General features: G+C 28.4%; 4 protein-coding genes and 1 long non-coding RNA gene across 6 annotated transcripts; 3 read left to right on the plus strand and 2 right to left on the minus strand.

The window, feature by feature from the left end:
- Positions 1-23,161: 23,161 nt before the first annotated feature.
- LOC129962697 (inosine-5'-monophosphate dehydrogenase 1b-like) lies at positions 23,162-40,000 on the plus strand. The gene is made up of 14 exons (XM_056076625.1): positions 23,162-23,410; positions 25,475-25,523; positions 26,090-26,191; positions 27,526-27,600; positions 28,576-28,782; positions 29,698-29,785; positions 29,887-30,086; positions 32,530-32,620; positions 33,600-33,695; positions 35,471-35,614; positions 35,824-35,977; positions 37,162-37,305; positions 37,769-37,852; positions 39,245-40,000. The coding sequence occupies exons 1-14, from the start codon at positions 23,328-23,330 to the stop codon at positions 39,264-39,266; spliced, it is 1,539 nt and encodes a 512-aa protein (XP_055932600.1). The 5' UTR covers positions 23,162-23,327; the 3' UTR covers positions 39,267-40,000.
- A 14,964-nt stretch (positions 40,001-54,964) lies between these two features.
- Positions 54,965-59,837, plus strand: LOC129962849 (uncharacterized). The gene is made up of 3 exons (XM_056076848.1): positions 54,965-55,266; positions 59,177-59,736; positions 59,808-59,837. Exons 2-3 carry the CDS (start codon positions 59,182-59,184, stop codon positions 59,835-59,837), a joined length of 585 nt encoding a protein of 194 aa, XP_055932823.1. The 5' UTR covers positions 54,965-55,266; positions 59,177-59,181.
- Positions 59,758-110,349, plus strand: LOC129963805 (adhesion G-protein coupled receptor D1-like). The gene is made up of 16 exons (XM_056078372.1): positions 59,758-59,982; positions 61,675-61,866; positions 63,484-63,555; positions 64,919-65,042; positions 68,303-68,404; positions 69,592-69,773; positions 77,234-77,286; positions 81,242-81,350; positions 83,338-83,447; positions 86,465-86,567; positions 87,049-87,266; positions 90,146-90,212; positions 96,409-96,494; positions 97,129-97,258; positions 106,407-106,448; positions 108,763-110,349. Exons 1-16 carry the CDS (start codon positions 59,851-59,853, stop codon positions 108,979-108,981), a joined length of 1,941 nt encoding a protein of 646 aa, XP_055934347.1. The 5' UTR covers positions 59,758-59,850; the 3' UTR covers positions 108,982-110,349.
- On the minus strand, positions 106,950-120,583 carry LOC129963806 (uncharacterized). Of its 2 annotated transcripts, XR_008784020.1 has the most exons (3): positions 120,356-120,583; positions 117,587-117,751; positions 106,950-108,977 (listed from the first exon to the last, which is right to left on the minus strand). It is a non-coding gene; the product is annotated as an uncharacterized LOC129963806 (long non-coding RNA). The 2 variants fall into 2 exon arrangements; XR_008784019.1 differs by lacking the exon at positions 120,356-120,583 and having other exon boundaries at positions 117,587-117,896.
- Positions 120,584-122,290: 1,707 nt separating this feature from the next.
- LOC129963267 (E3 SUMO-protein ligase PIAS2-like) lies at positions 122,291-128,496 on the minus strand. Its single transcript, XM_056077515.1, has 2 exons — positions 126,618-128,496; positions 122,291-126,530 (listed from the first exon to the last, which is right to left on the minus strand). The coding sequence occupies exons 1-2, from the start codon at positions 128,359-128,361 to the stop codon at positions 126,484-126,486; spliced, it is 1,791 nt and encodes a 596-aa protein (XP_055933490.1). The 5' UTR covers positions 128,362-128,496; the 3' UTR covers positions 122,291-126,483.
- Positions 128,497-143,907: the final 15,411 nt, after the last annotated feature.

The raw sequence follows: 143,907 nt of genomic DNA on the forward strand, positions 1-143,907 counted from the left end.
TAATAAATATGCAGAAATCGTACACTGTATGAAGTAAGAATCTCTATGAAATGGAATTTTTAATATTTATTACGACTTCATATGATCAAATTAATCTGAAAAGCGCAAAAAAGTAGAATTTCATATTAATATTCCTAGTTTTTAATATTCAGTTTAATTTCGAAGAGTCTGAAATGCATTATATGTTCTTGTATGGAATCCATATGAAGCAAAATATCATTGTTTACATCTACATTTAAATGCATGGTTACATTGATTATAAAATAATAAATCAAGAAATGAATTGCATAATATTCGGCTCGTTTAAATATTGCTAATTTTTTATTAGTATCAAAAAATTATTATGCTTATATAATCATGTAGTGCTTAGTTTGATTTTATATGATTCAAATGATTAAACCATTATATAAGGGGAAAAAATTATTTTTCGATCAAAACATTATTATTTTATATCAGCAATTTAATTTGCAACAATTCAGTTTAATTTAATTTTAATATCAGCAATTTAATTGAATTTTTATTTTTCAACATACAAAGCATTCCTTTTCTGACAAAAGTGTCATCAATTGTTTGCATCAAATCGATTGTTTGTATCAAAAATTTTTCACAAACTATAACTGTTCGCAAACTAACTGTTTCACAAACTAACAATCTTTCAGGAAAAAAGTTTTCTATTTATTAGTAAGCTACTTTTCCATTTTTCAGAGTAAGAAATAAGTTTCCAATCTTTTCAAAATATACAATTTTTTAATATACTATTTATATACCATTGCTCGTTCTCAAAATTTAAAAAAAAAAGCATTTTTATTGCTAGCCACATTAGTTCTTTCAAATTAAAAGTTTCATTATTGTCCACAAGAGGGACGCACAGTTAAAAAAAATCGTCTGAAAAAGAATGAATAACTAATTTATTCCAAACTATGCAACGGAATATTTGTCGAATTGGCACATTCTAATGATATGTATGCATTACACTAGCTTTCTCAGCAAAATATACAATGTTGAATGGGAATTTCTCTAAGCTTTAGAATTTCATCACATTTGTTGCATGGAAAATATTTATGCTGTCCAAATTTTTTTCTTAGATTCATTTGTTTGTATAAATTAGTGATTATTTTAAACCATTAGTATAATGAATCGTCATTTATTTCATTTTTTTTAAAGCTTAAAAGTTTCTTCGATTTTAAAGAAAAAAATTTGAAATAGCAATATTAACAGAATATATATATATATATATATATTAATTATTCTGTTTTTTTTATTTATTACATTATATAAAATTTCAAATTTCAGTTTTAAACGAATGACATCATTGATAATAATTTATTTTGATCATGGAATAAGAATTTTATGGGAATACATAAATAAGTAAAAAAACATGTTGATATAATTGATCATTCACTTATAATTTTTGTTGCCAATCTTTTTATGAAAAAATAATTTTAAATAAAAAAATTGTTTAACATTTTAGTGAAAGGCAAAATAAGTTGATAAATTATTGCATTATAATTTTTCCAGAATAAAATAAAATAATTATAAGATTCGGAAGACATCAGATAAAATAATAACAAAAACCTCACATTATAAAAATAATTGACAATTATCCCACATAAATGATTCAATCAAAAGATAAACTTTTCTAACAGTCATCTAATTAAAAATAATATCTTATCTTTCGGCTACATATTATCTCAAAAGCAATTGAAACATGATCACTTCCTAAGATTTTGTTTGATTACATACTTGAAATGCCGCTACTTTTAAAAGTTTTTTTTTTTTTTTTAACTTATTATTTACTAAAGCGATAACACTTACACTATTAAAATGGTCGATCAAAAGTTACAATAAATGTTGCATTTTTTACTTTCCCTTAAATGTGCTAAAATTAGAAAGATGTTTAGAAATGTTACAAAGATAGAGTTTTATGACGATATCTTAAAACTTATAAAAAATGAAAAAAAAACATTAAAATTCAATATGGTGAATGTGAAATTTTAGTAATAATTTTGCATTTTATTTATTTTTTATTTTTACTTATGACATTTTTATTACTCCTTTACTAACATTTAACGCTATACATTTGGGTTATTTCCTTCTTTTCTATTTTTATATTATCCATAATATTCTTCTCTATTATGATAAAGTGAAATATTTTTCCTGTAATAATAGAAGTAAGAAGAAATTTCAAAAAGAATGTTTCGAAATTCCACAGAAAATCTTAAAAAATTTCACCAAACGATATTATTTAAATACTTTGGTATCATATTTTAAACTGAAGGTTTCTGATAGGATTTATATTTTTATCAGGTAATAAATAAAATTTAGGGGGAAAAAAGAGATTTTTTTTATTTATTTAATATGTTCCATAAAACTTAATCATTTTCTATACAAAACCGATTAAACTTCTCATTCATGGACAATGAATCTTTCTTATTCCTTTCTGTACCGGAAAAAAAATTAAATTACAAATAATACAAATTCGAAATTTCGTAAAATGATACAAACCGTATGAAATTTCAACCTCATAAAAAAAGGCTATTAGTCTTCATTTTCCGACAGTTCACCTTACACCTTTCAAATATTTTATTTCCGCATTGATTTTCGATAACTATAACCGTTGTGGTCATAAAAATAGATCCTCAGAAAAGAAGCCTTAGAAATTTCGGAAATGAAAACTGAAAAGTGCAAGCGCTGAATAAGCACGAGACACAAAACTTTTCCCCGCCGGAACTACATCCCGAGGAATAAATCTTTGGAAGGCTCCACTGGGGCAAGTAAATATAAATGTAAAATGGGTAAATAGCTTTTTCGGTTACAAAGAACACGGTGATGAATTTGTTCCATACTAAAATATTTATGGAAAACGTTGAAACTCGATTCTTTTGCTGATTCTCTGAGGCAGAGGAAAATTTCGATGTAAACGTAAATTTTATGGTAATTGTAGAAATCAGTGGAGAAAACAAAGACTTCGGAGAATTGAGGAGGAAAGCAAAACACGCTCTATTTTTTGATACGATGGCTATCAAAATTCAAGGCAATGTAAAAAGAAGGCGATAATGTTCTTTTTTTTCCCTTGCTTTGAATAAACTGTTTCTTTACAGAGAAATTTCCATCTTTCTTTAAAGAAAGGTGAAAGAAAATATCGGAGGAAATATATAAATAATCAATGAAATGGTTTGGTATTTATTTTTGGCAATTTTACAGTGATGGAACAAAAATATTTTGAGATTCTAAAAGGATCCTATTCCGAATGTTGCTCAGGGACTTTAATAATCGTTACAAAATATTTAAATATCAATGAATCTGGACTTAAATATTGTCTTTACACTCGATTCGGTGGGGCTATATTTTGATATTTCCAGAAAAATAGGGTTTCATAATTCTGCTAAAATGAATACGTACTCACTTTGTTCTAAGCTATATTTCCTAAATAAAATTCAAAATACAATTTTTTCATAAATTAAAAAAACTATTAATTCTTATCTTACTTCAACATGAGATTTTAATAATTATATTGGAGCATTTAACAGTTTTCGCTAGAGGGAATTTAACATCAAAATAAAAAAGCAAACATTTATTTTCAAAATCAGATTGGATCAAAATAATTTCAGCTATCTTATGCTAAACAGCAGTCCTTGTCGAATTGTTCACTTAAGATTCAATCTTCGATAAACCATCATTAGCAAGAAAAGAATGGTTACAAAAATAGTGTTAATGAGAATTTATTAATTTTTTTTCTCAAACGCGTTATTATTTGTAATTAATATTTATATTCTGTGAAGCAAGGAAATCCTAAAATGGATTTAATACAGCGCTTGGTAAAATTAGTGAGAGATCTTTCTCTTGTGTTGATTCAAATAATATTGGCATATGCAAGAACATAGAATTTGAAAAATCTGTGTAGATATTTTTTATAACTCCTGCGACTAAACAAAAAGGAGTGTTAAATTTTTCAATGCCTTATTATTTTCTTTGTTACTTTTTAATAATAATAACTGAATTTTTCTACTTTCATTTTGAGAGATTCTAATTCTATATGTTTTATAGGAAAATTTCATAAATTTGGTTTTGAACAAAAATAGAATAAAAATATACACCTGACAGTTTCAAAGTTTAGAATGTAATATACTTAAAATATTAAAAGGAGGAAAGTGTTATCACTTTAGGATGTTCATGCATGAATGATGTGTAAAAGAACAAAATCTTTCGTTAGGTTAAGGAACTATAAACGGCCACTCCGAGCCGTAACTAAAGCACACAGATAAATCTGATTGATCGGACCGCCTCGACAGCAACACTGACAGGAACTATGTTCGAATCCCAAGGGCCATCACCGGCCACGGTACAACCCTTCTCGTGGGAAGCACGTCCCCTCATCGGTAGGAGATTGCTGACCCCCACCATTTCTGTACCCACCAGCGTGCGAGAACAAACTCCCGTTCCAGTAGTTTCTCATCCTCATTTCTGAGGTGCCTCCGTTGGGACCGTTAGGTTAAGAAAAAATAATAGGGAATATATATGCAACTATTTATATATCAAATGAGATAAAATATTTGATTATATCAGCATTTTGGGTGACACAACTATTAAAGACTTATTATAAATAGAGATAGTAAAAACAAATTTGTGATATGGTGTTTATCCACGCCCCATTTCCTGGTCTTCTCCATTAATATTTGAAACGTAATGTTTGGTAATCGTGTAATAGGACAGTATCTTTTGGCGTAAACATGGACGGAAGTAGGGTTTATACAAAAATCGACTTTTTGAAAAACCGGTTTTCGAATTCAATATTTCCAAAAAACCGGTTTTAGCCGGTTTTCGAATTTTTGCCAAAAAAAAATAGAATAGGGAAAAATATTTTATTTAATTTATATAAAGTAACAAAAAACATAATCAATATCAAAGTCAAAATATTAAAAAAAAATTAAGGATTACATATGCATATCACTTACACAAAATAACGAAAACTCAAACAAAAATTTCAAATAATATTTGCTAATTTTGATTTCTCTTAAGAAATAGGATTTTAAAAAACATAAAATATCCACTGAACGGTGACTACGCCTTGTTCTTATTTTGCACACAATATTGCCTGTAATTGAAAATACTCGTTCACTAGCTACTGAGCTTGGTTTTATAGTTTTCATGGCATCAAATAACAAATCTAAGATTTTTGTTCTTTTATTCAAATAATGAGTATTCAGCTTTCAGTGCCTTTGGATTTGTAAATTTTTCTTTCGGGTCTTCAAGAAACTTATGAATTGATTTTTCCGTGGCGTCTTTTAAAAAAGCATACCAAATTACTCTGATGAGTAGTTTTTTCGATTTGCTTTTCATCTGAATTGGTTTCCACATAAGAATTTGGTAATATTTTAGACAATATCTTTCCAGATAGCTTAATAATTTCGGTTTTTGAAGCTAAAAAAAGTACTTTCGTGAATTCATTCTTCTGAAACACATAATAATTTCAAACTTTTTTCAGTTTTTAAATTTTTTAGTTCATTTAAGCAAGAACTAAGAACAGAAATTCAAATATACCTTCACTTGTTAATAAATTGGCATCTCATCACCCTAAGCCTTCAGCTGCTAGACGAATCGGTCCCAACCAATTAAATTCAAAATATTTGTTTGTTCTTTTGAAGAAGAAGAATATCCAGGCGTTCCGGAAAACCGGTTTTCTTAGTTTAAAAACCGGTTTTCCGGACTTTATTTTTTTTTTAATTTACTTTAAAAAATCGGTTTTAAAAAGCCGTCAAACCCTAGACGGAAATAATAATATTTCTTTTTGGGGAAAATTCATTTAAAGACTTATGTGCTTCCATTATGGTGGAGTGACACGGCGTTTTGTGCGAGAAGTATCACCTTTTATCGATGTCACTTTCCGAGGTTTGTGGTTCGTATTAAGTGATTTTGTAGTTCAAACATTATAGTCACCTCATCTCTTTTGTATTAATTTCCTTCTGTGAGTGCAGTTTAAATTTCTCACTCTTAAAAAATTGCTCATGAAATTGAAAAGCAAATTTCAAGAACTTTTCCATTCCTGCATAGGAAATACTCTATACGAATAGGGTATTCTAGAGTGTTCGCCAAATTCTTCTTCACTTCACTCACTCATCCTCAATAATTCTTTTTCATTAAATCGCCTATTCTTTTTCTTCTCTCTCTTTTCAGTCCTGCATATTGTGATAATTATCTTCTTGTATTTTGGTATAAAGTAATATCTTTTAAAATATGTCTTTTTTTTTCAATATATTTTATAGCATCCAGTATGTCTCTTGTGCAAAAAAAATCCATGTTTTTTTTTTATTATTATTATTATTATTTGATTGATTTGAACATTTCTGTATTCCTATTGTTTCTGCGAATATTTATTTGTTGAGTTTGACTGAAATAAAGTCCATCCCCGTTATAACACAGTCACAAGAGAAAAAAAGGATGTCGATTGTTTAGGGCATCTGACATCTTACTGCACGTTCAGGTGCATAGAATTAAAAAGTTGAAGGTCATTTGCATGCATCTTATGAGGGTGAATAAACCCCTTTGTGCCAAACTTGTTTTAATCTATATATTAGGTAGTTTTGTAATTTCCATCACTATAATTTTTATGATGAGCCTTGGTTATTCCACGGTCATTTTTTACAAAAAGTGAGTTAAGAACATTCTCAAAATAATCAATTCATAATAGATAAATAAAACATCTTTCTCGTGGAATTTTGATTCATATTATAATACCACATAAAAATTATCAATTAGCAAACTAGAGGATATATTTCCCCTTGAACATTCTTGGATATTTCTGCAATATTTCTTTGTACTTATCTTCGTTATAAAGTAAAGTCCATCGAGATGCATACCCATTGGATCTCTGTTCTCGAACGCCTATTGGATCCAAAATTTGATTCGTATCTTCAATTTTACTGTAAGGCTGAATACATTCATACTAAATTTCACGTTTCTAGCTGTCTGAATTTCCGAATCGTTACATGTATATGCTCTAGGTGCACATTTTCATCCTCCAAAATAAATATGTATCAAATTTGGTAGTTGTATATCAATCAGGTCAAACACACGCATTTTCACCTTTATTATTAGTAAAGATTGGGCAGTTAATTTTTGAAGATAATTTAAAAAGATAAAACAAAAGGCAAACCGGATAGCTTACGTGAGACGACGGGAATATAATTTAATGCATTTTTTTAATTGTAAATTCAATAGCCTTGAGACTTCTTTCTGATGAATTCTTAGATAGATAAGAAATCAGCAGGAGCAATTCATTTTCGAAATGGCAAATACAACTTCTGCAATAAATGAGCAGAAGTACTTGTTAAAAGATTGTGATAAAGCACGTTTTTCCGATTACCTGGTCCGACTGTTATCTATTTCGTAATGGCTGTTTATCTCTCTTTTTAAGATAATCTATGTGTGTACGAACATTTTCTGTCTTATCTAGACAGAAGTTTTACAAGTATCTTTGAGCCAATTTGACTCATTTGACGCATGTAATAATATATCTAGAAAAATAAATAACAGATATTCTTACCAAACATGGAATATGTGGCATATTCTCACCTCAAAAAACATTTAAACAAAACTGAATATCTTTTCTGAATATCTTTCCAAAATCTTGTGAATGTTCTTGAAACCACACAATTTCCCCGTAGTCGCTGCAGAGAGCTTGAAAAGATCTGATATATTCTACGCGTTTTAGATAATTAAAACTTTCTCAGTTAAAATTTTGTTTATTTGCATACTGAATAACTTCGTGCACTTTTTTTTTTATAAAAATATTGGCTTTATTCATTTTGAAGGGAAGAAAAAGAGATATTTTCAAACAAATAAATTATCGAAACACGATTTCGAAAGAGTTTTTTTTTTTTTTTTAAGCTTTCTTTTATATGAAGTATACAAAATAACAGTATTGTAATTCTAATATTCGAATTCGAAATGTTTGCAAATATCCAAGTTTCTAACCTCCTTAAGTCTGAAAAACTTATTTTTGGAATTATGTTTTTCTGTCTGTTGTTGAACACGTTAACACAAAAGCACTTTGACCTAGAGCAGAGGTCAGCAACCTGCGGCTCTTTTGATGTACAGTTGCAGCTCTCCAGTTCCATACGAAAAATTAATTCATTATCAAAACCTTTAAAATATAAGAAAATATATAACATTTCTGGCCGAAATAGTTGAAGTCAAGAATTTGTTAATTAAGATTATTAACAGCATCTTAGCAAAGGCACTCTACCACCACCAGTTTAAAGATTTCCTTGAAGAAATGGCCAGTTTTCTGCGGGATATTACTTCATTTAAAAATCTGAAGCAATATCGCAATGAGACCAATGCAACTATTGACACGAATTACTTCAGCATAACTTTAAAAAACATGAAGTGTCGATTCGCTGAGAGATTCGAATTTTTTAAAACAATTTTGATAAATTTTAATCACATGTCTGAGAAGAAATTAAGTGCCGATTAATGAAATAGATGTCTCTATTCGCTTTCGCTTTTCTATAATCAATAACTTAAAAAAACATGAAGGGTCGATTCGCTGAGAGATTCGAGCAATTCAAAACAAACAAAAGTACTCTCACGTTCATAGTAAATCCTCTCAACACAAATACAATGAGATCAACATTGAGCCATTTGGAATGGATGCTGTATCGCTTCAAATGCAATTGCTAGATTTGAAAACCAAAGACTTGTGGAGTGGCAAGTTTACAGAACTCAAGAGCAAGTTGGAAGAATTGGGGGTCCAGAAATGCATGCACATCGCGCAACACAAGTGGAAAGCTCTGAAAGGTATTCCGCGAGTTCAGGCCCTTATATTCGACGCATGAAATAATCTTCCAGAATGCTATAGTGAGGTGAAGAAATTGGCATATGAAGTGCTAACGATCTTCGGGTCGATATATTCGTGTGGGCAAGCGTGCTTTTGAATGAATATAAAAAAAAGTAAATTTAGAAGTCAACTAACAAAGAAAAATCTAGAGTCGTGCTTGAAACTTAAAACAACGCGATATAAGTCAGATTTAATCAAATTCTCAAAAGGCAAGCAAAGCCAATGCTCCCATTGATGTAACTATCTATATTTCTGTTTTTATATGAATAGATTATCCCTATTTAAAACCGTTTATTTTAAATCAAAAATCAACTATATATATAATCAAATACTATAATATTAAATCGAACATTTTTAGTGGCTCTTTAAAAAAACTGGAAAATTTTGTTGCTTTTGGCTCTTTCGTTTCAATAGATTGCCGACCCCTGAGCTAGAGGTATATGGTCTTTACACCAAATTGTGGTCGAAATCGATGTATAAAAATATATTTTGTAAATTGTTGTTTTTGGCTCTTTCGTTTCAATAGGTTGCCGACCCCTGAGATAGAGGTATATGGTCTTTACACCAAATTTTCGTCGAAATCGATGTATAAAAATATATTTTGTAAATTGTTGCTTTTGTCTCTTCCGTTTCAATAAGTTGCGACCCCTGAGCTAGAGGTATATGGTCTTTACAACAAATTTTGGTCGAAATCGATGTATAAAAATATATTTTGTAAATTGTTGCTTTTGTCTCTTCCGTTTCAATAAGTTGCGACCCCTGAGTTAGAGGTATATGGTCTTTACACCAAATTTTGGTCGAAATCGATGTATAAAAATATATTTTGTAAATTGTTGCTTTTGGCTCTTTCGTTTCAATAGGTTGCCGACCCCTGAGCTAGAGGTACATGGTCTTTACACCAAATTTTGGTCGAAATCGATGTATAAAAATATATTTTGTAAATTGTTGCTTTTGTCTCTTCCGTTTCAATAAGTTGCGACCCCTGAGCTAGAAGTATATGGTCTTTACACCAAATTTTGGTCGAAATCGATGTATAAAAATATATTTTGTAAATTGTTGCTTTTGTCTCTTCCGTTTCAATAAGTTGCGACCCCTGAGTTAGAGGTATATGGTCTTTACACCAAATTTTGGTCGAAATCGATGTATAAAAATATATTTTGTAAATTGTTGCTTTTGGCTCTTCCGTTTCAATAGGTTGCCGACCCCTGAGCTAGAGGTATATGGTCTTTACACCAAATTTTGGTCGAAATCGATGTATAAAAATATATTTTGTAAATTGTTGCTTTTGGCTCTTCCGTTTCAATAGGTTGTCGATCCCTGAGCTAGAGGTATATGGTCTTTACACCAAATTTTGGTCGAAATCGATGTATAAAAATATATTTTGTAAATTTTTGCTTTTGTCTCTTCCGTTTCAATAAGTTGCGACCCCTGAGCTAGAGGTATATGGTTTTTACACCAAATTTTGGTCGAAATCGATGTATAAAAATATATTTTGTAAATTGTTGCTTTTGTCTCTTCCGTTTCAATAAGTTGCGACCCCTGAGTTAGAGGTATATAGTCTTTACACCAAATTTTGGTCGAAATCGATGTATAAAAATATATTTTGTAAATTGTTGCTTTTGTCTCTTCCGTTTCAATAAGTTGCGACCCCTGAGCTAGAGGTATATGGTCTTTACACCAAATTTTGGTCGAAATCGATGTATAAAAATATATTTTGTAAATTGTTGCTTTTGTCTCTTCCGTTTCAATAAGTTGCGACCCCTGAGTTACAGGTATATGGTCTTTACACCAAATTTTGGTCGAAATCGATGTATAAAAATATATTTTGTAAATTGTTGCTTTTGGCTCTTTCGTTTCAATAGGTTGCCGACCCCTGAGCTAGAGGTATATGGTCTTTACACCAAATTTTGGTCGAAATCGATGTATAAAAATATATTTTGTAAATTTTTGCTTTTGTCTCTTCCGTTTCAATAAGTTGCGACCCCTGAGCTAGAGGTATATGGTCTTTACACCAAATTTTGGTCGAAATCGATGTATAAAAATATATTTTGTAAATTGTTGCTTTTGGCTCTTCCGTTTCAATAGGTTGTCGATCCCTGAGCTAGAGGTATATGGTCTTTACACCAAATTTTGGTCGAAATCGATGTATAAAAATATATTTTGTAAATTGTTGCTTTTGTCTCTTCCGTTTCAATAAGTTGCGACCCCTGAGTTAGAGGTATATGGTCTTTACACCAAATTTTGGTCGAAATCGATGTATAAAAATATATTTTGTAAATTGTTGCTTTTGTCTCTTCCGTTTCAATAAGTTGCGACCCCTGAGCTAGAGGTATATGGTCTTTACACCAAATTTTGGTCGAAATCGATGTATAAAAATATATTTTGTAAATTGTTGCTTTTGTCTCTTCCGTTTCAATAAGTTGCGACCCCTGAGTTACAGGTATATGGTCTTTACACCAAATTTTGGTCGAAATCGATGTATAAAAATATATTTTGTAAATTGTTGCTTTTGGCTCTTTCGTTTCAATAGGTTGCCGACCCCTGAGCTAGAGGTATATGGTCTTTACACCAAATTTTGGTCGAAATCGATGTATAAAAATATATTTTGTAAATTGTTGCTTTTGTCTCTTCCGTTTCAATAAGTTGCGACCCCTGAGCTAGAGGTATATGGTCTTTACACCAAATTTTGGTCGAAATCGATGTATAAAAATATATTTTGTAAATTGTTGCTTTTGGCTCTTCCGTTTCAATAGGTTGTCGATCCCTGAGCTAGAGGTATATGGTCTTTACACCAAATTTTGGTCGAAATCGATGTATAAAAATATATTTTGTAAATTGTTGCTTTTGTCTCTTCCGTTTCAATAAGTTGCGACCCCTGAGCTAGAGGTATATGGTCTTTACACCAAATTTTGGTCGAAATCGATGTATAAAAATATATTTTGTAAATTGTTGCTTTTGTCTCTTCCGTTTCAATATGTTGCGACCCCTGAGTTAGAGGTATATGGTCTTTACACCAAATTTTGGTCGAAATCGATGTATAAAAATATATTTTGTAAATTGTTGCTTTTGGCTCTTCCGTTTCAATAGGTTGTCGATCCCTTAGCTAGAGGTATATGGTCTTTACACCAAATTTTAATCGAAATCGACATATAAAAATACATTTATTTATCTGTTTAAGACTAAATGAGCACAATAATTACAAAATGTAATGAATTAGCTACACAAAGTTTTAGCGTCTAAGGTATAGATATGTATTAAATTTTGGACGAAACCCATTCACTTGAAGTATGTCTGTCCATCTGTCCAAATATAAATGGCACGAAAAGAGATGAAAATTTGGTGCACAAATTTAATATTTAAAGTGCAGATATGTATCAAATTCGGAACCAAATCCTGCAAGGAGTTGACAGTCTGTCGGTTCGTACTTTCAAAAATATGTAAATACAATAATTTAAGTAAATGAAATTTGATATGTGATTCTGTAACTGCAGTTGTAATTTTATGTCAAAATTTGGCTTTAATTGGAGAAATAAAAGCGTTCAAAATGTGTATTCAGTTTGCTGACACTTGTACATTAATCGAAAAACAAGCGATTAATCGCCAAATATATCATGCTAATAGGCTCGTTTGCAATAATTATTTACCATGAATTAATAATATACATTTATTGGAAAGTATGCGAGGAAGTTTCAGATATACGATTCTCATTTGTTCTAAACGTGAAATTGAAATATTACGTTAAAAATATGCAATAAAATGATAATTATTCCTCAAAGTATTTTTTGTTGTCTTTTTCTTATTTGTTATTTTCAAATCTTTTCTTCTTTGTTATTTTCTAAATATGCTAATATATTAGACCTAACACTAGGTTTAAATTATAAATGCGTTTTTATACTAAATTATACTATGGAATTGATCATTTACTTTCATTAAAATGGTTCATGCACTAAAAAGCAGAATTGGTGCAAAATAACTGGAATAACGTTGCTTAACTTTTTATTTCAATTTGAAGATTAAAATTTCTTTTCTGGTGGAATTATGAATAACACGTTGTATATAAGAAATTTAACTGAATTAAATACAACTAATATTTCCGATAAACCGTCTGGTCACCAAAACCGACTAGAACCTAATGAAAATGTGGAACGTGAATCGCATTTAAGGTGAATAAAATTAAATAAGAATCCAATTCCTTTTATATTTAAGTATTATCAAATAGTAATTATCAATCAAAATGAAATCTAGAAACAAATATATGCAATAATTCCTACTCAGAAATTTTTTAAACAATTTTGATAAATTTTAATCACATGTCTGAGAAAAAATTAAGTGCCGATTAACGAAATAGATGTCTCTATTCGCTTTTCTATAATCAATTTTGATACTGAATGAGTTCTGAATTCTCTTATAGATATCCCTGCACGTCGCATTAGTAAGTAAATTAAATATTCTGAGTTGGAGAAAAAAACATCCAAAACACTAGGTATATTTCATTATTTTTATATTTTTAAAAGATAGGTGAAATCATATTAAAACTTAAAGTAGGTATATTTCTGAAAAAATATTTAAATTAAATGATTTCACTTTTTTAAGTGAATGGTGGATTTAAAAGGAAAAAAAATCAACAAACCAGTGCAAGTGAACTTTAAACTTTATCACCGTTTCATCTATTATCAACATTCCGGCTAAAGCATGTCCTTGACCCGAACGAGCTGCACGTGTCTGCATCAATTTTCTTTGATAAATTGTTTTATTTTTTAGTTATATCTGCTTTACTCCCTTTCCACTAATTTTTCAATTTTATATGTGCTGAATTGTTTTAGTTAGTTCTAATAACAAGTTATCTTAATAATAACTAAGTTAATTTCTAATAATAAGAGTTAATTAATTTCTAAGAGTTAATTAGTTAAGTTAATAATTTCTAATAAATTCGTTTCTTTCGCACTTTATTACTTTTTATAAACAATGAAAAAAATTACAATTAACCAACTGAATCATGCAGAAAATTCAAAATTTATTATTATAGCTTATTCAAAATTATCCTCATATGGCTTATCATGTACTCATATTAAACCATAGAGGACATATGGTAATAACCATTAAACATATGACATATTAGTGCTATTTGGAATATAAGTATCATCTATTAATCGTAGATAGGTAATTCAGATACTCGTAGGTAAAAAAATCTTATTATACACATTAAAAACAATAACAATAAAAACATAGTAATCATAAAATCTTAAACATAATAAATAATAAATTGAAAAACGTAATTAACACAAACCAAATTAAAAGATAAATATTTCAATTATGCTTATTAATGAAAATTAATTTATTTATTAATTAATTTAAATTATTATTAATTATTAATAATTAATTAATTTAGTATTAAATTAATGAAAGACTAAGTCACATTAAATCTTTAAAACAAGTTTCTTTATTTAAACGAAAAAATTTGTCATAATATCTTGCAGGACTTCAAATTCCTTCTTCGAGCAATTCGATATCAAGGAATGTAGATATCCTGGAACAGCACTGCGGAATACATTATCAAAGCTAGAGTCTTGAAAACCCATAGTGTTAATTCAAGAAAGGGTCTGGCCTGAACTGAACTACCATAAACATTATTAGTATTAGTATTACCATAAACATCCCAATGGAATTATGAAACTTCTAATTAAGTCTGTAATGCATAATATCCATAAACATAATCGTGCATTAATATCCATTGAAATTCAGTATGACTCAACATTTGTTTGGAATAGTTCATCTGATTCCATATTTATTACAAAATTCATAAAGAAATCTCTTCTGCTGAAAGACCCAAATATTCTTTCACTGCACGAATTACGATTTTCTATTCCAACGTTCAGTTCAATTTATCTAGAAAATGAGTCAACCGTAACAAAGCCTTGTAAATCAAATCTTCAATGTCTAATGAGCTCCAATAGTCCAACAATCTATTAAAACACAATATATGTGTGTGTGTGTGTGTGTGTGTGTGTGTGTGTGTGTGTGTGTGTGTGTGTGTGTGTGTGTGTGTGTGTGTGTGTGTGTGTGTGTGTGTGTGTGTGTGTGTGTGTGTGTGTGTGTGTGTGTGTGTGTGTGTGTGTAACAATTTTCGGAATCCTATCGGCTCTTTAATATGTAACATTATTTTATGTGAAGTAGAATGCAGTGAAGACAGTGAAGATACTTTTAATTTCGTGACGTCGTTTTATTTCATTTTGAAGAAGCAGGCATATGTACAAGCGATGAGCACACAGAACGACACAGAAAAGGAATGAGGAAAAAGCTCTTGGACATTTTATCCCTAGTCTTATATAACCTATGATTTTGATAGGGAAAATATTTTTTCACAGTGCTAATATATTATTAAGATTCTGATAGGAATTTCTGACGCATGTCAATCACAGTAAGGGAAACACAGGGATCTTTTAAAAAAGAATGTGCTTACTGGACATTTTTTACGCCTTCACGCCGAGCGTGTGAAAGTATCGGCGTTAAGTCGATTCAGCAATTTCATAAAGCTTCTCTTGAATTAATTAAGTACAGAAAGTGGAATTGGATTACGAAATAAGAGAATATTTTAGAATGAAGTTACTATGAGCTAAATTAAGATAAAATCTTTGAAATTAGTTAAATTGAAATTAAGAGTTTAAAATACCATTACATATATATATGTGGAAATTTATAGGCACTCTTTTTGCTGGGCAAAGTCAAAAATTTGAACTACTTTATCATTATTTGTTAAAATTTCTCTTTTACTTCAATACATACATATGATTTGAAAGGGATTTTGTATATTATAATAATTTATGTAAAAGAAATTTCTCTATATTGAAAATATTATATATCAAAGGATTTTAATCCCGTGCAACGACTTGTATATCAACTAGTTTAATATAATTTTATAAGCGTCATTTAAATTTCGACTAATCTGATGCAAATGCAGAATAAATGAGAAATAATTTTCCTAATTTTCTTTTTATGTAATAAATGTCAAGTGTGCCATTTCAATTACCTTTAGTTCAAATTTTATCTCATTTGGACCAACAGAACACATTCTAGAGTCCTCTGAAATAGGAAACTTATTTCTTGCCAACCTTTTATATGACCATAAAAAAAAAAATAATGAAAGTCAAAAATATGCATATCTAATATGTTAAAAATTGTATTATAATATTCCTTATTAATATAAACTATTATGAATGTCTCTGTGAACATAGGGTGATATTCAGGATGCAGTAGAGAAATTGGGGATTGCTAAAACCAATTTTAATTACGAATTTTCCTTTTTTTTTTTTTTTCGGTAATGATTAAACAGCTGATATGTGTTCCAACACATTCTTACATCATTTGGCTAGTATAAAACGGAAGTAATAACAATTTGGTTAAAAAAAATAAGAAAATAATACTGAGTTCAATGAACTAACTGCACCAGTATCAACTTGCCCTTGGGCCGGTGTACGTTTGCACTGTACACGAGGCAGATTGGCATTATATATTTATACTTTTCTTAATTATACTGTCGGTTCTGCAATATTGTCAAAATCACATAGCAATACTGAGCAATATCTTGTGATATTAAATTAATATCTCATGAGAGAAGCAAATTCATTACGAATACATTTATTTTTTATTAACCGTACATGTCTTTTACATTACTTTCTCATTTCTTAAAGTAAGTTAGTTAAAAAAAGACATCTTTTAGTATTCTAAAAGCTTTCAAAACGACAAAGAAGTCCTAGAATATTTAAAGCCTCGATAAGATATTTTACTATGGTAAGCTACACAAGCATAATCGTGCCATAAGATTGTTCTTGAATTATCTTATCTCGTAAGATATGGCAAACTGATTGACAAAGATGTTGCTCTATCACCGCGGTTAAACTTAGATAAATAAAGCTCTTACTGAGCATTATTTTTTTGAAGGTCAGAGAATTCGATGCTTCGTTAGTCAAATTCATTGTCTCTGAAAATTTCGCACTACTTTTTGCAATTTTTTTCCCCTTCGGTTTTTCATCATTTATCGAATTTTTTTACCACATACACACGCATGTATGTATATATATATATATATATATATATATATATATATATATATATATGAGCTGTTTATTTTGAAAGTGGGGCAAATCCATTTTTGAAAAAAATGGAGATAATGGTAGTTATAGATAAAACTAGTTATAATCTTTTTATGAGTAAAAAATTTATAGTAAAAAAAATATTTAGATTCTAGTATTTTGGAGATGGAAGTTTTAGCTCTTAACAGTATTGAAAATCTGTTTAGTTTGAAAGTGGTGCAAGTCCATCTTAGATTGAAATTATATTTGACCGAATGTATTACGGCAAAATTCAGCTCCGGTTGCTGTACGGTGAAGCAAACGTGACCGTTTGACATCATGTCTGAAATCTAGGGTGTTTCTATTTATCTATCTGAAAATCGGCGATTATAGTATTTCATAAATAATAAAAAGTATATCTTAATTTTGTGTGTCGGTAGTAATATGTTTACTTCCATAACCGATTATTAAGTCCAGAAATAAATATCATTGATCACAAATTTTTATTGTCAGGACATTCATTTCTACAGAACGTTCGTGATTTTGGAGTGGGACTATCCAGTAACTATTCAATCCAGAAACATATTCCCCAGGATTACTTGCATATTCCCCAGGATTACTATAAAGTAATACAAAATTGTCGAAAGTATAAAAAAATTTTTAGTACATGAAATTAAACATGGAAATTTATTTTCAACCCAACCTCTGGAAAAGGCGGTTTTAAAAAGAAAGAAAAATACCGATGGAGAAACCGTGAATTGATTAACTATATGCTTGATCAGATTTACAAGGGATGCACCATACAAAATGTGTAACAAAACTTCGATAGAACGAGATTTTGAATTTAAAATTATCGATTTGTCAACATAACGAGGAAGGTAAATAATTCCAAGTAATTTCAGAAATATAAAATTATCTTTTATGTATGAAAAAAGGAGATTTATTACATCTGAAAAAATACAAGGATATGATTGTCAGGTATCATATATACCTCCCGTTCATCATGAACATTTTAAAATGTTAAATCCTGAACAAAATTCAATTTAATTATACTTGGGTATAAACTGAAAATGTATAATTTCATTGAAATTTTTAATAAAACTGAATTACTGTTATGTTATATTTTCTACAAAAATATTCTTTGTTTTGTTTCACTTTTTATCAAATGATTAAATATTTATAAAAATTTCAATAGTATTTTGTTTTCATTATTAAAAAAAGGCTGATGCAACTAAAATATTTCCCAATTAAATGTACGTTTCCAATAATTCATTAATTTTGAAAGTGAGGCAAGTCCATTTAGTTATAATAAAACTCTTATTTTTTTTAATCAACATTGTAAACACTATTGAATTATAAATTTACATTATCTGGCACCACAAAATACAAAAAAATATATCTATTAATACTTACCAATATTTTTAAATTTATTGAAACGCAAACCTTTAAATATCTCGCAATAACAAAAAATGGACTTGCTTCATTTTCAAAATAAACGGCTCAGGTGTGTGTGTGTGTGTGTGTGTGTGTGTGTGTGTGTGTGTGTGTGTGTGTGTGTGTGTGTGTGTGTGTGTGTGTGTGTGTGTGTGTGTGTTACTTGCGTAAGTCTCGATTGTGTGTTTGTCATCTGTGTATTCGCGTCATCATGGTAATAAAGGTCGATATCCGTTATTGATGCCTGTTGAGTGTGTCACTATATACCTTCTACAGACAAACTCGTCGTCGGAGTTCCAGATGAATAATTTCTGTAATAAAATATATATATATCCCTTTCTGCAGTTTGTAATGAAACATCTCGTACTATCTATTTTATTCTATTTCGATCGGCTGTTGCTGACAGAGAACGAACGCCTGCTCATGTTATTGTACGCCCCTGTTAGCATAAGAAATTGTACTATATTCTCAAAATTTCGATTGTCAGAATTTGTTCTTAGACAACAAATTACTATTTGAGATATATCAAATAAACTTTCCACAATCTATCATGGTAACGTAAGACATTAGTTGAATGAAATCATTTTTTATAAAGTTTTCTAACAAACTTTTTATTGCCAAAACATACGAAGTAATCCTGGTTTCAAAGTCGCAGACGATTTCTTTGAATACCAAAGATTAAAAATTTTGATATTAGAAATGCTGTTTTGTATAACGAATCATTTTTTTCTTCTCGCCTTGAAACAATAGATAAGAATTCATAAAATGTGAATTATATTTTACTCAGAAAATGGGAATAATATTTCAAAAACCTAATCCATTAATATTCTATTTCTGATATACGAAATATACAAAATTCATAAAAAATTTCATATCGAGATTCCGACGAATGTCGACAATTCATATTCTTCAGAATCTCCATGAAACCAAAAAACGCATTTTTGGAATATGTCAATCTTTGAACATAATAATTCAAAACCTCTTTAAGTTAGAGGGATAGAATTTGGTATGTTGTCTTTCCAAAAAAATTATATATTTTTTTTCAGATTTTGAAAGAAATCCACTCAGAGGAAGTATGTCCATTGAGAGCAAATGAACACGACAATTACGAAACTTAAAGAACTAAATAAAAAAAAATTAGCACCAAGTTTTAATATCTAATTAGTATGTAGATACGTATCAAATTTTGAATAAAATCTGTTTGCGAGTTGACTGTCTATCGGTTTGTCTTTGACATGCAATTTAATTGATAAATTTAACATTAAACTTAACCTAATTAAATGAAATCATAACTTAATTCAATAAAATTTGAAAAATAGTTTCTTTACAAAAATTACGTCAAATTTTGGTTTCAATCGGTGCGCAAAAGTGAATCTAGAATGCATATTTAGTTTTCATTTCTATTCTATGAAGCATAAAGCTCATTTTCTCGGAAAATAAAACTCGGGGCCACTAGTGGTGTCCACTGCCTTCATCAAAATCTACAATTTCTCTGCAAGGGTTAGCAAGATAATAGGTTTATAAGAAGATATGGGAGAAATTTTTACGATAACCAACTCTGCTGTCGAGTTTCTTTAGCAATAGTAGTAGCAGTAATAAAACTAACACATATAATAACTAAAGAAAATTGCAAACTTCGTGAAATAGTACTTAAAATACTCAAAAATTAAAAATAACAAATATTGCGAGAATGCTTTCTCTTATATCTCACAAGTTTGCTTGTCTGTTTAACTGAGATAAATTTGTGATTTTATTTTGATTTTGGTTTGGTTACAGTTTATTTTTGGTAGACACATTTTTCGACTTCATAATGCCTAAATACGTAATATCTAATGATTAAATAAAATGCTTTTAAGACATTAATGACAAAAGATTAGCGAATATGATGCATCGTGAAGTTTCAAATTATATTTCGTACATTATAGAATAATATTGAAATTATTTTATAATGTATAAAACCTCAATTTGATCAAAAAATAAAATGCATACAATGCATGATATTCTTATGCACTCAAATTTTAAACATGATAAATATTCATCATGTGGAACCAAATATTTCAGATGGTGTCACTCATATTCTCTAAAAAGATATAAAATTTGGAAAATTGAATAACGAACTCGTAGGAAGTATCTTTCTTTGATTTTTTCATGTACTAATGCTACATGACGTTTGGTATTTATTTTCATACGGTAATGAAGATAGCCAAGTTAGCCTTTTCGACCTCATCCCGCCGACAGACTTGGTGCAAATTTTTAAATAGATTTGCAGTTACGGTGTCAATTCTGTTTCCCAAGTTTTGTATTTCACAGTTTATTGTACAAGGGATGTTCAAATGAAAAGATGAGAAACGACTTAACAACGTAACCGTTAACATATTTACCTATGCCGCTATGGGAGAACGTAGCGAAACATCTAGGGGTGGGATTGGAGTCTCCGACGTAGATCGGAGCATGCATGAGCGCCCGCATGCGCAGGAGAGAGCAGAGGCTCTTATAAAGAACGCCGTCCAATTGACGCTAATTGTTGAATTCCTCGAGCACAGAAGAACCATTAACTCTGATGTGACTGTGAGACATTCCGGAGACTACGCAGGTCCATCAAGAACAAAAGACCGAGGTTACTCATGGTGGGTGTGGTTCTGCTCCATGATAACGCGCATCCACACGTCTCCAGAGTCACACACGCAAAATTAGCCAAGTTCAAGTGGGAGAAGCTAGACCACCCGCCCTACAGCCCGGACATGTCGTCCTGCGACTTTCATATATTTGGTCCCCTGAGAGAAAAAAAAAAAAAAAAAAAACATCTGAAAGGGAAGCACTTTAACTCGGACGGCGAACTCAAGGACGCTGTGAAGAACTGGGTCTCGTCACGGCCACAGGAATTCTGGGAACAAGGAATCCTTTGGCTCGTTAATCAATGGGATCGTTGGGCTCAGGCCTATGGTGTATACTTTGAATAAAGTCTTCATTTATACCTGCAGTGTCTTTCGTACCTTTTCATTTGAACACCCATTGTATTTTCGAGGTAGTATATCACAGGTATTATAACAGACGAAGTTTCCACGAATATATCTTTTTGAAATGAAACATAAAACTCTCTTATTCAAAAAGCATACAAATAAAGAATTAAAAAAAGCTTTATTTCCAGGCTTTTTGAATTTTTCGTATTCTCTAGCATAAAAATAATAAAACTCTCTTATTCAATATTTGCTACTAGATTTATTTATTTATTTGTTCGTGTGCTTGCGCGGGCGCGTCTATGTATATTTATCCTATTTTTATACAAACGAATCAATCAGAATTTTTTATGTAAGGTTTCGTCTTAAATTCGATAAAAATAATTAATTTTTTGTTAATACTATATACCAAATTTCATTCATCTGGACTTTGTGATTTTTAATTATTATGTTCATAGGTAGACAGACGTGATTCCAAAATTAGTATTTAGGAATTCCAAGGAGATCAAAAACATGAAAATTCATTAAATTATTATTTTGATTTTTGTTGATAATTAAAAAATTTTTAATTTCATAAATTTTAATTTTCTATTAGAAAATAAATGCTCATTTTGTTTAGGTATCAAAAACAAATAAGGCATGATAACAAAACATATATTTAACTATCCCATTCGTATTGTCTTCGATGTTTTTCGATATTATTCTGAATACTGTATAATATTGTGAAGATATCACACATATATTGTAGAATTACTTGTATTAATAAAGGTATTTCTACCGTACTGCAGCATTAAATGTTTGAGACGCATTTCTACATAACAAAAAAAAGGTAAGCATCATCTTAAATTTGAAGAAAGTTCTCGCTCTCCAGAATTAAAATAATCAACTGAAGCATTCATTAATAAGCAGAAAGAAATTCTATAAATTTTATTTGCTGAATAATTATTATAACTATAATAACATTTTATTAACAATTTTAAATGATAAATTTATAATTATAAGGATGTGAAAAAAATGTGTGAATTCACAGCCCGTCCCCTCCCGAAAATAAAAGAACGCTTCTACTTCGCTTACAGCTGTCAGCTTAAGCTCTGTTCTAAGTGATAAAATTTTTATCTCATAATTATTTCTACCACATCAATTGCAGTTATTTCCATTTTACTTTTTCACTCTTTTACAGTTTTAAAATTTTGAAAAAGGGCACATTTAATTGTTTGCGAAATCTGAATTGGGGGACTGAAAAAGACAGTGAGTTGAACCTCAGCATCCTCAAAAAATCAATTTGTGCACAAAGATCAAACTTATTGCATGCTGATTCTGGTTGGGGAAAAAAAATGCTTACCACGATATGGATTAAGAGTTAAAAGAATGGGTATCACTGCTGATTGTAGTCCCGCTAGCTTATAAAATTAAAACAAGATTTTAAGTAAAACATAAATGAATAACATATATAAAAATGTTAAACGTTCTAACTTAGTCTTTAACTGCTTGTTATGCTTCTAAACGAGACATTCATGTAACAAAATCCACGATTTTCTGTCATCAACTTGGGTTTCAATTTAATTTATTTCTCCACTTCTTCCTTCTAAAGCATTGAATCATAAGAAAATATTAATGCCAGTGTGAATCTTAATAGAGAGACAGTTAGCAGATATGTGTAAGATATAATTATCTAATTCATGTTTCGCAAGGTTTTTTTTTTTTTTTTTTTCCCAGATAAGACCACAAATTAAGATTTCCGAAATGCATGAGCAGCGATATCTGCTATACAGGATTAGATAAAATTGTTGTTTAGAAATGCTGGTGTGGCAACAATACAGGAGCAGCCGCTTAATAACGCAAGTGGTTTTTAACTTTCGGTGTTATCGCGCGTCGTGATTGGATAAGATGACAGTATACGCGAATTTTGTTATCAGTATACGCTACATGATAAGGCTATATAGTTCACGTGTGAAATTAAGCTCTCCCAAAACTTTTCTTCCCTTTCCTCTTAACCCATCTTCAAGTTGTTAGTACCTTTCGTTCAAAATGTCTAAGAATACACCTCTCGCAACCGAAGACGGTCTTTCCGCAGAAGAACTTTTCGGCGCCGGAGATGGGTTGACATATAAGTAATTACATTAATTAATTAATTTTGAACTAATTGAAAACTTGTCTTGTAGCAAAATTTATGTATATTACCAAAGATATTTTGGATTGACATATGTGCAACTTTTAATTCATTTATTGTTTTTATTTCCATTGAAATGCAATTACCCGCATCTCTTATACATTCAAATAACTATCTAAATATCAATATTATCGTTTGCAAAATACGTTTGATATTCGTATTAGTCAGATCTTTCTGTTATTAATGCTTGTAGTGATTACAAATGTTTTAAAATTTTCTGATTTAGCGTACTAAAATAATTCTTAAAATTTTCATCATTTCAGTAATTTACAATTTTTTCTAATTGGTTGTTGCTAAGATTTGTTTTTATTAATATTCTATGAAATGTTTAGTATTAACATGAATTGTTTTGAAAATATTCAAATGATTTACAATGTTTCCTTTGCTTATCAGTAAATTAGAAATATTAACAATAAAAATACTTTCTGGCTTGTAAATAAATTAACAGTACAGAATATATGTATATTTATGAATTATATTTCACTTTAAAGAATTATTTATATATTTATAATACATAATTTATACTGTAGGATGTTGTTGATTTCTATTGCATATGAGTTTTTTAAGAAATATGTTTTTTATCTGAAAGTTCAAAATAAACTAATTTTGATGCTCCAGTGTTGTAAAATAGAATCCATTTCAATGTGATAAGTGCTCCTATTTGAAATTTAGAATGAAGATGAAATACCTGTTTTATATTATATATTACAAACTTGAAAATAGAAAACTTATAGATGAATTAATTAATATACATAAAATACTGAATTTAAAACAAAATCTGAGATCAACATAACTTCTACTCTTGAATCTGTAATTGTTACTATCCTTAAAACATATCTACAATTTGACTACAAAATTGCTTTAAGGTAAAAATTATGTAAATGAAACTTACTTCTTAATGTTATAAACTTAAAATTACTGTAATTCATACGAGGACATCTACATGTTCCATATTTAAAAAATTATTTAACTTAATGAATATGTATATAAGTATAGAACTAATTGTTGACTTTTCAAATTTAATGTTCAGTAAGATATATTTTATTACAGCAATGCTAAATATTACAAGGCTTCTTGGCACTTGTCATTAACAGTTAATAAAATGTATATGCTATATTTCAATAACATAAATTGAAAGCTCCGTAATAAAAATAAATATGTAGTTATTCATTTGGTTGAATTTTAGTTTCAAAATAAATTATGGGAATCTAAAGTTGTCTGAAATGCATTTAAGTCTTATTTTTGCATGTTTTACTTTTAAAGTTTGAATATTGATGCAAAATTGCATTTTTGTACAGAATTTCAGTATTGCTCATGCTTTTGTATAAGCAGTTTTACATACCCCTTCTTACAATATAAAATAACCAAGGCTATTTGCATTATACATGATTCCTTCATTCATAAAATATTTATGAAATTATTTTTTATCAAATATAATGAATAATGGAAACTATTAAGAGGATTATATACTGTATATGATTCTTATATACAGATTGAAATTGCGCAACCAATGATTGCAGGAATTTTTTCAGTTGCTTTGTTAAATAGAAAAAATATGCATGTGATGTATTTTATAAAGTATAAATGAGATACTTCATACATTGAATATGTAAATGAGTGTGCTTCTTTATATGTATCTTCTCTTTACTATATTTTTAATTGTTATTATTTAATTGTAAAAAAAATTATAAATGTTTATGCATGTAGTTAATTAATGGTTTAAAATCTGTAATTTTACTTTCAAACAGGATGGGATAATCCCTGTCATATATAATTTTGATCATAATCTCTTTAAAAATATAGACTCCAAATGAAAAGAAATAATGTATTGTATTTAGAAACTAGTACTGGAGAGTAGCAGATAGCATTAATGACAAATGGAAAGTTAATTCAAAAATAGTAAAAATATTTTTTAGAGTGAGACTAAATATGTGAATCTATAATATGCATGCATTTAATAAAATTGCAATAAAAGTTTCTCATTTGAGCCTTTTTATTTTTATAGTGATTTTCTCATCTTACCTGGATTTATCGATTTTACTGGAGAAGATGTTGTAAGTACAATGCTTTATTCAAATAAAAATTATATATATTTTTGACATTAAAATTTGCTGCATTCTAATTCTTTTCTATGCCCCTACTGAAATCTATTCATTAATACTTAATTAAATTAACTTAACCAGTTATCTAAATAAATTTTTTGATTAAAAAATTAAAAATGTAAAATTTATGTTAAATTAATTATTTTAAATTATTATTTTAATTAAAGTAAATGTGGTGAAGCATAATTAAACTAATCTATTTACTTATTATAAGATGTAACAATCACCTTACTGTATATATGTTTATCATAATCATTTCAAAAAACATTTTTATTAATTAAATTACAAAAATATGTAACTATGCCATTTATATATGTGATAAATAATTAAAAGATTTTTTTTTGTAAATCCATTTATTTTATATGAAGGCACAAACTTTAATTTACTGAAAAGCAATTTTTTTAAAAAAAAAAAAATTAGTTTTTATATTTAACAATTTTAATAATATTTGTTTGAATTAAATTTGAATTTAATGCAGATTGAATGCATGTAATTCATTTTATATATTTCTTACAAAGGATCTCTCATCAAAGTTGACCAAAAAGATAAGATTGGCAGCTCCTTTAGTTTCTTCACCTATGGACACTGTTACAGAATCTGAAATGGCTATTGCAATGGCTGTAAGTATATATGTTGATACTCTTGTTGAATCATTTTAACTTTTATTCCTTGAAATTTTTAGTTTGATGAAAAATGGCAATGCTTAGAAAAAGTCATAAATGTTCTTCTATTTTCTTCTATATTTTCTCATAAAATTTTAAGAAAATTAACTAATGTTTGGTTTACATCAATAAAAGTCTAAAAGTATCCCATATTTCCTTTCCTCTGATGTTTGATTTTGAAATTTTAAGCAAATACTTTTGATAACACTTTAAAATACAAAAAATATTGTCTGTTCTAACATTCTTTTTTTTTTTTAATGTATTAAGGCAAAATATGCATTGTGCTTGCAAATAAATGTATTTGATATTTTTTTCTGTGCAGTGTAAAAATGCATGTAGATAATCTGTATAGATCGAAGAATCCATTTCTTATTACATTGAAAAGTAAATTTGATGCTGCCATCACAAGCTTTATATATATATATATATATGTATAAGCTGAATTTAAATGTGCCAAAATACAGAAAAGAAATCATATTTCTTTTACTTTATTTTTTACTTTTAGAATTATTTTGTCTTTCTAAGGCTTGAGATTTTATTGAAAACTTGAATACTTTCTTTTAATGATTGGTGATGATTTAAATTCGTGGTTCAAAATGCCTAGCTGCCTATTCCATCCTGTAAATACAGATTTCTATTAAACTAGAATAATTTCTTTCAATAATTGATGAAAATTTAAATTCATGGTTCAAAATATCTTAATTTTTATTCTAGCCTGTAAATCTCTTAAACATTCACAATGTTTCTTTAAAATGTGTATCAATCATTCTGTTAAAATTTTTAACAGTTTATGAAAAAATTTATTACTATTGCTTCTTAAAAAACATATATTTAATTTCTCAAAAAGCTAAGACATTTTAAAATCTTTGATACAACAAATCTAAATGTCTTGATTTAAATTTTAGGTTGTGAACAACAGATTTTCTTTTTCAAGAGACATTAAAATTTTAATTCAAATTTTATGATTATAGCAGGGTTTTTTTTCTATGTATTAAAAAATAGAAATTTTAAATTATGTATTTTTTTCAAATTAAATGTAAAATGATGAAATGAAACATAAATCAATTTGTGTGAATATTGGCTGAAATAGGTCCTTGAGTTTGAATAATTAGAATTTTTTAATTGGTGAATTCTGAGTTGCAGTTGTCCAATAACAAATTGTTATTGTGATATATATTATTCTTGATATCTATTTCTTGAAAATCTTCAAAATGTTTCCAAAATGGCAAATATTTTCTTGAAATTGTATAATTTTCCTTCAATCTGCTTTCTTAAAATTACTTTGATTTTAGTTACAAGGAGGAATTGGTATTATCCATCACAATTGTACTCCAGAATTCCAGGCTAGTGAAGTTATGAAAGTAAAGGTAAATAATGAACAATTTTTTTATATGTTATCTGTTAGCAAGACATTTCCTTATCTATTTATGTAAGCTGCTCTCTAAAATAAGTGTGGATTTGAATGAACTAAATTAAAACTGGTATTTGTTAGTGTCCCTAGAAAAAATGTACAATTTCGACAAAAAAAAAAAAGTTGTATATAATTTTACATAATGCAAGTAAACAAATGTTACATGTAAGGAAATTTACTTGAAACATTTAAAATAATATTGCTTATCATTTTTAGAAACTTATAATTGTATTTAATACAGCTGATCAGTGAATCTCCATATCACCATTACTTATTTTTAAATGGTATTATTCAAAACTATTATTAAACTCTTTATAAAGTAGCTAGAAATTTTCTAGATTTTTTTTTTTTTTTTTTTTTACTTCTTTTAACTAATTCTGAAAATTTTTAAACATTCTTTTCATGTCTCTTAACATTTAACCTATGGTTTAGATAAACTTGTATATCCTTTTAAATGTTGATATTTTGATTAAGAAATCTGAAAATGTTGCCTTGGGATTTCTTTTTCTTATTTATTAGAAAAGTAAGATCAGTGGTATCTCTTGACTACCTAAGGATTTATTTATATATATAAATCAATATACTCATGGCATATAAATTGATTGAATAAAAGATATGGATGTAAAATAACTAGCCAGATATTTAGAGAAAAGTTAGATGGGAGCAATAAAATCTTAATCATTCTGGGATATCACTTGCATTAGCCTGTAAATTTAGACAAAAATTCTATTGCTATATCATCTAAACTGTCAACATATTTTTTAGAACCTTAATTGAGATAAACAATTTTAAACTCAAAATTTCTAATTTAAATGAAAGAAAATTTGTATACTTTGACATAAAATTTCTCTAATGTGCATTAATGTTACAGATTTGTATTATATCAAATCTTTATTGCTGTGGAATTCATCATTTTCTGCTTTTATTTCAGAAATACAAGCATGGATTTATTAGGGACCCTGTTGTTCTCAGTCCGACACATAAACTTAAAGATGTGATTGAGGTGAAAAAAACTAAAGGTTTTGCTGGAGTTCCTATCACTGAAAATGGCGAAATTGGCGGAGTTTTGGTAGGAATTGTTACATCAAGAGACATAGATTTTATGGGAGAAGATATGTATGAAATGCCACTTTCTGAGGTAAATTATTATATTTATTTAATAATTATTTTTTTTTCCAGAATATGTTATCATTAAAGTATAATGTTTTGTTAATCTTAAACAGAGAAATTTCTTTTGCCAGTCAATTAAATGTTAGAAAATAATACTTTTATTATTCAAATATTTAAGAATAAGAGATGATACTCATTTTTATCCTTAGATTATTGTGGTAGCAAATTCTTGCATTTAAGAGTGGATCTTTTTATTTTGAAAGTGGCATAAGTTTTCAATGATCCAAAATGTTATTTGGCATTACAATGAGATATTATAGTTTCTATCAAATCCAAGAAAAATCTATATAATTTTGGAACCAAAAATAGAGATATTAGAGTAAATTATTTATTTAGAATTGAAAGAAAATTGAATTTTTTTAATATTTAAATTATTAACTGTCTTTATTAAATGAAAAAGAAATTACTTATATTTGAAACTTGGGAAATGGAATAGTTATATCACCTGTAAACTAAATTATGGAATAATTTAAGGAATGAAATTATATTTCTTTTTAAATTTAAAGGGCACATTTACATATTAGCATAATTATTGAAATATAAACAACTTTACACTTGCATTAAGTATGTTATAATTTTATAAAAATTAAAACTTCCACTTTTATCCATTCTAAAAGTATTTTGGAAGATAACTTTCAAAATAGATTATTATTTTCTGATTGTCTAAATAGATTGTTTTTCTTCTTATACTTATATATTAAATTGACTTTCAAACATTTATGGTTTACTAAACTTTTCCAACATTGAATATTAATATAAATATTATTTATAGGTATTGCTGATATTTTACAACAGGTGACATTACTTTCTTATTTCCATTTTTTTAATGTTAAATCCCATGTGTTATATTTGGGAATATCCTTTAATACATATTTGTTTATAGGTCATGACTAAGAAAGAAGATTTAGTTTATGCTAAATCAACAGTTACATTAAAAGAAGCAAATGCCATACTTCAGAGAAGCAAAAAAGGTTTGAATTCCTTTTCGAACCTTTCTGTGTAAAGTGCTTTATTATTATTATCTATATAAAATGTGTTATTAATATCCTATTAACTAATTTTTTCCCCATAGGTAAATTACCAATAGTAAATGACAAGGGAGAATTAATTTCACTGATTGCCAGGACAGATTTGAAGAAAAGCCGAAATTTTCCTCATGCATCAAAAGATGAAAATAAACAACTATTAGTGGGTGCAGCTATTGGAACTCGAGAATCTGATAAAGAAAGACTTAAGCTTCTAATCCAAGCTGGTGTAGATGTTGTAGTCTTGGTATGTCTTAAATATTTTCCCTTTTTAAATGCTTGCTAACTCAGAATTTTCCTTCCAAATGAAAAGTATTATTATTAATAAACAATATTGCTTTGTGTGAACAATTTTAAAGTAGATTGCTTTGTTTTTTTAAAAAATATCTTAACATTTGATGCCTTTAAAGAAGTTTTAGCCATTTTTATTGTCCTCTATAGTAATTTTGTGTTTGAACTGACTCTATGAAAGTGTTTCTATTCCACCAAAATATTTCCCACAGAAAAAGTTTTGCTCAGTAGAGATATAGATGCATGCAATTAACCATGAATTGTAGAGTATCCAAAATCTAATAAAATTTCAAATTTTTGAATTTTGTTTTTAAGTTTTCCCTAAAACATTAAGCTTATTATGCAGTAACTTTTTGAAATTTGCTTTTTATTTAATTTTGCCTTCTTTATTCCAGAACTTTACTCTCATGTCCAAATCATCAAATGATTGATTTATCACTCCCAACCTGCTTCTCTTTCAACCAGTTTTTTTCGCATATAAAGGTAGCATATGCTTTCAAATACATTCCTGCTTTAAAATCAATTAAGAAGGAATGTTGAGTTTTGATTCACTTCACATATGCATGCATAAATATCATTGGATTTCTTTTGAAAAAAAGGCTGCACAAAAATCATAAGTGTATATGAATAACTGAACAAAAATCATATATAAGATGAATAATATATTGTCATATGCGGAAGATCAAGAAATTTTATAATATTAGATAACAGCTGTTGAATCTTTTTGAACTAAACAAATTTTTGTCTTATGTTTCTTCTGAAAAAGTTTATCACAGTTATAATATTTTTTTTTTTTTTAAATTAAGTTCCATAAAAAATATTTAATGGAACATACATCCATAAAATATATTGAATGGGTAAATTTAGTCTTGTAATATAAATTAAATGAGCTAACATTGTGTGGTAAATATTTTGTTTATTAGTTTAAGTGTTCGTTCATATTAAACTAAAAATTGCTAAGATTTTTTTTTTTCTTTCCTTATGTATTCATTTTTTTGCCATGTGGAAATTGTCCATAATTTATATTCTATTTATATTAAAAAATATGATAGATGAATAATATCAAATTATTTATATTCATTGTATAGACATTTTAAAAAATATTTGAGATTGCAGTCAAATTCTTTAGCAGCAATTTAATAGTAAAATATCTATTTATAATTCAGATGTTTCTTGTTTATTTTTACCATAAAACTCTTGTGCAGTTTTGACTTTTTTATCTTATTTAATAATAATAGTTTGTTTTTTTATATAAAACTGATATTTTCTTATTAATACAGAACAATCTTTTATTAATGATTTTTTTTTTACCCGATTTTTAAAAAAATATTCATAAATTTCTTGAAGCAAAGTACTTGATTTTCATTTTATTTGAGTTTTTTGGAAGGGTTTAAAAAATGGTCAATCTAAAAGAGTAATAAATAATAAATGTTTATCAATTAGATAATTAGTTTTCTATCTACATTAGTTGTTATCTTTTGATGTTTAACTTTTGACTTCTGTTAATAGACATCTTAGTTGGTACTTTTTAAAGGATATTATTGAGAAAAAGGTGTACTTTGAAATTGCAGCATCTTGCTAATTATTAAAATTTTTCCCCCTGAATATGCTACTAACAAAAAATTATTATAAATTGGATATGTTTCCTTTGTTAAGGTAATAAAAGATCCAGGCACAAAAGGCTTCATCTGCTCTTATGCAACTGAAAATGTTATTGATGAATTGCATTAATTTATTTACAGAACTCGAATATCTAAATTTCTAAATATCAAAACATAAAGATATCATAACTACTTATCATAGCTGCCCTAAACAATATTTTTGCTAAATTTTTATTGAGACAAATATTTAAAACATTTCTTTAAATGTACTTAATTTGTCTTTGTTCTTAAATATTTGTTGAAATGGGAAATTGATGTTAATAAAGAAATATTTTTTTAAAAAAAAAGCATCAGTATATATTTGGATAAATATTTATATTGATTTCATTGTGCATTTTAAATACTGCAATATTACTATCACATACCAGCTGTTATACAATTGTAAATGGGGGGGGGAGTAAATATGATTTGCATTCATTCATAAGCAGGGAAAACACATTTTTATTATAAAACTGGGGGTAGGGTTTGTAATTTTTACTGTATATAAATTGTAATGTAATAATTTCTAGACCACTAATTTTTATACATAATGTACAATCTTGCCTTTTTGACTAGTGTTTCTGCTTATTTCCATAACGGCATTTATCATAGCTTCTGAAGAATTGTGTAAATATCAAGGAAATTTAATTTAATGCTTAAAGATTTATTTAAATCATTAGACTTTTGTTCTGCAAATAATCTCATAATTATTTGTTAATTATTTTTCCTTGTCTTTAATAATATTATTTTTATTCCTAGGATTCATCACAAGGAAATTCTATTTACCAAATAGAATTGGTAAAATATATCAAGAAAAACTATCCTCAAGTTCAAGTGATTGGTGGTAATGGTATGTACATGGATGTTCTTGAAATTCTTTTGAATATACTAATTTGAACAACTGCTTTATTTTAAAATTTTGTTCAAACTCTCTATTAACGTTAACTTTACCATATTATTTATCCTGTTTTTGGCAAACTTTTGATGTTAATTATGAATCTTTTTTTCCCTTGCTTTTAAGATTATTTTCATATAGTTGGATTTTGGTCAACAATGTAAAATAACTAAATATTGGTTAATTTAAGATTTTTTATTTTAAATGTAATGTGTCTAAGAATTGTTCATCAAATTTATACGAAGTTATAAAACAATCTTAAAAATATTTTATATTCTGTTTGCTTTCAATTTTCTGACTTACAAAATATTCTTTGCTTTGCTTTTTGTCTGTTTCTTTAAGGTTTTTCTTTTTTCCACATTGTCTTACATAACTATTTTATAATTTGATTTAGTTTTATCTCTTGCAACATTCTTATTTACTTCATCAAAGAAATTGCCCACAACAATTATTGATTTATATTCATATCATTCTAAAAATTTTAATACAAATGATTCACATATTTCTTAAATCAGTATTAACCCCTTGTACTTGAAAAAGTAATTTGATGACTAATTATTCACCTAATACAAGAACTTGTTTATTGCTTTGAAGAATAAATTTATATTATTGTTTTAGATTGGGTTTCTCCCAGAAATTAATCTGCATCTCATACCACTCTATAGGTATTTTGCAAATAGGTATCAAAAATATAAAAACAAAACTTCAAAATAAAGCACAATCTTGAATGGTGCTTTAGAGGATGCATTCTAGTGCAAAAGGAAGTGGTAATTTTTGTTTGCCACATTAAAAATTAATGTGTTTAATCTGTGTTACACACATATATACACATATTGTGTATATAACACTGAATTCTATTTTTCTGAAATTATTTGACATGTTTTTTTCAAAAAGTGTTTTTATATGCCATGCATAATATTACTTTCTATTTCAGTTGTAACTACTTCACAAGCAAAGAATTTGATTGATGCTGGAGTTGATGGGTTAAGAGTGGGAATGGGAAGTGGCTCCATCTGTATTACACAAGAAGGTAAGTGCATAATGTGTCAATTCACTTTTTTAAATTTCTAACGTGATAAAAAAATCATAAGGGGTTTTCTCTTCCCCCCCCCCCATTTAAGAATCATTAGATAGCATCCTTTCAAAATCTAATTATTACTAAATGACATTAAATCTTATGTAATATCCTGACAAAATTTGATAATGTGGTTTGAAATGATGGTGAAATTGAAAAATAACCATGGTAAAAATAAAATAGGACTGTTAATGCAGGGATTATGTACTGTTTTAACTTGAAAACCTTTTATTTAAATAATCAAAAATGCTATTACTGCTGTGCTCTTTATTCTCCTTCTCTGCTGATAATTTTTTGATTGAAATATAATCAAGTCCTATTTAACAAAATCTCTTCACTCTACAAAAAGTTAGCTATAAAGAATATTCATTGAATATGAATTTATATAGTAAACTATAAAAGCAAGAAAGAGAAAAGAATGAAACTTGCCTATCTAATTTATTGCATTGACATGCGTCTTAGATTTAAAAAATAATCATTCTCTTTTCATAGAAAGTTTTCACACATTTATGAAAGATCACAAGACATTTGAAACATTTTCTTCATTTTGTATCAATATTGTTATTTCTTCTTGTGAATTTTTTTTTTCTAAATAACTTCTTTTATTATCATAACTTATTGCATTTCAAAAGATTTTTCAGTTATGTCATTTTTGTGGGATATTTAGGTCTTACAATTTTTCATAAACTAGAAGAAAATTTGTTTTTTTCAGTAACTCCCATGTGTTTATCTCATACCTACCTACCTTATATATATATAGCAACTGATTTTGTAATTTTGATGGGAAGATACTGAAAGTAGATGATATATAATATGGAAAGTAAACATAATTTCATTAAGTGTAGAATAAATAGGCTGTAAATATCATTCAGAATTAAGAATCTTGATTTCATGAAATAGAAAAATTTGTTGAATGGAACTTCATTGAATGGAGACAACTGCATTTGTTTCATGAAGATTAAATTTTTGTTAGCATTAAAAAAAAATATTTTAGAATTTTAATACCCATGTAACTAGCAAAAAAAAAAAAAAGGCTTCTGTTATAGAGTATTCAAAAACTAATTATCTTATCTGAAGTAATATTGCTTTGATCATTTTGTAAATAGTTATAGAGCTTAGTTTCGAATAAAAAATCTAATGGAATGATTTTGAAATCGTGTGTTTAGAGCATAATAGAATCTTTGACCTTATACTTGACTTTTAAATGGATAGAAAATTTTTATCTCCAGATAACTGCATCATTTGATGAATTTTAAAATTGAATTGTCAGAAATTTTGTTATAATAAAAATTCTCAATTTTCTATTTATTTTTTTGTTATTGTTTTTAAGTAAGATACTATATTTTTCTAATATTTTTATTCATGAAAGTTTAATTTATATTTTTATTTCCTATATAAACTTTTTTAATCTAAAATTTTAGCTTTTATAGTTTTGTTTATCTGTATCATATATTCACATTAAAAATGAAATATTTTATGTGTATTGCAGACAAATATAAATATTAATTTTTTACATTGATTAATCACACTATAAAAATGTATTCTTTTTAGAAGTTAACAGCAAAAAGAAAAGAATGTGTGCATTGAAAAGAATTTAGTAATATTAAATTTCTTTATATTTTCTTAGTTGATGTTTTTAGTAACTGCTTAAATCATCAAACAATGATTAGCGTGTCTTTTAACTGTATAAAATTTTGCTTAATATTTTTTTAAAAAAAAACATTTTTCAGTCATGGCTTGTGGCAGACCACAAGGTACTGCTGTTTTTAAAGTTGCTCAATATGCAAAAGATTATGGAGTTCCCATTGTGGCTGATGGTGGAATAAAATCTATTGGTCATATTATTAAAGCATTGGCTCTTGGAGCATCTACAGGTACGTATTTCAAAATTAATAAATTAGTTGTATGCATGGAATGAATAGGTCTTATTTCTTAAATTACTCTTTTAATTCATATTTCTTATCAGGAAAGTTGAAAATTAATATAGCTATTAAATTAGCTAGACCATTAAGTATTAGATTTTTTAAATTATATGTTAATATTTAAATCCCATTTCTAAAATTACTTTTCCTCTCCAATTCAGTAATGATGGGATCTATGGTTGCTGGTACAACCGAATCTCCCGGTGATTACTTTTATTCTGATGGAGTCCGACTTAAAAAATTCAGAGGAATGGGATCTTTAGATGCTATGGACTCTAAGCAAGGTCAAGGAAGTAGAGATCGATATTTTGCAGGGTGAGTTCATTTTTTTTAGTTAATGTTTCAATTTATTTACATATCTGAACTCATCTAGAGATTATCTAATCTTAAAATAATAAATACTAACTACATTTGGCGACCAGTTTGTTTATCAAAATTATTGGATTTTTAGTTATTAATACGGGGTATATTTCTTTAAAAAATATTTCACCTTGTAATTTGATTTGACTAAAACACTTGAATTTAATTAAAGTGGTTTGATACAAATTACAAAATGTATAATATTATGAAATAAAAGTGGAAGTGGAAATTCTTCTGTTGATTGAATGTTTGGCAAAAGCATATGCTTGAATGTTTTGGAGAGTTTGAATTCCATCATAGTATTTTAAAGCATTGTTTCTGATAGTATATAGAATTGAATCAAAAATATTTTGATAGTTTAATGAAAAATTGTACAGATATTGAAAAAGGTAATTGCTTTAGACTTGGGATAATACAAAAAACATTTTTTATAAGGTAATTGTTTTGAAAGATTAGAGTATCATTTTCCGTGGGCAAATCATAATGATTATGGCTAGATTTAAAATTAATATATGGACCCCCAAATTGGAAAATTTTGGAATCATTTCTCACCAAATATAATTGTGACAATTTTTTATTGTAACTTAATAAGTCATTTTTTAGCATTTCTGTTATGCACCCAGGATTGCAGATTTTTAGAGAGTTTTTGGATGACTGATATGATTTTGATGTGCTTGGCGAGAAACCATACATTTATATTACCTCGATTACTTATCTGTCAACGGTTAAGCCTATTTTTGAACTTTAAAATTTTTAATTCTAGAATATTTCTTCATTTCTTTTATATCTTTTCTCTTCTGCCTCAAACTTCACCAAGTCACCTAAGAGGACACTCTCCAGAATTCTTCTAATAATATTGCAGCTCCATTAATTAATTAGCTAAACAAAGCATTTGATTCAGTACAATTGTTAAAATGTTTTGAGGATAAAGCAATCTGAAATTCGTATATTTTATTTATATTTGACGTGTTGCCATTGACATTAGCAATAAGCTTGATTTCTGTGCATACATGTTAGCGTTTTATATAGAGAGATCCTCAATGCTTTTATAATCCTTTTAAAATGTTTCATGTAGCAAATAGAACTTGCTCTTGCTTCTTTTTAATTTTTCATAATCATTTTCTTTTTATTTATTTTAGTGATTCAGATAAAGTAAGAGTTGCTCAGGGTGTTTCTGGAACTATTCCTGACAAAGGATCTATCCACAGATTTGTGCCATACCTTATTGCTGGCATGAAATATGGTTGCCAAGATATAGGATCTAGAAGCTTAGAAATTCTTCGGTAAATGAATTTATTGTTTATTTTCACTGTCTGTAATTAAAAAGTTATTGTAGTTAAATAACTTCTTTATTATATCATTAAAGTCATTTATAATATCTCATTTTGCTACATTTTAGATGATGTAAACTTGGCTAACAATTTTTTTGTGTCGGTTAAAACTCTTACTAATGTAAAGCAATGAACTTTTAAAAAATGAAGTATATTTTAAAGTTTATATTTCATAAATTTAAGTTGTACTAGTTAAAAATGAGAAAATGTAAAAATAGCAAACTTAATGTGTTGTGCTGTAACTTCCCTTTCTCTATAAAAACTACTATTCTTCAATTGTGAACTTTTATTAGATTCTTAGATACTTTTTAGAAATCAAATAATTTATCTTAATTTAATTTTGAATGCTTTGTTTTTCTTGCAATAAATAATCTTTCGTTGATAACATTTCTAATTAATAAACTTTATGTTTTAGTGATATGATGTATTCAGGAAAGCTGCGATTTGAAAAGAGGACTGTGTCTGCACAGGCAGAAGGAGGTGTACATGGACTTCATTCGTAAGTATTGGCTTTTTTTTTTTTTTTTTTTTTTGCTTTATTATTTTTGTAATATAAAAAAAATGATATGGAAGATTATGAATGTGAAGTACTTGTATTTCAAATTACATTAAATGAGCTGTAATATTAGCAATCTGTTATAGAGATAGTATAAATTTTATTTATTCATCATTCTAAAGCTCACATTAAAAATAAAGCTATTATTCACAGAGTACTTCGTTTTTATGTTAGAAAATGTTTTGCATATTCTGCTGGTAAAAGAAAATGAATTTTGATTATGGATAGCATTTATTGAAGGCTTTTTTCCCCCCTTCAGATTTTAATTTTTCAATTTCTTTTTGAATTTTCCATTCTATTCTTAGCAGTGGAGATTGCAGGAGCCTAATGATAGGGCCTCAGCTGCAAGACTATGGTTTTAAGCTCAAAATCCAAATCTACAAAATATTCATCATGTATATGGGCTTGATGCATTTTAATTTCATGCTATACATCCCCCCCCCCTCTCTTCTGCTCTGATGTATGAAAGGATGTGCTGACCACCAAAATTATATATACCTCCGAATAGCCCTTGTGTTGCTTCAATTTGGGACATTAATATAATTTAATTATAGCATTCAAGTCATCATTGTTTGTAGGTATTTTCTGATGTTAACATTATACAAAATGAATCAGCTAACATTAATTCTTGCTTCAATCCATTATTTATGTTGGCATGCATTCCAAATTTAATCAGTGGGGCTTTTCTAATGACAAAAATGGAAACAAATAACAAATTCTGTATCGTCAAATAAATCTTTCACAGTAGATTTCTAAATATAAGCTGCAATGTCATTTTAACTCATCTTTATATAGAACATACATATTTTGCACATAAATATATGCATTTTGAAGCCTAGCCTGTAGAGGTGTATTAATTGTCCAACATATTTTAATAGACTTTGTAGCCTCTAAGAGACATTGGTTTTGAAGCACTTTCATTCAAAAAGTTTTTAACTATTTTTTTATCTGAGAAAAAAAAATCTGCATTTTAATTTCATGTTTTTGAAAGACATTGATGTTTTTCATAATACTTAGTTTTTTCCCCCTCTGCTTTTTTTTTTTAATTCATGTGTTAGTAACACTACTATTGATTTATTTTTCTTTTACTGTTTATACTTGGCTTTAATTATTAATGCATCTAATCCTTATTTATATTCTTTTTGGCACAGCTTACCCCTTTCAAGTATCTTGTATTAAAAAAAATCAAATTGCCAATGCACTTACATTTATATTATTGTTATTGCAATAGCACTTGTTTATATAGAAACGTATAGTTTGTAAATTTGCAAGTACAAACAAACGTAAGTTTGTTTGTACTTGCAAATATTTATTTAGCTCCGTTTCTCATTTCAGATATGAAAAGAAGCTGTTCTGAGTTACTTTGCTTATGTATGGAAATATGTTTTAAGTAACTGTACAAGTGCCAGAATCATCAATATTGTAACAAAATTTTTACATATCATCACAGAATGATTTGAAATCATTTATGTTGAGATTTTAGTTACAATATGATTGTAATTGTTTAAATGTGTCAAATGCAAGCTTGCATTGTTTTATATTTTATTTAGGGAAGTAAGGTTTTTTTTTTTTTTTTTTTTTTTTTTTTTTTATCCATTTAAATCCATTTATGAATTTACAAGTTATGTCAGTACAAATTATATATTAATCACAAATTTGTATAATTTTGATTTGTTTAGGTATAATTTGATGATAAATTTCCAAAATCATCAAATATTTTCAATGAATTCTTGTAATTGAAAGAAATCCTGATTAGATAATAGATGATTTTCCAAAGAAATTTATAGAAATGTAAGTCAGCATTCTTTCAGATTGAACTGCTGCAATTGCTAGTTTTATGAAGGACATGTACTATAGTGTTAAATGAGCTTATTTTGTGATATTTATTCTTTTAAGTCAGATTCCAAAATGAATTTAAAAATAGATGAGTAAATCTTACAAATTTTATAAATTGTCTAATGAATTTCCAATTATATTCATTGTGGATTTTATGGGCTTCAATGTAAATGTATTTATTGTTTGATTTGCACTTTGTTATAAATAAAATGTGTATGTACAGCTAAATAAAGAAAAGCTGTTATTTCTTTTGTATTTTTGTCTGTATTATTTTGACATGATTACATAACCTGTAAAAGGATTTATTAGAGATTTTTTTTTTCCCCCTATTCATTGAAAAGTATGTACTTAGACATTAACATTTTAAATTTCTCCATTTCTGTATATCATTTTGAAATGTTGTAAAGATAAAAACAAGGGAGTAGGACAGGGGTGGTAACCCTTTATAGATCAACGTGCCATTTTTTCTAAAGAAATGTTTAATGAGGTACAAACTTGCCATCAAATAATTTTGACTTGTGATTATTGGTAAAATAATAAAACTAACAACTCAAAACTGTTTATTTGCTATGAAAAAATACATTTTACATTGTATAGTAGTAAATGTTTTAGTTATAAATATAATTCAAAGTAACATTAGTGTGACTTCTGTTTTTTTGAAGTAATCATGACAAATAATTTATATTAGGATTATTTGATGCTACTTTTAGCAGAATTTATACTGAATTGGAGTCCTCTGCCAAACGGTTTCTAAGTGAGTGTTTAATGTTATTATTCATCTCTGAAAATATTGACTCGCAGGCATAGGTAGATGAAAATAGCATGGGCCAGCTTTCAAAGAGTTAAATGTGTCTGGAATCGAATTCCATGTTTGCAGAATTTTGTTACTAGCATTTTTACTTGTATTGCTTGTTAATCTTTCTGTTTTAATCCATTGCAAACGAAATTCTTCAATTTCCAACTAATCGAATTGGGACAAGTTCAGTTTATCAAATGAAGTCACATCAAGGTACATAATAAACTTGAGTATTTGTGATAATTCTTTGAACTGAGAAATTCTCGCTGAAATTTCCTTGATCGAAGAATAAATTTCGGAAATAAATTCCTCAATAACTTTTTCATAGTCACTTTTTATGGTTTCTCATGTGCATCTAAATCTTGGATATGTTCCCCCCCCCCCCAAGTTTGGAAAGTATTTTTTTGTTTGTTTGTTTTTGCAATAATATTGTTTCTGGGAAAATGCAGCTTAACGCCAAAAGCGCGAATGAGATCCATCATGGCGGTAATTTTATTTGTACCTTGAAGCTTTATGTTCTGTTGTTTGAAATGTTAGCATATGTCTGTAACAAACATCAATTTTGAAAGCACACAGTATCCAACAACTGTGAGCATTGCAGAAACAGTCCGATTTCTTCCAAGCGGTCTACAAATCTTTGAACTACGTTGCCGCGGCACAACCAGTGAACATTATTATACATTAATAAGCCGTTATATACCGACTTAAGCCGTAAGCCATTATATTGACTTCATCTAACAAAGCATCAAACTTTCGCTTATTTAAAGCCTGCGATAATATGAGGTTGACTGTTTTTGTGACTAATGCCATTACATTATCAAAAGGTGTTAAACCACTCTTTGCACACAAGGCTTGTTAGTGAATAATGAAGTGGAATTCAAAAATCGAATATCCTACGTCGGTTTGAAATAAACTAATGAAACCATTTTTGTTGCACACCATATTTGAAGAACCATTAAATGTTACTAAAACATCTTTTTTATCAGTTTTTTTTCCCCCTCGGCAATCGAATTTTTAACAGCCATATAAATAAATATCTGTGCCCTTTGTAGTTGTTAGCAACGATGTTATCGCAATTAATTCTTCCTTAATGACGTTTTCTACATAATATCGAGTAAAAACCATTAAACGTTTAGATTTAGTGACCGTAGTACTTTTGTCAAGACGGAGATATAAAAGGAGTGGAGTTAATGTCATTTTTTTGTTGATCTGTTACATTTCCGGCCAGTTTTAAGATTCTTTTGTTTCATTTCTTGATAGAGGAATATCTTTGATGCACTGAATTATCTTATCGTTATTATCAAAATCATTAAAAAAATGAGGACGCGCATGCTATCCGGCTTCCTTCAAAAACTCTCCCTCTTGAAAAAGTTTATTGCCGAGCAATGACATTTGCAGCCGAGTAACTTGCCGCGCTCGTATGACAGTTTTTGTTAACATATTTAATCATAGACATTGACTGTTTATTTTTGTCTTTTATTGCACTTGCAAGTCATGGGAATATGCGCCCTACGACCGATCACTCGCCTTTGTAATACTTCATAGTAAACTTTGTTATTTTGAACTAAAATACAAACCGTTTTGACCAGTGACATGCCCAAAATATTGTGTTGTGTGCATTGGTTTGCCATCCCTGGAGTAGGAAATCAAATATCAATTTTCGAACATTCAAATTTGTATCAAGTTCAAAATGTCCTAAATACATTTATTTTCTGGGAAATAAAGTTAATTATCTTTTTAAAAAAATTAGTTATCTTAAAACTTTCTAACCTAAAGGGTGTTAGATTGTATTATAAAAGTGGATTGTCTATTTCCATGTACTGGGTATTTTAAAATTAATACTTTGTTCAATATTATGTATGAATTATTGGGGATGGCCCTTTATAATTTTGAGTTGTGTTGAGATTTATTTATTTTGCTTTTATTTAAAGTTGATTGAACCCAAAAGCATTAATGTGTAGCACACATTAATGTTCAGAAGCCCAATTCCATCTATCTTTATAATCTAGATTCGACAGAGTTCAGTAATTATCAGTTATTAGTTATATTTAAAGAACTGGAAAATGATTATGAATATCACTTTTATTACTGCTTTATGCCAATATTGAAGATCACTTTTTGAAATTATTTCATTGGTTGTATTGAGGAAGATTCATGAATCTATACCTGTTATTCCCTTGGCATGGCATTGATTGACTTAAAATAATGAAATTCAAAGCTTTATATCTTGGTCACAAAAGAGAAATCTAAAAATCTATTTAAAATAAAGCCTTTAATATTTTCTTAAGCAATGCATTGACTGTTTGAAATGACATAAAATATAAACCTCTGTCATTATGTTTTTGTAATGGCTTAAAAATTAACTTATTTAATGATTAAAGTAGACATCCGATTTAAAATTGACCATTAGTATTAATATTAAATTTTCCCTGAGTTGCAATATTTTGATTTATCAATAGTTCTAATTTGATTCTTATTTCATAGATTTTTCTCAATACTTGAATTTTATGTTTAAAATATTCGCAGATGATTATTAGAATTTTAAATATGTTTAAATTAAATCTTTTTGATATACTTGTATATTCTCATAATGTCAAAAGGTTGAAGTGATTTTTTTTTTTAAAGATCCAAAACTAAAGTTTAAAGGGATAATGAGAAAAAGAAAAAAAGCGAATCAAATTAAAAAGCCACATTAGTGATTCATATTTGTGAACATTTATTGCCTTTACACAGTGACTTTTAATGAATTTACTAACTTTCATTTTAAATGTTCTAAGGTATTTTAGTATTAATTAAAATTAAAACAAGATCCCCTTTTTATATTTGTTTCTAGTTTGTAAAAATGAATAATTTCAGTTGATAAAGTAACACTTCAATAATATTTATAACAAATTTATTTTGATGGTTAAAATTGTCATAATACCTAAATTATATCATTTTAAAACCATACTCAAAGATTTATTTTCATATTTAATACAAACTTTTGCACAAGAAAATAAATAGTTAGACAATGGATAATAACTTCAAATTGAGCAAAACAACTGAATTTTAATGCATAATACGGATATCTGCAAATTTATATTTTCAACAAAACTGGATATTTTTAAAACAAAAATGCATACATTTTGAGAAGTTAAATTAGACAGAGTTTGAAGTATTTTCTAAAGTAATATTATCTAATATTAAAAGTAAGTAACTTAAACCCTAAAGATTTAAATTTCATTTTTCGATTGTAAAAATAGCTGTACTATTCAAATAATTCAGTATAGTTTAATCAATTTTTTCATGCTAAATATTTGATAATTAACGAGATGAAAAAAAGCGGTTTCCATTTATACTTTATGCAAGTATTGCAAATGTTGATAAATTTTTAAAACCTTGTATGCAACCATTCATTAAACCAAATGTTAGATAAAATGAATTTTTTTTATAAAATAAATTATTCCAGAAATGTCTTTTACAGTCTCCTTTATGCTTGTTTTTCCCTCAATTTCTTTTACTTAATGTACGTTTTATACATCAAGAATTTCCTATCCTTTTATCTCTCTCTTCAGTTCTTTATAAGTACATTTCTTGCTTTATATGTATTTAATTATTGTTTTCTGTGTCTCTTAAATACTTTTATCAATTGCAGTAGAATTTCTTTTTAACCTAATAACATCAAAATTATAGTACATTTGAGCATATGAATTTAAATTGGAAATTTGTTGGGTGAATTAACAGTTTTCTCACTAAAGCTTCCTCACATATCTCCAATAAAAGTTTTATCCCCCCCCTTCTCACATAAAATTCATGGGTGCTCAGATTGCTGTTTTCAGAAACCTGCACATGAGAATTATGTACAGTCCTTTTTTTGACAACTTCAATTCAACGTTAGATCTACACTTTAAATGTTAAAACTGATTACCCAGGTTTATGTTCAGTTATATAACTCTTTGCAGTTGCAGCGATCTCATAGACAGACAGCCTTTTTGTGTTTTCATTCCAAAAGTTCTGCTCAAGTTTCATTCGAGATTTGATAGAAATCTAAAAAATTTGTGCAAAACCGACATGCAGAATTTTATCCATTAGCTCGAAACATTTTTGAATCATGGGTTTCACAAACATTGAAAAATATGGAATTATATATAATCCCGTATTTCAGATGAAAGAAAGTCTGAAATGTTGATCTTCATTAAATTAAACGCATTTCATAAAATTTATCAAGGTATACTTTGTGTCTGAATCGACAAGCTGAAGTTATGAAATTCATTGTATACACAATGAATTTTTAAAACTCAGTCTGCAGTGTTATGAGTAAGCAGATATTTGGGCCGGCGTCCTGGCATAGGGGTAGCTCATCTTCCCCGTGATCCTGACGTCCTGGGATCGAGTCCCGGTTTGGGCATGGTTGTTCTTCCGTTGTTCTATCTGTGAGATGTGTGAATGTGCCCTCCTGTAAAAAGGAGTTGTGCAAGCGAATGAGTGATGCGTGAGTAGCAAAGTCGTACTCTTAGCCCTAGTTGGCGCCACTATAAAAAAAAAAAAAAAAAAAAAAACAAGAGGCGCTGCCCCACCGGCTTAAAATCGCTGTCTCCGTAACAGCGGGCTTGTCCATGGCAAGCGCCATAAGAAACAACAACAAACAACAACAGATATTTGGATCATGTCATCATACTAAGCGTAGATCTCTTGTGACAATATTTCATTTTAATATGACATTTGAATTTTTTAAATTCTGAAATATGTTACAAGAATGCATTTTATTTTAAATTATTTGTAATCCTTTTTATTTGTTAAACTGTGGTCTATAGACAGTAAATATGGCCAAAGAACTTGTCTTCTGTTCTTCCTGGTGATGACAAAAATGCAGCATGAACAGGAATTTTTCACGAACAATTCAACTATCGGGAAAACTTCTAGGTTTAAATCCACTGCAATGTTCCCTTTCACATCACCAAGGTTGCAACAATGCCAAGTAGCCAATAAGTAGATATACAACTCAACATAGCAAAACATTAGTTAAGAAATCAACTATAGTATTGCTAGAATTCTCTACGTGCTTGTTTGTGATACTACAAGTAGTATCGTCTTTAACGATCAACCGATACGCCGAGATTAACAGTCACACAGAAAAAAATATTTGACTGGACATTTAACTGGATCTTAATAGCTTCCTCGGCAAAATGTTTTCAAGCTTCAAATTTTGATATCCGTATAACTCATACTGTTATAAGTCTTAGACTTTTGTTCATTTTACTAAACATCCACCTAATTTTTTTGTCTTCTCTTCTAAAATGTGAACTTTAATTTCAAATATTAGAGATTAAATTTCAATTGATATACAGAAATCTTTTTGCTGAAGCCAAAAACATGTTTAAAAAAATATTAAAAAAAGAAAAGAGAATCATTCAGCATTGAAGTCTTTTGTGTACTACAGAATATTTTTTTAAATTATTTATGCAATAACTCTGAGCATAATTCTATAAAAATTTCTTTGTTTTATCATAAAATTCAGTTTCCAATTTTAATTTCGGAAGGATTAAATGACGTTTAATAATAATGTATTTTGTTTCAATCAATATATGTACTTCTGATAAACAGTCTAAATTTTATAAATTCCTTCTATACTATGAATTATATTCAGTGAAATATACTCCGAACTCCAACTTTTAAATCCAAAAATATTTCAATCTTCTGTGATCGAATCTGGTCGAGTTATGAAGCTTTGAATATCATTTTATTATAATCAATGGTTCCATTATATTAGTAAATGAGCCGCGGGAGATATCCAAGTGCTGTTAAGTATATTTTCCTCAAGGACATAACATGAAAATGTTTATAAGTAAGCAAACTATTTGTAAATTGCCTCATACTATATCCATGATAGAAAAAATTATTTAAAACGTGCAGTAAGGCAGACGATCGGGTCTAATGTAGCCCGCACTTACTTCTTGGGTAGAAAGTTTTCAATTAGAAAGAATTTTTTCAAACTAAGCATTTCTCTTCCAATTAAAATATCGCAGTCGTGAGAGCATAAGCGGAGATGAAAATCTAACGGCCGCGATCAAAATATCAGCTATGATCACTGTCTATAGACCAATACCTCCCGCAGGTGGTAGATTCCGTCATGAGAGTGGAAGTAACTCGATCCTATATTATTGTTTTATGCACTAGAGAAGCAACAGCCTGTTTATTAATATGGTAACCTCACATTCTCGAACGTTTTGTGCCTTTCGGCATATATAATGAGAAGTGAATTTCCAATGCAGAAATTTCTTATAAGATTCTGGCATGCCTCTTTATCCCCATATATAAATGGTTCTTATGCTTCTCAACTGAAGGGGCTCACTACTTCCCAGTTTAAAATGCAAATCAACGAACTTTATTCGAAACAAGTATTAATTAATAAACTAAAATTATGAAAATTCTCATTCCCCAATTCTTATGTATTTTTTACGTGATGATCTTTTGACCCAATTTTTGGAGCAGTATTTCGTAATAAAAAGTTTCACATTTAAATTTTCTAAAACCTACGGTGGCATGATCCGTTTAAAGGAATGTCATCAAGACAGTTTCTCAAAATGAACAGAAAAGATCTCAGAATAGAAACGATAACGGATTTTTTTTTATTACAAGTATTTAATTCAAAAAATTTTTGTTTTATATAAGTACTTGATCACTGAGTTATATTTTTTTATTCTAATCCAAAGAGCCTCCTAATAAATACCGATTTCTAAACATGGAGGTAGCTGAAAAAATATGTCTGAATATGTGTGTGTAGTAGTAGAATTTGAATATCTCTACATATAATTTTTATTCAGTCTTGAAGAAATTTCGAACCTTTTCATCTAGTCAGTTCAATAACACTCGCTCAGAAAGGAATTTGAAATAATCCATTGATAAAAATAATTATTTTTAAGTTTAAATTTATTAAAAATATTTTTTTTCTTAAGTATTCGATAATTTCGAAAATTTTAGAATAATATACATTTGACAAATACAATTATCACGAATTAAGTCAAGAATGTCATGTAAAATATCATTAATATAATTAAATATCATATTAAAAAATCTATTGCTAAGCAATTAACTGAAAACTGCAACTTTCCTCTGGACGTGACATCTCCCGAAGCGGACAGGATGATTAAATGATATGTAAATGATTAAAAAGCATCAAATTCACCCACTTATATTTACAATTACAGCTAATTTTAAGAAGAGCATATAATGAAAATGATCGAAATATAATATAGCTGTCCGATGCATTGAATGCATTTCTAGATTATATATATTAGATCCCAGTAAAAACACATACTGTTTTGGAATTGTAATCCAAAATCCGTCATTACATAACATGTTTAATCCATCCAATATTTAACGTTATGTAACTTGATTCACAATATAATTAAAAACATCCGAATTCTTAATACTTTGTTTATCCTGCCGAAGTATCAATTACTAATAAGAGATGGCGCAACGTTTTGCTGCAACTGCCGCTATACTACAAGGACGGCTGTTCATTAGTTTTTAAAAATGTCGCCAGGAATTGCTCGTTGTTCTTGTCAAAGAAATCTAAAAGGCACTCGCAGTGATGTAGGGCATTGTTGCCTTAATCGAATTCGAAGTACCAATTTGTCCCACGGATGCTGAAGAATTTTATTAGCCTGTTACTACATTGCAAATACTAGTGGATATCTTCCTTGAAGAGAAACAACCATCATTTCAAAGCAAAAAGTGTCCCATTTCGTTATATCAATTGCTGGATAAATAAAACATAAACGTGTTTAGATTATTTAAATTATGTTGTAAATATAAGGTATAATTTAAACCAGCGAGAATAGTCTCCCCAAAACTTTCTCGCATACTCTTTAATGAAGGTGCTACCCCAGAGAACACCTTGAATAGCATTGGCGCACAATAGTTACGAAATGTTAACCTTTGACGTGAATTTAGCATTCTTACTGAATATCGTGTCATCCTTGGCAAGTTATTTGGCGATTAATCCCTGGCATGCGGTAAATAGTGCCCGAAAATCGAATTTGTGATTTAGACACGTTTTTCCCAACTGATTAAAATAAAATTACACTTGTAGTCACAAAATCAAATACCAAATTTAATATATTTAAGTCATTGAGACTTTGAGTTATCGCGTTTACATATTTCTAAAAATAAAGACCGACAGACATTCAATCCCGTGTTGAATTTGACTTGAAGTTTGATGGGTGTCTAGACTTTAGATATTAATTCTGTGTATCGAATTTTCTCTATCTAGCTGTCTTCGTTTCGTAGTTATCGTGTTAAATTATATTTGAACAGCCGGATAGACTGCGCGGATTTTGCAGAAAATTTGATAGAAATGTACAAATTTGGTGTAAAGACCGTATACCAAATTTCATCCGTCTAGCTCAAAGCGTTTGTGAGTTATCTATGTCATATACGGACAAACAGACAGACGAACATTTTCCAAAAAATGTGTTTTTCGAACTCATGGAAGTCTAAAATGTGGAGATTCGTCAAAATCTCGAGTTCGAATTTTATTATGGATATGGATTATGCCTACTTTATTACAATTTATGTTATGTTAATTTATAACTATGAAAGGGCATTTACTACATTCGAATCCTTTCATGGAATTCAAACTAACTATCAATTATTCACATTTAAAAAATCACAGTTTGTATAAAAATTTTCAGTCTTTCTTCGAGACCAAATAAAATTCCATACACTGCAAAATCGATATCTTTCTGAATATTAATGACTTTCAGTTGGATTCAATATTTATATAAATTGTCATATATATTTCTCTGGTTTCAAATTTAAGAAATTAAGAAAGCAAAAATTTGCTATGCTTAGCGCAATTAAAAATTCTTTCTTGGAGGTATTTATATTTCCTAGAATATTTAGTGAAATCACTGCAGATTTTAATTTAATGAATTTATAATAGTTTGTCATATATTAAGCAAGCTTCGTATAATTTGATTTTAAAAAGTCTGCATTGTGTAAAGAAAAAATGTGTTTTAATTTGGGATTTGTTCTTATCAAGACTTTTATATTTTCCTGAATTCAGTGCTAATTTTACAAATATGTATTTAAATACTGCCCAATGCAAATTAAACAATTGTTTAAACATCAAATCCTTAACTGCTTTCGGCTAAGGGTCATTGTAGGTGGGAGAAAATCCTTATCGTTTTCATAAATTTCTGGTCTGAATACTAAATGCTCCTGTGACCATATCTACAAAGTAAAATATAAATTCAAGTCAATTTTTTTCATATGAGTGAAATTCAAATATTGTTCGTTCAGCACTTTTAGAAATATTCAGATAAGTGTTTCGGAATTTGTTTATTTTTGAATTTCTTTGAATGTTCTTTTAAACAAAGAATGTGACAAAGGAATGTCCAAACATTCACCCTCCAAAATTCCAATTTTATTATCCTGGCTAGGGATTGCAATACCGGAATAAAATTTCAATACCGGTATTCGGTATTTTTTAGATCTTAATACCGGGATACCGGTTTTAATACCGGTATTAGAAATTTTAGAAAAAGACCGGTAAATACTTGGAAAAAGTATATCGTGCATTGCTAACAGTACTACTAACTATCGTAGATGCCGAAAGAGCGTTTTCGACAGCTAGTAATTTTTGCACAAAACAAAGAATGTGACAAAAGAATCTCCGAACATTCACCCTCCAAAATTCCAATTTTATTATCCTGGCTAGGGATTGCAATACAGGACCAAAATTTCAATACCGGTATTCGGTATTTTTTAGATTTTAATACCGGGATACCGGTTTTAATACCGGTATTAGAAATTTTAGAAAAAGAAGAAAACACAGGTGTTTCTTTGTTTTACTTGCCAGTTTTATTAGAAAGGGTAAATAATTTACAAAAAGGTAAGGGTTTTAGGTAAATAATTACAAAATAATTTGTAACTTATAAATTTTAACAGTATATAAAGAATCACAAAAAAGTAAAAGAACAACTTATTTATTTAAATCACAAAAAAAAATTCTAAATATCACTATTCAGTCTGTGGTACTAATACAAATTTTTGAAATGTGATCTTAAAAATACATAATGCATCAGTTGTACTGAAAAGTAATTTTGTGCAAAAATTACTAGCTGTCGAAAACGCACTTTCGGCATCTACGATAGTTAGTGGTACTGTTAGCAATGCGCGATATACTTTTTCCAAGTATTTACCTCTAAATCCCTCATCTTCAAATAAATCGATTTCTCGTCGGATGGTTTTGGATATAGCTGATTTCTGTATTGTATTCTGGTTCGTTGAAATTTTCTTATTTATCGCTAATTCTAATTTTTGTTCAAGAGACAATTCCTTTTCACTATCGACATTAGTGTCATCATAATCTTCGATAACTGAACCGAATTCTTTTAATGTGGATAGGTTTGTGGCCAAAAAATTTTAAGAAAATTTACTATAAACTTAATCAGATTTGAATTAGTTATTTTCTTTTCTTGTTTTTCATTTTCATTTTTAAAATCATTATAATTATGTAAATACCATAAGACATTTTCTGTTTCGATATGCCTTTCTACTATGCAATTTTTCAATGTTATATATAATCTTCAGATAGTGATGTGTGCTGTTAGGAGTAAACGATTCCAACGTGTTTTAAAATCTAATATTAACATATATTCTGTTTTATTTTCAGTTAGTATGTATTTTAGTAATATGTCATCCTCAACAGGGGTGAGTTTAAATATCTTAACAATTTTTCGAACTTTATAAATTATAGGAAGCAATTCTTGATGGGTTAATATTTTATCCTCATTAGCAATATCTTATTCAACAATTACATTGTCATTATATTCATTGTCAATCTCACTCTTATTCTCTTCAAAGTCGGAATCCGAATTTTCTATATCCACAGTATTTGGATTCTTCTGTTCTTTATTTTTTTTTGGTATAATACATCTATTACTCCTAACTCACTTCCATGAGCATAGCATTATTGCTGATTTGCATCAATCAACTTTACAACGTTTTTCATAACTGCTGCTCCATCAGTCATTATGGATACAATTTCTTCTTTCAGGGATAATCCATGTTTCGCTAATTTAGATTTAAGCAATTAATTAAGCCATTAATTAGTTAATTAATTTCGCCCTTTAGGGGACATAAAAACAAAAATGTATACTATTTTGCTATGTTGGCGATCCCTGAACATAAAGTGGAGACAATTTAAAAAATTTCTTGTAAATACCGAAAAACCGGTATTTAAACTTGTGAATACCGGTATTACAAAATTGTACAAATGGCTCAAAATACCGGTATTCGGTATCCCGGTATCCCGGTATTGCAATCCCTAATCCTGGCCAAGCAACTCGTTACATCAAATTCCAGTACCCTATGCATATTACCAATTGAAAAACTCTTGCATCCATTCCCCCTTCATGGAGAATGTGGCTTAGAGCCGAGTGATTTTTGTCTCTTCCCTTATTCTTAAAGAATTCGCTAATAATAATTCTAGAGTAATGAGGTAGTTGAAAGAAATATTAAGAATCATCTCACTTCGCTCGTAACAATGTTTTTCAAAGAAAGGGCACAAAAATTGATCCACTGATATGACAAATGTCTAAATTTTCACAGCAATATTTTGAAAAATTACCATGATTCTTAACTTTTTGTAATAAATTCATTTTGTTCTCCAGTCTTGTATTTTTTTTTTCTGTCGGAGCTTGTAATAAATAGCTTTCATATATTTATTTCATATGAATTAGCTTAATATTTAAAATTTGAGTATTTCTCTGATTTGTTCAAAAAAAATTCTGAATTTGTTATTGGACTGTAACACAGTACAAAAAAATGACCTTTTTTTGTGTCAAATATATTTAGAAATCCTGTAAAAAAGGACAAAAAAAATAGAAGAGATCAGCTAGAATTTTCTTAAGTCTCAAAAATTTGAAAGCACTTTCAACTATTTCTTTTAACGACTATTTTAAAGGGACAAAAGTGATTTAACCTCGATAAAATAGGAATATTGCTAAATACATATCTTTTATATTTTATATATACATATATATATTTCTCTTTTAATTCTATCGTGAGAATACATTACAGTTTATTAAGTAAAAGTCACAGTTGCATGACTAAAAAGCATTGCACGCATTTACCCCATCGTTATCTACGTAATTACGTTCTTGGTCAAGTCAGAAAATGAAAGGTAATAAGATGCATAGATTAGCCTAAATCACTGGTGAATATTTGATAACATTCAACAGGATATTGAAGCGAATATCCGATAGCAATGAACATCAAGAAGGCATTAGCGAAAAGTAACCTTATTTAGAGCTAATCTAAAATCTCCATTAATAACAAAAAAGAATGTGTGCGTGCTTGTTGGCGTTCTACAAGCTATCAAGAGCTATTAAATTTGAAACAAATATATTTTGGAAAGTGGGAATGTGCGCCTCAAAGCGATTTTTTTTTTAATTAATTAAAAATTCAGCGAGATTTGGGTGTTTTCCCGGGATAATTTATGAAAATATTGTTGCACAGAACTTTGAATCATTTGACAATCTTTTCAATTGCACCAATTTAATTATCATTCCAGCTTTAGTTATCGTGCCATTTTCCCTGATTTTAACACTTTTTAAAAGTATTTTTTTACAAAAGCTTTATTAATACTTTCTACTGTAATGAAATTCAAACCGTTTCTACTATTTCTACACATATTTAATCGCGTGGTATTTTTTAAAGATTTTATTAATATAATGAAAAATGATTCTATTTATTATTTGCACAGTTTACGTGTGAAATAAGAAAGTGAAGTGAACGGTAATGGGGAAAACGATGCCCAGTTAAAAGATAAATTACCAAGAAAACTGTTACATTTTTAATGTCACTGAGATATTACGGGACTTGATTCCAAAAAGAGAGTTCATTTATGCAATAAATATCAGTCTGCAAGTCATCTGCAGTCAGTTATGCAATATATACCAATGTCTATCTCATTTTATTTTATCCTTAAAAATATTTTATTGAGAGATCATGAACATAAAATTATGCATAACTGATATAATTGAAATTAAATACGACTAATATTTATTTGGTGAGCATAGGCGGTTTGTAATACAAAGAAGGTAAATCTTATTAATTTAGAAATCTACTTATTTAAGGAAAAAAAATATATAATATATAGCCTTATAAAATATATAACCTTTTAAATAATATAAAGCCTATAAAATTTACATAATAAATATATAGCCTATATTTTTAGCCTATTATAACCTACAATTATAGCCAATTTTTTAAATTAAATATATAGTCTATGAAATTTATTTACAAAGACCTTATCATTACAGTGCTAAATTACAACATAAAACAATTTCAAAAATCTAATTAAAAAAATATAGCGTTTTTTTTTCTTTAATATTTTCAAATTGTAAGAAATGGGGAAAACTTCTTTTATATATGTATATATATATATATATATATATATATATATATATATATATATATATATATATATATATATATATATATATATATATATATATATATATATATATATATATAAAATCAACTAACAATAATAAGAAGGTATAATTTTTTTAAATTTTCTTTTTGCTTAATTTATTTATAAAAAATAAAATTAAATCACTTGAAAATTTATAAGGTCATATGAGTATGAGTATTATGACTTTTATTCAATATTATGAGTTTTATGCGTTTTGCTTTTGCTCGTTTAAATGAAATTCGCAATTTTTATCTATAAAATAAAACATTTAATGCTTAAAAGGAAATGAAACAAGCAGGGAAAAAAATTTATGACAAATTTTCTTTCGGCATAATACTATAAATGCTATATAAATGCTTTTTTTTTTTTTACTACTCAACGTTTTCGACTTATTAAGAGTATTTAAAATTTCCTAATAATTCAATATAACTATACAAATGTTTTGAAAAAAAATATCAATATATATCAATATCGAAGAAAAATACCAATAAAATGTATATTGCTTATAATAAATAGGAGAAATAATTCTTCCGAGTATTTTAAATAGGAAAGAAATGACAACTATCTTACATTTTTAACCTCATGCCCTCGCCATGAAACACTAAAAGCCTAAAAAGATTTTAAATATTTAAATGTAGATGACAAACACGGATTACCACTATTACCTCAATGCTTTTATTTAATCATTAAATTAAAAATAATCTATGGGATGATATTTATTAAAGGACATATTTTATTTCAATTTTAAACCATTTAAGAAAAAAAAAATTGAGTTTCTCTCAGATCTGCGCAAAACGTTGCAGTTGGTTTGTGCTACGCAAATTTCAAGTTATAAATAGCACACCGTTAGAGTCTGAGAGCTCCTTCTTTCCCAATTATCCGGGATTCTCGAATCCTCCTTTTCCCGGAATGCGATCGCCCTCGGTGCGCAATGGCGTCTGCGCAGCTTGTGATGGTGTCTTACCGGTGATGAATCGGTTCGCTTCCGGAGCCAGTGTGAAATAAATCTGGAAATCTGATTTTCTTTTTTTCTTCCGGTTCGATATTTATGTCACTAATTTTACCATGTAATATTTTAGTGAAAATATCACATGGATTCAATGAACTAGTGATGTAGGTTTGTCACTTTCTCAATAGTGGTGTCCTCGGGAGAAAAATATTGTACCTGTATTTCTCTCTCTGTTTCTTCAATTGCTGCGAAAATTAGATTCCAGGAGGTTAGCATCAAAATAAAAGCCACCATTCTGCTGTCATAAGGTAAGTATCGATTTAAAATACATTTAGTAAACCTGGACATACTTTATTGCTTTTTTTTATTGAAGGAATTTACTGTTTCTAAATGATATTTTATATAAATTTCCAAATGAAAAATAATTTATGAAAAAATTATTAATTTATTATTTTTTAAGACCTGCGTTACATAATTTTTTACTAATTTTTCTGAAGAATTATTTTTATTACTTTTTATCAAAATGTGAATAAGCTTTATCCATTTTTTCCCCTGAGAATAATGCTATTAACGTCTCTGAGTTTTTTCTTTTTTAATATTGATTTAAATGTCAAACTTTAAATAAAAGATACCGACTTTTGTATTAAAGTTGGTCACTGGTTTGTTATGAAGCTTTTTTTTAAAAAATTAATAATCGTTTCTATAATTTCTTACATATATGTTATTATTACATATTTATTAAAAATTTTCTAGTTGATACTTGATTAAAATTTCTGTAGGTAATTATTTACTAAGTTTTCATAAGTAAGCCCAATTTATTGTGCATTAAATTGTTTTAGAAAATGCAGGTGGTATTTTTTTTTTCAAAATAAAAAAAAAATCCTTACAATTTTAAGTACATATTTCTGCAGGAACTGATATAAAATTTTATAGCTTTTCATTACTTTTCATTTGAATTGCTTAAGTAAAATATGCATGCATATTACATTGAATTATTGATGAAATTCTGCATACATTTTGATACAATTGCTTTTAAAATTTTGAAATAAATACTAATTGAAAGAAATTAGTTATTATTTTAAATGTCCTTTTATAATTTCGAATAAAATTTATAAATGTTTTTATATTTACTAAAAATTTTTAATTAAGAAAAATTGCAATGTTTCCTTTTTTTTCCTTGGCCTTTTTTAACACTTATTAGTTTATATTATACGCATATGTAATCAAAATTTGTGACAAATAATATTGTATTTAATGTGCAAATTTTATTCTTTATTCATTGAATTTCAAAAACAAAAAAAAAGGATTCAGGCAGATAAAAGATTATTTATATGAACTTTTGGTTCCCACTTCATTTATTCATTCAATTTAAAGAAAAGATTTTTAAATTTTCGAATTTATCTGTTCAAGATATAAAAAAAGTAACTATCAATCTAGTCAATAAAATTGACAAATGTATCTTTGGACTTAAGCAGTTTCTTTGCTTTCCTTGCTTCTCTAAAACGATTTTGGAAAAAGACATTTCGTGACATAATAGATAATTTCCTAGTTGAACATGCACGCTATAATTTGTTGCTATTCTCTTTGATGTTCAACTAGACTTTCTTTTTTTTGGTGGATTTTTCTCTCTAGCTAAATACTTCTCTGTGAAGTTTTATCACAATTTGAAAATTATTTGCAGTAAGTAAAATGTATATTGTCTAAGAATGATACATAAATTTTTTCCAGTAAATTTATTTTTTCGCTTTGTTTTAGAATATTTTTTTAAACAAAATGAAAAGTGATAATAATTTTATTCTCTCTTATACAATACAGAATCATTTTCGAAACACGTATTTTAAAATATTGCTGTTCGATATTCGTAAATCATTGCAGAAAAAATCGAACAAAGCATCTTTCTAAAACATTTATTAACTATAAGTAATTTGCCGACTGAGATGTTGAATATGCTTCAATCTTGCAAAGCAAACAACAAATTTGAATATAATTTGAAATTTAAAAAATCTGGAATCCATAATAATAGCTGTTGATTAGGGATTGCAATACCGGTATATCGGGATACCGAATACCGGTATTTTGAGCCATTTGTACAATTTTGTAATACCGGTATTCACAAGTTTAAATACCGGTTTTTCGGTATTTACTAGAAATTTTTAAAATTGTCTCCACTATATGTTCAGGGATCGTCAACATAGCAAAATAGTATATGGTTTTGTTTTTATGTCTCCCTAACGGGCGAAATTAATTAGCTAATGAATGACTTAATTAATTGCTTAAATATAAATGAGCTAAACATGGATTATCCCTGAAAGAAAATATTGTATCAATAACGACTGATGGAGCAACAGTTATGAAAAAAGTTGCAAAGTTTAATTGATGCAAATCAGCAATTGTGCTATGCTCATGGAATTCATTAGGAGTAATAGATGTATTATACCAAAAAAATAAATAACAGAAGAATCCAAATACTGTGGATATAGAAACGTTGGATTCCAACTTTCAAGAGAGTAAGAGTGAGAGTGATATTGACAATGAAGATAATGACAATGTAATTGTTGAAGAAGATATTGCTAATGAGGAGGAAATATTTACCCACCAAGAATTGCTTCCTATAATTTATAAAGTTCGAAAAATTGTTAAGATATTTAAACGCACCCTATGAAAGATGATATATTACTAAAATATATACTAACTGAAAATAAAACAGAATATATGTTAATATTAGATTCTAAAACACGTTGGAACAGTTTCTTCCTAATGATGGAACGATTTTTGAAACTGAGAAATGCAATCCAAAAAGCAATAATCGACTTAAACCTGTAAATTAATTTTTCAGTGATGTGAATTCGAGTATTCGAGTAATTCAGTATAGTGAATTCGACTTAATATCCAAAACTGTATCAGCTCTACTTCCAATAAAACTGACTATTGAGGCATTATGTCGGAGCGATTTTAATTTATTAACAGCTAATGCAACAATAAATTTCATGTTAAAGTTACTGAAAGAACACCACACATCACTATCTGAAGAATTATATATTATATTGAAAAATCTCACAGAAGAATGGTATACCGAAATAGAAAATATCTTATGGTATTTACATAATTATATTGATTTTAAAAATGAAAATGAAAAAGAAGAAAAGAAAATAACCAATTCAAATCTTATTACGTTTATAGTAAATTCTCTTAAATTTTTTTACGCACAAACCTATTCACATTCAGAAGAATTCGGCTCAGTTATCGAAGATTATGATGACACTAATGTCGATAGTGAAAAGGAATTGTCTCTTGAACAAAAATTAGAATTAGCGATAAATAAGAAAATTTCAGCGAACCAAAATACACTACAGAAATCAGCTATATCCAATACCATCCGACGAGAAATCGATTTATTTGACTTTGAGGGATATTAGAGGTAAATATTTGGAAAAAGCATATCGCGCATTGCTAACAGTACCACCAACTAGCGTAGATGCCGAAACAGCGTTTTCGACAACTGGTAATTTTCGCACAAAATTACTTTTCAGGCTTAATGGCAGTACACTTGATGCATTATGTTTTTTTTTTAAGATCACATTTCAAAAATTTGTAATAGTACCACAGACTGAATAGTGATATTTACACTGTTTTGTGATTTAAATAAATAAGATGTTCCTTTGCTTTTTTGTGATTCTTTATATATTGTTATGATTTATGTTACAAATTATTTTTTGTGATATTTACACTTTTTAATAAAACTGGCAAATAAAAACAAAGAAACACCTGTATTTTCTTTCTTTTTCTAAAATTTCTAATACCGGTATTAAAATCGGTATCCCGGTATTAAGATCTAAAAAATACCGAATACCGGTATTGAACTTTTGGTCCGATATTGCAATCCCTACTGTTGATGTTTGAACCAATTGCGGATTCTTCAAATTTTCCTGACAAGCTTTTGACAATAAAAATAAATGGACAGTCATTAGATATACAAGAATTATAAAAAAAAAGAATCTTCTTTTATAACCAGAAAAAAAGTAAAATATTCATGACACACACAAGCAGAACAAAAATACCCTTTTTATTCTTCCATCACCACCCTCTAATAATTTTTCAACTTCACATTTATCATTTTCTGTTCTGAATTTGATCGATGCTTTTCATATTTTATTTCAGTTTAATTCATATTAATGTAACAGTTTTATAATTCAGTTCTTTATTCTTACTCTCTTTCAGCCAACATGCATTTGTTTGTATGCTTGACCTCTTTTATGTTGACAATTCACTTGTCAACTCTAAGAGCTAGCAACTCTTCCGAAACTACAGAATCGACAGTGGGACCTCTCATGTTCTACACACTTGCGCCAAATACTACTCTGAAGATCAACTCTGAATCGCCTTCAGAGAGCCAACTTCCAATGCTCAATACTACTGCATCTGAAGCCACATCATCGACCACAAATTCTCTAGATCTTGCGCCAAATGAATCATCAAATAAATCGCCAACAACATCTTTCGCTACTGAAGCCAGTTCTCACACCGAAATCCAAACTGAATTGATGACCAGACTGACAACTGACCAAGAATCAACCAAAAGTCCTTCGACAACAACTTCTACGATAACTCTCCGAAGTTCCTCGACAACACCGACAACCACAGAAGATCAAGGAATAGAAATCAGCACTATGAACACTGTCTTATCCAGTACAGAACACATTCAAATGATATTGCGAACATCCCTTTCTCCAGTAATTTCAGAAAATATTACTCCTTATGAAGAAGTGGTTGAACACAATGCAATACTTACCACTGACCCTGAAAGTTCTTCAGACAAAGAAGTTATCATTGTTGGACATAAATGTACCAGGCTATTCCAAGATTCTATTCTTTGGAATGACACTGATGGTGGAATGTTGGCACTTAAGCCTTGTCCCTCAGGATACCAAGGAAATATGTATCGGCCATGTTTTAGCAGTGGAAGGTGGGGGAGTGTAGACTACAGCGAATGCCGATTAGATCACTTAGGACGCATGCGTCATATGGTAAGAATCTTACATTCATAAAAGTTATTTCAGAAAATGACAGATAATTATTTTCTAAAATGTTACTAAAATCTGAATACTAAATGCCATTTTCCAAACATTTTCCCCATTAAAAACATCGAATCTTCTGTGCGAGTAGACCTAAAATCTTAAATTTCAAATTCTAACAAATCCCATCGAATATATTCTCTATTTTTGTAATTTATTGATTAAAAGTTTTAAGCATTAATATAAATGATACTATGTTATGAATACTATATGAACTTTATGAAATTCCTTTATGTATATAAGAAAAATGTATAAAGATAAAGTCGTGATCATTTCAAAGGATAACCAATTATACAAACGGATATAGAAATCATTATAAAGAGTAGAGATAGAAGATTTATTCTTAAAAACCAAATGAAACTTTGAAGAAAAATTTGACAAATGGAACAAGTTCACGACTAGTCATTTAGTATTTACACATGCTGTTTTATAGTATGTTTGTGTAATATCATTTAAACAATCTTTGTCATGTTATCTAAGTACATGACTGTGACATCGCGTTTTTCTCTCTCTATCAAAATGCGCAGTGGATTATACAATGGATTTGTCACAGCGCATTTATTTTCAAACTATTTATTTTCAATGACCAGGATTTCCTGATAACAATTCAATGAACTTATGTTTCAAGATATATTTGAGCTTAAAACGTTAAATTTTGTTTGGAATGATATAATTCATATATTTTTATTTATTTATTTATTTATGTTAAATATAGTGACAAATATCATAAGTGTAGAAAAATTCTAAAACATTTGCTGACAATTTAAGAAAATTTAAACTTTAATATGTATTCATTTTGATAAATAATCTGCATAGCCTTTCTCTGATGGTTGACATTTTTTTTATTAATCAAGGATTCCCTGCAAAAGTTTTCAAGCACTATCAAAACTGGTTTACTAAAGGAACTACATTAGCAATTTATACTCTTCATTTGAAAGATTAAAACTGAAAAAGAAATGAAACAACGTTCTTTTCCTCTTACTATTGCATGATTTTAGTTACAAATTTTAAAAAACGAACATTTTTTAATTAAGCTAATAAACAAGCGTAGAATTGAATTCATTTAAGTAATCGAATAAATAATAAATTCTTCCCTGTTTAATTTCATTATTGATAATTTGAATTTAAGATACGATGTATTCCAATTTTTATATGTTGGATGTTATCTGTGATAATCTTTAAAAAAAACATTTTTGAAGGTTAACAGTTTCATAATGAACATTTTATTTTGGTTTTTCTAAAATTCATTTTAAAATTGTGCCCTAAAATAAAGAAAAACATATAGAAAATAAAACAATAAATAATGTTAATATTTGTGGAGGAACATCTTAGGAACGATTATTAATTAGTTAATTTAATTAATATCTGAAGTGTTTGGGAAAATTTTTTGCCTTAATATTAAAGTTAAGGTTTATCTAGTATTTTTTTTTAATTTATTGCAATTGCAAATTATCAAGAATACAACTAAATGCAAAATAAAAAATATCGTTTGAAATTTTCTATCAATTAGTCTTAATTTTATCTATAACTTTTTTGTATAGCAATTTCAAAACTTAATGTTAGGCATGTATAAATAATTATAACACTTTATATTTTCCAAACAGAAAATTTGACCTGAATTATATAAGGATATTTTATTTATAGATTATTCACCAAGTACAGAAGGGCATGCTGGGTAATATGTACATTCTAGCTGAGGAATTTTCGAAGTACATATCTTCGGTAGATATGAAAAGCCCCATGGACCGATTGGAAGCCTTTGAAATTTTAAATATTTTCCTCAAGCTGGACATGAATTTAAAAATGGACAAGACGAGAGACACTAAATACATTCAGGTACATAAATTTTTTTACGCTGAGTTTTAGAATATTTTTATGTCAGTGTTAATTCTACCTTTTTTTATAAATTCCATTTAATTTCTATAAAGAAATTGGGTTCGCATAAGGGAGTTAGTTCCATCATTGAATATTTGTCACATTCAAAGGAATAATTGTAAAATAATGCATATCCAATCAATATTAAACTAGATTTCTCGACATTTTTTTTCAACGTGTCATCATTTTACAATAAAACATTCTGATATCATGCCGTTGACGAATATAAACAACATCTGAAATCTGTATACTGATTTAAAAAATACACACAATTATTCTATTTTATCAATTGCTTTTATTGAAGATGGTATATTTAAATGATGAAAGGATGGATTCATAAGTATGATATTGATACAATTTCTTAATATTTCTTCCCAGGGCAGCAATCTCCTTGTAAAGAAAACAACTTCACAGCTTATTCTGAATGATGCCTAAAAGATGTCAAATTAATGACCCCCAAGGCCTTGGCGAGCATTTGAGGACTTAGCGATTTTGTAGACAAAATCGAAGATTCTAAAAATATCAAGAATCGATTAGGACATGAGTTATGTCGATCTTTCTGGGACCTTCTTTACCTTTTCACGGAAATTATAAAAAGTAGGGAATCAAAGTTGACATTAGTCCTGTGTTAAGCAGTAAATCGAATATTGAGTCGAATAGCGAGTCAGCAATTGAATTCAAGCTAAGCGAATAGTAAATTGAGCGAGGTATGAATAGTCGTGTGAAATCTCTCTCTTGGGAGTAGCAGACAGTTCGAGAGGCTTGAATAGTTGTGCGAATTCTCTCTCTTGCGAGTTTTCTCTGAACGCTTTGTGCTGTTACGGATATTTATCACCGATTTGCTGAGTCTGTACTGCTATTTATTACGAGTATTGTTCTTGTACGTGCTTCGACTGTGTTTTGTTTCCTGTTTCTGTTGTCGCGTGAATAAAGATTCGTTCTTTGTCAGTGAAATCTGTGGAATTCTGTTCAATATACACCCAATGCACCGAACCTTGATTTTCGGATTAAATTTCCATAAAAATATGAACTATGGAAATGTAAACACGAATTATTTTTAACTGAAAGCAAACACTGAAATTTTTCATATCATGCTTTCCTTCTCTGGACTTTATATTTTATTCAGAGAAATTAAAATAAATAAATAAATTTAGCTGTCTTGGAGCAAAAGTAATTAATATACTTAATAACTTTATTCATTTTAAGCTGCAACTCATTTTCATATTTAAGTGCATTTCTATGAATAATTTAAAAGAGGCAATTAATTTAACTTGTAATTAACTAAAACATAACAGAATCTTTTTAAATTAAAGTAGGTATATACTGTAAAATATAATCCAGTTTTCTAACATTCCGCGATGTTGAAAAATAATTTTGAGCATGTTCCTCAGACATAAATTTCATTTTCCCTCTAATTCAATTTAAGTATCGTAATTAGCAACAAAAATAAGGGTTTTCTATTTGAATTTAAAAAATTCTCTAATTTTGTAATTAAACTGAAGCTGTTCTAATAAATCTTCATTTGCATAATGTATGTAGAAGGTTTTTATAATATTTTATGTGTTGTTTACATTTTAGACACTTTTGCATTCATGTAATGAATTGATAAAGAAGAAAACAGTGTTATTCCCTCCGGGATCGCAAGAAAACGTAAGTTTCTTTTTCTTGGCTCTTTTAGAATTATTTTTTTCACATTTGAACATCTTGAAATATATTAAAATTTCGAAATAAATCATCATCTTCCTTCCAGTTTCATAAATTGGATTCTATGTTCTACATACGTTTCCTTTTAGGAAAAAAAATTGCTTAATTTCTTTATTTTCTAATAATTTTATATTTTTATTTTCTAATCGAGTAAATTTTCCTAACTGTGAGTACAAAACATGATGTATTTATTTGAAAAATATTTTTAATTAAACTAATTAAAAGCATTCGTCTCATAAATAAAATATGATATTTTTTCACTTAAAGAAAAAAAAATTTTGATTAAATTAGTATGAAAATTTTTAACGAAGCAAAAATGTGATGAATGTTATAATATAGTATATAATCAGCGGGAGTGGTCTCTCCCAGACTCTCTCGTATACTCTCACATAAACTTGCCATGCCAGAGAACGCCTTGCATGTCACTGGCGCACAATGGTAACGAAATATTAACTTTTGGCATGAATTTAACATTTTTACTGGATCTATCGTGTCTTCCTTAACGAATTTTTGGAGATTAATCCCTGCCATGACTTTAATAGCAACCGTAAATCAAATTTGTGCTTTAGGCATGTTTTTCTCAACCGATTGAGGCAAAGATTTTAAAAAAAACTCCACTTGTAGTCACAAAATCTCATACCGAATTTGATATATGTAAGTCATTGCGTTTTTGAAATATTGCGTTTACATGTTTCTGAAAGTACAGATCGACAGAAAATCAACCTTTTGTTGGATTTAGCTCAAAATGTGACAAGTCTACGCTATGAATGTTAAATCCTGAGTACCAAACCTTATCTATTTAGTTTCTTCGTTTTGTACGTACGTATTTTGTACATATTTGAACAACCATACAGTTGGACTTCCTCTGAACAGATTTTACTGAAAATTTGTTAAAAATCTGCAGATTTGGTGTAATGATCGTATGCCATATTTCAACTGTGGTGAATAGCATATAAGCCAGTTAACCCGAACTCTTCTCTTCTACCGAACGATCGTTTTGGTATAATGGTTTAGTTACTGGACTGCTAACCATAAGGTACCAGGTTCTATCCTTGCGCATATCATACCGCTTCACAACCTTCTAGCTTAAAGTGTCTATGATAAACTTAAAAAAATGTGCTTTTCGAACTCAGGGAGATCTAAAATGTAGATATTCATCAAAATCTCGAGTTCGAATTTTTGGACGATTACTATACTTTCTCTATATTAATATACGAGAAAGTGAAAAACGGATATTAGGTATGATGTTTTTTATGAGATTTGATAAATATGTATGAAATTGTAATATTTCCTCAATGTTTGTTTACAGAAACTTATCACAGAAAAAGCGGTTGAAATGGTTTTTGATTTAACACATTTTGCTGAGAGATGTTTGAGAGGATTACTTAAAACTCAAAAGAAGCAGATTGCATTTAGGTCTTCTCCAAATGTCGGTAAGTTTTACGGCTTTATTTACAATTCTTCTGTAAAGCTGGCATTGGTTGTTGATATAATCTTTACCAAGTAAGAATTTTCTAATCTTTATGAAACCAGCGGAGTGACCTCCTCAAAGTTTTCTCGTTTACACTCTAACGAAGGTGTAATCCCAGAAAACGCATTGGCTTTCAATAGTTATGAAATATCAATCCCTGGCGTGGATTTAGCTTTTTTATTGAATGTATCATGGAATCCTTGACAAATTTTTTAGCAATTAATCTCTGAAATGCGGTTAAAAGTATCCGAAAATCAAATTTGTGTTTTAAACGTGTTTTTTTTCGACCAAATGAAATAAAAATGTGAGAATTGCTGACAGATCTCGTATCCTTTATGGCGCCATGTTGGTCATGTTGCGTCACGTCATTAATCACGTGATGCTTTCCCTGCCATTATTGGCAGACGAGAGTTGGGTAGTGAGTCTGCAAGACGTACAGCTCACGCTCATGTATCTTTATGTGTTTTATGTTAGTATAGTAATGTTTTGTCCTTTAATTATAATAAATATATTTTCATATTAATACTGGTCGTTGCCTTTCCCCACAAAAATTTGAAACAAAAGGAAACTTGTAGCAATAAAATCAATACCAAATTTGATATATTTAAATCACTGCGCTTTTGAATTATCGAGTTTACTTATCTTTGAGGGTTCAGACCGACAGACAGTCAATCTCGTCTTGGATTTCGTACAAAATTTGATTCGTGTCAACGTTATAGATGTTAAATCTGTGTATCTAATTTTATCTATCTTGTTTTCTTCGTTTTGTAATTATCGTGTTAACTTATATTCGAACATTCGGACAGACAGACTTCCTATGAATGGATTTTGCTCAAAATTTGATAGAAATCTACAAATGTGATGTAAAGACTGCATACCAAATTTCATCCGTCTAGCTCAAAGCTTTTTCGAATCGTTGCCATAAACAGACAGACGTTTTCCAAAAATGTATTTTCCGAACTCGGGAAGATCTAAAGCATGGAAATTCATCAAAATCTCGACTTTTTTCATCAAAATGTTTTCACGATTGTTATATTTTCTCTGTACTTATGTATAAGAGAAAGTAAAAAACATCAATGCATCGCGCTAATTATCAAAATAAAGATAATTTTATTCGAAACAAATCCCGCTAACTTTTAACCAGCGATATTCTGAACATTGAGTAAGAATTATTATGAGTAGTTTTGAAATTCCGGTGAATTAAAACAGATGGTAGATGAATTTTGTTAAAATTTAATAAAGTAGTTAATGTCGATACAATAAAATTCATTGATAATATGGTTAAAAAAATAAAGAGATATTAAAATTGGTTTTCGAAATTTTGCCATTGATTTAACTCTTTAAAGGGACAGTTTTTTCTAGTCATATTATGTTAAAATATTTTTAGGCTTGAAATTAGAATAAGAAAAGGGATTCATTTAGCTTATTAGATAAATTTAATTTGATTAATTAATTTGGTTAATTAATAATTAAGTACAAATCAAGACACATCATTTTGTGTGAGATAAAGAACTGAAGTATCTTAGTTTCTGTTTTACTAAAAAAAATTGTCAAAACTTATGCCAAAACTACATAATTTCATACAAAGATTGATAAATTTGGTGGGAAACATACTTCCCACGGCCCTAGAAAGGTTTAATATAAAATACTTCAAAAAGTGTTTTGCATAATTTTAGACCAGAAAAAAGAAAAATATCTCCCAGTATAATATACCAGTAAAAAATAAGAATCCTTCATATATGCAATTCCAATAACACAGAACATATAAACATGGATGCTCCTTAATAATTAAATGTAAATTCCTTTTCCGACTAAATATACGTTTGTAAAATAAATCTAGAATGACAAATGAACTTCATTTTAGAATTATAATAAATCCACCTTATCTCAAAGTACTGGGCGAACCGAATGACCGCAACCGTGGATAATTTGATTTATGCACCCCAGTTTCTAATAATCCATGGGAACATAGTCCATTCTTCTCGGAATGCTTAATGAATACATCCCCTCGAATTAAATGGAACAGGGAATGTAAATCAGCGCCCAAATTGGTTTGTATCAGAAAGTCAGTCATTAACTTTTCACGTGGAATCATTAGATTAAAGTTCGGTGAATAATTATTGGTCGAACGCAATTTTGAGAAACAAAGTTGTAGGAATAATTTCTAGTTGCATACATCAATAAATTAATTTTTAAAAAGTGCTACCATGATAGAAAATATAAAGTTTAAACAATGTAAGAAAAAGAGGAGGAATTTTTGCTCATTGGAATACAATCAGGGAAATGGCGCAAATAAAAAGTTAATATACACCAAATGATTTTCTTATGTTTTTACCATCATAAAGTTCAGTTTATTTTAATACATAAAATTACAAGTAAAAAATTAATTTACATAATAGAGCTTATCCATTAGATAAAAAGGTCACAGCTATCGCATAAGTGCAATAGCAAACATTTCAAGTCTTTTTTATAAAATAGAAATGCCTCTTTTTTTTTATGGAGACGGTCTAATTAATATATTATGCAATAAATCTTCTGACTCATCTATCGCATCGTTATTTTTATATAAATTAAAAGCAGAAACTCTCTCTCTTTTTTTTCCTTTCTCATCGTTTTCTTTCTACCATTTTTTACTACATACTAAAATCTTTTGTATGAATTTAAATTGAACTAAATAGTTAACTCATTAAATACTTTGATTTTAAAATTATTTTTGAACTAAGTTAGTAAATAAGACATTTATTCTTCAATTTCCTGAAATTAAAGGATGAAAAACACGAAGAATAAAAAACTTTAACTCATCATTATTTTTATATGGATCAAAAGTAGAAACTATCTCTTTTTTACTCCTTTCTCACTTTTTTTTTTCTTACCCATGACTACTACATACTGAAAATTTTTGTATGACCTTAAATTTAATTAAATAACTAATTCATTAAATATTTTTATTTTACAATTATTTTTGCACTTAGTTATAAAATAACAAATTTATTCCTCAATTTCCTGAAAAAAAAGGAGAGATCAAGCACAAAAAATAAAGAAATTCTTATCTTACAAGTTTCAAGTTAATAAAGTTTCTTCTATGAATTTCTTGACATTTCTGATTTTATTTTTAAAAGACCCCAGATACATATAAGAATATTGTTATTATTTTCATTGGCATTTCTTTTCTTTAGAAAGTATTAGTAGAAAAATAAACATAAAATTTATTATATTTTATAGTGTTATTACTGTACAGAGGAAAATTAAGCGGACAATTGACTTTGATGAATTTTACAAGTGAACTCGAACGAGATGATGAAGTGTCCTCTTTATTCAATTTAGGTAAGGGAATTTACATTTTAATAATTATCTTATAAACAAAATCTTTGCATTATAAATAAAATTGATTTTATTGCACCCCCAAAACTACTATAAAATTATTCTATTCAATAGCAATGTTCATTTAAAGTCTAAATATTTAAATTAAAAACCACCAATGCAGTTAATGGTTAAGGCAGTTAAATTTTCATGGATGGGTATCTCATCATTATGTTTATAACTATAGCAAAAAATGAGCAAATAAATAAAAACAATAAATAAAATGTTGAAAAATTAGTGGATTATAGTATAAAATAATTTATAGTTAACTTAGGACAATTAGCATTTTTAATTACTATATAAACTCATTTAAAACTTAAATTAAATAGATTTTGTTTTAAAAGAATTTTAAAAAACACATTTTTATTAATATACAAAAACGGGTTTTTTTTTCCCGTTTTATTGTGGTCCAGCTGGAAAACTTCTCTTGCATAAGCACGATGTTTCAGGATCGAATTTCATTATTAGTATTTTTTTTTTTTACCATCAAGGTAATTTTAAAAAATAAATGTATCCTGTGTTGTGTAGATTATGAATATTAAATATCTAATTTTTATCGTAAAAATCCATTTGTTATATTTTTATAATCTTCCACTAAAAACTTTTTTTGAACTTTTCACAAAAAATATATTTTATTCACTATAAGTATTAATATTTAGCTTGTTTATAGTATATTTTCAATTAGCAATTTCTATTCTAAAGCATTTATTTGGAATTGGGAATATTATTTTTGTATGTCGGGTACTAATACCAGAACTTTTACAAAATCAGCACTTTCATTTAATAATAATAATCGCGTTGAACATAAAAAAAAAACGTTGCCAACATGAATGTTCGATTCAGAGATCTCTACTTGGTATTATTCAATATTATACGATTTCTCAAAAATGTTTTTTAATACTTTGAATGCCAGATAATATCGTGAAAATATTATTACAATCATGTTGGGGCATTCTGAGAGAGAAAGGCTCACTTACGTTACGGAGCGCACAATTTTCTAGGTATTATTTGCAAGTGCACCTCGTATATTATTCTTTTGAAATTATGTCCATGGCAATAAGTGAAGAAATGTGGATATATCTCCTTTTCAGATTAACAAAATATTTCCTATTAATGATACATTCTAATATGTTCCTTTTTATGTTCATTAGAGAAAACTCTTCAAAGAAGCGCCTATGCGCTCATCTGGATTAAAGGACTGCGCGGCCTTCTGTCTACAACAGAACTGCTGGTGAACAGCGATGTTGCCGTTGCCACTATTTTATCTCCTTTGAACTCTCTCAACCACATGGCACATCCACCGACATTCGACATCGGATTGCGGATGGAAAAAGTGGGTATCTCTCTTCAATGCAAACAATGCGATGAAGAAAAATGAAATTTTCCTTTCAGGTTTTTCAAAAAATTTTATTGATGCAAAATATTTATTATGGAAGTTAAATATCCTACGCATTACTGGTGCATTTAAGCTTCATGAAATAATATAGTTATTTTTAAAATAATATTAAGTACAAAACTGCCATAAAATATCGTCCTCAGTTATTGCAGCTAAAATAAATGAACAGAGTAAAAGCAAAATTCTTATTCTGTGGAAGCAGAATGGAGAGTTGAAATCCAGGGGGAGGGGGGGGGAGAACCCTCCCTAGGAGTAATTTCCACACAAAAAATTTCACATAATGAAGATGTTAATTTCTTGTCTCCTCACATAAAATTGTGGGCTTTGAGTAAGACAATAAAAGAGCACATGTTCTGCTCATAAGAAATACGTATATCCTTTGGTAGATTTTATTCAGAATTTAATATGAATTTACATTTTAGATACTAGAATTTTAAGCCAAATTTAATTTCATTATGCCATTTCGTTTTTAAGTTATCAAGCTTGGATGTATTAGAAAATGCAGACCAACAGAAGATCAACCCCTCAACAGATTCTTCAAAAAATTTGGAAATCTACCTTTTAGATGTTAATTCCGTGAACAAATCTTATTCATCTAGCTTTTAAGTTTTGAAGTCAGTGTATTCAGTTGCACGCCTGCAGACAGACAAACTTTTACTGAACGGATTTCGTTCAAGATTTGATAAAAATTTACTTTTTTTTTTTTTGTAAAAACCAAATTTTATCCCTCTAACTCCCCCTTGAAATACCACGTTCACAAACAGATATTACATTACACCATCAACATCCCCGTTTTTAGAACCCAAAGGCTGTCTTCCGTTTTGTATGCATGGATGCAAAATTTAATTTTTATATGAAAAGACAATTAACAAAGAAAAGGTACAAAATGAAAAATGTATAAAAAGCACCTTAAAACAAATAACCAACATGAGAAGCAAAATAATAATAATAAACAATATAGTCGTAGAAATATATTATAAATAATAAATAAAAACATGGAAGAACTTTAATCTTGCTACATGTAAAAGTGATAGAATTGATGCTCAAAGACGTTTCTCTAAAAGAAGATTGCTCTTCTATTGTTGATTTTCCTTATTTAATTTTTTTTCCTTATTTTTCTTTATTCTTTAAAATTTGCTTTATTTATTTATTGCTGAAATTTCTCCTGACTTCTTTCCCAGTCTGAATTTGACATTTTGTTTCATTCCGTGAATTGATTTTACATGAATTTAGTTTCATTCCGTGAATTAGTTTTACATGAATTGGGTTTCATTCGGTGAATTAGTTTTACATGAATTGGTTTCATTCCGTGAATCAGTTTTACATGAATTTGATTTCATTCCGTGAATTAGTTTTACATGAATTTGATTTCATTCCGTGAATTAGTTTCACAAGAAATTTACTTTATGGCCAACCTGTATACTATGATTTTAATTTTATACATGTTTGGTAGGATTCAGTCCCATAAACCTTGAGGGACTAGCCTCTGGTCTTGCGATTATGAAATGAATGTTGTGTTGTGTATCTATTTTAATTTATTCAATAAAATTGAATGTTCTATTTCAAAAATTAATGTAGAAATAGTCCTTTCCAAGAATGCATGATAAATCTAAACAATCACAAATCCATTCACTAAAGATTTTGATGAAAAGTTTCTTTTCTTGATTGGTCAGATTTCATAAAAAAAAGCGATTAAATATTATTTCTAACGAAAAAAAAGTAGTTCGTTAAATTGTTTGCCATATTGGAAAGTCAGTTTTCCATTTAGACTGTTGTTAGTAAAATAAAAGTTCCGAAATGAGCAAGCAAATCGATTTTTTTTTTTTTTTTTTTTTTCTTATTGCTAAATGTCTGAATATGGAAAAAATTGATAAAAGTTTATTCTCCATATTCCAGTAGCTACAATTCAATAATATACCATCTTAAAAATTCTTAATTTTAATTTAAAATAGCTTAAAATTATTTTTTTCTAAATTAATTTTGGCTTCTACACTAGTATGGATACGACCTAAATTTTTTTTCAAATGAATTTCATTTTGTATCATTCTATATTATTACATTGGAGACATTTGATTGGAATTCATTCAAATTCAAGTGAAAACTTCCTTAATTTATAACTGAAGTTTACTGAAAAATCATTATTTCCGTTTACAATCGAAATCGTTTTTTAACTTTATTTTATAAGAATTTGATTTGCCATTGTGATCTAGCCATCCATTGTTCTAAACGAAAATTGCTAGAATTTCTCTGGAAATAGTACTTTTTTTTTCGTCATTTTTATCATTATTATTATTTATCTTCTCCTTGAATGTCGTTCCCATTTTACCTGTATATTCGTCAAAAGAAAACTGGGACATTTCTATAACTCGAGTATTCATTGTTACATTTTCACAAATTAATATCAATAGAAATGACGAAGTTGATAGGTTTATACCAAATGAAAAACTGGTTAACCGAATTAATAAATGTGTTAATAGCCCCTGATCTCGAAATTTTTCCTTAACATTTGTCGATTTTTTTTGTAGGCTCGTTATAAATTTAACCTACAAATAAATTTTTATGCAGTTTTGATAAAAAAAATGTTACTGTCATAAGGTTTTGGAAAATGATGCTTCTAGTGTCAAACGGGTTATGTTAACTTTTGACAATATCTCAAAAACTATTACAAATTTCTGAACTATCTTTGTGCTTGATTAAAGAAAAACATAATTTTAGTGCCCAAAATTATGAAATAAATTTATAAATTTAAATAAATTATATGTTTTGCAATTTTTCAAACATGGCTAAGGGAAAAAATAGATTGTAACATATTAGTTAATTTTTAATGTAAGAACAGAGTTGTTATGGTTATACATCGGAATCCAAAACTTTGTGAGCATTTAATTATCGAAATATTAACGAAATGTTGAAAAAAATCTCACCGCCTTTTGATAACGTTCGCGTTTTTGAGAAACGTATATTATCCTAATTTGTTATTTTTTTTTCTTTAATCTTTGGAAAACTCGAGCTTTAACATCCATTATAAAATCGCTGTTGATTAATACAAGTTTTTATAATCAGATCAGGTAACTGCAATACGAAATAAAATTTCCTTTCACTTAAAAAAAGCATTTCTTTTATTCATATGATATAATATGATATAATATTCATATGATATTGCTTGTACTTCATCAAAAAGAAATTTTTATTGCTAAATTGTAATTATATTGTTGAAATTCAATTTTTTTTCAATAATTTATATTTTAAAAAAATCAAACTTCAAAATTCAATAGTCCTTCCGTCTCTCTTTTATTCAAATTTTAATTCTTAATGGCTAGTTGTGTAAATGATGCATATGTGTCAATTTTTAAACAATATTTTATCAAAAATATTGTCAATTGAATTTCGTTTAACAATAAAAAATAATTATATAACTAAGATGTTGCTAAACACTGTCCTTTTTCAATCATTCAAATATCAAAGATATTTTATAAAGTTCAATTTCGCAAAATTTTTTGCAAATAGTATGGTATAGTTTTACAATTAATTTCTTTAATGCTATACATTTAATTCATTGCCATAAAAAGGATTCCTCTCTAAATGAATAAGTACTTGTTTAGATTGATTTAAATAAGCAATTTAATTTTACTAATTTCATTTTTTTATGTTTCTGAAAGCTTAAGAATATTGATTTTTAATAAAAGGTGAACTTCTTTTCAAATTTGCCAATCGTTATGTTGTTGTGACTTATGAGATTTTACAAGCTTGCTGACAGTTTATCTATCCACGATTTAAGCGAGTGAGGGTCTTTTGTTTTTTCAGTAGTGCCAACTAGGGTCAAGAGTGCGACTTAGCTACTTCATGTATCACATTCGATTGCATAACCTTTTTCTACAGGGGGGCACATTCACCCACCTCAGAAATAGAACACAGGAGAACAACAACATGCCTGAACTGGGACTCGAACGTGGGAAGCCCAGACCACGGGGAAAGAAACGCTACCCCTACGCCAGGATGCCGGCATTGCTATGTTATTGTAATATATCGAACATCGGAATTAGACATTATTTTAAGAAATTACTCGGTTATTTATCATTTTTATTCGCATTCAAACTATGAAGTTAAGCACTTGTTTTCTTTCAGAAACGTTATTGCATAAAGAAAAACTAAAATTTTTTATTTTTCATATAGATATAAATCTGAAACTTAATATAATATGTCAAAAAAAGCAGAGAGATATTCTTAGTTCACGTCTAATGCATTCCTATTAAATGCTTTGAATTCGAATGAAAAGCTCGAGTACATCGAAGCTCATGCTAATGAATGCAGTTAATCCTGATTGTGTTTTTTTTTTTTTCAATTTTTTCTTTATATAGATTTATCAATAAACATAGATACAAATCTATAGAAAGAATTCCATTTTTCTGGGTTTTTTAATTAACCGTATATGCATAGACAAAGGCTTACAGAACATACAGACTTCACTTAGAATATTTGGTTCAAAATTTATCCTAAACTTACAGTTTTAATGTTAAGATCACGTAATAAATTCCCTCCATCTTATTTGCCTCCTTTTTGGCTTATTATTTTCGCAGACAGAAAAGTAATTTCTTGAGTTGTTTCTTTCAAACTCAGAAAGGTCTAAATTATTAAGAATCACTAAGTCCTAGAGGTCAAATTATTTGATGATTACAATGGTTTGTCTCGTATACACGATTTTTAAAAAAATGATTTTTTTCAGACTGAGGGAGATCTAAATTTACAAGAATCTGTAATATCTCGAGGCAATGGTTACAATGGTTATTATTACAATGGTTTGGCTTGCATATTTTGTTCACCATAAATGTTTAAAAAAATGTTTGCTCGAAATATTATTTCGTCTACAAATATCACTAAAATTTTATTCCATTTAATATCCCATGCAATGTCTTCAATTATATACCTTCATTTCTATATTTCAAATATTATTATTCTACTTTAGTTAATAAAAACTCTTTACATATGAATATCTATTAATCTGATTAAAATATTACAGAATTCTATTTAAAAGCAAATGCATATCTTTATTACTAATAAAAAAATTTAATTTAAGAAATTTTCTAACCGATTAACAATTATTTCAACTTGAAAGAAAAAGTTCTTTTTAATAAATACATTGGTGTAAAATGTCATAAAAAGAATTTGTTTTCAATGGATGATGAAAAAAAAACCCTTTGCCATTAAAAAACTGATATTTGTTTGTTCTTGAAAGATCATCATTTTTTTGGAGTTTTTAGAAAACAAGAACTGTCGTAAATTTTGAACTGAAATTCGATGCATTTGTTCTAGATTGAAATTGTCAATCGTCTTTAGAATGCTGCTTTAACTATTTTTTCAATATTCTTCTAGAGTTTGTAAATATGTTCTGGCAACCATGTTTACGTCTGCATTCTGGTTCATGTGTGTTTTGAAATTCATGCATACGTAGATCTCATCTAGATACAGAAATAAATGAAGAGCGTCTTTTTCGATTTAAATATAACAGAACGAGAAATATATTTTAGTGTATTAGCGCTTGGAAATCATATGAACCTAAAATTCTGAAAGGTGATTGAAGATAAAATATCTCAAGATAAAATCTGCAACCAACGATTATAGCAAATAGACATTGAGAAAAAGAAAAGAAGAACGCAACTGTAGGTGTAACATCTGAAAACAAAATTTAAAGCCGACCATTTTAGAAAATATGGGGTGGGGGAGAACGGTTGAAAATGCAATATTCTATGCAGAATTTGTTGATATGAAGTCAACATTTTGAAAACGTTTCATTTTCTGCTAGAGGTAAGAAAATTCGAATTTCGAAATTTTTTTAACTACATTTAATTGTTAGAACTTCAATGTTTAAAATTTTAATACATTTTTAAATAATTTGATTTGAATATTTCGTTTTTTTAAATAATTAATTATTATATATTTGAATTGGATTATTTAAAGCTGTATTTGACTTGAAAATCTTGAAGCCAAAATATTTGTAATATTTTTTGAACTTGTGAAATTCCTAGAACTACTTACACAATATATTCATTCTCAAACTCGAGACCTTTTAGGTTGTTTGATCCTCATCTTATTATTATTATTGGACTTGTGACTCTGGAATATTAGTGATAGATTATGGCAATAGAATATGTTTTTTAAGAGTTCAGATTGATAAAAAACATCATGCGATTGCAATATTTACTTTTGAATATAATTAAATTATATTTTTTATATTTTCAGATTAATATTTTAATCTAATATAAAAGAACGTAAGAGATTTTCACTCGTCATTATGTTTGCTATCCAAATATGTTTAGCATGTTAGATTCGAAAATAATTGCTTTTAAAAGCATTGAACGCATTATTCCGAAACCCGTTATTAGTTTTTGAGTTTATTGAAATATTTTGTTCATAAATTAAATCATTCATAACATTTTTGCAATATTTGCTTTAAACATTCATAATATTTTTGCGATGTTTAAGATCAAATCTTGTTTTTAACCTTTTTACATTCGAAAAGATAATTCGATGCATAATTATTCACTTAATACCTGGACTTGTTTATTACACCAAAAAATACATACGTGCAACTGTTTTAAGTTGAGTTTACCTGAAAAAGGAATCGACATCTTTTTAACAATCTATAAGTATTTTTAGCAATTAAAATTTAAAAAAATAAATAAAATGTGAAAAAGATGCTCAGTTTTGAATGGTGACTGAGAGAAGGCATTCGAATGCAAAAGGTTTATAATGCCATCATTTACCTGTTTTACGATATTATCAAAACTATTTTAATCTGCGTAAAAAAACTTAGAATCTACTTTACATTTTTTCATGATATTGTGCAGTGAGATATGCCGCCATCTGTTGACATCATTTATTTCGAAAAGTTGTGAAAAATTCTTCTTTTTAAGCGCAATGTCTTGAAGATAACATTACCACAATTTAAACAATCAAGATATCATAAATACTAAAAAGAATAGTGTAATTTTTTTGGTGTTTATTAAATTTCGGAAAAGTTTATTTTGTATTTTTTTTCGTCATTATTAATATTGCGAAGATCTCTTCTTGCATTAAAATAAAGCATTTCCAAAGAATATGCGAAAAGTGCATCGTAAGGGAATTTGTGATGTGTTTGAGATAATAAAGTTAAGTTTTTCTTGAGCTGCATACAATTTACGCTAATTGAAATCAATATAAAACTGATATATACGACATCATTTATTTATAAATATCATTGGTAACATGAAATTCAAGAAAAAATGCTTTGACTTCATAAAAGTTGTTATAATTAACATGTCACTTTGCTAAAATTGATATAGCTCTTTCAAATTATTGAACTTAAATTATTTAATTTAAAAATTGTTGTTTAATTGTTTAATTTAAAAATTTCTTTTTTTCAGGCACAATTGGATGGCTATACTTTAGAATGTGGTCAGTTGTGGAACATGACTCAGTAAGTTTATATTATAAAACTTGATTTATTATTTAAATTTATTTATCAATCGCAAGTTACTAGCATTAGAATAAACTTCTATGCCACAAATACTTACTTAGATAGTTTAAAAACTTTTTTTACTAATTATTCTTATATTTATCTAACTTTTTTAGGTTTTAAGAATTTTTCTATTCATAGTTTTAGTATAAATGCTAAAAAGCATTACTTTAATTGACTATCGTGTCGGGTTTACATTCGGCCAATTATAAGACTATCAGTAGCAGCGCGTGCGCAGTAAGGGACTGATTTATGTTTGATGCAATTTCATAAGTAAATTCAGGCATTCCATGCTCGGAATAAATTACCTTTTTAACATCCCTGAATTTTTCTTTCTCACTGCATATCGTATTAAATTGATAGATATTTACACAAAGAAACATAATGAAATAAAAAGAAAGTCAATATACCTAAATTTGGAAAACTATAGAAAAAAAAGGGCTATAAAGTTAAAAAAACATAAAAATCGCATCAGAAAGAACATAGAGCATAAAATGTCGAAATTAATCTACAATACATGCGCATGTCGAAATTAATCTACTACAAACACATGCGCATTAAGAAAAAAAAAATACAATACAGCGGCATGTTGTTGTCCTGTCGGGACAATTACTTGCCATCAACCGAACAGCATTTTTCAGCCTTTCTACGCATGCGCTGCCTAATTGTCGTCTTATAGCTGGCCGAGTGAAAACCCGGCATTACTTGTCATCAACCGAACAGTATTTTTTAGTCTTTCTATGCATGCGCTGCTTATTGGCCGTCTTACAAATGGTGTTTGTGATAAAAACATTAAATAAAATTTTATATAATATGAATCAAAAATAACTATAGGAAACTAAAAAACAGTTATTTCATCTAAATTCACAATAGTAATAATCGAATAATAAATTTAACTAATAAACCTTTATAGACTCTGAAAATCAAATTTCAATTATTTCCATTTGGGATACATTTTTATTTTCATTAAGAAAGGAGAAAAGATTTGATATTTTGAGAGTGAAAGATAAAAGTTGTAATTTCACGAGGACATCTTTTTGACTGGTCAATGATTTAATGGGTTTCAAAAAGAAATTAAGTTATACTGTGAATATACTTGGAAAATTGTATTTTAAAATTGCGTCAAAAGCTAAAAAAGGAGGGAGAAAGGAGGAGATCATATATAGCAAAAAACATCCAAACAAAACTCTTTGAAATTTTAAATTGCCTTCAAGCAATTTTTTTCCCTAATCCTAGAAGAGATTTATTATTTCTCTATAAAATAATTAACTTCATGATGATTAATAAAATCTTAGTAATAAATAAAGTAAATTCTGCATTTACAAAGACGTTAGATTAATTTATGATACTGTATATTCTCAGAACAATTTTTCCCAAATAGCTTAGTTTTCAATATATTTAATCATTTTAAGCTTGCCAAATGTAAAACCATATGCTTGGCGCAGTATGGCCAAGATTGGCTCTTGCGCCAAAAAAACCAACCAACCATCAATATATTTAATTCTCAAATCAACTGTTATTAAAATTCATATGAAACCACTTTTCTTCGAAATAACTTATCAATTTCATGCAACCAGTTTTTTTTTTTTTTTAAATCAAGAATTTGAGATTGACACTAAAAAATTATATACAATACGGTCGGAACAAAAGTATTGATTAAAAGGACTATTGAGTATCTTTAGCGATATTTTGCCAAAGTAGAATTGTCTAAAAAAGATTCTTATCAGATACAGTAGAGTTCAAGTTTTCTAAAACGAAAACTACCTCTACATTCTTTTATGCTTTATCATTTTAAAATGAACATTAAAGGAATTTTTTCGAATAATTCCAGGCATTTAAAACTCGAATAAGTATCGAAAACATTTTATCATTATCTTGAGCAATCTAAAATAAAAATAATCTTATCTTTCAAAAAACTACATGCAGTAATCCCTGAAATTACGCAATAGATAAGGCCCAAGAAAAGCATTTAAATTTGATTTAATTATGCATATAAAATGCATGAGAATTTTAATTAATTCGAGACAAAAGCTAGGTAAATAACGGTTTGAAAAAAAATGAGATGTAAAAAGATGTGTTTTTATTACATATCAGTGCTAAATAAAACATATTTGCAAAAAAAAAAAAGGTTTAGATGAAATGAATTTTTTAATGTCGATAAAATTTAAATTTGTCGATTTTTAAATGATAAAATTTAAATCACTTGTCGAAATATTTTATATTTTCTTAGTCTTACAGTTCTTCATAACTAATATATTTTTTATGATGTAACCATAATATGTTTATACTTGAAAATGAGACTCACAATCAGATTAAATTCCTAACACTAATTCTATTTTTTCTCGAATTAAATTCCTAACATAAAAATATTCTATTTGAAATAATACATTTGTGTTTTTTTCGCAATATTACATCTTGATTCTTTAGGTATAAAGCACATTATTTTAACTTCACATGCAATATTTTATTCAGATATTGAGCTTTAGATGTCTTAATTTAAATTGTCATTTGCTATTTCGCTGCTTCAGCTCTCTTAAGTTCCGTAATTTCATCAGTAGAATCAAACTCACCATTCATTTTATTGATCTCTGTTTTACCTGTCATTGTTCATTGAAGTAGAAATGAAAGGAAATTTTGCTATCTCTAAGCTTCCGAGTTTGTACAACAATGGTGACTATTTTCTCAAAAGAACAAGTCTAATACACCATAGTACAATTAAATGTGAATATATCGTCATTAAATTTAAAATAATCGAATTGAAACTTTTGCTGCCTCTAACATTTGGTTTTTGATAAAGAATAACAATTTTCTCTAAAGCATCAAGTGCATATCAAACAGCAATAAAATGTTGCTTTATTGTCATTAATTCAAAAAAATGAAAATAAAATAGAGAGAATATAAAACTTGTGTATGTATGTATACCTATTGTATACGTGTATGTATGTATACTTGTGAAAATGTATACCTATTATTTGAAATATTTGATACAGATATTATGTAAAACGAATATAAAATATTTATTTGTAGAAAAATATCTCCTTATGGAAAGCGAATAAACACAAATATATTTTCACTATATATTACTTTGAGCTGATTATTTATTGTACGTAATCTTGTTTATCGAGGGATTTAAGCGTTATTTAAAAAAAAGTTTCTTTTTTTTTCAGTTTACTATAAATTCTACTTTCTAAAACATCTTAATTGTTTTTCTGTAATTTACATGGTTGTAGCATTACAAAATTGTATAAGTTTCTAAATGTGAAAATTGTGAACTGCTTCTTTAAAGGTGATTTTTAGAGGTGGTAATCAGAATTGCCATGGCACTATTTGACATTTTTCGAATTAGATTTTTTTTTTCTAAACCCTGTAGCATTCTCGATTATATACTACTCAGTGTTATTTTTATCTTAGTAACTTGGATATCACTATGTTGTGTATCGCTACAAAACCTACTATAACAGATCTTTTTTAAAAATTGTACGACTTTAATAAATTTCCTGCTCTTCTACTGGCTCCCATGAATCACTTAACTTATGAAATTAAAATGCCGGACCTGTGCATCTTAATTTATGGTCTACTAAAATTTGCGTAGCAAAAATTTATTTTTTTTTAGCAAACAAATATAGAAAATTTTCTGGGGGACGTCTCTAAATAAATGTCTCCAGATGTCAGTGCCTGTTTGAGTCCACATAGTATATTGTACCAAAACATTTCATTGCTAAAAATGGCGAAGTATTTAGAAACAGTTCTAATATTTTGCACTGCCTTATCACTATTTGCGTTTACATAGAAAATGTTATCATTTTAAGTTTCGATTTATCTAAAGGAATATGCAAGTTCCTAGGGAAGTCTTAATAAATGGAAATTACTTAGTCAAGTAAAATTCACTAAACATTTCTCATTGATATCTTTACAGACTCTGGAATACGAAAGACTGCATCAAAGCCAATATCAAAGGGGACATTGTAACATGCCGGTGCCATCACTTGGGAAGTATAGCTCTGCTGCTTCAGGAGGAATCTCATGTAATAAAAAATATCTTTAATATATCACTGAAAATTTTGCATATTTTCTCTGAAATATATTTTTAAAGATTAAATTTTGAAAAAAATTCCATAAATTCACCAAAAATTTAAAGTGAAAATATTACGATGGGGTTAATTAATTGTGACTGTTGTAAAGAACCATTTATGTTTCAAATTACAAAAAAATGAACCAGTCTTCAATCACTGGATTGATTTCGCCAATTTTTGTTTCATATGAAAACTCATGACTCCCGTAAAAAATTCCGTATCAAGATCATCTACTGTCATTTTCGAAGGAAATTGAAAAAAAAATGATAATAATAAAATCTTACTGTGCCTTTTTTATGGGGAAGATCCTGCAACAGAATTCGCAATTACAGGACCGATTTCGAAAATTTTTCATTTTATCTGAAAGCTCATTAACAATTATCATGAACACTTCTCATTTGCTGTCTTCTCTTCAAGAGATATTATAAAATAAAACTTAAACGCAACTATTCATCTCAACAACTGGAAATATTTCGCCAGTTTTCGTCGCCAACTTCATAGTTTAGCAATTCTGCAGTATAGCTAATCAATCAGAATGCTCCATCATTACTCTGTAATTTTTTCCTATATTCTTATAATTATGATATTATCCTACTCATGTTGTGATAAGATATAGCTCATTCAAACCGACTGGCATGACTAAGTTAATCTAATTAATACTAGCCGTCCGTGGCGACCCATATTAATGATATTAATATAATCGAGTTGATGAGTTTTGATGAAATACCGCTTATTAAAACAAAACTATTTTAAATTATAACTGATAGTAATGATGGAGTATTCTGACTGGTTAATTATGCTTGCTAAGTAACGAAATTAATTGGAACGACTATTAAAAAATCCATCCAGTTGCTGAGGTTGTGGGCTATCTTTCAGTTTCAAACTATCTCTAAAAAATGGAACTGGAAGGAAAGACGACCTTGATGACGCATTTAGGAACCATAAACTTTTATACGAAATAAAAATTTTCAAAATCGGTATATTCTATATTTTGATTAGTGACTGTCAAGACTGTCAAGGGGTTTCCTCATATAGAATATACATGCTAGAGTGATGCTTTTGAAATACCATTCTGAAATGGACGTTGATAGAAGTTAATTTGAAACAGGAGGTAATATGAATTTGATATGAAATTCGTATGACAACTGGGAGGGGAGTATTAATTTCACATGAAATAAAAATTGGGGAAATCGGTAAATTATTTGTGGCTGGGGGTAATGATTCGGTAGTTTTGCCAGTTATTTTTTTAAATAATGCATGATGGGCTGGTACTAGTATCAATATATAATACGCTATTCACCGAAGATGGCTATTTATTTGCTTACATTTTATTTATATAAATGAAATTCATTCAAAAGTTGTTTCATTTATATTAGAATAGGTTGGTTTGCTTAGGGATACGTTCTCAAAAGAATGACGGAAAAGTATGTTTCTTTCCTGCTTTGGTGTTATTTAGAAACGAGGCGTATTTAATGAAATTATGTAATTACACGGTGCATAATACGCAATGGAAGAGAAATTTAAAAATCCCAATGCAAACGCTATTCCAGCTGTAATATGCCGTAAATACTTGGTCCAGTATAATTAACTACACAATATTTCATTATTCTTCTTTTGTGGATCAAACCTTCTATTTCTTCCAGTGGTTTTAAAAGTTGTTTAAACAACAGATTCAGCCGTTCATTACGCTTCGGATGAGTCATGAATGAATATTTATTGCCATGAATATTTGAACAACACTGGACTTGGTCTTTTGGTTCCATAAGTCAGTATTATAATTGGACTAGATTTGATTTACGTTTTTGAGGATTGGTGTTTAAAGGTTATCTTTTCAAAAGAATGTAAAGGAATAATTTTGAAATACTTAAGAAGTCAAAACTAATTTTAATGTACTGAAAATATAAAATAAAAAATGTTTTTTTCTTTTTTTTTCTTTTAGGGAAGCTCCCTGAATCCAATACCACCAATAGGAAAACTGATATCGGCTAGCTGTATCATTTCGCTGACTGTCACCGTATTAACTTTAATAGTTAACTTCTTTTTGAAAAGGTATGAATTAAATTTATTTAAAATATTTAATTAAAAAGAAATTGTTCATTCGACAAGCTTTTTTAATGAGGTCAATTCAACGTTATTAAATAGATTAACATTTTAGTCTGTGATGCTATGATAATAATTGGACAGTTATTCAATTGTTAATTGTGTTACGTAATTCAATTGTTAGTCTAGGATGCTGTGACAATATCTTCTCTTTTCTCACACAGAAAACGCAATATATTTCATAATTCAATTAATAGATATACAGGTAGTTATCAGATACATGCGGTTACCAAAATAATGGAAACACCTTAGAACTATAAAGAATCCTTTATTAGTATGGTTTAGGACCGCCTTTAGTATGTAATACAGCTTGGATTTGCCTAGGAATCGATTCATACAAGTATTGAATAGTGTTAGAGGATTATTGTAAAATTCTTCCTAGAGATATTGTGAAAGTTCTGAGAGAGATGCCGGCGGTGGATATCGATTTTGTATTGCAGGCTCTAAAGTAGGCCATAACGGTTCAATTATATTGAGGTTGGGTGACTGTGCGGGCCAAGGAAGATGTTCAACTTCATCCTCGTGTTCATCAAACCGTGAATGGACAAGTCTCGCTGTATGGACAGGTGCGTTATCATCCTGGAAAATTCCATCTCTTGCAGGAAACTAAGTTTGCATCATAGGATGGACTTTGTCAGGTAAAATTTCTCTATACTTCTCCCCAGTGATCCTTCCATTCAGGGTTACGATTGGTACAGCAGAAAACAACTATATGGCTGCCCATATCATGACAGATCCACCTCCACGCTTGACAGTTGGAAGAGACAATCACGATCATACGCTTGTGCAGGTGTCCTCCAAACGTACACTCGTCCTGTTGTAGAGAAAAGTGTGAAACACGATTCATCAGATCATATTACTTTCTTCCACTTAATCAATCGACCATGTTTTGTGAGTGGGACACCACTGTAGACGACGTTTACCATTAACATCTGTGACAAGTAGCTTTTAATTGCTGCTCTGCCAAAAATGTTCTATTTATAAAGGTGCCTTCTAACTATAATCACTGACACTGGACAATCCAGATGAAGGTTGTTCTCTGCGGTCACTTTTGCTGCATTTGTTCGCTTTTTAGACATTACAATCCGCTTAAATATCCGTCGGTCTCTTTCACTGAGCTTCTCTTTCCGCTCTCTATTTTGCGTTACCCCGCTGTGTGTATGCTGTCATGACTTTAGACACCTTACCTCTAGAAGCGCCTAAAAATTGGGACATTTCTGTCATATTTGCTCCAGCCAGCTCCTACAATTTGACCTCTTTGAAAATCTGAGAGGTCTGACATTTTACGCTTTGAAAAAAAATCCAAGAATTACAGAATTTCAAGAAAGATAACACATGCCACCAGAATATATACATTGCTATTTATAAAAAAAAAAACTGGTGGCTATTATTATATTTTAATACTTACGAAGCGAATTCAAAAATATGACTTTTATTCACAGGTGTTTCCATTATTTTGTTAACCTCCTGCATTTATAATATTTTACTTGAGCATGAATGTTCTTTAATGTTAGTATAGAGTATGAATTGAATTCTTAACTACAATTCACTTATTCATAACAAGCTAATTAGATATATTAATTGCAGATATAAAGTCACATATGTTTATTTATTTATTTTCATTGTAGGTTGTCATATCAAAAAAATAAGGAAAAATAGTGATAATGTAATGAAAAAAGTACTATCAAAATTTAACAATAATGACTTCTTGAATGTATTACCATCAAACAAAAAGTAGATATTCATATCAAAATTTCCTTGTTTCTGTAAGGCATTAATCTTTTATGACATTTTAAAAATTGGTGAAAAAAATATAAAAATGTACGGATTATTAAGGATATATATATTAAAAGAATGAAGCATAATATATAACCACTATATCTTGAGCATATTATAAAAGAATGCGCCGTTGTATACTATAAGTAATTTAAAGAAAGTATACATTTTGGAACCAACAAAATTTTACGGATATCATGGATTTGTCAAACAAAAGTGAATTAACATTTAACTCAAAGTAAGCAAGGAAAGTGAAAGTTCTGTAAGAAATCTCGAAGAATGTAGCCCCACAATTATTGTATAAATTTAAGTGAAAACCATAAATTTCGAAATGAACATTTTGTAGTTGGCACCCAACATAGTTACATCCAATTTGTCTTTTGACGTTAATAAATGACAAATTTTGAAACTTATTGTGAATTATTAAATTGTCTCCAAAATTACAGCACAATTTCCCAAGCTAAAGGAGTAGAGACCTTTCGGGTAATGATTTTTTTAAGTTAAACCATTGACATCTATTTCTACTTTATATTTATTTTCATAATGTAATTCTGGAATAGTTTCAGTGTAAAATTAATTCATTATTTTCTTTGTGGATACAATTAGGTTATTTATTAAAATTAAAATAACATTTTCAGGATGACAGTAAAGTCATTAATATATAGTTAGTAACAGTTTATAGCAAACGAACTATTCATTGAAAAAAACTGTAAATTTCATTTGTTTCTTGTTTCTGTTTTAATGTTTTCGAACATTATTTCAACAGCTTACAATCCTTTTATTAGACGAAAATTAATCGGCGTTGACCCATTTCATTGCTTAATATATCTTAGAACAATCTAAAATAATATACGTTCTGTAATTTTTATATTACTGCAAAAGGAAGAAGAAGAATTTGTAATATACAGTCAATTAGAGATGATTCAATGGTGATTTTCAATTTTTACATTAAACAAAGCGAGACATTTAAATTTTGCAGCAGATTATTGGAAGACATGAAAAATAACGCAATATATGCCTTATTTGAGATATTTCGAATAACCCAGATAAGGTTAAACTATAATATATATAGCAAACCAAAAAAACTTTCTTAGAACAGAAGATAATGCATTATCTTTTCAACTTTTTTTATGCTTCTTATGGAATTCCAATTGCAAATAAAAGTAATAAAATAAATTATTTTGTTTTAGGGGTGAACAGCATCTATCCATCTTTATCTTTATAAATCTAATTGTGTGCATGGTTGCTATCCAAGTAATACTTCTGTATGGTGTCAACAAAGAAGATCAAACCGTAAGTAAGGTCGGAATGGCATCACTGATAATTTTTAAATAAAATTATTCATATAATAGATTGTATATGTAAAAAAGTGTCAAATTATTGAATTATTATGTGGATATCCATCCACATGTTAGAAACCTTTATATAAATTACAAAAATGGAATGAATTACAAAATATGTAATGTAATTATCTTCAATTTATTTCGGTTAATGGTCCATTCATAGCTTATCATTTCTCATCTCAAAATATTTAATTTTTTTACAGAGTTATTTTAGTATCACTGAATATTTGCAGATATTATAGGTGAATAATCCACTCATATATTGATTTAGATTTTAATACCAAAATATTTAATTTTATACAGAGTTATTTTAATGTCGTTCAATATTTTTAGATGATGGAGATGAATTATTTTTAACTGATTAAAATTCCAAGAATAAAAATCTATGAAATGCATCGTCCTTTTATTAATTACCTGTATCTTACTTTCAGGAGCTTTGTATGAGTTTCGCTATGCTTTTGCATTACTTGTTCATCGTGCTTTGCTGTTGGGTTGTCGCTTATAGTGTCAACTTACTGAAACGATTGAAGAGTAACATGGAATACACTGGCAGACCTCGAGATTATTGCGCTGTTTGTTGGATAGCCCCGGGAATCATGCTCATCGTAGCATTCGTCTTGAATCCCCACGGTTACGAAACCACAATGTAGTAAGTAGATTAAATGATCATATTTTTTATGTAGTAAGTAGATTAAATGGGCATATTCTTTATGTAGTAAGTGGATTAAATGATCATATTTTTTATGTAGTAAGTAGATTAAATGGGCATATTCTTTATGTAGTAAGTGGATTAAATGATCAGATTTTTATGTAGTAAGTATAATAAATGATCATTTTTTATGTAGTAAATGGATTAAATGATCAGATTTTTATGTAGTAAGTAGATTAAATGATCATATTTTTTATGTAGTAAGTAGATTAAATGATCATATTTTTTATATGGTAAGTAGATTAAATGATCATATTTTTTATATGGTAAATAGATTAAATGATTCTACTAAAATGATTCTGTGAAATGATAAATGATCCTGTGGGATTTTACTACTAATATATACTATAGCAATAAAACATCAGTGAAGATAAATTTCGTTTAGATACTACAAAATTATTTCTTACTAAAAATCTCCCTCATTGTGTAAATAATTGATTTTCTTCAGATAAACTGTATTGCCAACTAAATGAGGGATTTTGATTTTTTTCTGTAATAATTTATTAATTTGAATAAGCCATTGCAAAAAAAAATTAAATATCATTTACGAAATATAAAACAATACAAAGTTGATATAATATATATCAGTAAATTATCAATACTTAATCTCACAGACAGTTGGAACAAGTTCCCCATTGCTCCGCCACCATGATAAATATCATTAGTTTTATTCTTTGATTGAGTGTGGATCCATTCTTCTATTGATTTTCGCCAAAAGATTATTCGACGACATTCCTTCATGACGGAGATTACTGCATTAATTGATTCAGTAGTGTGCTTGACTTATTCATGACATGTCAGATGTTTGGTGCTGTTTACTGGTAAAATATTGATAACTGAATGCTGAGCCTTTTAGTATCCGTGACATGCCGCCATTAATTATTTTAAACCAGATCTCTACTTGCATATGCAGCAAATTAACAAAAAAATCTAAAAGTTGTATCAAGAAAAATAACACCATTAGAATCATACCTCCATTTCCATTTGGTCGTGCTTTATTGCTTCTTTTAAAAAAATGCTGAAGAGCAATGTCTTACTAGTAAAAATAATAATTTGATGATAATTATTTTTTCTTAAATAATTATCATCAAATTCTTAAAAAAGACTAGGGTACTTGATGCGAGAGCAAGAGCAATTTCAGGAGTTTTCTTAGATGTGTTTACTCTTTAGCATCTGCAAATTCTAAATTTTAAAGTCGTTATTTAATTTTTATAATATTAATTTATTTTATTTCTCCAGTATATATGATACCAGTTTTTTCATTACATAGATGCATTCCAGTGATAGTCATTCTTAACAGTATTGAATTGATTAAGACTATTTTTAAGCAAAATCTGATTTAGAATGTATATAGTGTATTTCACTTCTATTTTAACCTGTCTCTATTTCTTTATAAAATAATGTTTCTATTTTTTTCGCGTATGAATTTTCTTCGAATTTTTAGTTTTTGTTTGTGGGCATATGTAAATTGTATTCATTTTAATTAAATGTCCAGATTAATTCATCTTTCGCATTGAAATGTATGGCATATGCAGAGTTGTCCAAATTAAATTTCATCAACTCTGAGGCCTGTAAAGGGATTTTAATTGTTTAAATGATCAAAATATTAGACAATAAATATTTCAGATCATGTTCTCACCATATATTAAATAAAAAATAACAAAAAACTTCATTATGTATCAAATGAAAATTACAGAGCAATCTTAGGTGCAAAAGCGATTCAAATATTTCGTGATACATAAAAAAGATGGAACTTTTTGAATAAATAATTTTTACATGGATTTGAAACATTTCCGTTTCTAGTTAAAGATAAATGACATATCGACAAGTTTTATGATCCCAGAACTTTAACAATGTTTGATACAAAATTCATGCAAATTCCATATTCCAACATAATTATTCTCACGTGGGAAAATTCATGCATATTCCCCATATGAATATAAATATTCGATATTTCCATCACAAATTTTCACAGATGAACAGGCGATTAACAGCTATTTTGCAAAAACTCGGCACTTACACTAAGACTTCATGTGATTTCTTGATATAGAGCTTCTTAAAAGACCAGGATTCCAAAGACGAGAAACCCTCTCTTCGTCTCTTTTTATTTTATATATTTTATTTATTTAGTTTATTTAATAAATGGCGAGCATATTATCTGAATTACTTTTTCAAATTTCGTTTTATTTTGATAAATAAATAAAACCTGTTATACTGAGAGAGATTAAGTTGAATCATTTTATTTAATTGCATCAATGGAATATTCCTGAGTGAAAATTGTTCCTGCGTCAGTAGTTTTTAAATGCGCGTAGATGAAATTACAAATATTAAATCAAAACAAATAATGTTCTCATCCAAAAAGAATCTAAAATTTTACAGGAATTCTGCTCTCACAAAATGATTTTTCAAAAATGAAATTTATGGTACTATTTAAATTATAAAATTTAGTAAATTTCTCAACTGAAATAATGTTTCGCACTCTGCATATTCATTGGGCATAAAATTCTGGATTGTGTATCATTATGGAATACGTATTAAGACATTATAGAGCAGAAAATATTGGTATAGCAGAAATAAAATAACGAGAAAGGAATAAAAAGATAACATTTTTACACATTTCCGATATTACCTCCATAAGCGAGAATTAATATGTGTTCCGAATTATAATTAATATAACCGAATAATTAAACATTAATGACAGCATAATTTGATATTTTGTGTATTTGTGGCAAATTTTGGTAACGTACACGTGCGTTATATCGGAAATTATTTCTAGAAATGTATAAAATTATTTAATTCACTTTTTTCCATATTTTCAGCTGCTGGATGAGCATACAGAGAGGCATTTTATGGTCATTTGTTTTCCCGGTGACTGGACTGATTATGGTATGAATTTAACTATGCAAAATTGATGTAAATTCTAAAAATATTTTTGTTTAGTTACTTTTTACTATCTAAATTTATTAATGTCAAAAACTTATGTGTCAAGATATTCATTAATTCTTTATTTTTTCCTTTGTACTTTTTCACCAATTATTTTGTGTAGTTATGCAAATATTAATACTGATTTCACGGACTTTTAAGTTCCTGAACAACCGATCATTAATATTGCTGAAAGCATTAGTAATAATATAATTTACATAAGTAAAATGCATGAAACGTAAATTATTGTTTTAAAAAACTGATCTAAACAGAAAGCGATGTTAAATAAATAGTCAAAGGAGAGAAAAATGAAATTTAGGGGAAAAATCAGAAACACAAATTTCTACATTGTTGAAAAAAAGTATGAAATAAACAAGAATTAATTATTTCATGCGTCAAAAGAATCATTTTTTGTATTAGTTCCGCAACTGAACCACGCACAACAAATTTCAAATCTGAATTGGAGCTGGTCACTTTGTGTTTATCATATGAGAGCTCCAATTAAATCTAAAAACCTTTGGAAGAAAGAAATATTTAGAATTAATATTGAAAGCAAAAATTACTTTTACAACTGACAAAGTTGGCTATTGGTGAATATGATTTTTTTTTTCCATTTGGATAAGTTACCAGTTACACAGAAAAAACATACAAACACTGAAAGAATTTTATTTGCGAATTCTTCATTGTTTTAAAGTTAACTGATAAATATCTGCAACGTTAAGGTACACTACTGAATTTTACTTTTGATTCGGTATTATGCTGCGTTCCATTTCATACTATCATTAGGTACAGAGTCCTTATTCGGAAAAAGAGGAAAGTTGTTTAATGTAAGATTTAATATCTACATATATATAGATATATATAGATATCTTTCTATATATATATTATATCTACATATCAGTTCGATATTTTGGGCTTTATAGCTGAATTATCATTGTATCTGGATTATTAATGTAGAACTTAATATCCAGTGCAAATGCTAAGGATTTTGAGGTTTCAGGCAGTGCGTATTATGAAGTCCCAGGTTTAATAATTGTTTGTTCAGTTTCATTTTTCAAAAAAAATTTGAACTTATTCAACATGATTTTCAGGTTGATACTCTACCTGATTATTATCTTTCTTTGATATTTTGGTAAGTTAAATTGCGAATGATAGCAGTCTAGTTTGTTTATGAACGCAGAAATATGGATTTTGAGTTACCTCCGATGTTAGAGAAAACTGATGAGTATTATTTGCGCCATAAATATTACCAACAATTATTCTGTGATTTAAAGCAAAGAATGTATGTATTAAAACTAAATAAACTGTTTGCGTGATTGAGTAATAAAGTTTTTCATGGAACAATTGATTACTCAAACTATAATCTGAATATTTTTGGTTCCGAACTTCAAAATTAAACAATGATAATGATTTATTTTGGTTTCATTTTTTATTTTAGCAGGCTTGTAAAAATATGTTTTTATTTAAGTTTTTACTATATTTATAAAAGAAAAATTGACTAAATTAATAAAACTCCTGAAATGTTAACCATTACTATTAATGCAGAATTTCAGTAATTACAAATAAAAACAACAAATAATTAATTTAACTACAAATTGAATAATTATTTTGATAAAAGTGAAGTTTAGTGTGTCCCTTACTTGAAAAAATAATTGTAGTAATTTTAATTAGACATTGCTTAAAAAAAATTACCTTCAATGAAGAATTTCGAGCATTGACAGTCGATTGTGATGATGACTTACTTTTCATTACGTAACGTGCTCTTTTTTAAACTTATTCTTTGAATGCATATTATATATATAGGGTGAATGAAAATGAATATAGCGATTACAAACGGCTATAACTATTTAACAGTTATAGCCATTTTAATTTATTTATCGATAAGATTAACACAGAATGTAGACGGAACTTCAAAATTTCTTTACGTAATGCGCAGGTGCAGTGATGCGGACGTCTACATATGCGCGAGTTGAAACTCACAACAAGAAATCTGTTCATTGCGGACATCTCATTAGTGAAAATGACGAGTCCGGACTTGACACTGCGATTTTCATCTATTGAGTTGTGTGAAAGACAGGGTCTATGTGCTTCACATGCCCAAAACAACTTCAGAATTCAAAGTACGCATTTGTAATGCGCTTGCGTGCAGACATGCTTCAGCATGCATGGTGTGAAATGGACTACCGCTTATATATTATCCACGTGACCAAGGGAAGTCACATAGAACATTTATGACGTATGTATACAAAATTTTGAAGTTCCGTCTACATTATGTGTTAATCTTATCGATAAATTCTTTTTCTTTAAATAGTTATAGCCGTTTGTAATCGCTATATTTATTTTGAATTGCCCTGTATTTTGAATCGAGGTAAACGGCTAAAAATTTAAGGAAGATAAACCAATTGTCGTTGTGGGAACCCGAGTTGGATTGAGTTTTGATTTTGGTCCGTGAAGATGATTCCATCATCCTCTTGTATATCTAACTTGTAGAATTTTAAGTTGATTATTTAGTAAACCCGAATGCTTAGGCAGGTGGGGGTATCTTTTTTTAATATATTACAAGCACCACAGCTATAATAACAGTCGTACAAATGTATTCGATTATATGAAATTTCTGTTAATGCAATCGAAACTATAAAATTGAACTTTTTCCTTCTTGGTTAATAATAATAAAGAATGTGTGTGTATTTAGTTTCATGAATTAATGTCCTGTTTGGAAATAACAGGGAGGCCATCTTAGGACAGACCATGCAATTTTGAACCAAGTTAGAAGACGAAGATGAACCCTACTAACACACAATATTGTATATATCACCATAATGCTGTTAGATTTTCTGAATGAAAAACAATATCATGAGCATATCTAACAATGTTGTTTGGCGTTTTGTGTTAATAGAAAACCAGAATTGGCTTTTATCTCCGAATCTCATCCACCGGAAGACGTTTGACCAATGATGGCCAATTTAACGGGTACTACTGCCGCATTCACGGAGGATAATTGGTGGAATTAGGTTCTAAATTTGCAACTCTCCGGTCCCAAGGGTGAAACCACCTTGGCTCTGTGTGTGGGGGAGGGAGGCACAAGCAAACAATGGAGATAGGAAATATTTGCTTTGGAGTGATATTTTAAATTTTAATAGAAAAAAATAAAATAGATTGTAAAGTATTATTTTTGATTTTTACGTATGTTAAAATTTTAAAAATTGTCTTTTTTTAATGACACCAATTTATTTGCTAAGAAAATTTTTTCTTCGTTTTTTTTTTTTTTTCAACTTTTTAAAAATATTCTTTACCTAATTTTCAATGAAACATTTCATATTTGAAATGAAACCGTTTTAGACACTATTTTCTGATGTTTTGATTAGATTTCTGGTTGTTCGTTAAACTATTTTTAATTCAAATATCTGAATCTAACGGAATATTACAGTGGTAATATCGCGTCAACAAAAAATAGACCTTTATTATTTAAATCGGCAAAACGAGTCTTTCAAAAATGCACACATTTTGTCATATTGATTGAAAGTCGTATTTTATTTTTTTAAAAATCGTTTTCTCCTCATTTATGTTGGAAAACAAGCGCTGGATTAATTCCGCAAATTAGAATCAATAAAATTCGTGTTAGCAATTTCGGTCATATCAGTTATAAAAATAATGAAGAGATCCATTAACTTCTATAAAACCATCTTCGTGCAATTCACAAGAGAAAGAACATCGGATACAATAGTTACAAATGGTAATATGAATACCGCACTGAGTGAATAGAATTGAGTAAAGCAAAAGCATGTGTTCGATTTATTTGGTTTCCATGGCAATGTAATGAAATAAGCCTAAGCATTACACAGGGTAGTATGTCAATTATTTTACCATGTACAATGTTTTACGAATATATACATATATTCGTGATCGTGCAGCATTTTTTTGCAAGAATATCGAGCTGCTTATCGATTTTCGATGCTGTCGTTGTGACTATCAAAAAGTCATTTACATATTTTAAATTGTTTTCTTCTTCAGAAAAAGTTTTGTGGTTTTCTTTAAACGTGGAATATAGCAAAATTTAGGAACCAATTTCTGGTTTTGCATTGAAACATTTCGATTTGACATGTCTAATACAACAGCACTCTCCAGAAATATAGGCACACTTTAAATAAGTATTACAATTGAAATCGTACATCAAAGTTTAATGATTAACTAAACACAATTATGGAATCTTGTTATCTAACTGAAGCTATTGAATTTAATTAGTTAATTCAATTTTTTTTATCAATAACAATATTTTCAGATTAAAACATTAGTTTTTATTAAATAATGACTCAATCAATCATGATAATTATAGTACTTGACAACTACTAATCATTATATAACAGTAAATTACTATGCGAGCTTATAAACTGTCAACCTGTATGCTAATTTATTTGTTTTGGAACTAACAGAATGTTCCTTTTTTTTTTCAAAATCAAAATTCGGTTATACTATTCGGTTATCTCTATTAAAATTTATAACATAATATATTATATGATGCATTCAAGAAAGTGAAAAACTGCATTTAAAGCCGGATGAAATAAATACCTTTATTTTAAAAACTTGGTTGATAAGAGAACCTATTTTTCTGGAAGTTTTGTATTATAACAAATAATTAGAATGAGGAGGAGGCGTGAATTTTCCTCAAACTCACTGGATCTTTTCCCAATGAATGTGCTTTTTTTACATGTACATGAACGGCACGTGTACATGAAATATAATATTTATAACTCAAAACCAGCTATTATCAATAAAATGAAATCTACCAATGAAAAGAAATGCTCCTAATTGTTAAGAGATTTGCTTAACATGCTTGCAATATCATTGATGCGTTTTATCAACAGAGTCAAGACAATAACGACCAATAATGCGAACAGTTCTAGTGTCTAATAAAATTCTACATTTATACACATTTCTTTGAGTTGTGAAACTTAGATGACTGTTAATAATAATTTATATGATTGTTATTTGAAATGATTATACAATTTTGGAATGTCTTGTTTGTTTGTTTTCGTCAAAGCAGTATTCATGTACAAAAGAGTAAACACTTCATTAATTAGTCTAAAATACAATTAGTTCAACATTATATATTTTTAATTATTCTTTATCCTTCTGATACTTCACATCATGAAATATTTGCAAGTGCAAATATTTAAGAGAATATTAAAATTACTTTTATAAGACTCTAAACCTTTTTACTAATAACAAAATAAAGCTGTAAATTATTCTTCCATATTTTCATGAAGAACATAATTCTAAAAATCTATTTTCCAAACCTTTCAATTGTATACATTCGAAATTTTTCTTTTTAAACTTCGAATTACAACTACTATTCTATCAGTTTCTACATAAAGCTAATTCAAATATACATCATGCACAAGGTAATTCAAAAGTTCATTAGCAACCGAATGATCGACCTGAATTTCAATTAAATTTAAACTTTTAAATATCAATAATCTCCGATTTCTATTGAAGTTAAATTTTCCTATTATTTTTCATAACATTCCCCTAATAACTATCAACATTAATTTCATTTTTGTCTTCAAAATTTCTTTACAATAACAAATTTATGTTTATTTTCTGAAGAAGAGATATAGATGCATGTAATGAGCGGAACTATGTGAAAGCTGCGAAACAATGGTTTAAGTCGGTTAAGGAGTATAAATGGTTAAGGAATATAAATTTGTCGCAAATAGGTCGAAAATCAACTTCCAATGAATTTGATTTAAGTTATAAAAGTGTCTTTTTTTTATTCTAATGAGAACTGCTATCATGACATCTTCTTTTTATGTTGGATTAAATATCTAGATTTCAACTTTTCCAACAGATTTATTTTTTCAAGATTTATAGCAGTGTCGTTTTAAAAATATAACAAAAATTTATAATATAATGAAAAACAAATAGCAAAACATGTTTATCAACCACATCTACAGCAGAAAATTAATTTTTATTAAACTTTTTTTTCTATGAAGAAGACCGAAGTAAATTAAATAGACAAAAGGTAATTAGATGTCAGTGAATAAATATATTTTTAAAACTATTTTTCAATAATTGAAAACTGTTGCCACTCGTATTTAATTAATTCTTAGTCCACTTTATATATTCTATCATTTCGCAAGTTGAATTTATTTCTTTTTTGTAGATTAATACCATCGTCATGATTTTGGCTCTGAAGACTTTTAATGAACAGATGTCTGTTACTCACAGGACAGAGATATGTAAAACCAGGTAAAATAACTGTTTCAGCTTCTTTATTTTCAATATTTACAGTAAATGGGAAATCTATAGCGGTTACTTAAAGTGACTTGGCTGAACCTCTTGAATGTGAACAGTCTGGGATATAGTGACAAAGGCTATTATTCCCTGAATGCCGAGCAATTACAATTAGTGGATATCAAAATATTTGAGGGCTAGAACAAAGGTGCTTAACTGAGCTTCTTGCAAGAGCTTAAGACAAGAGAAAGGCAAATTAGATGGGCTTTTTTTAAGCCCAACTCTGTAAGTTGTTACTTTTAGCACTTTAATAGAACGTGGAAAATGTCATTGACTCCGTTGCACTTGATGCGTAAGGGGTTGTCAGAAAGATTGAATCTGTATGAGAGATCTGGAGTTATGATCGTTATGCTGTTATGTTCACCTCCTGCTAAGTAAAATGTTTTCTGCTTGGATAAGTACAACAATAAGTACCATTTCACTAAGTGAGCAATATCAAAATTTATATTGTTTTGCACTTTGCTTTCATTATTTTTCATATCTGCAATTTTCCAGTTATAAATATATGGCTACATTAGGATTTTCTTCTCTTATATATATATGAATGTTTATAAAGAATATTTGATTGTATAACCCTTTCTTTTAACAGAAATTCGCTGAGAGCAGGAATTACATTGCTACCCTTCTTTGCTACCAACTGGTTTTTCGGAATACTTGCAGTTGAAGATTCGTTCAATACTGGACTCCAGGCCATCTTCTTCTTTACAAATGCTATGCAGGTATGTATAAAATAATTTCAAATCCTTTAATGACTTGGGAACTTAAATAAAAATAAATAGTTTTCTCTCTTTTTTATTCAAATCTATGATATACATTTTTAACTAGAATTAGAAATTATTTATTTCATTCATCAATTTTTAAGTAAGTATAACATATAATAAGCATTAATTCACACAAAAGTAAATATTTGAATACAATTAATCCAAAATTATTTATTTTACTTTTAATTTATTTTTAATGATTTTTTTCGTATTTTTCTGTTGATATTATTTAGAAAATAATTCCTGTTTCATTAACGAAATTAGTGAGAGTAATATTGTATAGAAAAGAAAAAAAAAACAATTTGAAACAATTAATCGAACTTCAAATTATTGCTTTCATCAGTAAGGGAAGATTTTGTTTTGCTTACAATATATTTTTACAAAGTCAGACCCCATTCAATGTTATTACCAATTGTTTTCAATTACGTTTATACATAGCATCAATATATTTGTACATATATGCTATAAATCCAGATAAGTATTATCTCAAAATTTGTGCCGTATTTTCAGAAGAAAGCAGTAATAAATTTCTATACAGTTTTTCTAATGCTTTATCAGGGGTGTTTGTGGGACCCCAAAAAATCCCCTGAAACTTTTACGGACTTACTACGTACATTTTGGAGTTTCGAGAAGGGGGGGGGGGAGAAATGAAAAATTACGATTATGAAGTATTGAATGACCTCATTATAAAAGTTCAATGAATTACTTTTTTTGCAAAATTAAGACCTTTGAACCCAGGTCACGTGATCGCACATCTGGTCGAACGAAGTCTCTCCCTTTTTTTTCTGCCGCGCCTACTTGCCGAAAAGAATCCAGAAGAGAATGTCCGAGAACCGGGGGAATGAGTCATAACTCGCAATAAGGAAAGAACAAAAAAGAAGTTTTTTCCCCCTTTTCACCCATTATCACTGCCTTTGGAGAAAGAAAGGAAAAGTTTTCACCACACACACTGACCTTGCGTTTTCTGCTTTCAAAGCAAACAAAATTACCCAGATCAAAATAAATAATTCATTATTATTCCTACTTCCTTTTGAACGACGATCCCCGGAATTTCCGGGTATCGAAGTTCAAAATCCCCGGAATTCCGGGGTTTCCCCGGAGCACAAACACCCCTGCTTTATTCAAAATGCCTAAAACTGACGATGCTCCATAATTTTAAATCATCAGTAACTTATCCTCATTCTCTCCAATAATAATTATTATCCTCTGATTCAATAAAATTCCTCGCTTATTTCATTATAATATTATTTTTATGTTTTGTACATAATTTCTTTTATTAATGATTTTATATAGTAGTTTTATATTCAATTATGAGAAACCTATTTTGATATTACATTATTTCAGTGCCCTTTTGTTAAGATGTTCGAAATTGATCAGAGATTGCGATTCGATAAAGTCTTTTTTCGAAAAAATATTCGATACAAATACATTTTTTTTACAACGGAATTATATTAACATAACAATACTTTATTAAAATAAAAATGTTTCAATTTCTGAAATATGCTTGAATAGACAGAAAAAATATGTTTTTTTTTTATCTTTTATTCAAAAGCAGTATTTCAGCAACTAAATCAAAAATGAAAAAGACATTTAATTTCTGATCTGATACTAAATTAAAAATTAAGTGAAATTAAATAAACTGATTAATAAGATTAGGATGAAAAATTTAAGTTTCCAAAAAGTTACAGATCGTTAAAAATCTGTTCGCAGTTTATTTCTAATTGGAATCAGTTTAATGTAATTATTGGTACACCAATAAAAATATATTTTGGAAATCTATAAAGAATTGAAAAGACAGCGAGGAAAAAAATGTCACGCCATTTCGGCGAAATTTTCACTATTTCGTGAAATATATTTTTAGACTTTGGACTCTTTAATGTGGGGCAAGAAAATGCTAAAAGGTGTTCTTTCTAGTGACTATAATTACGGATTTTCCCCTAGTTTTAGAGACACACGCGTGCTCCACTCGGTTCAAGGTCGTACTTTGACCTCAATTTTCCAACGGAAACATCCGGAAAGTAACATCGCTTATAAAAGTACCGTCTGCTTCAAGTGAAAGTAGTATTTCATGTCAGTTATTGATTCGTTTCAATTCAGACTAGAGGTACTAATTCAAAGCTATTCCTGAGCTTGGTTGCATTTCAAAAAATGTCAGTAAACTAATTAATTCAAATTGTTATAAATTTCATAAATCGATTGTTATCGTAAATCATAATATAAATTTATAATTATTCACGAGTCAGTAATTCAAAAATGGCTTTCCTATTGATTACTTAATCTGTTAAACTGTTGGGAAAAACTATTTTAACTATGTATGCACTAACTATGTATCGATTTTATTTCAGATATAATTTACCTTTTATTTAAAAAAAAATCAAAAACACACTTTTAGCAGTATTCTAAACAATATGTATTTTTTTTTAATTTTAATTATTTTCTGATTTTTAGATTTCAGCTTACATTTCATTGTTATAAATATTACAAAATCTTTTTTTTTTTTTTTTTTTTTTTTTTTTTCATATTCAGTATCAGGTATCGACACTCGAATGAAACCAAAATGTATTTGAATTAATCGATACACTAATGAAAATATTAAATCTTACATCTTCATCGAGAGTACAAGTTTACTAACTTTTAAAACTCTAGTGTATCTGGAAATGAATGAAAAATTGATTACAAAATTACATCTTAACAAGTATAAAGAAAATCAAGTTAAATAAAGGTATCTAAAGTGATCATAATTTTTCCTTCTGTCACTAAAGAGACAGGTTGTTGTACTGAATTATCATTGTAAAATTATTCTTCTAATGATAACTTTCCATTAATTAAAATAAGAAAATTCTTAAAGTTTTTAAATGAGTAAACAAAGTTATCGGTAATAAAATGTTCCGTTAAATTCCATTTTTTAAAATGTCAAAAATTGAATTATATATCTCATTATTGAAAATCGCTTAGATAATCTCCTTTTCTTGAATTTTATTAATATAAATGAAAAATACGTGTATCAAAATATTTGTTTTGTGATTACAAAAGTTATATTTATAAATCTTTCCATTTTTTTTAAGTAGAATTCATGGATAGCAGAATCACTAGATAGCCATTGATCTGATTTTTTCATTATTTGTTTAATTGAGTGAAAAAAGAATCTCGTCTAGTACAAAGAGCGGCAAATCTTGGCATTTTGCCTCAATTTTTTAATAATTTATGAATTTAGTTTCACGTTTCAGCAGAGATTTATTTTTATATCTTAGTGACTTTGTGAAAATATGTAGATTTTTATTTATCTAATTTTTAATATGTTTATTTTCAGAAAAAAAAATAATATAAGGAAAAATATTTTTAAAACCGGGACCATAATTATATGCTAAGATTTTCAACTTTACAAATAAAGCATTTAATTTTTATCATATTATTATTTTAATAATGCCAAGATCGTCTAAAAATGCCTACATATATTTTTCAAAGAATCAGAATTCGTGGACCGAAAGTAATCCTATTCGAAAAGTGTAGGATCATGTTGATGTAGTTCTTTGATTCAGATGGTCTTATAATGTTCGATTCCCCTTATTGAAAATGAAAGTAGCATTTTTGTCTTAATTAAGAAATCTAAACATATTTTCGATTGCACTTTAAGCGTGCAAACGCCATTATTCAATGTTTGTTAGAAGCCAACAACAAAAAAAGTTATTTTTCTTATTTTTTCAAATTTAATTATTATCATTTTTTTTTTCTTTTTGAAAAATCTCCCAGTGCGATATCTTCTATTTTATTTTTCCTTTAGCTTGCTTATGTTTTATATTTATGCTTTTATTTACAGATTTTTGATTTTTTTTTTTTATAAAATATTACTGTCTCTTTATGGATAGCCGTGTAGGTCAAGTACTTAGTTTATATTAACGTAGTGAAAATTCCAGACTTTTGAAGTGACCCAACTATCTAAATCAGATAGTTTTACAATTAACTCCAGCCTATTCTCAATACGAAATATTTCTTTAATATTTCGTATTGAGAATTTAATATTTCTTTAATATTCTTTTATACATTTCATATAATTGCTACTTATTTTAAGGTTTAATGAAATGCAAAGCTCAGAAGTGGCATCATCAATTCTTTAAAAAAATCATTAGTAGCATGAAAATTTTCCAGAATATATACCATTTTTTTTTTATATAAAAAAGCATTCTAGAAGAATATTAATATATTCTTGTGAAATAAACACCAGCCACTTTTGGCGATCATCTTGCTAGTCCAGTTTATTGACTTTTGGGACTTTTATATGATTAGTGAGGAATTCATTTATTTTCAATTCCCGTTGTTATACGACTGAAAAATATGGAATCATTTGAATCAATTTACAACAAATTAAAAAGCATATATATTAAAAAAATAAAAGCGAAAGTAAAAATATTACTACGGAATTAATAATTGGCAAAAACACGTAATAAAATGTTTCGATGTATGAGTTAAAATTCCATCATAATATTTAAAAATATGCATCAATTAAATTAAGAATAGTATTAAAATTAAGGGATAAGTTTTACGGAAATGAAATTGATATTATTAAAAAAGTAATTTTTGGATCTTAAGATAATACAGATAATCTTAAGATTTTTGTAATATAATTGTTTTAAAGCGTATATTAATCACTTTCCACTGTTAATTAATAACTCCAACTAAAGACGTTTAAACATATTTTCACGCTCCATTAAACTTTCTATTTGAAGGCTATTTCTTGACTTCTTTTATATTCTCTTTCCCCTAACTAAATTAATTTTTTTAGTGAAACAGCAAACTCTTTTGAGAAAATTTCTAATAATATTTAGCAGCTCCATTAATTAATTAATAGAAGCAATGCTTTCAATAGAACAGAAAAATGTTCTATAGAACAGTCCGATATATCGTATCACTTTTTTCCCCGCATTTTGTTGCCATTTGACAAAAGGTAATAAGAGTGATTTCTATACCACGTACATTAGCGTTTTATATATAAATATAGCTTGGCATAAATGGTTAAAATAGTATTTTTTATGATATTTCCCCATATGATCTTTTAGTTTTGCAATTAGTACGTAAAAATTGCATATACTCATAAAAAAACCATAGCAGAAAAGTCAAAAATGCAATTCCACTTCAGAATAAATATTAGCATTTTATTCAGACTTCGCGCCAAATTTGAATTGAGACGCAATAAAGGGAAGCTTTAAAACGAAACAGGGAAGTCAGCAGTTCTTATCAGTAGATTGTTTTCTTTTTAGGTTTATTCAATAAAAGGTCAAAGGTCTATCTTTTTTGTGATACGCACTTCATATGAATATTGTAAACAGAAAGGTAAAATGCAGTAAACATCTGAAAATTCTGCTAGAAGGTTTATTTCACATACGATTCTTCAACTTCATCATTTATTTTGATTTTAAAATACATACTGTCATTATTGTTGCTATTTTAGACTCTTTATTATTTTTACCTTTATTGTGTTTATTTCATTTATAGTAATATTCAAATTATTTCTGATATTTTATATTGCATTTTCTTAAAAATAAATTATCAATTTAAATAATTTTTTCCCTTAGTTCTGGATTGTTTATTATATAATTCATTATTAGTCTGGAATTCAATTACATGGATTTTAATCTTTATTTCTAGAAATAATTTCTATAATAATGGAAAAAGGAATCTTTATCTTTTTATTTTACAAGATATTTTCCGTAATAATATTTTTATATATTACTGTTTATAGACTGAGAAATTATCTATGAATTGCACCTTCATTCAAAAAGGCAACCATTGGAATTATGCTATCGTATTTGATACGAAGTTATTTTTTTATCTCAAATGCGCTCTAAAAATGGAATTTCTCAAAATCTAAATAAGTTTTTAAATAAAAATTAAAAACTTTGTGCTTTTCCTCAAAAAGTTCAAAACATATAATAATACTAAAAGCAAGACATTTTAATATCACTTCAAAGTCTGTATGCTTAAAAATAATAATAATAAGCTTCGCGATGGTATTAACTTCATTTCACCTATTCCATTATTCTAATTTTAATACTTTTTAAAGAATATTCTATAACATTTTTCATTCTTTTAGTTATGGCACTTAAATTCATTCGTATTCCCATGATGTTAAACAAGATGTTTTGAGTGCACACTCACAATATTATATAATTAAGAATAAATAGTGAAATAAAAATTAAAATAAACGAATGAAACCTAAAACAATATCATACTAGCATGTTTCCGATTGGGAGTTCGAAACTTCTTAAATAAATTTTAATTATATACATCTTCTATCTATAATTTTTCTTCTCCTTTATTTTATCTGTTTATTTGGATAAGATGAATATATTTAATCATTTTCTCTTCTTCTTTGCTTTTGTATATACGATTGGGAAATTGTTGCAACAGTTAGAAAAATTCGATCTCGAAATTTTGACGAATCTTCATGTTTTGAAATTCCACATAAATAAATAAAAAAAGCACACACATTTTTGGAATTGTGTCTTGTCTGTCTATGAACATGGTAACTCCAAAACGTTTTAACTACACAAATTTAAAGTCTAAATGTAAGTTCTTATAAATCTTTGCCAAATCTTTTAAAGGGTTAATCATCTGTGGATTTATACTTTCTCATGCATGTTAACGCTATGATTTAAATAAATGAAATTTGGTATGCGATCTTGTAACTACAATTGTAGTTCTATATCAAATTGTTTCTATAAGTTTCAATAAGACGGAAAAAAGGCATTTAAAATATATATGCGATTTTTGTTACTTGTGTATTAATCACATGTCAGAGATTTATTGCCCAAACGTATCCCCAGGATCGTACGCTAGACTCAGAAAAAATGCTAGATTCACGCTAAAGATCTATATTCGTATATTTTTTAAATTTATTAACATGGTAACAGGATATAATTGTTCGCCAATCTCATGCAAGGCACTCACGATCTTCCACAATTATATAGGGTGTTCATTAATTATTGTCGGGGTTTCCGTACCTCATAACTTTCGAATAAAAAATATTACGCAAAAACCGATTACGTATTCGTAAATTACAACTCAAAGAATTTTATTAATGATATTAAAGTGTAAAGCTTGTACAATTTGCACTTTGTAGGCATTCAGCTGAAGGTGATTATGTATTCGTAAATTCGCTGAACAAATTTTGACTTTTGATAATCGTGCGGGTTCTCCGAGCCCAATATTCTACAGTTATGTTTATTCACTTTTTCTGACACATGAAAAGTGGATTTGTCACTGAAGAACCATTTCCGAAGGTAATTTTCATCATCCTCAATTCGAGTCAAAATTTGTTCAGCGAATTTACGAATACATAATCACCTTCAGCTGAATGCCTACAAAGTGCAAATTGTGCAAGCTTTACACTTTAATATCATTAATAAAATTCTTGTAATTTAAGTTGTAATTTAAGAATACGTAATCGGTTTTTGCATAATATTTTTTATTCGAAAGTTATGAGGTACGGAAACCCCGACAATAATTAATGAACACCCTATATATAGAGCTAGAAAAGTGCATAACACCTTTGTTAAAAAGTATGCAAGAAAGTTTTGGGCTATTCCGGCTGATTGCAAAACGAGTGCCTCAAAAATTAGGTTAGATAAAAGATAAAGTTATTAAATAAAAATTTTAAATGTGCATTAGTTATAAAACTGTTAACTTGAAATGGAATATGTAATTCCAGGCAAAGGGTGAACCGGAGTTTAACCCCCTTCTTCGCCAAAGCTGGCAATCTTTATTATGCACTATGATTGGACATCTGCTCCCTTGCTTTTGAACATTTCGCAAGACCGTTGTTGGCGATTTTTGAAAATTGCGCCAAGCAAGGGATTAAACTCCGATCTTACCCAGGCAAAATTCAATCATACAAAAACAAAATCGAACTTATTCCCAAGATTCTATCGTAGGTTATATGTATGAACCAACATTTTTGTTATATGTTGTGGTTATTTTTACTTGTTACTCTTGCAAAATCGAAAATTTTAAAAAACAAAACAAAAGAGTAAAATCCAAGAAATGACCTACTATTAGACTTTTCAACGGACAAAAGTAATAAATGTGTTAAAGAAATAGTTGTATAATTAGAGTGGAAATTGCAGAAAATTATTTATATAGATAAAAATGCCGAAGAAAAACAGACACGCATCATTAATATTAAAAAGTATTTCCTTCTCATTCCTAGAATTCAACCTTGAGCAGATATCCAATGCAAATAAATTGCGGATATCCCTCTATGGTTGCACTTCCGCTTATTCACTAAAAGAATGATTAAATTGTTGAGCAAGATATTTGCTTAGTTTTGTTAGTTTGGTTATAGTATTCGCTTCTAATATTTCCCACAAATAAAAATGTAAATTATTCGATGATACTATTCAGCTTTTTGCGATTCTGCTTCTCATCTGAATAAGACTATGAAATAACGAGTAATACATTATTTTAATTTGATTATCATTCAAAGTATGGGCATTGAATTGCCATATATATTTTCTTAGTCTGTTTGATGTAAATTAAATCTCTGATACTATTCTGCCCCTTTCAATTTTGCTTTTCAACTGGCTAATAATACGAAATATCGTTTAATACATTATTTTAATTATTGCTTAAAATATAGGTATGGAATTGCCTATTAAATCTTCTCAGTCTGTATAATACATTTAAATTTTGACAACTAACACTGTATTTACAGTATTAATAAATATTTATTCTGTACGAAATGCATAATTACTGCTTTCTATCAAAATATATAATACAAAACGGATTTCCATTTTCATATTGTTCGCATTAACTTATACAAATTAAAACGTACAATTTAGTATTTCTGTTTCCATTTTCTAACTTATTTCAACAACTTTTAATGCAGCTTCATGGAGCAAAACATTATATGTTGGAAGGATATTCTGGAATTAAAAGATACAACATAGAATAATGAATGCAATAAGGAATCCAAGAATGAATTCATTAATAAAATTTTAGGAAATTGGTCATTATTGGAATAAATGGACCTTTTACTAAAATTATTATTTTCACAATATTACTTCTATTTTTTTTATATCAGTTTTAACTTACTGACTATTCTTTTTTCTAGGGTATTTTGACATTTGTCTTCTTCTGTTTAATGGATACCAACGTAAGTATTTATTATATCGATTATTTTAATCGTTTTATGTTCGATGTAGAAAAAAATTATCATTATTTAGTCTTTTCCATAAAAAAATTATTTTAAAAGACTCTCAATATTCAAATAGTAATTTAAATGAGCGAACGTTCGATCCAAAAATTAATTACTAAAAGAGAATTTTTTTCCTTGGTTTGAAATGAACCGAAATGACACACAAATTTTGATTTATCAAACTTCTGGTGATTCAATCAGATGTTTATTAAGGCATTAAAAGTGCATTTGTAATGTAAGTGTCACATTTACTGCTGCAATAACAAAAAGATATCCTTAAATTTTTATTCGATATAATTTTTTTTAATTATGAATAGTTTTCATGAATTTATCTGCAGACGGATTATACCTCCTGTGTACAAATTGTTAAGGAGAGAGAAAGCACCATCAAAATCGTGTTGGAACGTATACTCGGATACGCCACTTGAATGAGTTAGAGAATACACGATAAGGCTCTAATAAGTCAACAAGAAGGAAAGCTTTTTATTTGACAACATTTTACGCTACATCATTTCACTTGAAATGAATGTAAATATTCTTTAATGCTGTATTCACCTGATACTCGATCAAGAAACTGCAATGTCACGGACAAAGGCTAATATAGTTGCGCCAGGACCTGTTTCATACGACGCATTGCCTCTTTTGCCAAATCAAGTATATGCATCTCTCGTTGTTGATTTACATCATAGCTGCTGCTTCAAAATACTCCAAAATCTCATCAGTTCTGGTGTAAATTAGCAAAGTTTCGGCGATGTTCCTATATTGTTCCTATTACGATTATATTGCTGCCCTTTCGTTGTTATCTATTTGTTCTATTCCACGCACAAATTGACGCCCATCTCCTTAAAGTGTTGAATTTTTCTGATAATTATAATTCTAAATGAGCGAAACAGAAATCCATTTACAGTGCTAGCAAGCAATGTCTACTGCGTCATCTGTCTCAATTCAAAAGTTAAGCTATAAAACAGACTAGGATGGGACCTGCTTAGGGCATATAGTATTTTGTCCTCGCCTATGAAATAGTCTACACGTTATTCAAAAGTAGGACTACAGTCGGCATCGCCGTCAATATTGTGAATGTCCTGTAAAATTAAATAAAAACAACGTTCTTTCCGTATTATAACAAATTATTGAAAAGTAAATTAAGGTACAAACTACTTATCTATGCTGTACCTACACTTTGCTATACTAATTATGATAAAATACGTCGATCCGCTTCTTCCGCTCTACGCTATCTTTCTTTTGGAGTTCGTATTTGTCCTTTCTGCAATGGCTATTATTCCAAAGAAATTGTAATTTATTTCTTTGAAATAAAGCAGATTTTAAACTAGTTAACTGAGAAAACATATGAGTGTTGTTTGAAATCGATGGCTTTTAATTTTAACCGGCAAAGTAATTTTACTTAAATGTGAAAAAGCCTTTCTTAGCATTTTGACAAGGTCTATTAATTCTATAGAATACAAATATATTCTCTGTTATACAGGCAAAGCGGTATAATTATAATAGCTGACTAAAAATAATTGACTTGCAAAGTTCAATAAAAGATTTAAATGTGCTGAAACATAATCTCCATCCGCTTAGCGATATCAGTTCAGAGCGATTAGAAAATCGTATGAATCTTATTTTAAAATGCATCTTCTGTTATCCCAATTTTTTTTTATTTACAACTACTCACCCCGTTAAACAGGAATTATTGTGACTGGCTGTTATGCTCAATAACTGTTCCAACTTTTGCATAAAAAAAACGACCAACAAAAGTTCAAAGAAATTTCAAACTATTGGTAAAAGATTAGAAATCTTCTCCATCGTTTTAAAATAAATTTCTAGATATTATAATATTGTTTTAAAATTATCCCATCCGTTATGAGTCATCCCCTAATTGCACTGAGTTCGACACATTCTGTTATGTAGTGCTGATTCGAGCCTATTTCCCCATATACCTTGTCTTGCATCCTTCCAAATCTGTAGAAATATGCAGGAAATCTTCCATGTCCTGATATAATTTGCACTGTCATCGGGTGAAACATTCTTTTTATAATTGTTGGCTCGATTTGATTTCATATGTTATGCGTCCTTTACACGACATTATCCATCTATCTTGCCACAACATTATTATCCCAATTATGTTATTAAATAATACTTTTTAAGTTGAACTAATTCCAAATAAACTGCTATCCCAATTAATCAATGATCCAAATAAGTAAAATCGACTGTATTTTAAAAAAACATAACCACAGAAAATAAACAAACTTGATGTATTTTTTCCTCTTAGATTCAAGCCTCTTTCCGTATGAAAGTTGCAGAAGTGTCCCGCAAACCAAAGGTCTCTGCCATGAAACTCACCAAAAGCGGCTCTTTTCCAATCCTGGAACGATCCTTGATCACTCTGACCGATGACCGCAGACGACTTGATTGTACCCCTTTGCTGGCAAGTAGAATGGCTTACCATGATGTTGCCGAAGATCCTTGTTGTTCAAACATTCGTGTCTAAATATAATGTTGGATGTTATCTAAGTAATTATTTTCTTTGAAGGAAGCATGGTCACATTATTTATTAAAATTTTTTCGAAAAAAAAAAAAGCGAATCATATTTAAAACACACATTATCCATTTTATTGTTTTAAAAAATTGGATACTAAATTAAATTACACAATCCGTCCTTTTTTGGATAAATTCTCAAAAACAAATCGCTTGTTTCCTATAAGTTCATTCTTTGTTTTGTTAAAGGCCATGAAATTAAATTCGAAGTGAAATGGTGCTCATATAATGTTATTATTAATCATTTTTAAAAGTAAACAATAAAACTTTTGACTATGACTATTAACATCGTAGATAAAATAAAAAAGGAATAGATTTTATAGTAAGTTTAGACTCTAGTTTTTAAGTTTTTTTATTTACTTATTTAATATATATTCTTCTTATTCCATCAGAAAAATATGGAATAATAAAATTTTCAAATTATTAGACTCTAAATCCAATAAATGATTAAAAACTCATTAAGGTTCTAAATATTTTTTAAAAAATGGTGGTGCATATAAGATTTTTGGATTACTTAATGTTACAAGTGTCAAATATTCTCATCTTGAAAAGAAACAAAGCTGTTCATTTATTTCCAAAATTTTGTAAATACTTCTTTACAGATTAAAAATTTTTTTGAAATAATAGATTAACTTACTTTGTTTATTTTATGTCGTTATAATATAATGTCATTATATAATAATTATTTTTTTCAAAATTCTAAGAACATCCCAAACCAATAATCCCTTATTCCAATGCAATAATCTTGCCCGCTTTGTAATTATTTTAAAAATCTAACCACTAACTACTTTTTGTAGAATTTTAACATGAAAATGTATAATAATAAAATTTTCATAATAATTTAAATGGGAGAAATAACCGTTTTTAACCTAAGAATTAAACCGCATTTAAGGTTCAATAAATTTTAATAATTTAATATGCTTTTACAAAAACGATAAAAAAATAGTTATAAATACATCTATAAATAAGTAAAACCCTTTGTTGAATTGTTGTTAACAAGTATATTTTTATTCAGAGAATGCACAGCAGCTTATTAGAAAATCCAATCATTAATTAGCTGAAGTCAAATTTGTATAATGTTGTCAATTAAGTAAGTTGTTTCCTTCATAGAAAATAATACTGCCATTTAAATAAACAAAACAGTAGAATAAATGTTTACGATTTGAAAATATCTAGACGTTTGTCATGTTCAAATAAAAATTTCAGATGTTTAATTGCATTACAAATGCCCCTTTGATGGAATAATTGTTCAAGCTTATTCAATGTCATTTGTTATTTATTTACCAATGTTTTTTCCAACAAACTTTATTAAATTTAAATCCTCGTGTACAAATGTCTTGTTTGTATTATTTATTGATCAACTCATCCTGACATTTACTATTACATAATTTTTTGTATTCAATTACACTTCTTTAAATTGCTACCTCCATTAAGTCTCAAATAATCAATTCTCCAATTCATCATTTCCAAAATAATAACAATAATTGATAAATCAAATGTAAAGTTCCAAATAAAATGTTATAGCAACGGACAAAATTAGTAAAAACATCCGTTTTGGCAATTTTAGTTTGAATTATTTTTACACCTCCACTCAAATTTCTATCTCTACAGATAATAAAGGTGCATGCGTGTGTGTTTGCCTATGTTGGCCAAACCATTAACTTAGTTATCAAATGGCGCATATATACCTTATAGGGCGAAATACGCACATAGGAACGATTTTTTTTTTTAATTTTAATAAATTAAGATGAATTTTCAAATTTTTCTGCTATAATCTCTGAAAATACTTCACATAAACTTTGAAAAAATGAACTTCACATCATTTCGAAATATACCAAAGATACTAGATTAATTTTCATAGAAATCTTTTCTAAATTTCGACACATTTATTTCTTTTGCCTAATTTCCAAAAATATATTACTTTGTTTACTTGAAATTCAAACCATTTTTATAGATCTGGTCTCCATTAGAAGAGTTAATGTACACAATGAACAAAACACATACAAAGCAATTAAAGTAATAACGATTTAATATGACATTTGGACGAAAGCATGGACATGAAGTTATATCTAGATAATTAAACTGAAATTAAACATCTCCAGTGAACCAGATGGTCGCCGAAGGTGACTAGTATAAAATAAAAATACAGGGTCAGTTTATATAACATTTTACAAAAATAGTTTTGAATTCTTTTCCTATGCTAGCTAATTCTTTCAGAATTTAAAGAGAAATTGTCACTATGCAAATTACCTCTCAAATCGAATCCTTCATTTCCCCCATCAAATCTCATTAGGAAAAAATAAATATAACAATTTATTTATTTCACTAATCTTTTTTTTTTTTTTTTCAGTTTTTTTTACCAGTATTGTTATGTTAGAACAGGATACATAATGAGAAATGGATGCAAAAATTAAGCATATAAGTACCGTAGTCAAAAAAAATTCAATACCTTTGTACATGCAACATTTTTTAAGAATAAGATATTTTCTGTTTTTCAATATATATCGCCTGTTATATAATAAAGGGTGTAATTATTGTTTATCAAAAATAAAAATAATAATAAAGCGAAGTGTCATTCACAAAAAATTAAATCCATTTCTATAAGATTAGCAATAAGAAAATCTGTGACCTCTTTCAACCTTTCTTAAAAACAACAAATTATTATTAATTTGAATGGATACATTATTTACGAAATCGTAACTGCTGCAGACACATGGCATGCACAAAAAAATTCAGAAGGGAGCAGAAAATTCTTTCATCAGATTTATATCAAAAGTAAATTAAAAATTAAGAGATGCACTTAAAAATTCAATATTTTATACTGTATTGCAAAATTTCGAAGAAATCATGAATATAAATCATACTTTTCATTTTATTAATATTAAATTTTTTTACTCTCATTAAAAATGATGCAGTTCTCAGAGCGGAAAACCAAATTTTCAGTGAAAAACCGAGAGGCAATTACCCTATGGTGATAGATTTATTACTTGATTGATCAGTCAGTACTATTCAAAATCCCCTTCGTTTAGGGGTGGTGATGGTCGAGACGCGGGAAAGTTTACCCCCTATTGTTAAAGGTCAGGGGAAAGCAAAAACATACCAAGCCGGTTTACGAACGCTCTGCCAATTTCCTTTTCAGTAAATTGTGTTGAACCTTTATCTTGACTAGCTAGACAGCCGACGCTCGATGGGTTAAATATAGTATAAAGATATTAATAGATTCAAATCAACTAATTGTGGAACCAATCTTTGACAAAAAAAAAAGACTTTTCATATTTTAATGCAAATATGATGAACATGAATGGTGAATTCTTAAAATAGTAACTTGGTTTAGAAATTGAATACAGCTTCAGCTTTTACTGATAATCCTTTCATCATAGTTATATCAAAATTAAATTAAAAATTAAGAGATGCACTTAAAAAAATCAATTAATATTTTACACTATTACAAATTTTTCAAGAAATCATCGATATAACTCATGCTTTTTATTAATATTATATATATCTTTATACTATGTAATTAATTAAATATAGTATAAAGATATTAATGTACTCAATCAATCTTTGGAACCAATCTTTGACACACACACACACACACAAAATTATATTTTAATTGAAATATTTTAACATGAATGGTGAATTCTTACAATAGTAATAATTTGGTTTAATGGTTGAATCGAGTTTCAGCTCTTACTGAAATTTTTAACTAATAATTGAAAAATTCTGAAAATTTTCGTTATAAATAAATTGATTAGAATCAACATATGTTACAATTATTTATGACTTATAAATTAAACATAAATAATTAATTTATGATTTATTTTATATGCTAACTGTGACAGTGAAGGCAAAGACTTGTACCGTTCCCTGACAAAAGCATCTATGCTAATTATACAAAAGAACTATAATCAGTCAGTTAACAATTCCGATTAGTTTAGACAATTTAATTTATTAATATCAGGTAATGTTTACAGAAATTCATCGCTATGATTTTAAAGTTAAATTTATGTTTTTTTTATAAAAATAGAAATATATAATTAAACGATTTTTTATGTCTAAATAATGACAATTTTAAAAATTTACGCATAAAAAGTAATAAGCTTTTTTTCTCTACTTTTTAAATCTTCAACTCAAATTTTAATCAAAATGACAAATCTGTCAACATTATCCGGTATTGTTAAATTAAATCGAATAAATCAACATATACAGCTTTTATTTTGTCTCAATTTTTTTTAACAAAATAGATTGTATTAACATTTACAAGAACAGAAATAATAAGCATAAAGAAAAGAAAGGTAGAAAAATGAAACTATTATGACATCTGATATAAATTTTATAATTTAAATTTCTTATTGACAGTTTCAGATTCTACATCTCGTAAAAGTTCATTTTTCTCAATTATTTTTCTTTGAATATTGCTGCATTTTGCCAAGAGTGAAAAATCGTTTTCTTCACTAACTTTTTGAGACAGTTCTTTAGTTTCTAACTCTATGTCAGAAATATCTTTTCCTAAATATCTTTTAAAAAAAAAAATTTCAAAGATGATGCCTCCTGAAATTCTACTTTTCTTTTTTGATTATTCTTATCATCCTGTTCTTCAAGACATAATTTATATTTTGAATAAGAAGCTTAAGCCGCAAAGCAATTATAGAAAATGATTCAACTGTATCCAAATTCTTTAAAAAATCACAAATTGTTCTTTGGGCTATATATGAATTGATTGCCTTTTAAGTTTTCCACTTTTGTATTTTTACAGATAACAAATCCCTTTCAACTGATGCTTGTCCATGAGAAAAAATAAATATTAGCTTAAATATTACCCATAATTTTGAATATTTTTGATCCCTAAAATATGTATATAAAAATTACCTATTTGCATTTTAGATTCATCAAAGCTCTTAATTTCAAAAAAGGGGCGATGAAACTATCTTATCCAGAAAATCAATAAACTGAAACAAAATATTGTCGCATTCATTTTCAATTATTTTCTCTTTTTGAGTTAAATAATCGAGTACACTTTTTATTTTTAATGATATATTCCTGTTCTGACTCAAATATTTTGTATCTATGGAAACTGCGTTTCGCAAAACTGAATAATTTATGAAGCATTTTGCTATTAAATGCAACATTTGTATTATAAATAGTCTACTTTCATGCTTTCTTTCGTAGCTTTTAAGACTAATAAATAAAATTTGCATGCAACTGTAGGCAATTTTCTATTCTTAATGAGTTTTAAGTAAGTTTCAATATTTCAACTGCCGTAAACTAATTAGTGCATTTTCCAGCCATCTATAATTTACAAACTTCAGGGGCATTTTCTCTGATTTAGAGCGTTTCTGAAGGTCCTCTCTGCATGTAGGAGAATCATTAAATAACTGGTATAATACAAGGATAATCGAAGAAATGTCCCATTAGGTGCTACAGGCTCTATTTTTCGAGGCATTTCTTAAAATGTGTATTTCACAACTACCAATTTTGATACATTCTATACCATATTCTTTTTAAAAAAATACTTCTTAAAATGTTCGTATTGGTAGAAGGACTCTTCATGCTTATTTGTACCAATTTTTTTACATCTAACTTAGCTAAAGCTATTCTAAACTCATCCAAAATATTCCTAGCTATTGCATGTCCCATCAATATGGTCACGTTGTTACTTTATTACCCTTACTGCACTATCTCATTTGCGAATCCAGCTGCTTTTGTTGATTACTTTTTTGGAGAATTTCATTAAACAAAATGATAAGATGGGACAATTGTAATTCTTTATACATTTTGCTTTGAAAGTGAGGTTCAATCCAAAATGGCAAAGATAACGCTGCTTTATTTTCGCTAAGAGAAAATGACCATACTATAATGCTATCATAGAATATCTTTGAAAATAACTTTACACTATCATTACATGCTTTATAAGCAAAGTGAGATTGCACTATTTTCAAATACCACAAAATCTGCATCACGAACATCTTCTGTAGCAGCAGCTCGATCTTTTATGGTATTTTGGAGGACTGACGTAGGCGGTAAAAGGAGATAAATTAGATTTCGTGGAAAAAATCTGCTGCATTCGCTGTGGCTGAATTTTTATTTTTCTTAAAGGATTCACGCTTCACACGTAATAACATAGAGTGAAAATAATTAAACTTATTTTAACTGTTTTACAAATTAGTATCAATATTCCTATGTCTAAATAAAATTACCACAATAGAAAATTTTTAAGAAGATGTATTTTAGAATTTCTGAAGAAACATGAAAGCTGTGTTTTTATACGAATTCTTTGAAAAAAAATATCAAGTTTAAATGTTTAATGCAACAAAAGTTGGTAGTCATCTGTCCATTGCAGTTATGGAAAATAAATATCCTATCCCACAAAAAATGCCGCCAAAAAATATTTTAGAAGAGAGTTAGATTAGAGATACAAATCAATACGGCGATTAATAGATTATAATTCATTTTCTATAAGCAAACAGAATGTAATTTTTTTAAAAAAAACTATATATATATATATATATGCGAAGTATACAAAATAAAAATGCCCGATCTTGAGATTTTGATAAAGCTCCACACTTAAAAAAAAAGTTTTTGGAATTATGTTTATCGATGTGTCTGTGAACAATCCAACTAAAAAAATGCAACAGGTTAGAGAAATGGTATTTGGCCTGCGATCTGTGTGCAAAATTTGCATATTTCTACCGAAATGAGACAGAAATCTGTCTGCATATGTAAATACATATGGATATGATAATTCAAGAATGGAAGGGAATACAAGAATGAAATTACGACGGTTTTATCATTAAAAATTTCTTCTTTTTTAAACTTTTATTTTATTAAATTTGTCAAAGCGTTAATTGTTTGTCGATGATGAAAGCGATGACTCAAAAAAAAACCCATTGATTTAGACAAAAACGAAATTTCGTATATGATCTTGTCATGAAAACTGTAGAGAAGTATCAAATTTTGGATCAATTCGGTTTTTCAAAATCAGTAGGCTGTTCTCTTCATTACAATACAAAACGAAAAACGCGTCTGACTGAAGAAATGGAAAGAATATCCCACTGATTTCAACTATAGCTAAATCGGGTACCGTTTGAATTTCACGGTGATCACTGTTAAAAATACGCCAAGAATAACGCCAAGCTAGCGAAAGCCAAAATGAAACGCAAAACGATTATAGAAAGATGTTAGCCATCAAATGTACCATGAAATTAAAAAAAAAAAATTATGAGAAAATCTTTGCTGCAAGATAAATTTTCAAGCAAATTTGCTAGATTTTGAATTTTTTGATTTGAATGTATTCAAAACAAGTGCTTCTTTTCTTTTTGAACAAAATACACTGCCTTTTCTCAGAAAGCCAAAGTGTCCCTTTTAGCTAACTATTAAAAACTTAGCCCATATTTCTCACGGCAATGTGAACATAATATATGAGTTTCAAAGTACATATTTACAACGGAGGGAGGATTATTTTAAGTGATACTTTCCGTTGAGTCTTGTTTATTTGTCAGAACTATAAATATCTGTACTGAAAATGAATTTCTATTTCTGGCAAGATTGATCGAGTAAAGAATAGTTTTCTAAAGGAATATTTATAAAGTACACAGTAAAAAAATTACGATCATCTAGTGACTGAAACGAAAGGTTTATACTCAATTTCCGCATAATTGTTGGCGACCTTTAATCCAGGTTAATAGTAGTTGATAAGATATCAGGGGTGTTTGTGGGACCCCAAAAAATCCCCGGAAACTTTTACGGACTTACTACCGACATTTTGGAGTTTCGAGAAGGGGGGGGGGAGAAATGAAAAATTACGATTATGAAGTATTGAATGACCTAATTATAAAAGTTCAATGAATTACTTTTTTTGCAAAATTAAGACCTTTGAACCCAGGTCACGTGATCGCACATCTGGTCGAACGAAGTCTCTCCCTTTTTTTTCTGCCGCGCCTACTTGCCGAAAAGAATCCAGAAGAGAATGTCCGAGAACCGGGGGAATGAGTCATAACTCGCAATAAGGAACGAACAAAAAAGAAGTTTTTTCCCCCTTTTCACGCATTATCACTGCCTTTGGAGAAAGAAAGGGAAAGTTTTCACCACACACACTGACCTTGCGTTTTCTGCTTTCAAAGCAAACAAAATTACCCAGATCAAAATAAATAATTCATTATTATTCCTACTTCCTTTTGAACGACGATCCCCGGAATTTCCGGGTATCGAAGTTCAAAATCCCCGGAATTCCGGGGTTTCCCCGGAGCACAAACACCCCTGAGATATGCTCCACTCGAAATATTTACTACAGATACGAAATTTTATCAAGACTTATTTATTGTTTAAGCCAACAAAGTTTACTTACGACTCCTAATTAAAATTTAGTCACACTAGATTTTACTCAATAGATAAACACAAATACGCACAATTGAAATTCAATGTCGTGCAATACAATGGTTTTTGTAGCCATTCAAGGAATTGCTTTAAACAACATATAAAAGAGAACGTATAGTGAACATTGTACAAGTTAACAAAGCTTCATTGTAATAAAAATAAGAGCAGTTAAACATTAAACATACCTTTCATGTATGTTTTTAGAACAGCTTCATCCACGTTTAATATATCTATCTCTTTTATGCACCAAATACATCTTGTTTTATTCTTATTTTCGATCGATCGGAGCCAATTTGCAAATTCTTCTTTAACTTCTCATAAAGGTTTAAACATACACTTGCCAGGCATAACTAAAATAAATTCTTCATTTAAAATAATAAATTTTTTTAAAAAGTTCGCAATTTTTTTAAAATTCAAACAAGTTTCACACTGTTTATATTTCGTACTGCCCTTTCGGGAACATCATTCCAGTATTTCAATGTAAGCTGTGCTCATTGTTGAAGAAACGGGGAGGGGGGGGGGAGACGGGAAAGAAAAAAAATCATTAAAACACTATCTTAATATGTTTGAAACCCCGCATGTCCTTCCCCGAATTCGCCAGTTTTCTTTAATGATACTTCCGGTAAGCGTAGATTTATGATCTGCTTTCGATTTTCAATTCAACATCTGGAGGAACCAAAAAAAAAAGAAAAAGAAGAAGATTTCCAGAAAATTTAACATCTTTTTTCCAAAACTTTTAAAAGTGCTTAAAACCTATTTTCAAATTCAAGCACTTTTTAAGGATTTTTCATGATGCTACGCATCTTGTCGAAGAAGTATTGTGTATCGAAGCTTGAGAAGATTAAATTAAGAAGTGGAGATTACAGGCTGTTGGCCGCGACTTCCCCAACAAATGCTCCATACTTTTATAATAGCAAACGATACGACTCGTTAATGAAATGAAAATAACAGGATCCCACTTTATTGTATACAATCGGGAAGCGAGAATCAACTTCCATACCAGACATTGTTAATTGCCTTATCTGAATTTCTACATGATGAGGAAAATTACAAAGGTAATCGAGGCATATAAAGTGAATCATTTTTGCAACAGAACATGGAATAAGAAAAACTAATACGAGGGGAGACATTCTATATATTTTAATGAATCTTTCGTTTTTAACTTAATTCTTCTCGAGTGAAAAGATTAGAAATTTATTCTAAACAAATACGATAAAACGTAAAATTTGCGGCAAGTGGAAGATTTGGGACCCTCTTCACTTTCATAACTACAAAACCAGATTTTTTTAATATTGATTTTATTTAAAACTATAATATCTCGAAAACCAACCTGTAGAGTTGTGGGGGAGGGGGAATTCCGGAGAAAATATTTAGATACGAATTACTCACTGATTACATATGAAAATATTTCAATCTTACCTACATATGAAATGATAATTTAAATTTTTAAAAAAAAATCAATGAATGCATTTAGTTTAACATGTTATTCGAAACAATCTGCTGTATTACAGTATTCATTTTAGTTTATCTATCCTTACTTATATATTTGCATTCAACCCTTTCTTACCATGGTGAAATCGGGTCCAAGATGGCGCTATATGATATTGTCAGTATGAAAGCAGATAGAAAAAAGTTCTAATAGTTAGTTGTCAAAAATTGGGGAGATTTTGTGTAAAATCGTAATTTTGTGTAAGGGTGGGAAAGGGCGGGGGGGGCGAAAGGTCACCCACAGAAAATTAATACTTCATACTGAAGGGGAAATCTATACTCCCCTGTAAAAATTGGAGAACTTTGGAAAAAATTCTGAACGCGGGAGTACTCAGATTTTTATTTTCTGAGTACTGCACAGGAGTGTATTGCACTTCGTAGTATAGCGAAGAAAACAAAGCAAGCTAATTTTAAATGTATTTTTATCGATCAACTGAAACCAAAATTTGATCAGAGCTTCAATTTTAATAACAAAATCATTCACCGAATTTCTTTGTAGCCTTTACAAACATGTGAATATACATTCGCATTTTCCAGAATTCGATATTGATCTACACTTTGCATGCCAAATTTTATTCATCTAGCTTACATTTTTTTTATTATCATAATAGGACGGCAGATAGATTTCCTGTGAATGAATTTCATTCAAAATGTGATAGAAATATAAATCTGGTGTAAAGGCAATACATCAGATTTCATCCATATAGCTTGAAATGTTTTTGAGTTATCAAATACACAGACAGACATAACACCTCTCCATGCCCATGCGACAAAATGGAGGCACCGACTAGATTTACACAGAGAAACATAATTTCAAAAATGTGTTTTTCGAACTCGAGATCTGAAATGTGTAGATTCGTGAAAGTCTCGACATCGAATTTTTTAATGGCTACAATACTTTCTATTTGTATATTAGAAAATAAAAATGCACAAAAATTATTCATATTCAAGAACAATTCAGAATAAGTAATTCAAAGACTAATATTAAGATTTATTTTTATATTCTGAAATAAATAAGAATATAAAGGAAAAAAAGCAAAAAAAAAAAAAAAAAAAAAAAAACATATATATTTGAATCGTCGAAAAATTTCAATTCGAAATTAAACAAATCTATTCATTCTCCTCCCTCAGCCAGAAAAACATATTCTTGGAATAGTTTATCTCTGTAAACATTAACACAAAAACACTCCACTAAATTCATTGTTTTCTATTAAAACCCAAGTGAAATCTGTTTGTCCATATACACGGGCTCTTGATATAAAATTAAACTAAATTAATAAATTCAATCTATCTATCTATCTATCAAGAAAGAGATCTACTCAATGACAATTACAGAATAATTTGAATATTTATTAAAACGCGGTTAACATCTCCTAATCAGAAAATAATAGAAGGAAAAGAAAAACATATTTATCAAAGATGCATATCAACTTGTACACTAACAACAATCTCCACCTTCAACTTACTTGAATTAGATGCATGGAGAGCTTTAGTACCTAGGCACTTCTACACAGTTTGAGATAATAACTAGCAGAGGAAAAACAGAAGTTATCTACTATTCGTGCGTCGGTTGAGTAGAGGAAAGATTGCTTAAAAGCGTTTAACTGAAAACTGAAGCAGTTCATTAGATGCAATTTAAAGTACGGAAGAAGCTATGGAGGTTTAAGTAGCAAAGTCCATTTAGAAGTAGAGTACTGAAAGTCATATTTTCCATTGCAGTGGGCATAGTTAATTTGTTCCTAGACTGTGGGATTTTCATGAGTTTCGAGTTGACTGAAAAATTTTCTTGAAAGTTCTTTGATGAAATCTTTTGGAATTTGAAGATCTCTGTGTAAAATATCATTCCGGATAAACCAGGGAGCATTGGTAAATGATACGAAGTATTTTATTTTGTAAAACTTGAATTTTGTTTCGGTTGCAGCGAGACCTCAAATTTGAGTAATATAAAGATTCCACCTTCAACATAACCATCTTTATATAAAAAAAATTGCACCCCTTCTTGAATGACATTCTAATTAGTCATCTTACTAGATATTAGCTCTTGGGCGACTGCATCGCATTAGATGAAGATTCGAAAAATTTGCATTCTAGCAGATGCTGTCGATCAAATGGAAGGCAAGTTTTGATTTATTCCCAACATGAGCTACTATACTCAATTACTAAAAGAAAAACACAAATATGTGTACGGATGAAACTTGTGCATGAACAGAAATTTGGTAAAGAGATTTGTAAATGTGCTTAAAATTTTGGTCTAAATCCATTAAAAGAATAACCATTTATTGTTCTGCATATTTGCGCAATTATGAACACAATAACTCAAAAAAGCAACTTGGATAAATTTGTATGCTGTCTTGTGACCAATACACATTGTGAATCAAATTTTAGATCATATCGGTAAAATGAAAATTATCAAAATTGCATATTCAATTTTGTAAACTTCTATGAACTTTGAGAATTTGTTGCTTTCCTCGATATATTATCTCCACTTCTTTTATAATCTCAAGAGATATATAGAAACAAAATAGAAAATGGGATAACAGGTTGCCCAAATATAAAGAGAATAAAACTAAACATTACAATATAGATTTTACACCAGTCTATGTCAATTAAACAAATGTAAATTGATAACACATTTTGTTAACTATATTTGGCAATTTATAGCCTTTAAAAAAATTGCAGTTTGGTAATAGTACTGTATTCCTCAGTTTAGCCACGAAAAATGGAAGAGATACTCAGTTTGGTTTCTTATTGAATCATTAACTCTATTTGGTATATTTACTTTGTAAAAATGGCAGATTCATTTCTTTAAGTAAACTTTTCACTTGAAATATTTCCAGAGGCATAAAAACATTCCCTATAGGATATATAATAGATGGAGGTCTGATTATCTTATTATATACAATGAATAATTCCTCCACAAGTGAAGAGTTATGCAACAACAGTGCTCTGAAGGAATAAACGAGCAGACCTACCTAGATTTTGGCATTTTTTTGGAAGTTGTCTACTTAACATGATTTCATAATCTTGACTTTTGATTATCAACTTGCATAGTAAGGCCTGTTGAATGTCTGAAGAAGCCTTTTCATAAGCAATAATCATATAACTGTATTAAATGCAAGTGTACAGCAGAGGTGGAATCTAGTTGTGAACCTTAAAAGCCCCGGCCTGGAAGTTGAAACCTTATGAAACCATCAGAGTTCTGTAAATCTAAGTGATGGTCAGCAATGTACCGTAAAATTAAGAAAGGGTAGAAGAAGACTTTCAATGGAAAGCAAATGCATTTTATCTAATATGATTTCATCAAAAATGTTTATTAAAACAGATAAAGTGAATTGATTGTATTAAAAATCTAGAAAAAAATCACAATTTTAACAAACCAAATTCAATAATAACAAAAAACATATGGACAAGTACTTTATTGAAGAATTTGTAAAACTTACATCTGCATAAGCAACACAATTGTGAAGTTACAAACATTGCAAATGCACTTGAACAAAAGGAACTATATTTAATAAATTACAACTATCTATCTGGAACAAAATGCATATTTAAAATATATAGCAATTACATACATAATTTAAAATACAAAATCACACATCCAATATGATACTGGTCTTCTTACAGTAATCCTCCTATATTTGGGAATAGTTTTCAATGCTAACATCTGAAAAGTTGAATAAGATGTACATAAAAAATAAAATCTATTTAGAATTTCACAGTTAATTTTTCTGCAGTCTGTAACAAAATGAAAAAAAAACAAAAAAAAAACATTATATTTCAATCTTTGTCAATAAGACGCAAGAAAGAATATACACTGTTATAAATTATAAGGATGATCAACATAAAAGATGAAGTCATGATTATTTTTTTAATGCTTCAGAAATTTTTATATTTGTGATGAAAAAATTTTAAAGGAGAAAAACTTGCTGCTAATGATGTATAAAATAAGATATTGCACATGTATTAGAAATGTCAAATGGTTTTGAGAAAATAGCTGTAAATAAAGAATTAAAAAAACTATTATTTTTAATTATAACTAAAACATGATATTATATCATTAATATTCCCACATTAGAACAGATTTCTGATTATTATTATTATTATTTTACATTCAAAGGAAAAGAAATCAGTCAATTTTCATTAAAGTTTTTCTTTGTGACATTAGAAAGTACAATTAAAGATACTTCAATTTTTAACATTTATCCGTTTTCCAAATATTCTAAACACAATAAAAAGCACACTTTAATATTCTGTTCATATCATTCAGAATGGTATATAACGCTGTGAAGTTATAAAAGGAATATATATATATATATATATTTAAAGATAATGGCAATACGTTGAAAAGTTGACAACATTTTATTAAATTAATATATTTCAAAAAGAAATATAATTCACATTTATTTGCACAGCAAAAACATTACACAAACACAAAGCAGAGCAATACAAAGAAAACACTGATTACATTGATTGCATATCATATACAATATTACATTATTAATGAAAGTCCATGCCTTTCAACTGTGCAGTAGTGTGTTCTTGCAATTATTTTAAATTTACCTTCGATGCTCCTCCATTTCAGCGAATAGCTAACACTCAATATGAATTCATGACAGTCAGAGCTGAAAAAGAGAATTAAGCACTGTGCTGTACTCATTTTGGCTGCAGATTATTCTGTCACACCTGGAAACATGTTCATTGATTAGTAATTACCACATTTTAGAACTAGTACCGAAAATCAGTTGGTTAGTTTTATGAAATTCGATTTAAAGTTATTGCACTTTATATGCTTGCATGTATTAAAATAGTTTATGTGCAAGCAGAAAATAACACTGTGTGCCAATACTATGTTTGAAACTATTATCATTGTTATAATTGAGGTGTACAAATTACACTTATTAAACATTAGTTAAACCATACATAACAGGCTTTGTTTTTTCGCAGAAGAAAAGGAAATACCAACATTAGCCATCGCTGCAAGTTGGAGGATTTTTCGATTGTAAAAATTTAGAGATGCAAAGATACACTACTGCAAAGTTGAGAGGGCATGGAACGAAAATACAAAGCCTGTATATGTACTTATATACATATTTGTATGCTTACATATATATCCATATATGCAATGTGTATTTAAAAATGATTTGTCAAACAAATAATATGATTCTTCCAGGAATGACAGAATACTGCAGAGCTCATTCAACCGATTTTGAAACAAAATATCATAAAATCAGTCATTTCATTTATATGACAACAAGTGACATCAGACAAGGGTCATGAAAATAGTTATAATCCACATATGTAAAAATCACAACCAATCACACCCTTTTGAAACTGTGGAATATGAAATTCCACTATCTTCAGTAAAATTGAGTCCTTATCTCAAAAGTGCCAACTGTGTAACAAACAGGCCTGGAGAACCGAACACGAACCAAAGCATTCCTATTACAGAATCTTTTATCTCTTTAAGTCATAGAAGATGTATAGTTCATCACAATATCAAGAGTAATCAATATATTTTGACAAGCTTGTAGCAGAGATTACCAATGCTGTTCAAGTCCAGTATTGATCAATGATTACATTAATGCATCAATTTTCTACTCTACTAAGAAACTGCTGCTAAGAAAGGAAATACAACATCAATAAGCATCATATGGAAGGTTAAATAAATGCAAATAATTCTGCACACATACACATCTTTTGTTCATTTAAAAAATTAAACAAAAGTTACATAATAAACCCTAATTCAATTCATAACATAAGGTACATCAAATGAAAACATAAATGCCTGAAAATATAAAATACCTGTTTCTTTGTTTTTTAAAATATGATAGATGTTCTTGTTATAAATTATACCTCAAAGAATGAAAGGATGAAAAGTGTACTTACTTTCATATCTAAAATTCAAAATTATCTTCAATTTTTAAAAAAAATTCCATTTTGAAAATAAGATGGAATACTGTCTGTCTGCCTTAAATATTAAAGTTAAGAGACAAATTAAGGAATATTCATTTCACATTTTACTGCAGTTAATCAGATAAGAAAAATCACTCCTAAAAGACAAAAACATAGACAATTTTCCGTTAAAATGACAGCAGTTAAAATATATGCCAAAATTTATCATTTAGTACCAAGCAAAATCTAACAAAACATAAGATCACTGCAGCTTTCAAAAGGATTATTATGTACTAATCTTCATGCTTGACATAAATTAGTTATGTTAATGAGGAAATGTCAGAAAAAGTTTATTTAATGATAAAAATAAGTATTCTACATGATATTTGAACCTAAAGCAGTATCTAAAGCGAACTTGACCATCAGCACTACTGTTAAAATATATGCTATTGTGTTTGGCTATAACTGCTGTCATATTAATAAGAAAAAGTGAGAAAAAAATTATAAAAATAAAAATTGCATATAACATAATGAAACAAATAGAATCTTATTCATCATTATACCATTAAGGTATACACTACTAATAAATCATTTTTTTCATCCAATTCAAACAAGATAAAATAGCAAATATTAATAATTTATTAAAATATCTTAAAAAGTTTATTATATATGAATTACATGTTGGACTAGATTAAGCTTTCTATGACCCTTCGGTAAAGAAAATTTCAGGCCTCCAAATTTTCCAACTTGGATATTATTTTAACCCAATTTCACACTTTTTTTAACCGATTTTATTATTATTTTATAACAGAAACAGATATCTTTCTTTTAAATGACAACATAAAATATTCTTTTAGAATAACAAAACAAATTATAAAATTAGTAAAAATTAAATAATTAGTAATGTTGCGATAAGATTGCTCCAAAATTCATACTAGATTTTAATTTGAATAAGTTTGAATCCACAATGTCAGTTTCATTAAATTATTCTGGAAATACTGGCAAAAAAAAAAAAAAAAAGAAGCTAAAGCTTTCCTTACTTCCACTCACAGCTGTAGGGATTCTAGACAGTTGATTTCCTATTTAGTAATCTAGCTGTGATGACAAGATACGCATAATCATATGATTGTTTAATGTGATTTACTTTGAATTTTATTGATCATTCACTTATTAATAGAGAACAAATATAAAAAAAATAATCAAAAGCTCAGAAATTAAAAAAAAAAAGCAATCTATGGAAAAAAAATAATCACAGCTCACACAAAAAATATAAGTACTAATATATATTTGAAATTTAAGAAATAGTATTAATTTGTAAAGTTTAGACATTGTGTATGCAATGGAAACTACCTTTTGATAATATTGAGATTGAAAATAATGGAATGATGGAAGTATGAATATACTCCTAAAAATTGACATAACTATGAATCTATGTAAGAAATAAACAACAGAATTACACAGAGAAAACATATTTACATACTGATATGCAATATTTACAGAATAGTTATTCAGCAAATAAATATTAAACATATCAATAAATGAAAGAACTTCAAAATGTTATCAGGAAAAAAAAATACTTACATACCAATTAATTTAGATAAGCAAAATCAGTAACATATAAAACATGTATGATAAGCCAGAAGTGATACAAATAAGTAACAAAATATTTTATTATGGAACTTCAACAACCTGTGATAGATATTCAATCAATATTTATGATGTCTGGAGATCCTTCTTCTTCTTCAGGAGCTGGAGGAATAAAGGATTCTTCTGGGTTATTCTCAATCAAAGAAAAAAAATCAAACTCATCAAAATTCTTATTTAAATTTTGGGTACCTTGCAAAATGTCTGAAGTTTCCGATAGTTTACTAACAGATGGTTGGCAAAATGATTTAGGTGATGAAACAGGTGAAAGACTTTCATAATTTGAAGAACTTGGTCCTGTTAAAATTGATGGGTTAGATCCTACAAGACAGTCAACATCTGAAGTATCAATATCAAGAGCTTCCGGCAAAGGAGGAAGTGAAGACTTATCTGGTATAATGGGCAGTAATTTTGAACACGATTCTGTTTTGGATGAGCAAGGAGCATAAGGATCAAATGACGTAACAGCTGCATCTTCAGAATTTTGACTCTCCTCGGGCGACTCCAAAAGCACAGGCGACATTTCATTAGATGTCTTGATCATTTTTTTCTTTGGTGGTAGTATTGGCCATGAATCCTCAGTATCACTGTCAGAATCCAAACTAATGACTTCAATAGGTCGTTTAGGTTTAGAAGATTCGACTTTTGGAATATCTTTTGGTGGTGCCTCAAAAGAGGCATCATTAATTTCTGGCTGCTTTTTAATAGGCATGACAGGTGTCCATGATCCATCTTCATGAAATTGAACTTCTGTGCACTCTGATGGAGCTTTTGAGACAATATCTAAAAATAAGCCATCAATAGCTAGATTCTTATAGAGAGCTGGTTTATCACATACAGGACAGATCCATTTAGGCTTCTTCTCATTCATTTGCAGATATAAAGTGGCATCAAAACACTGCAGATGTGTACATGTCAATGCACGACATGGTAATTTCATTTTTATTTTTCCAAGAGGGCACATTAGAGAGCCTCTTAAACTCATTGTTGCAATTTCAGAGTCGCGATCTTGTAAGAGTTTTTCTTTTATCATGGCTGTCGTGTGGTCAGGATTTCTGACACCATTTCCTTTCAGCTTTCTCATTAAATGAGAAGAAGTTTGTTTCCTCACTAAAAATACACCTAATACATAGGGTTTTCCACTGCTTGATGCCCATGAAATATGTACTTCATTTGGTTCAGTTGCTGTTCTCTTTGTAACATTAGTAATGTCAATAGGATACTTTGGTCGCTTTGGTTCGGCTCCAGGCTTGTTTGTTGGAATAGGGTTTGGCAGATTACAAACTTTTTGATTAATCTTCAAGCATATGCTTGAAGGAATTTCATCATCTTGTTCACAACTTGGGTCAAGTAAACAAATTCTCAATTGCACTTGAACATCCATATTGTGCTGAAATTCAAGTAATTGCTGAGGAGTAAAGCAAAACCCGAACTCCCTCTCCTGAAAACGTTCATTTGGTAACGTAATTAGGCTAGTAGGTTTCAACAGTTCTGCTAGTACTTCATAAAATGGAAGTTCTTTGAAATGGACATCAGGATTCACAGGATATTGAGGTAAAATATTCAGATGAGATGGGGCACCTAATAAATGTTTCCCCATACTTGGAACATAACTTGACATTCCAGGTCCACCGAGAGGTCCCTGATGAGAAGAACGACTACTGTAGCTCATGACAGCATCGTTCAAAGAAGGAGGCATTGTATACATATCGTGAGGTTCACCATGACTCCGAGCTTGGTTATGCCTGTTGTGGTATATTTCTCTTATTTTCATTTCAATTGCAGATGAACGCAGCTTTAACAAATCGAGCGCACGATTCTGAAGATCATATTTCTTTCCGCCTTTATTACGTCCAGCATAACTGAGTAGCGACTGTAAGTCGCTTACCCTAAAGGCTCGAATCATTTTAGACAGTTCTACGTCCGCGTTAGCCATGGTTATTGAACTATGATAGAACGTACAGATAAAAAACAAATGGTAAATACTTAGATTTTTCACCAAAAATCAAATAATCTTATAATTTCCGAATCCATATACATAGCACAATCTAAATAAGAAAGTCAAAATAAATTTAACAGTGTTGCCAGAGTTAAAAGCAAATCTTTGGTATCAAAATTATTTTTGTGGTTGCGCAATCAGTTAGTGAATGAGAAAAATTCCTCTCTTAATAATTTATTCATCATCTTCATCTAAATTATTATTACTTCTGAATTGTCTTCCTTCAATTCTCATTTCACTGTATATATCAAATTTATTTTTTATTTAAATCAAGTTCTTTACTTTGTTCTTGTAAAATAATTTCAGATTGTACTTCAAATACCATACACGAGATGGCGAAATCAGTTAGCCTATTGATATTTGTAAAGAATTGATAAAACCGGTTAGGACTGGTTCAAACCAGTTTGAAGCTGAAGCATTTTTCTAGAAAGTTCTATAGTGGAAAAAAATGTTGTTGCACAGTATTAAGAAAGCTTCATATTTTATACTGGTTAGAATCTTGGAACGATTCCTCTATAATAAATTTAAATCATTAATTTAATGTATAAATTGAAATTTTACAATTATAATAAAGAATGGAATAAGAGCATATGTCAAGCAATTTTTAAATTTATGTAAATGTATCAAACTATAAAGTTACGAACTGAACAATAAATTGTTAAATGATGCTGAAAATGCAGAATTCGTTTACTTAAAGAGTTAGAATATTACGAAGGATTATTTTAGAATAGACTTTATAAATTGTAATCACGATTCCGAATTAGCAAACTATATTGCAAATGAATCTGAAATCTATGAAAAAATATTGCATAATATGTATTTGCAATACTGAAACAGTATAAAATATTTAATTATATTATTAGAGATTGCGTACCAATATTTTGCAATATTGCAAACGCATAGTATTCCCAGTACAGTACAACATAGTTTTCAGTATTAAAAAATGAAATTTAATTACTTAATACAATATGAGGAAAAATTAAAATCATTCAACCTAGTTTTGTTATCATTTAAACGATAATTTTACATTTCCTTTTATTCGATCATTTACCTTGTTCCTCCAATGCTATTACAATAGCAATATTGCATAATATTAGGGAAATATTGAACAATATTGTAAATACAGAGGCATAGCGAACACCGCCTAAACAATATTGACTATATTCAAAAGACACGGAAGATTTTAAAGGCATTGACAAAAGTAAAACTGGATCAAAAAATTAGTTATTAATTATTTAAACAAATTAGAAATATTTCTAAAAGCAATAATGAATTAAGCGGAATAAAAAAGAAAAAAAAAACTTTCAATTATAAAAAAAATATATTGATAGTTTCTTGTTAATTTAATTTCAGATTTTATTCCAAAATTCTGTCAATTATTTGTAGACAAACGAATATTATATAATATTCTAAAACATTTAACAATACTATGAAAACCATATTGTAAACTCCATGTTATAAATTATTATAAACAATTATTATACATTTATGATAAATTATTATTCATTTTTAGGTGTTTTACTTAAAGTGATTGGACAATATTTATATGTTGAGCATGTTTTTATTTTCTCAACATATGGGACCTTAAAAAATTATTTATTCCAAAATTATTTATCGTATTTTTATGAAAAGGAAAATTAGCTTTGACATGTTCTATTTACAATAAAAATTGGAGAATTTTTTATATGTACACTTATTTAATTATTTTAATTTTATTTCTTTATTTACTTTTCATTCATTTCCTAGCATTAATTTATTTTACTTTAAATAAAAGACAAAATGGAACATTTTCAGTACAAATAAATACATAATACTTTTAAATGCTTAAAAAATTTATTGCCTTTCGAATATTATATATATTATTTATACAATATTAGCATTCTTCATTATATAAATATTGTTTAATATTTTTTTAATATTTTAAGTTATTTTAGTTTGTATTATATAGGGGGAAATTGAGTGATTTCTCTCATAACGAAAATTCGCTATTAAAAACAAATTATGGAAGCTAGATTGAAATGTAATAGTTTTTAAATACATAAGCAAGATATTGTTTGAGCCAAAATAACACATAATATCGTATATTATAATAGAATTTGGAAAAAACAATATTGAAATAATGTAAAAATATATGCATCATGTTATTCAGTATTGAGTTCTGTTATCTTATATTATACATATTAATATTATTGAAAGCAGCTTTTGAGTGATGTACAAATTAGTTTCCAATACTATAAATATTCCTACGATTATTTTTATTAGCTGATTAAAATATGAAAAAATAATAAAATGTTTGTAAAACTTTTGACAATTTTTAACCTATATATTTTTCTACATTTTCATTCGCCTTCATGACTCGAACCCGAAATCTTTTGATTAACTAAAGGCCTTTTAACCTTGTAATCAATGACACGTAAAACATTGATAGATGTTATTAAACGCAAAAAATACACGGTAATCATCACAGTATTATTAAATCGAATTTAAATGCAGTTTTATTAATATTGCTTGGCGTTGTTTAATGTAGAATTTTTAATATTGATTCAATAATATTTACAATGCTGTACAATTTTCGGCTTTTAATGAAATTTTGCGCAAGTAAATGTTTTGGAATAAAATTTTAAATTATATTAATTATTAAACTAAAATTTATATTTGTGTGCCAGAATTTTACTCCAAAATGCTTTTTAATTTCCTGGAGCTTTTCTTAATATTTTTATATATTGCACAATATTGTTGATATAGTATTCGATATTAAACGTATTTACAATATTGTTCATTGTTGCTAAAATATTGTACAATGTTTTGTGATACTTGGAAGGTCTTCAAGGCGTTGTACGACATTCTGAATACGGTAGAATATTCCTAAGCTGTTGTATGTCACATTATCGTAAGGCATTTGTTCTATCACGGATCGAAGTGCGTTTTAAGAATTTTTGTTTGCGATATGTTATGCACTTTTATAAATAATCCTTTTACTTCTTCTTCTTCTTTTTTTTTTACTTTATATATTTAGAAAGAAGTTTGAAATCAAAGTGGGAGATATTATCAATCGGAAGTAAGATTTGCTGTAGGAACTGATGTGGAAGTTAAACTTAGAAGTAACTATTTTACTCCATTAATGCTTATTGCCCTTTTATAGGAACAATTTGAGAAATGTGCTTCAATTTTGTTTGAATAAACATTTCATCTTTGAAATTGTACTAATCTATTTCCTATGCTTTTGTTTTAATTTGTTATAAACAAATATGTCACACAGGAAGATGCACTCTTTTCTGCAAGAATTTTATTCTTACATTTTATCTCAGACCTGTTGATTGGCCGCCACTTTCCCCGGACCTTAATCCCTTGGATTTCTTCTTCTGGGCCACATGAATTCTCTTGTTTACCAGACACCTTTGGAAACAGTGAAAGATCTCGTAGCACGGATCGTCGTCGCTGCTGGAGAAATCGCAAGCATAATCACTGCAACATCGGCACCGATGTTGCAACGATGTTTACCGGCAAACATTTTAGTTTTTCTTGAATATTTTAAAACCTCCTCAGTTTTCTCACTACAGACTTATATAAAATTAAAGAGTATAAAATTTTTCATATTTTAAAGCTTTTATTTTTCTTAAAATTTAAATATTTTTGAAGATAAGGGTTCTAAATTACTTTTTCGTTTTCAATAATTTACGACCCCCTGGTTCATTAAATCGACATTTTACTTACATGAAAAATAGCCTTTTAAGAATGTGCTTTCACTTTAAAAAAATTCATATTTGAAACATCATTTATTATTTTTTTATTAATTTTTTACAGTTTCCAACAGTTCGCCGACTCTCTATATTTTTGCGATTTTCAAACCCCCTAAACGTCGTTTGGGACCCCATATTGTATGGTGATTCTTTATCCTCTTGATGCCTACTATCCCCCCTCTGAGTTTGTCGGTCGAATTCGGCAACACCCTGTATACTAGCCGACTATGGCGACCAGTTCGTTCGCCCAGTTTATCGACTTTTTCGATTTTTAATTAACTAATTTGCTATTTGATGCTACTAAAAATATGAATTCAATTAGTACATTGCAAATTAAAAAGTATACGTATTAAGAAATAAGAGCGAAAGTGAAAATCCTACTACTGAGTTAATGACTGGTAAAAAAAACAAACAAAAAAACACGCTATTGAATGTTTTAATATATGGTTAGAATTCCTTCATAGCCCTTTTCACAGTTTTTTTAGATAGTGCGTCAAATTGAATTAAACATACTATTTCTTTTAAACAGGAAATTGTATAGAAATGAAATTAATACCATTAAAAAGATAATTTTTTGTGTCAAGATAATACAAAGATCATTTCTTGTAAGATAAATTTTTTAGAAAATATGAATATGAATATCAGTTTCCATAGAGAAATCATAACGATACGGCTAGACTTCAAATTAATGTACGGCCCCTAAAATTGAAATATTTTGAGGCGATTTGCCATTAGTTTTTTTTTTTTTTTTTTTTGCAATCTTTAAAAGCCATTTGTTACTATTTCTGGTATTTATCCAGAATAGCAGTTTTTAGACGAGCTTTCTGATGATTGGAACGATTTTGATGTGCTTGTTTAGAAAATTGTTAATTAATCTGAACCTGCATCTGTAAAATATTCGATGAACGAAGCAGTCTGAAATTTGTTTGATGATTTGTTGATATTTGAATGTTACCGTTTTGTAGTAAGTAATAAGCTCAATTTCTGTGTCAAGTATGTTAGCGTTTTTTATGTATGGATTTTGTTTGCTGTATGACATTTTCATATTATTTATTTTATTATTGCTTACTAGTTTTTACTTAGATTTGCTATTTTATCTCAATAATTATCTGTATGAACTGTTTCGCTTTTTTCTTCAAAACAAGCGACATAGATACGAACGCCGATGTATAGGAAAGCGAAAAAGCCGTTAAGAAACAGGAACCCGAAACGTTCTGATTGTGAAGATTCAGGACGAGAATTATTCAGAATACTTTCAGAGAAGTTTAAGTATGTTTAAAAAGAATTAAATTTTTATTCATTTATATTTGAATCAAAAAAAGGTTTGAATAAATTAATTTTAGAATATGCATTGAGTTTCTGCATAAAGAATGCATAGCTTTTATGTTTAATAAGTCAGATTTGTATTTTAACATTTGTTGATTATTATTACTCTTATAATAATTTTAAAAAATTCACTGGTTTTGATAAAGTACTTATATTCGAATGTTTTTATTCCGCCAATCTGACGCGGAAGTAAAAATATTCCATATTCCATATTATTATTTTTCACATGTTATAACTGATTACAGTAAATTGGGCATTTTGTTTTCATAAGTTATTAAGTTCTGTTTTAAATTTTTATAAGTGCGTTTAGTTTTCAGTTTATAATTTATTATTATAAATATTACTGATTTCTTGCATTAATTTCTTAGAATAATTTTCCAGTTGGCTTAACAGTCAAGAATTAAAGTTCACCAATTAGTTTAAATTAAGTTCAATCAATATTAAAATAGTGTATTGCCATTATTAATTCATAGATATGCAAAATTTAAAAATCTTAAGCAAAAATTTATTTTAAATTTCAGTCTTTCAAGAATGAAAATATATTAAATAAAATTGTTTTAAAATAAAATATGTCATTCTTCATATTCTTTTTAAATATTGTTTGAAACCTTATTACTTCTCTATTAATTGCAATTAGTTCTTTTTTAGAAATTCTTTATGTGTGAAAAATTATTAAATTATGCATTCATGAGACATGTCTCAAAAAATGAATGTGAAACTTGCAATCCAGGTAAGGGAATTCACAATATTTGTTTTAATTCCTTTATTTTCTCTTTATTTCTGTTTCTCAAATTATATTTAAAAATCTTCCACATTAGTTATTAAAGAATATATTGACATAGTTTATTTTTTAATTATTCTTTTCATTTTTTACTTATATAGGGATATTTCAGATATCCTTAATATAAATATTGAGATTTCATACTCAATTAAATTTTTAAGTAATACGCTGATTACTTTTTCATAACCAATACGTTAAAAGAAATTGAATGGATAAATTTGAGCTTCTTTTATTAATATAATCCTTAACTGGAAAGTACATTGTTTATCAGTGAATTTCTTATAAATTATTTAACATGACATAACAATAATTTCAGTGATTTATTTATTTATAATGGTTAAACAGGAAATTTTGAGTGGTGTTTTATAAAAAGGGGAATTGACTTCGCATAATTTGATACTAAACTAAATTTGTTTATTTTTCAGGAATCACGCATTTTTAGTTTCTGGGAATTTGCATGTATCTGATAAAATTCAAGACCATTAAACATTTACTCAAGAGCTTTGAAACTATATATTAATTATTAGTTTAACTTATGAACATTCAACCTTTTCATCACACTCTTTATATGTAATGCTTTTATGGTACTTTTCCGTTAGCCGGGCGCAAGTTAAAAATCGCCAAATAATGTAGAATTCCGCCAAATTTTTTACGCCAAATTTGCTTTTGGTTCACAATCCGTTAGCAGGGCACAACCGAAAAGTCGCCAAATAATGTAGAATTTCGCCAATTTTTTACGCCAAATTCTCTTTTGGTTCACAATTGGCGACATTTGCGGCCGGCTGACGGAAAAGTACCGCTTTTATTTATATTTATCATAATTCTTTAATCAAAAGATTAACTTCTCAAATGGTTTTGCTTTATAGGTTTTTTTTCTATGTGTTTGCAGTTTTATTCCTTTTTATTGTTTTGTTATTTGTTATGTTTGTTCAATAAAATTGTTTGATACTATTTTGAATTGAATGTTGGTGTTATTTTGAAAATAGCAAGTTGCAAGATTAATTAAAGGAGTGTAATTTACTTGATTGGTTGAAAAAAGTGTTGAAGTTTAGATATGATTTTTAATATTTTCTTTTGTAATATAAATTTATTAAGAAACTGATTAATATTGAAGTTTAAAAACATATTCTGATAATTAATATAATATTAACTTAATCAATAAAAGTGATTATGTAGAGTTAAAATATATGATATGAATAAATATTCGAAAAAGAGCAAATCTATTTAATATTTTTTATTTAAAACGATAATATATTTAAAAAGCATTACACTTGTTAAATTCTTAACAAATTATAAAAATGCCTTTTTAATTAGAAGAATATTAGAAAAATGTGGTCACGTTATTTCTTATACATCAATTTATATTCCAAACTTTCTATCAATTTTTACTTTCTAATATATGTAGTATAGAAAAAATATTATAATCATAAAAAAATGCGAACTCGCGATTTTTAATTTCCATGAATTCCGGATAATTTCGAATATCCATGTTTTAGATCTCCCTGAGTTTGAAAGAATCTCTTTTTATGAAAGTGTCTGTCTGTCTTCGACAAAGATAACTCGAAAACGCTCCGAGCTAGACAGATAAAATTTTTTATAAGCTCTTTGTTCCAAATTTTTAGATTTCTATCAAATTTTGAGCAATTCTATTCAGAGAAAGGCTGTACGTCCGGCTATTCAAAGATATGTTAACACAATAACTGCAAAACAAAACATTTACTCATAATCAAATGGCAATGGTTACAAGGAATTTTACTGAAGCTGATTAACATTCGTATAGGTGTTTCAATAAGTTCTGGTTTCAATCCTCTTTTACCAAAAAGAATAATTGAAATATTTTTTAGAACTCCAAATCGGAATTAGCAAACTTTTACCCTTCTTATTTTTATTAATTTATGAATTATCATTATTATTTTGCATACTGTAATAATTGCTCAGTTGAAAATGATTTCAATTTGCTGAGTGTATTTCCTTTCAAAAGCATAAATAAGTTACTGAAATTATTATTATTACTTTTGCTTTAGCTTCATTCTGTTCTCTGAAAAGTGCAATCTTCGAATTTAGAGCGATTTGCAAGGAATCGAAAGAATGGTTTTTGCAATATTATGGGAATAAAATAATGTATACAAAACTAAATAAATTTTAGGCTTCATACAAGAAAAGGCTTTTATAAAGGATTTAAATAATAATAAAAAATAAACATGTGATCTGAAAGACAGATCTGCTCTTAATATATAGCAAAGCTGCACCTAACAAAAGATTGAAAGAGGAATTCAATGTTTGGTGTAGTTGATTGAATTATAAATTCGATCCTGTTTGATGTAGTTATACTGATCTGACAAAAGAAATTATATTTTTTAATAATTGTCCTGCTTTAACGTTTTTTTCTGTATTTTGTTTTTCTATTCTCTAATTGGCAACGTTTCAGACAAAAATAAATTAATATCAACACATTTCAAAAAATCATTTGAAACTTAATTTTGTTAAAAATATTAATACTCCAATTTTCATGCTTTTTTCATATTTTTTTTCTGTAATTAAATAATTATTCTTATTTTTCAACATGATACCAACTTATAGACTGTCTAAATAATTATACTCATTAATTACATTCAGATGAAGAAAAGCTTTTTATCATCTCAACAAACTCTTATCAATCGTAGCAAGATATGTTTCCTTTTCAAGTTAAAAAAATTAATGCTAAGTGAATATAAATTAAAGAATTACATTTTTGGTTAAATTATTTTTTAAATGATATATAGCTATACTATTATTACAGTTATGAACTATTAAATCCCCAAAATTCACTTGTTACTAACTTTAAAGAACTTTAGGCGCTACTACATATCCAAATTTTAAGTACTAATACAGAAATGAGCTGTTTATTTTGAAAATGGGGCAAGAACATTTTTGAAAAAAATGGAGATAATGGTAGAATAGATAAAATTTGTTATAATCTATTTTATACGTGAAAAATTTATAGTAAAATAAAATCAGATTATAGTATTTTGGAGGTGGCAGTTTTAGTTCTTGACAGTATTCAAAATCTGTTTATTTTGAAAGTGGTGCAAGTCCGTCTTAGATTGAAATTATATTTAATACGGCAAAATTTAACTGCGGTTGCTGCATTGTGAAGCTAATGTGGCCGTTTGATGTCATGTCTGAAATCTAGGATGTTTCTCTCTATCTATCTTTGATAATGAAAATCGGCGGTTCTACAGTATTTCATAAATAAAAAAAAGTATATCTTAATTTTGTGTTTCGATAATAATACAGCCTCATGTGTGCATCTCTGATCAGATCTGTATCTAATTAGGCCCGCATCAGATATGCATCAAAATAGAGCGGCAAAAAGTTAGGCCCGCATCAAAATAGATCTGCATCTAATTATATCTCAATCAGATCTGCATCTAATTATATCTCAATCAGACCTGCATCTAATTACATCTGCATCTATTTAGACCGGCAAGTAACTAGATATATTTAAATTTGCATCCAATTAGGCCCGCATCAGATATGCATCAAAATAGAACTGCATCCAACTAGGCCCGCATCTAAATAGATCTGCACCTAATTATATCTCAATCAGGTCTGTATCTATTTAAACCGCCATCAGACCAGCGTCTAATTACATCTGTATCTATTTGGACTGCAAGTAACTAGATATATTTAAATCTGCCTTATTAGGCTCGCGTCAGATATGCATGAAAATAGAACTGTATCCAATGAGGCCCGCATTTAATTATATCTCAATCAGGTCTGTATCTAATTAAGCTCGCATCAGACTGCATCTAATTATATCTCAATCAGGTCTGCATCTAATTAAGCCCGCATCATACCTGCATCTAATTATATCTGCATCTATTTAGATCTGCAACTAGCTACATATATTTAAATCTGCATCTAATAAGGCCCGCATCAGATCTGCATCAAATTTTGATCCGCTTCTAAATAGAACTGCATCTAATTAGGCCTCCATCGTCTGCATCTAATTAAGCCTGCTTCAGATCTGCATTTGATTAGATTCATATCTAAATAGATCTGCATCAGGTGTGCATCTAATTAGATCTGAAACAGGTCTGCATCTAATTAAGTTCGCGTCATACCTGCATCTAATTAAGCCCGCATCAGACCTGCATCTAATTACATCTGCATCTATTTAGACTGCAAGTAACTAGATATATTTAAATCTGCATCTAATTAGGCCCACGTCAGATATGCACCAAAATAGAACTGAATCCAATTAGGCCCGCATCTAAATGGATCTGCATCTAATTAAATCTCAATCAGGTCAGCATCTAATTAAGGCCGCATGCCCTGCATCTAATTATATCTGAATCAGGTCTGCATCTAATTAAGCCCGCATCAGACCTGCATCTAATTATATCTGAATCAGGTCTGCATCTAATTAATCTCTCATCAGGCCTGCATCTAATTAATCTCTCATCAGGCCTGCATCTAATTACATCTGCATCTCTTTAGACCTGCAAGTAGCTACATATATTTGCATCTAATAAGGCCCGTATTAGATCTGCATCAAATTTTGATCCGCTTCTAAATAGAACTGCATCTAATTAGGCCTCCATCGTCTGCATCTAATTAAGCATGCTTCAGATCTGCATTTGATTAGATTCATATCTAAATAGATCTGCATTAGGTGTGCATCCAATTAGATCTGAAACAGGTCTGCATCTAATTAGGTTCGCCTCAAATCTGCATCTAATTAGGACCGCATCAGACCTACATCTGTTTAAAAGTGCATGTAAATAGATCTATTTAGATCTGCAACTAATTAGGCTCGCATCATATCTGCATCAAATGACATCAGCTTTAAATAGAACTGCATCTAATTAGGCTCGCATCATATCTGCATCAAATGACATCAGCTTTAAATAGAACTGCATCTAATTAGGCCTGCATCTAATTACAACTGAATCGGGTCTGCATCTAATTAGACCCACATCAGACATGCATCTAATTAGATCTGCATCAAATTTGAACTGCATGTAACTACATCTAATTAGCTCCGCATCAGCTGTGCATCTAATTAGATCCGCATTTAAGTAGAACTTCATCCAATTAGGCCTGCATCAAGTCTGCATCTTACTGGGTTTGTATGTGGTTTGCATCTAATATGATCCATATCTAAACAGATCGGCATCAGGTGTGCATCTAATTAGTCCCTCATCAGACATGCATCTAATTAAGCCGGCATCAGATCTGCATCTAATAAGGCCCGTCTCTAAATAGATCTGCATCTAAGTAGATCTGTATCAGGTCTGCATCAAATTTGAAACGTACTAGACCTGCATCTAAATAGAACTGCATCTAATTAGGCCCGAACCTAATCAGATCTGAATGAGGTCTGAATCTTATTTGATCGCATCTAAATAGCATCTAGTTAGATCTGAATCAGGTCTGAATCTGATTAGGCCCGAATCCGACCTGCATCCTATTAGAATGGCATCTAAATAGAACTGCATGTAACTAGATCTAATTAGATCTGCATCTAATTATGCCTGCATTAGACCTGCATCTAATTAGAACGGCACATAACTTGATCTAATTAGATCTGCATCTAATTAGACAGATCTATCATTTAATTGCATCAGATCTATCATTTAATTAGATCCGCATTTAAATCTGTATCAGGTTTGCATCTAATTAGATCGGAATCAAGTCTGCCTCTAATTAGGCCAGCATCAGTCCTGCATCTAAATAAGCGCGCATGAGATCCGAATCTAAATAGAACTGCATCTTATTAGGACCGCATCTAAAGAGACCTGTATCTAATTATATCTGAATCAGGTCTGCATCTTCTTAGACCCGCATCAGAGCTGCGTCTATTTAGAGCTGTAAATAACTAGATATATTCAAATCTGCATCTAATAAGGCCCACATCAGATCTGCATCTAATTAGATCCATATGAGCCGTTTATTTTAAACGTGAGGAAAAAGGCCATTTTTGAAAAAAAAAATTATATAATGTTAGTTATAGTTAAAACTTATTATGATCCTTTTATGCATAAACATTTTAAAGTAAAATGAAAAAAAAAAAAAAAATCGATTCTAGTGTTTTGGAGATGGCAGTTTTAGCTCTTAACAGTATTGAAAATGTGTTTATTTTGAAAATGGTACAGGTCCATCTTAGATTGAAATTAATTTTATTACGGCAAAATTTAGCTCCTGTTGCTGTATGGTGAAGCAAATGTGGCCGTCTGATGTCATGTCTGAAATCTAGGGTGTTTCTATCTATCTTTGATAATGAAAATCGGTGGTTTTCATAAATAATAAAAAGTATATCTTAATTTTGTGTGTCGATAGTAATATGTTTACTTCCATCATCGATTATTCAGTCCAGTGACAATGAAATAAATATCATTGATCACAAATTTTTATTGACAGGACATTCATTTCCACCGAATGATCGTGATTTTGGAGTGGAACTATCCAGTAGCTATTCAAACCAGAAACCAGTTTCTTGCATATTCCCTGGGATTACTATAAAGTAATAAAAAATTGTCAAAAACATAATAAATTTTTGCTACATGAATTTAAACGTGGGAATTTATTTTCAACCCAACTCTGGAAAAAGCGGTTTTAAAAAGAAAGAAAAATACTGATGGAGAAACCATCAATTGATTAACTATATGCTTGATCAGATTTAAAAGGGGTGTACCATACAAAATGTTCAACAAAACTTCGATAGAACGAGATTTTGAATTTAAAATTATCGCTTTGTCAATACAATGAGGAAGGTAAATAATTCCACTTAATTTCAGAAATATAAAATTATCTTTTACGTATGAAAAAAGGAGATTTATTACATCTGAAAAATATAAGGTTATGATGGATTTATTATCATATATACCTCCCGTCCATCATGAATATTTTAAAATGTTAAATCCTGAATAAAATTAAATTTATTTATACCTGGGTATAAACTGAAAATGTATAATTTCATTGAAATTCTTAATAAAACTGAATTGTTTTTTATTATGTTATATTATCTACAAAAATATTCTTTGTTTTGTTTCACTTTTTATCAAATGATTAAATATTTATAAAAATTTGAATAGTATTTTGTTTTTATTATTAAAAAAAGGCTGATGCAAATGAAATATTTTCCAATTAAATGTACGTTTACAATAATTTATTAATTTTGAAATTGAGGCAAGTCCATTTAATTATAATACAACTCTTATTTTTTTTAATCAGCACTGTAAACACTATTGGATTACAAACTTACATTATCTGGAACCACAAAATACAAAAAATATATCTATTAATACTTACCAATATTTTTAAATTTATTGAAACGCAAACCTTTAAATATCTCGCAATAACAAAAAATGGACTTGCCCCATTTTCAAAATAAACGGCTCAAATATTATTGAGGATTCATAATCAAAAACAATTTTTTTTCTATTACTATTTTTACTTTCTCGTAAAAGAAGTATAGAGAAAATATTATAATCATTAAAAAATTCGAAAGTGATATTTATACGTATCCCCACGTTTTAGGCTTCCTCAAGTTAGAATATATTCATTTTTGATATTTTGTTTTTATCTGTTTGTTACAAAAATAATGAAAAAAAAAATGCTTTCAGCTTGATAATGAAATCTGGTATATAGTATTAACATAATTTTTTTAAAAATTTCTGTCAAATTTTGACCGAAATATATTTATGGGAAGTCTATGTGTCCGAATATAAATGAACATTATAGCTAAAAAACGAAGAAAGAAGAGAATTAGATTCATATAATTTGAAAAATTTAAGATCAAGTGTAGTTATCAAATTTGAAACAAATTTCCTTAAAGGGTTGAACTTTTGTTGGTCTGTACTTTCACACACAAATCAAACCAAGCGCAACAACTTAACTGCATCAATTTTGGTATTGATATTATAACTATAACTGTGGTTCTATAACCAATTTTGGTCTCATTCGATTGAAAATAACACATCTAAAAAAAATTCAGTTTTCGGGTATCTTTTGCTAAATAACAAAATTATTCTCCTAAAAACCAAAGATCGCATGATAAATTAAGTAAAAAAGTTAAATTCACACCAAATATCAATATTTGGTAATTGTCGTTTCGCCAGTACCATGCAAGATGTTCTCAGTCTTTCACAAGCTCCACAATTTTATGACTCCACACTCCAATCTTTATTAATAAGTATGAAAGAAATTTTGAAATTAGACCCTCCTCTTGTTTTTCCAGCAACGAATTTAAATAAAATTACTAAATTAATTTACTCTATTAAATGGCTATATATGATTTAATGTGCAAAAAGAAAAAAAAATCTGAAATAAAATCCTATTTGGCATGTGGGTTGTTCAATCAGCTTCTGTTTTCATCAGCAGTCTCAAATATCGCATTTGAGCTAACCCCACATTGCCGTGGCTGTCAATAAAATTTGAATGAAAAACTTCGCGTAATCCACGAAGAAACTGAATATGTAGTAGTCATAAGAGCAATTATCCGGTAAAACTCAACGTAGTATGAAAAAAAAAAAAAAAAAAAAAGGTACAGACCACCATCCTAATTGAGTTAATTTTAAACCATTATCATACCTTTAGAAGATGATTGCACTTTCTTGGGGTTTACCAGCGCAAAATTCAATCTTGCTTTGGCTGGTCCAATCATAGAGTATCACACCACAGCATATGCATATTTAATAAATTATTTCAAGTTCATTAAATTTAGCAGTGCGATCAAGTGTAATTTCGCAAATGAACAATGATACAATTTAAAAAATAGAGAATACTTTGTTAAAAATTAAAAAAAATCGGCACAACAATAAGTTGCTTTGTTAACTTCGAATATCTATTGTTTCAAATTTAAATTAATATTATTTTCTGACAAAGCCTTTTACAATAATTGAAGACACCTCGATTGAATGTAGCAATACGGTATAATTGTTATGTGAAGATAGTTATTATTTCAAATTGCAGTTCCCAACAATACTTCGTACATCACACGAGCAATGTCAAAATTCATTATTATCGAGTTTCAGTTTCAAAAAGATCTTCTCACCACTGTATTGTAGAGTTGTAAGTTGAACTTTTTTTCAAATTTCTAACCAGTTGCCTTAGGTGACCAGCTGGTTCATCGAAAATGTTAATTATATTTGATTTCAGACAAATAGTTTAGATATAACTTCATGTCCATGATTCCATAAAATTATTTGATATTAACGTCACGTTATTTTAATTTTCATACTTAAATTTTATATATTGAATGCATGAAATTCTCTTATAGAGACGTCTCATAATATCATAGGGCTATTAAAATCACAAAGGTGCACATTTTTACCTTCCAATAGGTATACATACTCAAAATTTGGAAGTCTTGCAGATCAATGGTAATTTTTTTCATTGCTTTTAACTTAATATCGATATAAGCAGTTTCTCAGTAACGCTTATGACGATAAATAAAAATAACAAATGATTTAATTATATATCACATTAATGAGAGTCGGTCAGTGTCTTGTATGTAAAAGTTTAAAATTAGTGGCAATTTTAAACAAATTATTGTAAAAGAAGTGTAAGTATTCTAATATAAAGTTTTCCATGGGCCATAGATTTATGAATCAATCAACCAACTGTAAAGCAAATTGGACAAAATTGATG

The sequence above is a fragment of the Argiope bruennichi genome, chromosome 3, assembly GCF_947563725.1.
Source record: "Argiope bruennichi chromosome 3, qqArgBrue1.1, whole genome shotgun sequence".
Taxonomy (NCBI): domain Eukaryota; kingdom Metazoa; phylum Arthropoda; class Arachnida; order Araneae; family Araneidae; genus Argiope; species Argiope bruennichi.

Coding starts and splice junctions, on each gene's coding strand:
- LOC129962849 (XM_056076848.1), top strand. CDS start 59,182: ATGCATTTGTTTGTATGCTTGACCTCTTTTATGTTGACAATTCACTTG. Junction 59,737..59,807: donor AAGAAGTGGTTGAACACAAT/GCAATACTTACC, acceptor TAAATGTACCAG/GCTATTCCAAGATTCTATTC.
- LOC129963267 (XM_056077515.1), bottom strand. CDS start 128,361: ATGGCTAACGCGGACGTAGAACTGTCTAAAATGATTCGAGCCTTTAGG. Junction 126,531..126,617: donor AACTTCAGACATTTTGCAAG/GTACCCAAAATT, acceptor TTATTCCTCCAG/CTCCTGAAGAAGAAGAAGGA.
- LOC129963805 (XM_056078372.1), top strand. CDS start 59,851: ATGTTGGCACTTAAGCCTTGTCCCTCAGGATACCAAGGAAATATGTAT. Junction 83,448..86,464: donor GTTAACTTCTTTTTGAAAAG/GTATGAATTAAA, acceptor ATTTTGTTTTAG/GGGTGAACAGCATCTATCCA. Junction 97,259..106,406: donor TCTTTACAAATGCTATGCAG/GTATGTATAAAA, acceptor TCTTTTTTCTAG/GGTATTTTGACATTTGTCTT.
- LOC129962697 (XM_056076625.1), top strand. CDS start 23,328: ATGTCTAAGAATACACCTCTCGCAACCGAAGACGGTCTTTCCGCAGAA. Junction 33,696..35,470: donor CATCTGTATTACACAAGAAG/GTAAGTGCATAA, acceptor AACATTTTTCAG/TCATGGCTTGTGGCAGACCA. Junction 37,853..39,244: donor GGTGTACATGGACTTCATTC/GTAAGTATTGGC, acceptor TTCTCATTTCAG/ATATGAAAAGAAGCTGTTCT.